Below are 144,179 nucleotides of genomic sequence, written 5' to 3' on the forward strand. Positions count from 1 at the left end.
ATTCCAACTATGACTCCTTGGTACTTGAACTCTTTCTTTTTGGCTGACAGTAGGATTTTCTCTTTGACCTTGGAACTCTGGATTTTGACTATGATTTTCATAGGAATTTTTCATTTGGGGGGCTTTTTTTAAAAGAAGTAATCAAATGGTGTTAGGAATGAGCCTGAATACAGTACCCTCTTAGTTAAGGTTCAATCATGGATGAAATGAGGCACTGGAAAGTCATTGAACACTCAACAAACAGTGGTGTGTTAAACCTAACATAGCAAGTATATGTAATAAGGATGCGCCAAGTTCCACACCCACCCACCCACCCCACCCCGCCATCCATACAAAAATTTGTTTGGTTGGCATGGCAAAGTATATGGTCTTCAGACATTTCCCAAGGTGGGGGGCAGTGACTCCTTATAAGTGACACTTTTTACATCCTTAGGCGACCAGGACGCTACATCAAGGAAAGCAGGGGTCAATCAGGTGCTAGAGATAGCTTTGTCTTTTTAGTATTTTTTTTTAGCCTTTTAGTTCATAGTCAGTAAATATTTACTAAGTGTTTACTATGTGCCAGGTGCTGTGCTAAGTCCTGGGGATACGAATACAAATAAAAAGACAGTCCCTGACCTCAGTGAGCTTACAATCTAATAGGGGAAGACAACTCACAAAAAGAAGTTCAAAAGGGGGTGTGTGAGGAGGAGAAGGAGATCCCTGGGGCAGGGTATGATGAAGCCCAGAAACAGTGTAACTGTTGGGAAATGGGGAGAAGATTGTGCTGTCTCTTCTACTTAAACAGAGCCCCTAGAGCTCATAGCCCTGCCCTCTAGTCAGAGGGTCCAATCAGAAGGGCAGAGGATTCTGATGAGTTGTAAGTACCAAGACTGATTCAATATTACAGGATAATGAGATTTCCCAATGACGATTTTAGGAAAACTAATGCCTATTGGGAGGAAATGAGGGATACTCTGGTCCTGTTACAGTTGGATTCTTTCCATTTTCACTTTGCTCTTTGGTTCTACCAGTTCTGGGCAGTTTTTATTTATTTTTGGAGGTGGGGGGATGGGGGAAGACAGGAAATAGGGGTTAAGTGACTTTCCCAAGGTCACACAGGCAGTGCGTCAAGTGTCTGAGGCTGGACCTGACTCCGGGGAGGGTGTTCTACTCACTGCGCCACCTCGCTGCCCCTTTGGTTTCTTAAAATATGTTTCCATGCTTTTGATTATTGTTGGTGTTACGATTTTCAGATAGTCCAATAATTCTTAAATTGTCTCTCCTTGGCCAGTCTTTCAGGCCAGTTGTTTTCAATATTATATTTTTTTACCTTTTTTGTTTTTCAATCTTTATATTTTGTTTTAGTATTTCTTGTTGTCTCATTGAGTTGTTTTTTGTTTGACTCAAACAAATTTTTAGGGCATTCAATTCTTGGGTAAGATTTCCAAGTATCTATTTGAAGGTCTCACTTCTTGCCATTCTGTCCTCTCCAGCTATTCCATTTTGTAGGTCGTTTCATTTTGCTAGATACTCCCATCATCCTTGTGCCTAAGACATTTCCCCCCAGCCCCTCCCCCCCACCTCCTTACCCCTCTCTATTTGGAGGTGTTTGGCTACTCTCTTCCTCCAGGTGTACTCTTTGGGTGTTTCTCACTCCAGGATATTTTTTCATAGTTTTCAGTGTTTCTTTGGTCTGCTCATAAAGCAACCTCAATGTCTGGGTCCGAGGGAGACGGGCTACACCTGGTCTAGCACTCCTGGATGGGGTGGGTGAACTGTGCCTGCTTCTGAGTGTGAAGGACAATACCTTTTTAAAAGCAAAAATTGATGACTTTGGTGAAGACATCAGTGGGATACTTATCAAATTTCTGAGTCACGTGAAGCCAGAAGAGATAGCCAGTATGTTATATAATCAGAGTCAGGCGCCAAAGATCTTGAAAAGGTAGAATGGAGCTCAATCTTAATTGGAGTAAAATAATAGGGATAATATAAAGGCTTACATTTAGGTTCAAAGGACCAACCAAAGAAATACATGATGGGGGAAAATGGATAAATAATGCATGTGAAAAAAAGGCCCCCGTTTTATTAGACTGCAAGTTCCATTGGAGTCATTCCTGTAACACAGTGGCTAAAAAGCCCTAATACACTCTTAGGCAGCATTATAAAAATCATATAAATCTCAGAGTAGGAAGAGAGCACAGAAGTTGTTCAGTTCAGCCCATAAAATGAGATCAAGTGACTTGCTCATGGACGTTCAGCCTAAAAGTATTGGAGCTGGGATGCAAATACAGGTCTGTCTAGAGGCCAGCGATCTGCCGCTGTGCACCTCTGTCTCTCATAATTCTCATGGTGAAATTTAGTGCCTAGATCAAAGGAAGTAATAGTCTCACTGTTTTTCGACCTGTAAAAGCAGTGTATTGGATTGTGCTTAGTTTTTAGCTTAATATTCTAGGGAGATCGTTGTGAACCTGGAATTTGTCCCCTCCGAGAAAAAAAGAAAAGAACTCAAAACTTTGTCATATGAAAATTGATGGAAATAACTGGGGATTTTCGCCCTCGGAGAAGGGAAGACTCAGGGAAATGTGACAACTTTCTTTGAGTGTCTGAAAGACTGCCATTTGAAAAGACGGATTATTAGAATTTCTGTATTTGACCCCAGAGGGAAGTAGTAATTGATGCAAGATTCAGAGTAGAGTCTCTTAAAATAAAGGAAAAAAATTCTTAATAATGAGAACTTTTAAAAATGGAATGAGTTGATTCAGATGGTAGTGGGGTTCCTCTCACTTGAAGTCACATGCCTCCTATGGAATGTTATGAACATACATATGGTAAGGTACGAGTTGGACTCGCTAAATCCTTGACCAAATTCCATTCAACCGTTGAGACTAGGTGATTTCAATGTCAATCCAACTCCTAGTCAACACCCCACCCTGGGCACACTTCCCTTCCACCCATGTCACATCCAAAGCTGGATGTACCCATTTATCGGGATTTACTGTCCTAAACCCAGATATATAGGGTGTTCCAAAGCCTTAGTGCAATTTTAAGTTATTAAAGCTTAACTATACAGAACACCCTGTACATAAAATAGCCCTAAGGAAAGACCAATTCAACATATTCTGAGTTTAGATCCTGGGTGAATATTTCTGAGAGGGCTATGTGTAACTGGGTGCCAAGAACTGCTTTATTCCAGGTGGCCCTAGTGGTGGGGCGGCCACAAGTTCACAGGTCCAGCTGGCGGGAGCCGCCGGGAGCTGCTTTGGTTCCTTCCTCTGGGGAATATAGGATGGAGAAGCAGCTGCTCTTGGGACCGTTCAACCGGTGTGGGGCAGAGTGGGGAAGCCAGAGCAAAGGAGGGGACAGCAGTGGGCTGGGAGGCCTAGGGCTCAGCACCCTCTCGTCGGATCCCAGGTTCCCGGGCGTCCTAAGCAGCCAGGGGAGAAAATCTGTTGCAGCCCTGCAGGCTTTGCTTCCGGCAGACACAAGTCTGGAAGAGGCTGCGGCCAGAGGCGGAGGTCCTCACCTGCCTCTATTTCCCTGGGGTTTAGTAGTTTCCCGGGAGCTGAGGAGACAAAATAAGTATGAAGCATATAGGAAGCTGCGGGAAAACTGAAAGCAAGTGTGTTAGACTTGGAGAGCAGTGAAAGATGATATTAAAAAAAAAAAAACAATCCTGCTGAAAAACTCCCTGGTGGTCTAGTGGCTAGGATTCGGCGTTTTCACCGCCGCGGCCCGGGTTCGATTCCCGGTCAGGGAAGGGCTTTTTTCTTTCTATAGTCTCCACTCTGAAAACAAAAACAAAAAAGACAAAATCGTCCAGGTTTAGCGCATTCGCTGCTACTTTCCTGGGCCACTCAAGCAAGTAGCCAATTCGCGGTTCTAGCAGCCATAGAAACACTCTAGCTCGGCACGTTTAAACGAGCTGGCTGAGTTTCCTAGGAAATTGACCAAGGCAGAAGAATCCCACGTCTGAGGCTTCTCCCTGTCTTACACTGTTGGTGCAGCTGGGACTCGGTCCCAACCTTACTGGGAAACCCTTTGGAGTTAGGAGAGAAAACTCCCTAAGCTGAGGTGATGCCTCTGATGGGCATATACCCCAAAGAGATGAAGGCCACCAAGAAAGGTACTGTACGCAGAGACCACGATATTCTCTCCTGTTCTGGGATGGGGTGAAGGGAGGTAAGGACAATAACAAGGGCGGGGGGCGATTCCTTGACCATCGTTTGGGAAATGGCCGGACTAATGATGGTGTATGTGAATTAAACAATGCCATGATGGCCGCTTAAGAAAGAATTCCTGAGAAACAAAGGAAGAGTTGTATGAACAGATTCAAAGGGCAGGACCAGGAGAATCATCAATATAGGGACTACAAAAATGACAACAAGAAGAACACAAAAAGGAAGTGAATGTTAAGTCCCTTCGATGACCCTTCTTTGGTCCGAAAAGAGCTCAGGAAATGCATCTCTCTCTGTCTCTCTGTATTAACCTTCAGGGCTAAGTAATATGTACTCTGTCGCTTGGTTTAACTTAGAAGGCTCTCTTAAAGGGCTGGGGAAGTTGATACAAAGATAAATACAATAGCTAAAGGGAAAAAAGAGCATAAACAAAAACAAATAGATTAAACGAGAACTTGCAATCGTTTCCCTGGTGGTCTAGTGGCTAGGATTCGGCGCTTTCACCGCCGCGGCCCGGGTTCGATTCCCGGTCAGGGAAGTAACCTCCGCTTTTATGTGTGCTGCTTTTTAATTGCTTCGATGAGGCAGTCTCATACCAAAAACCCCAGCCCAGCTTCAGGCATTTGCACAACTACTGAAACCCCAGTCCGGCTTCATGCCTTTGGGCAAATACTAAAGCGAAAGTAGTTAAAGGAAAGAAGGGGAAAAGAAGACTGATAAGGAAAGGAAAGGCGTGGGAGCCGAGCACCAAGAAGTCACTACCCTGGACTATCCGGCCGGGGGGATTGGGAAGGAGAACCGAGGTGGCGAGAGGAATTTGAACTTGCTCAAGGCCCGACCCAGGAACTGTTTGTCTCCCCGGCATTGCCTTGTTCCCCAAAGCGCCTCTGGCAATGGTTTCCCCATAAGCCAGCACCCGAGGACGAAGGTTCCTGGACTACATGGAGGGGCCAGAAAGGACTCTGCCAGCCAATGCGAGGCTGAGAAGGAGTGATGGGAAAAGCCAAATCCAGCATGGGACATGTTCATTTCAGGCCACAATGGCTAGTGGAGGCAGCTGTAGGAAATGGCATGGGGCGTCTGTAAAATAGGATGCGGTATGGCAAGGAAGAGATACAAAATGAGATGTTGGAAGACAGGATCTATATAGCTTGATTTTTATCCCCAGCACAGTTCCTGACAGGCGCTTGGTAAATATTTTTCATTTATTCATTTGGGGTTTCACTATATGTGTGCCTCATTTTTCCAACTCGGGGGGAGAGAAGTGTTTCAGAGTTACGGCTCTCATTTTGCCTTTGCTTTGAACTGTGTTTCATTAAACTTTAAACTGTTAAAGAGACACTCATCCGTCTGGATTAACGAGGCAAAGTTTTAGGAGTGGGGACCCACAAAGTGCTACCCTGGGTCATACTCACCTAATCTGCAAACCTGTGAATATTATAATAAAAGTGTTCTAATTATTTTTGTAAATGAGTTCTTTTCACCTTTTGATATCTTTCGGATTATAGCCCTTTTACCTATATCGCTATAGGTCAAAGGATATGCAGTTTAGTAACTTTGGGATCATGGCTCCAAAACAGTTCTCCTGTGGCGTCATGGATGAAGCCCTTGATTTGGGGGCCATGGAAAGGACCTTGGGCATCCAGCCTCTTTGCCTCAAATACAGGATAGTGATCTTGCTCTCCCGCCTTTGCATTGTCAATGTCCCTCCAAACTTCTCACCACGACCCTCAGGATGCCTGTACTTTTTCTGACGTGATCATCTTTTAAAATTTTTAAAAAATTTATCTTATTAAATATTTCCCAATTATATGTAAGATAATTTTAACATTTTGAGTTTTAAAATCTCTCCCTCCCCTTCCTTGAGAAAGTAAGCAATTTGGTATCGATTATACATGTGAAGTCATGCAAAACATATTTCCATATTAGACGTGTTGCAAAAGATAACAGATCAGAAAAAGAAAAAAAAAACAACTCAAGAAAAATAAAGTAAAAATAGTATGCTTCAATCTGCATTCAAAGTCCAGTTCTTTCACTGGAGGTAGATACCATTTTTCATTTGATGTAATCATCTTGAGTGAAATGTTTTCCTCTTCCTTAAGGAAGGAATAGGCTTAGCCTCCAATCATGGTCTATTGGCTCTCCAGGACTCAAGAAGATAAGCTCTGGTGAGCCCCTGGTTACGTGGCTTGGGGGGGGGGGGTGGAGGAGAGGAGCTAGGGGGAGAAGGGCAAGTACTTGTGAAAATGTTGCTCCTACTACACTCCACCTCCAAAATCATAACTGTCTCAAATCAATTCTCTCTGACAGAAGACCTGTTCCATTTGGTCTTTGCATCCCCAGCTACCTGCCTCCTTCCCCCCCACCCCCACCCCCCAACCAGGGATTCACCAATGTTTACTGTTTTCTACTTCTCCTATGAAATTGCTGCAGCTTCTGTTAATTGTTCTTTTAACTCTGGACTACAAGACTGCTATTTTCTAGGGAAAAAATTGTATTGATATCTGTCAAAAATCATCTATATTTTCCATATTTTCTCTCCCCCCACCCATAACAAAGATTAAAATAGGGCAAAAAACAGTTCAGGAAAACTAACCACCATTTTTTAAAAGTATGACATCATAAACATTGGTCCACACCTAGATGTTCTGTTAATGCTACTTTAAAATGAGTTTTAACAGAGAACATCCTCCAAGCCATTGGACTGGGAGGTATTCATTACTTTGTATAATCTCTGTTCTTTCACCTTCCTCACAGCTGGCATATGAGCCGGTGGTTGAGCATAATTTTTCACTTGACTTTATTTTGGGTGATAATGATAGCATCTGTGGATTTTGTTTTCTTTTGGTGTCTCTCTCTCTCTTTTTGCTAGTTTGAAAGTTCATGCCTTTGTAACCTTTGAAGCTATGTTGCTGCTAGCATGGATTCCTTCTACGTATATTGGGTAAGGTTCAGTCATTGTTTCTAGTCTTAAGTGCTGCTTCCACATTGTCATATAGTGCATTGTATATTGAATTGTTATTGTCCAAATGTGTTGGTTCCATTCTCGTTGATGCTGATTCTAGATTGCTAAAGAAATGCTGGAAAATCTGCCCCACTTTGCATCTATTTCTCATCCTCTTTTTACTTTAAGTTGGAAATTCTCCTGGGATCTTATGTTGGGTTTCATACCACGCTTTCTGCAGTCTTTTTTTCCTCCAATATTTTTAACTGTTTGGGGAGGTCATGCTACTTGTAATTTTTTGCCATGCTCTGTTGTGACCAGAATGGCCTTTGTTTTCTTTGGGTGGCACAGTTTATCTCATTGGGCCTTACTGGGTGCTGGGCCTGCTGCACCTCTTCCGGGGCAGGAAGCCCAGAGACCATGCCTGGGAGCAGAGAACTTCCTGTGTGATGAGTCATGGGGCTGGCTGAGGGGAGGTGTTAACTCCAGAGCCATGCCCTATTGGGTGTTAACCTAGGTGAACCTCCCAGGGTCCTAGGGGAAGGGGCCAACTCAAGAACCAATCAGCTCTGGTCATTCAGGCGGCGCTTGATGATGTCAAAAACTCTATAAGAGGGGAGAAGACAGCTTGAAGATCCTCTTTCCTTTTCTGGTTGGCGTGGAAGCAGTGGCGAGCGTGACTCTGGGCCAGCCCTTGCTCTCGGGCTGAGCCCAGATGTTGGTAACTATGAATTGTATTGGGTCTGTCTGTTAATATTTGTAATTTGTTTGTATTTTGTTCTGAAGTTTGGGATTCCGGTTTTGTTTTCCCCTGAACTAAATGAATATTCTGAACTTCAGGATGCTGGCTGTTTGTTCCCCTGAATTAGCTGACTGTAATCTGTATTTGGTCTGTCTGCTGATGCTTGTCTGTATGCTCCCCTGAACAAACTGAATGCTGGATTAAAGAAAGCTGGTCAAACCCTTCACCATGCTTTCCTTGTTTAAGCAGATAAAAAGAACCTGTGCTTTCCCGGCGTGCCCAGCAGCCTCCTGGGTGCCGGCTGTGGGGGGATCTTACGCCCCCACAGAAGCTGCTAGCCGGATTGTTAAAACATCTGTCAATAATGTTTTTGCAAGTGAGCATGTACAGTAAAACTGTGCTACTGTCAGTCGCCATATCTCTGTCACACTGCTCTCATTAGAATGTATGGTGCAGAGAAGTCCTTAGGAAGAACAACAAAGGCAGAGATAGTTTTTAAACAAACTTTATTGCTACTCACAAGAGGAGGACAACAGCTGCTATGCATCAAGGGGAAGATAAGAATTTATATGTGCCAGGTACTATGCTAAGCACTTTACAAATATCTCATTCAATCCTTACAATAACCCTGCAAGATAGAGTCAGTCTCTGTGCTTGGCCTCCATTCCAGCAGTTGGCAGTTCTTGGGGCAGTGGGGAAGGAGTCTAGGGGGTATCCACACTTCTGTAGAAGGCCCAGAGCCTTTCAGGGCTCAGACTTTATTATATAGAGTTTTAAAGCTCAAGAGCCAGCATGATATCAAAAGACTTCCCTGTAATATCCATAGGACTAATACCGTAAGGACATTGTCTAAATTGCCTAATTAGGAGTAAATAATGGGGGGTAGGGATGTTGGGAACTTAACTCTAATTATGCCAATCCAGCAAGAGGTAAATGGGGTTAACTCTGGACTTTTTAGCTTTCCCATATTTGCATTGGGGGGGAGGAGCCATTGGTGTATCAGTCAAATTGGTTTTTACCACATTTTTTACTTATCTTTGTATACCAGCGCCTGGCACATATTTAACGTTTAATATGTCCTTGTTGACTAATGGACCATTTGGGCTTGGGCTGAAGCAAATTGCTGAATGCTTTTGAGATCTCCTGTGGTGACTATTTTATCTGAGTTAGTCTCTTTTAAGGAATTGTGATAATCAGAGTTCATAGATTTACTTTTATCCATTTTTCAGAGTCAAAAGCTTGTTTAAATATCAAAGGTGATCTTATATGTTCTCCTCCTCTTCCTCCTCCTTTTTCCTCTTCCTCCTCCTCCTTTTCCTTTTCCTTCTCATTCAACACATGCCCTATCTGCCCAAGGAGCCTCAACCCCCCATAGTTCTGCTCTCTTTCTTTGTAATGGTGGTCTTGGCTCCTGCTCTTGGAGCCGTCCTTTCTCTAGTCGCATGTGGCTTCTCTATTTCTTCTAAAGATCTTGGGTCCTCTGTAGAAAGCTCTTTCTTGAATTCACCAAACCAAATGATTGAGGGCCACCTCCAGTCTTCCTGATCTATATCTTGCCACTGGACCCAGATGGCAACAGAGAAGAAAGTGAGGCTGGTGATTTTACACAGCCCTCCCTCACTTCAATTCACTTGAAAGTCATGGCATCCATTACCTTCCTAATGTCATGGTCCTCTTCAAGAATGAAGAACAAATAACAACAAACCAAATGATTAAAAGCTCACTCAGAGGCAAGGTCTATCATTCTTCATCCTTGGGGTGTGGGATTCACTCAAGAAACACATTTGTACCTCATGAAGAGATCACCTGGCATTACCACAATTTTATGATTAGATTAATAGTGCTTTATAAAGTTCCTCTTCTGTGATTAGGTCAACAAAAAGCCCTTATAATCTGAGCCCCTCCCAATTAAACATTTTATATTTTCCACCAAATCAATGGGGATGTCTCCAAGCATGTTTTTCTATAGTCCCAAAGTCTGGAAAGCTTTCTAGAGACCACAAATCTAAATCACACTTAGGACATATTACATGAGGATGTCATAGCAGCAAAGGCTGGTCCATAAAGTAAACATGTGTAAAATCAATGCAACAATAAATATTGATTGATTTCCATGATAATACAAACATCAACGTATGTATATACAGGACAGGGTATGTGATTCTCATCTCTCTCAACTTAATTGACTTAGGCACAGAATTTAATCATAGATGATGACAACTTTAGTGTGAATGAAATGAAGAAGTACTTATTCAAAGCAGCAAGATAGTCCTTGTTCTCTGGGAACCCACATTCTTATAGCACATTATAGGAAATTTCAACTCTAAATCAGATGTAAAGTCCCTGTGATCCTTAGGTGTAGCAGCAAAGTATATGATAGTGTATCTACTTTAATGTTATTTGCACAGACAAAGCCACATCCATGCCTGATGTTGAACCATTAGACAATGTCAAGAACTTTAATGGAAAGAATATTCCATTTCTTCCCAGGCTGCATCTCTACAGGGATGATCTCCTTAATATTTAGGATGGACTGAGGTGGGGCTGGGCTGGAAACAGGGACAGGAGTTTGGGGGGAGGATTGCTATTGGCAGATCACTTAGGATAAGGGTTCGAAGCACAGTCCATTGAGTCTGAGGGGATGTGGTACAAGGTGTTAAACAGTAAAACTGAGGCCCCACTAGAGAATCCCATTACAACCTTTCAATGGATTCCTAATTGAGTCAGAACAGAACAAAGTGATTGTCTCAGCAAACAAATTACCCTTGTCCTCAGGGGTTTTAAAAAGCTAAGCCCTCAGGAGTTAGGGGTGCCTAAGTAGGGAAATGATTTCTCTCCCCTTAGAGATTCCCCTTAGACCTTAGGTGGTGAGAGCTTCTGCTGCCTGGATGAGAGGTGGAGCTATTCCCTTTGTTGTGGCCACCAGAAGTACTCTTTAGTGCACCTCCTCTTGGTACTTTAACTATCTAATCTTTTGAACTATAAAAGGATTAGTTTGGGTCTGAGAAAGTTGAAAAGAAGGAAGTCTTCCTAAACCCCAACTGCCTGCCAGTCAAATCTTTCAGTTCTTAACTTAGGGACTGTGGAATGGGAGATGTATTTTTATCCTTTTAAAAAAATTCTTACATTATATACTTTTCAACTTTAATTATTAAAATAGTTTTAATTGGATTTTTATGGTTCATGAGGGCCTGTTGCATTTTATTTTAATTTTTTAAACCTCAACTTAAACACCAAAAACAGTATTACCATGTACACAGAAAAACACAAAAAGAAGATTGTATATGAAATCATAAATCTCCGTTTCATACTACTTCTTTTTTTATAAAGTATATAATAAAGCCAATACGTTGCTTTCAAAACTGTACTGCTTGTGTTTCTTTCTGAACTTCCTTCTGTTTTTTTTCTATACATTAAAAAAATACTTTCAATGATACCCCTTTTTCAATGGCATTACTATTAATAATCCCCTTTTTTGTTCAGTCGTGTCTGACTCTTCATGATTCCATTTGGGGTTTTCTTGATAAAGATAATGGAGTGGTTTGCCATTTCCTTCTTCAGCTCATTTTACAGATGAGGAAACTGAGGCAAACAGGGTGAAGTGACTTGCCCAGAGTCACATAACTAGAAAGTGTCTGAAGCATTTCAACACCTAGGTGCCCTAGATAATCCCCTTTCCCCTCCTTAAACCCTCCACCAATTAAAATTAGAAAAAGAAAAAGAAAAGAAAACCCATGTAACAACTTGGTATAGTTAAATAAAACAAGTCTACATGGTGTCTATATCCAAAGATGTGTGTTTCTTTCTACACCTTGAGTCCATCACCTCTCTGTCAGGGAATAACATTCTTCATTATAAGACTTCTGGAGATTCAGGAAGTAAAACACAGTTTTAAGAGAAGCTTAAGCTCCTATAATTCTATGAGATAGAGTAGAACTGTGACATTTTCTCCTACAAGATTCCTAAAAATGTTACCTTAAATTGTCTTGGGACAGAAATGTCCAAGGTCATAAGGGGAACTGTTGTTTTATTTTGTGGGGAGGGAGAGGGGGAGGCAGGGCAATTGGGGTTAAGTGACTTGCCCAAGGTCACATAGCTATTGTGTCCAGTGTCTAAGGCCAGATTTGAACTCAAGTCCTTCTGACTCCAGGGCCAGTGCTCTACTCACTGCACCACCTAGCTGCCACCCCCCCCCCCAAAAAAAAAGCCATTTCTGGAAGACTTGTGTTTAAGATGCAGAGTACAATATTACTATTTTTTCTTTGACACTGGTCATACTGGAATGCTGCCCCCTTTTTGGCCTGCATTAGCATAATGCCATTTCTTTTGTCTTTGTGCTTCTAGCTGATTTTTTGTGCAGTTCTGAGACAGAAGAAGAGTCATTTACTGAAGTTTTTCATTGGGATTTAGTCTGGTGCAATCTTCAGTTTTGGGGGGGCATATTTGTGGGAACTGGGTTACCTGCTTCCAATCAGGCAGCCATTGTCTGGAAATTCCCTGCCTGTTACATTTTTTAAAAGTTTGAGGAGAAAGACCTTGGATAGAAAAGACCGTCATTCACACCGACTAAGCCAGATTTAGGCTTGGTCCACAATATTTAGTGCTGTGAACAAAGGTTTGTTCTTCTTACTGTTTGTTTTTGGCACTGGGGGTTGGAGGGATCAGGCCTAGAGCTAAACTCTATTACAAGCCCAGACACGTATGTATGCCCTGTTTCTCTGCTCCTCCACTCTCATGCAGATCTCTGCTGTGATGCTGACTATGGAGGCCCTAGCAAATTTCTCATTTAGAAATTGAATCTCTAAGCCCTGGAAAGAGGGAGGAGAGTCAGGGTGGGGGTTGCATTCTGTTTCGAGCTTGTGGGTACAGTCAACTAGTGCAGTCTTACTACCAAAAGTTTGGTGGGAGGTGGGGGCTCATTGAGTGCAAGTTAAGCAAGTTAGGTCATGCAATCTTTGCCTTCTTTGGTTCTTGATTCCCTAAATCATGGAAACAGTTGAAATTGCCTTATTTCAGGCACATAATTTCTATTTTGCAGAGGTTTGAGAGGTCAAGAAGATGAGAGATAATGTGTAGTCCTCTATCTTGTTGGTCATGTGATCCAGAAGTTAAATTGCATTCTATACACAATGAGACAGGGTATCTGAGGCCACTCTCCCGTATCCAAAAAGACTTTCCCTTCAATGGAATTATGAGCCTCACGCTAGGAGTATCATATAATCAAATTTACAAGTTCTGTCTCCAAACAGATAAAAGAGCTTGAGTTCCTCTAACATTATTGCTTCTCTTCTTGGCTTGCACCGCTTCTTATAGTCCTGCATTAACCAACTGATTTTCTTATCTAGCCTTAATCACTGAATGGGTGCTGCCTCAGACAAACTGAGACCTGGGAAAGACCAAGATCTCCCCACTACAACTGGGGCCATGTCCAATCGTTGTGATCTATATCTTGCCACTGGACCCAGATGGCTCCAAGGAGAAAGTAAGGCTGGTGACTTTGCACAGCGTTCCCTCACTTAAATCTAATTCACTTGCAAGTCAAGACATCACCTTCCTGATATCATTCGTCCTCTTCAAATGAAGGACAAACGACAACAATAAATAACCATCTGCTCTTCTTTTCAGCCATCTACATCCAGCTGAGGTAGAGAAGGTTGATTCATTGAAACGAAGTTCACAAAGTTCACCACCATTGTTCTAACTAGTGGAAATCTCAAACTCCCAACTGTATTGCCATTGGCTTGTAGCCCAGCCCTCTGGGGGTCACAAAAAGTCTTCACTCCTTCCTTTGGTATCAGACAGAGTGTCTGCATCACTAGACAAAGTCTTAGACATAGCAGACTCTTCTCTACCACATGTAAATGTTATTATCGTTTTTATTACCACTGCAGTCCCAGGAGAGTATAGGATCAGACTTAAAGCATTGTTTACAAAAGTATCCTGACCATCGTTCACTTCTGGGTCTCGCATAGCCAATGGACCATTCATTCTCTCCCCTGTTTGCACACATGGCGTCTTGGCTGCTGGGCTGGTTCACAGCAGGTCCCTCCTCAGGGCTGGCTATCCACGGGTTTGGTTGAGGTAACCACTGGCAGCCTGTGTTACATTCTTCAGTTTCTGGGCCTGTGGTGGCCCTTCCTCTATTTCAAAGCTCATGAGTTTGTAATCCAACCTGTTTCATCTCTAATACCTATTCAACAAAATTAATAAAGTATAAAGGCAACAGAGACAGGAAGACATAGCAGGGCCATGTGTTCATAGTCACATGGTGGCTAGGTGGGGAGATAACACTGCTGGTGCCATGCTGCTGACACCACCTCGTGGTAGAAGAAGTAGTCTTCTCTCTCACCTGGAAGCTTAATGAATAATAATAATAATAATAGTTAATGTTTATATAGTGCTCCTATGCTAAGCACTGTATAATTGTTATCTCATTTGATCCTCATAATAGCATTGGGAGGTAGGGATTTTATTATTATTTCCATTTGATAGACAGGGAAACTGAGGCAAACAGAGGTTAGGTGATTTCCCTGGGGGTCATGCAGCCAGTAAGTGCTCAAGGCCACATTTGAACTCAGGTCTTCTTGATTCCAGGCCCAGCACTCTACCTACTGCACAGTCTAACTGCCCCAACACAAAGTTCTCCATTTGACACCAAGAGAGAGAGGGGGGCGGGGGAAGAGCTTGTCTGTTCCATTCTTCTGTACTCATACTCTTCTGGTTCAGCAGCAAATGAAAAGGCTTTTCATCACTATACAATAAACAGGAAATAGGAATGGGATACTTGTGCACTCTCTCGGTGGAGGGGTGTGAGACAGGGCTCTGAAGAAGCCTCGTTGACTTCAAATGGTTCAGATATCTGGCAGAGCAAATTGTGCATGCTCTGATGTCCGGGTCTCTGTTGGAGAGTCTTCTATTACTCTTATGCCCCTTTTAAAAATTATCATCCTTGGCAAATTTGCTGGAATGCTTTTCAGATACATTGCCCACATCACCAAACCAGAGAGGTCCCTGAGATCCTAAAGAGGCTTATGTCCATTGATTGCCCTCTGACTTTCTTCCCCAGTGCCATGCAGGAGAGTCTCAAAACAGTCACTAACTAGCACAATCCTATGTATATTAGTGAAAACCACAATCAGTCCCCCACATCACTTCACTTCTCCTGATGTCCTCTCACCATTCCCTACTTCAAATGTACCTCAGCTACCTCACTTGACCTCAAGCGCTGGTAGGTTTGGGTTTTTATATACCAGCTGGGGCATAGTCAACCTTTATCCAGCCAATAGTCAACTGCCTTTCTAGTTCTATCAGGGAAAACAGGGACCATCTCCAGTCATCCTGATCTATATCTTACCACTGGACCCAGATGGCACCAGAGGGGAAAGCAAGACTGGTGATTTTGCACAGCCGTCTCTCACTTAAGTCCGACCCACTTGCAAATCATGCCATCACCTTCCTGATGTCGTGGTGCTCTTCGAGAACAGAGGACAAACAACAACCTGTGAGCAGTCCAAGCTGCCCCACTAGGGACCCAACTGGCCACTTCCAGATGGGCAACACAGCACCGTCCTTCCTTCCTTCTTTCCTTCCTTCCTTCCTTCCTTCCTTCCTTCCTTCCTTGTTTCCTTCCTTCCTTCCTTCCTCCCGTCCTTCCTCCCTTCCTTCCTTCTTTTCTTCCTTCTTCCCTTCTCTTCCATTCCCTTCCCTTCCCCTACATTCCTTTCCTTCTCTTCCCTTCCATCCTTCCTCGCCCTCCGTCCACATAAAGTATCATACCCTTACCTGCAGGTGCTCTGCCCAAAGGAATGTAAATTTTGATGGCTGAAACCTAGCAAGAGATCTTGGGGTTTAGGACTAGATTTCTTTCTTAAAGACCATACCTTAAACCAAATTCACTCAGGCTGTCATTGACTGGCCAACAACAGTTCCAGCCTAAGCCCACTTAGTGGTCATTATTTGGGCCTTGATGGCTCAGAGTAAATGTAAATTGTGATTTTCTGTTTTGGCCAGAAACCCTGAGAGTATTCCCCTCCTAAACTGATTTTTTTTTTAATTAGGTAAAAGAGGCCATTCATTGGCTCATTTCTTACCTAGCCTTAATCAATGAATAGGCTTTGGCTCAGTCAAAGTGAGAAATCAGAAAGACCTTAGCTTAAAAAGGCCAAAGTCTCCCACTACATCTGAGATATCTCCAGCCATCCTGATCTGTATATTGCCGTTGGACCCAGATGGCTCCAGAGGAGAAAGTGAGATTGGTGACTTTGCACAACCCTCCCTCACTTAAATCCAATTCACTTCAAGCCATGGCATCACCTTCCTGATGTCATGGTCTTCCTCCAGAACAAAGGACAAACAACAACAACAACCTCAGAGAAAACTCATTCACACTTAGTAAAAGAGAGAACACGCACTGCTGACTCTCCTTCTTCAGAGAGATTCCAGAAGGGAAATTCAGAAGCCTCTCTGATTGCTGGGGAGAGAGCAGAAGATGCTAGGGACTCAGGCGAAGTTCTCTTGAAAATTCCACTCCCTCCTCCCTGAAAAAGAAAGACTGCATTTTTGCCTATAGGCTGTGACCTCATATGTTAAAGAAGAAGCCCATCCTGGATAACAGTGTTGACTTCCTTAAGCTGGGGTTGTCAGATCTGAGCACTCATGGCAGCTGAGATGGGATGGAGACTCAACAAATAAGGAGGTTTCCAACTATCATCCACCTAAGCCTTCTTCTCCCCAGCTTAGCTAAAGGTTGTCCCTAAACCTGCCCCAATCCCCTTGTTGAGGTGGAGAGGGTATATGTTCCCCAGACACTTCCCCTCATCTCCAGGTAGACATTACTTGTGTTTTGTGGATGTGGGGGTAGGGTGGATGTTTCTCAGGGATCACTTCTGCTAAGAGGCTCACTGCTCTCACAGGGTCAGAGAACTGATACAGTAGCACTTGCCTGCCTTTTGGTAGCTTATGATACCTTATGTGCATTTTTAACATATTTTGCCTACACTTAGTTTCATACATGTTGTCTCTCCCTATAGGATATAAGAGAGAAGGAGCCCTTTTATTTTTGTCTTTGTGCCCGCAACACCCAGCACGGTGGACCTCTGGCACATAGTACACATATAATAATGCTTGGTTGATCCATCAATTGATTAACAACCCTGCCTGCACTAGTATCATAGATCCAGGACACCTGAACAAACAAAGGTCACAGGTAGCAGACAGCTTTTTATCATTTCTCAACTGGAACATGCCCAATCACTAAACGTGCTTTTCTGTGCAGCAGATGTGGATGCTTTCCTGGTTCTCTTCATGGTTTTGCTCATTCCTTTCTGCCTGGCTTAGCCCAGCATCATCTTCCTCAATCACAAGGCTCCTCAGGTAGCCAGAGGATTGGCTCTGTACCTTGTTTCTTTCCTGCATAAACAGTTGAGTTGTTTGCCCAAGGGGCTGTTTTTGGGTAGCTAGTGGATAGAGTGCTGGAAGCTAGGAAGACCTAAATTCAAATCTGACCTCACTTTGTTAGCTGTGTGACCCTGGGCAAGTGACTCAATCCCTATTTGCCTCAGTTTCCAAATCTGTAAAATGGAGCAAATCATAGCACATATCTCCCAGATAGAAAAAAAAAATCTACTTTCTAGATGAGTTCCCACTTTTAGAAATGGTAGTGTGGTGTTATACAACCACACTTATCTGCCCCCCCCTTTTATACTCTTATTGGTTCATTGACTATATGGATTTCTTGATGGAAATGTTCTTCTATTTTGGGAAGCTGAATTGAAGGATCTGTAAATCTCTCTCCTTTTTTAGTTTCAAGCCGTCAGCCAGGGACAGTACACTCACAAAGTACATCAGTGTGAGATGTATCTCTCTCTTTTCTCCGGCCATGTTCCCCCTCAATTATCATTTTACTACCATTAAGTACAACCAAAATAGCCAAGCCTGTAGTTAACACTGTTTACAAAGACAAAATAAATGTTTAAATATAAGAGAATTGGTCTTTCACAGATCCTTTGCAAAGCACTTTGCAAATGCAATGGGGTGGAATGGCCAATGGAGGGGGAGAGGGGGAGGACAGTTCTTCAAGTGTGTACAGATATCCTCCACCTAGTTTCAGCCTAAGTAACTATGATGCCCCAGGGGCTATACTGTGACATGACCAAAAAAAAATCTTCAAATTGGTGGCAGAGCAGGAAGAACTGATGACCCAGGAGTTGCTAAGCTAGAACTGAATGTAGATACAAATGGGATATTCTTGATTATTTCTCACTATTTTCTTTGGTGGCTTTGAGTGAATGGGGTGACTTTGAGCTACCAGGTAGGGTAGGTACAGCAGGTTGCATTATCCCCTATTGCCCCCATGGATCCATGAGCACATAATACCTCTGTTTCTTTTGCATTCTTTCACGATCTTAAATGAACAAGTGTTCTAAGACGAGTGCCTAGGTGACTTCATGAGAAACTGCAGTGAGTTCTTCCATCCCAGAACTGCAAGAAAGTCAGCCACCAGCCCACAGGGGGATATAAAGAGGACCACCAGCACAGCCATCACCAGCATAAGCAAAAAATAAATAAATAAATAAAAGGCATAGCCTCCCAGAATCAAGCAAACAGTCCCAAGGCACATGTAGCCTGCACAGCTCTGCCTGGAGGCAGCAGGTCTGGAGTCTTTCTCGCTAGATGAAAGCTCCAGGGAGTTTGAAACCCCATGGCATGACCCCTTGTGCATCGCAGCAGCAACCAATTCAGCTGTGCTCAACAGGAAGTGCCCAGGAGCTTGGGGCACCTAGCTTCCTGGTGTTCTGTTCTGAGAGCCCGGGCCATCTGAACTTTAAGTGGGCTTCCAGGAGGGCTGAGCCCCAGGAGATAGAAGTCAGCCCAAGAATCCAGGACATCTAGGGTAAGACCAAGCAAGGTACCGCCCCCCCCCAAAAAAAAGCACAGAGGGGCAAAGTGGGCAAAATGTGGACCTAGAACAAAGCTGGAAAGATGATTTAATCATAGAAAATACTCATAAGTATAAAAATTATTATAAGTCTAACTCCATCACAATTGCAAGCAGTGAGGAGAAAAACTAATGGAGGGAGGGGCTGCCTTGAACTGCTGGTGGAACAGCTCCCTAGGCTTTTCTTTCGCATTCACAGAAGTCCCTGGTGGGGAGGCTTTGCCTCTGCCACTAACCCATCCTGAGCACTTCTGTCCTGTCCTGGTCTGCTCCATTTCCACTGCTATTAATCACAGGAGCTCCATATTCTAGTCCAGGATTGAGGGGCTTGATACTTCTGATCCAGGTGGTTCAGGCTCAGGATTAGAATAAAATGAGACACCTGTAGACCACCTATCATATAATGAAAGTAAGTTTACTAACAGAAGCAAAGATATAACATAGATTCCATTGAACACAGCTCTTCTGCCTCTACCTTCTCAAGGTGGCCCAGACTAGTCAGTAGCATGTATCAAGTCTAAAGAACTATCAACCTTTGTGTCCTGGGTTCCTATATTTAGGAGATTAGGAAACTATGTCAATGGTGCATATCTTTTAGTCCCCTGAACCAATTAAGTTGTAGAAAGACTAGACAATTTACACATTTACAGAATAGCCCTAATAATTGGCAGGGCTCATATGAAAACAATCCCCCCTGGCCACTTGTTGTATATAGGAGAATGACTTGGACTCCTTGATAATCAGGACACTGATGGACACTTAACTTGGCAGATCTCAATCAAAAATTTTTAAAGGTTATTTGAACTAGATAATGCCTCAGAAGCAGATATTTCAAGTGAAGAAGACTCAGTGTATGGCCAAGAGCCAGGCCAAATAGGGGGAGAGATTGGGATAAACCCAGAGGCAAGTAGCATTCCTGCTTAGAACTTCAACTTCCTAGAGGGAAACCCCACAGAGCATAACAACAATGCTGGGTGGCCTGGACCCTTCTTGAGTTCAGGTTTAGGGATGAAGGACTACATAGTTCTGATGATTATGATCAGCCCACACTATCAACTAGTTCAGGCCCAGGGGTAAATAAAGATCAGCAGGTAAAAGGAGGCCTGGGTCTATTTGACCAAAAATGTAACCAGACTACCATGATATTACAGGGAAAACTAAAAAAGTGTTAACATGTATAGCCAGATGATAATATACATATAAGAGATGTCTTGTATATAATGGCATACATTCATAGATGTACATGGCAATTACTGAATATTTGTGTACTGTAGGTACATTTTAATTGTTGCTATGCATAATTTTGCTGTTTGTTTGAATGTGTAGGACACCTTTCTAGGGGTACTCCTCAATTTGCATCAATACTGACAAGATGGTTCTCTAGAGGTAGATACCTCACAGTTGTAGGTGTAACTCTCTGGGGTTGTATTTCAATGCTGATAGCTCACCTATAAGTCAGTTGTGCTTCTTATCATCAATCTGCCATTAGACTCTTAGCAAAGGCATTTACTGAGATGGCACAGAAAAAATTTTTGTTGTTTTTGAGTCCTCTCAGTTATGTCCGCCTCTTTGTGGGTTTTCTTGGCAAAGATACCGGGATGGTTTGCTATTACCTTTTCCAGCTCATTTTACAAATGAAGAATTGAGGCAAACAGGGTGAAATGACTTGCCCAGGGTCACACAGCTATGAAGTACCTGAGGCCAGATTTGAACTCAAGAAGATGAGTTTTTCTGACTCCAGGCCCGACACTCTATCTACTGGGCCACCCAACTGCCCTATAGAAAAAAGTAGTAGTCATAAAACATCCCTTGGATAAACCTGTGGTACATTCTCCCACAAATATACACACCATCCAGGGGAAGAGAGGGCTCCAACATAGAATACAGTGATAATGAGGTAAGCATGTAGGACACACGTATGGCAAAGACAATACCACATACATTTTTAGGCAGAGTTAATGTGGGAATTTAATGCTACAAAGATTTTGTTTTAATTTTTTTCTCACTGTGGGGTAGAAGTGAGGGGAAAGTGGGGAGACAGAGATAGGACTGCTAAAAAGAGAAAGAAAACAAAAGAGGGAAAAAAGAGCAACTGAAACATATTTATAACATGGACAAGGGGAAAAAACAAAGGAAAGAAAGAGCTACAGATAAGAAGGACAGTTTTGAAAGTTACAAAATTCTTGATGACTAACAAAAAACGGCAACTCAACTCCTGGTAATACAAAGCCCAGACATCCTTATTCCCTTTGTAGGATTCTCATGACTTTCTACTTGTGTGTGACGTTTCTGTCAGAAGGGCTGATCAACTGTGTTTCCAGGGTCTTCTTTCCCCAATTTGAATCAACAAGCTTTCTATTAAGTCCATAGTCAGCTCTCTTCTCTGCTGCCAGGAGTCATATTCCTTGAAGCTGCTTTCCACTGCCACTTGCTTCAGTGGCCGTGGCCAGGCCACCAGAGAGTGAAAAGGATGCCACAGAAAGTGAAACGATTACACAGGCCAGGCAAGAGAGTATAGGACAGCTCCATTTATTAAACTGAAGAAAGGGGCTTATATACCTTTTTAGTAAAGCAGATCAACAAGTTCACGTGGGAGATATTTGTTATAATGCATGACTTCCTCATGCTTTGTTCCCTTTTTTGCCATAACAATATTGCATTAACAGCTCACAGGTGGTGTTTAGCACGTGTGTGCCATGGGGGTTTTGGAAAGCCTTCATCCTGAGTAGCACATGTGTGCCAAAGTTGCTTTGGAGAGAGCATGTGTGTGCCGAGGTGGGGTTTGGAGAGCCCATGTGCTGAGTTATCAGCCCGAGGGCAAGAACAGGCTTCAGTGAAAACCTGGCCTGTATCTTATCCCGGAATGGACTTTCTCAGAGCTGGCCCTCTACAGCTTTCCCCCTTGAGTCATTGTCTCTTTGTGTCAATGGTTATCTGGAGTTTGTGGCTTTGTTTTCTAAATTAGTCCTTAAACTCCCAAGTAGCTCCATTTCAAATCAATATCATATTGTGAACTAAGCTTGATTTGGCTTGATCCAGAAAGATAGAGGTTTTTTTCATTTAAAAAAATGTTGTAGGGCTCTTTTAAACCACAAAACCCATCTAAAACTAATTTAATAATTAAAGTTTAAAAGCATATGATTAAAGAATAATAAAGAATATAAAATACAAGTAATTTTCCACAGTGACTAAATCAGAAATTTGCTGAATTTATTATGTCAATTAATTTTTGTTGATTCATTAGAGTTTTCTAAGCAAATCATCATATCATCTCCAAAAATCAATAGTTTTATTTCCACTTTGCTTATGCTTACATCTTTGTTTCTTTCTTGTCTTATTAATATAGATAGCATTTCAAGTATCATGTTAAATAGTAATAGTTATAATGGACATCTTTACTTTACGATTCATCTTTTTGGAAAGACCTTTACCCTTTCTCCATTACAAACAGTTCTTGCTCTTGTATTTAGATAGGTATAACTTACAGGGGCAGCCAGGTGGCACAATAGACCTGAGTTCAAATATAACCTCAAACACTCACTAGCTGTGTGACCCTAGGCAAATCATTTAACCTCTGTTTGCCTCAGTTTCCTCAACTGTATGATGGTGATAGTAATAGCACCCACCTCCCAGGGCTGTTGTGAAGATCAAATGAGATAATCATTGTAAAGTGTTTCATGCAGTTCCTTGTACATAGTGAATGCTATATAAATGTTAGCTATTACTATTATTATTATATTAAGGAAAAGTCTATTCATTTCTATGTCTTATAGATTTTCTAAAACAGAAACAAGTGTTAGACTTAGTCAAATCCCTGTTTTCAAGGAGTTTATAGTCTATAGGGTGTGGGGGAGAGATACACCACTTACACAGATAAGTATAACACAAAGTAGAATATAAGAGAGAAGATGTAAGGATCCAGAGAAAATACTCCAGGCAGAGAACACATTGAGCTGGGAGGATTAAAAAATAAGTAGCACCTGAGCTGGGCTGAACATTTAGTGAAGAGATTTTAAAATGCAGAGATGAAAAAATAGTCCATTCTAGCTAACATAGATATTCTAGGCATGGGAAACAACCTGTAGGAAGTGTAGGAATGAGATGAAATGCAGAAGTATAGAAACAGTAATCCAGGGATTGGACCATAGAGGACATTAAGGCAAATAGTATGAAATAAAGCTTTTACCTATTCTCAAGAGACTCAACGATCATCTCTCTGCAAAGGATTCCCTACTGGGTCCTTTGCTGGTACTAAAACATATTTCATATGTGGCATTCAAACCCCAGCTCTTTCTCTCTCTCTTTCTCTCTCTCTCTCTCTCTCTCTCTCTCTCTCTCTCTCTCTCTCTCTTCTCTCAGAGAAGTCTCTTTGTCTCTTTTTTCTCTTCTCTGTCTATCTCTGTCTCTGTCTGTCTCTGTCTCTTTCTCCCTCTCTCTCTCTTTCATCTTACTTACCCTCTACCTGCCCTCACTATGGTAGGTTTGGGATGCAACAGGATTCCAAGAGGGGAGGCTGGCCACAGACATGACCATGTGGCTACAACTGAAACTTTCTCAGGGTCTTAAGAGGTAAAACTAGCGTGTGCAGGATGAAAGGAGGGGTGGAAGAGGGAGAGATGTATTCCTACTATTTGCCACTATAGGTCCTGAGCCACCATCTGTGTGCTTTCCGTATATACAAAATCCGTCACTAACTCCTAAACAGGAAGCATCTACTAAATGAGAAAGCAAAAGCAAGATTAATAACATTTATTCAACAGAAGGCAAAACCAGTAATAAAAAGCATATATCATTCTCCCCATAAACTTGGGTCATTCTCAAATCCATATGGTGTTCATAAGGGAGATTAGGCACACACAGAAACCTATCAGGGAGACACATGACTATGGAAATCCATAGCCCTAGGGCAACTCACAGCTCTGGACATTAGGCCTTGATGGTCTCATTAGAGAACAGTCTGCTGTACAAATCATGTGCTGAGCAAAAACACTTCTCTGATATGTGTTTCTATTCTGATCCTCAACTCTCCTGCCAGGTAAAACCATTTTGCTACTCTCAAGACACTGCAGCAGTGTTAAGAATTCAAGCACTCCTTATGCATACTCCCCCTTCTCCCCTTATCGAGATGCTGAGAAAGTGATATGCTCTTTTAGCAAAATATATCAGCATAGCTCAAAATGGCTATAAAGTCTGTCTTTTCCCTTCTTTTCCCCTATCTTTAGCTACAAAGGATTATAAAGATCAACAAGGCACCCTTGAAAGGTTTCCCCTCTCTCAAGCTCTAGATAGCTCTTGAAGTCAGTAAGTCCAGATGATGCAGCATCAAGATTCAGCCATCTTCCAATAATCTTCCAACAGGCCTAGAGCCTAGAGTCAGCTGGCTTTGCTTTCTCCAGCCAATCGTCTATCAACAAAGTAATGCCTCTTGCAATCAGCAAAACAGCTGTAGGGATCTGCTTGTCAGATATTTCCTATCAGCTCCTGTATTCTGTCTTCCATAAAAAGATTCTCCCACAAGTCCCCACATCCTCCTGTGCTTATCTTCCTCTTTGGCATCTGTCTTTATTCGGTACTTTCCTACCCACTATGGTTTCCAATGCCTTGAATCAAGCTTCCTCATCAGTAGCAACCCATGAAATTCAAAAATCCCACATTCCTCATATAATTATTAATTAGTACATGAACAGTTATTTGATTTACGGTTTCTCATTTATAACCTTCAGAACTCTGGAAAACAGTCTTATGGAAATGAGCCAGTGGACCACAATGTTCTGCAGCTATTAATACCTCTGTTACTGCTCTGCCTTCACAAAGGTCTTCTCAGTACATTTATTAGAAGAGACAGTTTTCTTTCAAATCTTCAGTACAGTTTGTTGCTCTTTTCAAGAATTTTTATCTGGGGAGCTGTTTCTCTCAGGCTGATTTCATCAGTATTCCACACACAAATGTTCTTGTGCAACCAGACTGTCCATATAACAAAGGGATAGTACCTTACGAACAGAATTAGACAATAGGTCAAAGTCAGAGACAACAGACCCTTTTATTTGGCATGTTCAAAGGATGAGGGAGGGCATTCAAATGAGACACATCCCACAAACTGGGGTAGCAGCTGTAACTTACAAAATTAGTGTAGCCTTCTGAACTTTCCTTCCAGTCTAGCCCAGGAAGGGATGAAACCTAGGCCCAGAGAAAATTCCAGTATATAGTATATACTTCATCAAACCCTTCACACAGAGATGACCAAAAGATCAACACGATTTAATATGTATTGACCCATGCATTGCATCTTACTCATGGGAAGAGGGACCCACTAGTCCATTTGCCAGATATTCACAAGTGCTAGACTGCTGAGTCTATGGGTTGGGTATAGTAGTCAGGCAGTCTGTGGTAGCAGTGAGAGGGAGGCCATGATTTGGGTTCACAGGAATCCAACATTTCATATTCCAAACTTTTCATTTCATGAACCCATAAAAGAACTTGAAGACTTCCAGATATAGCCATCATAAGTCTAGTGAGAGCATCCACCTGATTGTCTCACTTATTCTAATGATGATGATGATTGGTGAGCACTTACATAAATGTGGGTCACAAAGAAATGAGTATTGGGTCTATATGCATATGTACTTCAATAACATCTCTCCCCCCACACACCTCATTGACCCCAGTTTTCCAATTGAAGTCCCATCAAACTACAGACCCAACTACCAAACCATATGCAATCGCTCAAGAGTCAGTAAGTAGGCATATTACAGCTGGAGGGCTGTTGTGTTCACAATGGGCGATAGTAAGGACTAGACACAATTAAATCCATTGGAATGACTAACTCAAGTGGTGCCTGACAAGGGAGTTGGAAAGTCAACCATGACACCCAATCTCCCTGATATTCCATTGTCTGGGTCCCAGAATTTATACTTTGTCCACAAACACCTGGCAAGATCTCTCAACCAACTGAAAGTTGGTTGCAATTCATCAGCATGTATGGGTAATTCTTGTACTTGTTCCTTAGTGATATCACCTTTGCTTCTCTAATCTTGGAGAGATTCCTGAGAATGGAAACAGAAAAGTTTTCAATAGACCTTTTAGGTCCTTGATGTGGGCCTAGGGACCCTCAGACATTCTAAGTCTTTCAACAACCAACCTGATCCATGATTCTTACAACTTGCAGCAAAGTTTCCAGCAGTTAAGGTGACCAGGCCATTGTTGAGGTGGCCGTTTTGGAGAGTCCTAAGGGAATCTACTCTGAGTCTCAAGAAATCACAAGAGAAACTTTTATAAGGTACTGGGCAGTTGAAAAGGGTGGGTGACCTCAAGGGTACCAACTAAGCGTGAGAGTCCCAGGCCCATTTTTGTTCTTTTGCCTGTGGTGCTTTGTTGTTGTTGTTGTTGTTTATTAGTTGTGGTAATTCTTAATAGATACAAAAAGAATGGTAATGATACTTTTCACACTTGGACAAACGTTAGTACCTTGTTCAAGTAATCCAATTACAACATAAGTCTTTAGAGAAATGAATTTGGCAATCACGGCACTGCCCTCTTATGGTACCAAAAAAATTAAGTTTTACATTCAACATATACATTTTAGCTTAATGTAAATCACCAGTTTTAATGTACCTTCTTTACAAAAACAAACAACAGCTAGAAAATAAATTGTCAGATTAACCTTTCATTTACTTACCAAAAGGGCATCAAATGAATTAGAAAGTATTAGAAAATTTTGTTTCATATGAGCCTCCAAATTATCTGCCAGGTATGCATTTCTGCTACTTAAGGTCATTCAATCCAAAGATTTAAACATTGTCAACATAAATATGAGATAAAATACATTTTAACATAGATGTAAATGTCTAATTTATTCTATGTGGGAGAGATCATAATTTTTAAATGTAATCATTACTTCCTGAAGCAGAAATACAATAGTACATGGCCCAATTGCAAATATAGCCCCTGCCTACATAATACTACACAGGGACAAATAGAGATCTTAGTGAAAAGTTTTGAATAACTTGGTTTTAATATCCTGAATTTTATAAACTTAAATACTCAAAAATACACAGTTTCCTTAGTATTTATCCCAATGAAACAGAAGAGAATTGAATTTTTATATGCAAAAGCCACATTATCAAACACCACCTGATTGCACAGTAGTCTAATCATCCATTAAACAAATTTTTAGGAAATCATCCATCAAAGCCTTCCTTGTGATAGAGCATTGGAAACAGCCAAATATTTTCCCACTTTTCTTTTTTCCTTTCTCCTCCCTCTTCTTTTCTACAGAATGTGGATCCCAGATGCCTCAAATTGAAGATTACCTCTGTCTTCTTTCTGTAGCTTCTGCAAATTTTAATCTCTCTTCAAGGTCAGGTGAGTCTGGGGGCCCATCTCCGAAGCAGGGCAGGCACAACTCCATGTTCATTCTGTGCTACACGAGCTCCACCGTGAGGCGGGAGAAGGGGGGGTTCCTTAGAAGGTGAGCCACTAGTAACCCTTAAAGTTGAAACTTTCACCAGCAGAAGGCAAAGTGATAATTATCAGCACATAGCATGTCTCCCCATAAACCTGAGTCTCTTTAGGAAACAATCTATATTTCATTATCTGTTGGGAGGGATTATTCCTATTCTGTGCCTTTCTTCTCTCCTGCTTGACAAAGCCCTGATATTCTTGAACCACTGTAGACTAAAAATTTTTTAAAATATTGCTTGTTGTTACATACTATAGTATGCATACTTCTATTTATCAGTTCTTTCTCTAGAGTTCTTCCTCTGGGATAATATCTTCCTTCCTGGGTCCTTTATACCTGACTTGAGTATTTATCGTACTCAGAATACCATAGGCATTCACAGTTATTCTTTGAACAATATTGCTGTTACTGTATACAACAGTTCTCTTGGTTCTGCTCATTTCACTCTTCATTATTTCATGCAAGTCTTCCCATATTTTTCTAAAATCAACTTGATCATCCTTTTTACAGCACGGTCGTATTACATCACAATCATATACCACAACTTGCTTAGCCATTCCCCAACTGATGGGTATCCCCTCAATTTCTAGTTCTTTGCCACTACAGAGAGAGCTGCTATAAATATTTTAGAGCACATAGGTTCTTTTCCTTTTTCCTTGATCACCTTCGGAAACAGACCTAATAGTGGTATTGTTTGGTCAAAGGGTATACACAGTTTTGTAACTCTTTGGGCACAATTCCAGATTGCTCTCCAAAATGGTTGGATCAGTTTACAATTCCACCAACATAAAGCACTCTTAAGCTCTTAACAAATAGTAACCTTAGGCCTGGGATCTGAAGAACTTCCTAGGTCTGTTCCCTTGGCTGGGCACTGAAGCAGTTTTACAGCCTTTTGGTGAAAAGTCAACAGGTCTACAACAAGCATTTATTAAGCAATTTATTTATTAAGCAATTACTATGTGTCATTATACTAGGCGCTGGGAATGCAAGTGAAAAGAAAGACAGCTCCTGCCCTCGTGGAGTTTACATTCCAATGAAGGAAAGAGTCACACTAACTCACAGCTCCAGAAATTCTTTTTGTTAGAAGCCCTTTTCTCTTTGGGGGACCCTCATGAACTTTCCCCTGAAGTAGGTGTGGCTAAGTAGTATTAAATAAAAATAGGAGTCATTGAACCATACATAAGGATCCCTATGGGCTACATACTGACTTAGAAAAACACATGTTACTTATGTTAAATGTTTTCCAGTTACATTTTAATCTGCTACAGATTAAAAATTACCATCAGCTATCCCCTCTAGGCCAAGGCATTCTCCACCTTTTGGTAAGTCATAGTCTTGGTTCTAAGGGTGATTCCCTCTTCTTCAGACAGGAACCCAATCTATAAAACCTCAGTCTCTTCCATATTTGTTTTAGACCACAGGAGTAAACCTCATGGTTAGACCCTTTTGGATAGAGGTCTGCAATGCCTTCATCTCCATATGCTTGGACCCAGAGGGCAGAACTAGAAGAAATGGATGAAAGCTGCAGAGAGAGAGATTTAGATTTGATGGAAGGGAAACCCTCCCGATACTAAGAGTTTATCTTAAGGTGAAATAAGGCATCTTGGGAGGTAGTAAATTCCCCTTCACTGGAGGGAGGCTCATGTCAAAATTTGATGACTGCTTGTCAGAGGTATCATAGAGAGGACTCCTGCTCAGGTATAGGCTGGGATAGATGATCTCTAAGATAACATCCAACTCTGAAATTCTGGGATTTAGGTTTTCCTTATTCTCCTGGGATATTTGTATAATGGGAGGGGGTACCAGATTCATCCTGATACAAAATAATGCTCAGTAGCCCCTTTAAGTCCCATTCTAATTGATTGAATATAAAAAAAATATTTATTATCTGTGTATATGCTAGCTTGAATATCAGCAGCATCCCTGTTCTTAAACTGCAGCATGTATAGTCATGGCATCATGAACTGGTACTCCATTTATAATCATAGTGTGATAGCAGCAAACAGGTGAGCTCTACCTTTCTTTCCACCTGTATGATCATAAGTTGTTCCTGGTGGGCCACCTATGTTCTGGCTTGGCTCTTTGTAAGAATGCAGCAAACCCTGGGTGGGTGCTTTGTTTTCCATCCCTACTCCTTCTACCTGTCTGACAGTGGAGAAGGGGTGCTGCTGCATCACTTTTTAAGACAGACAGTTTTCTCTCTGCTTCTTCTGTTTCTGTCTCTGTCTCCCACTTCTCTTCCCTCATCTCTCTGGTTGGCTGGGTGGTTGACTGCCTAGTTGTCTGTCTGTCTTTCTCTTTCTCTGTCTCTCTCTCTCTTCCCCATCCATTCTGTCTCTGTCTCTTTTGGATTTCCCAAGTACTCATTTGGTGCTTGGCTTCCTCTTCTCCTTTGTGTTTCTCTGCCTGAGCATTTGTGACCAAATAGTTATCATGAGATGGATATTTCTAGCCTTCGGGGCAACTTTGTGAGTTTGAGAGGCCTGAAACTCCTGGGTCTGTCAGTCACTTCTAAGTGGTTTTTTTTTTTCCACTCTTTAAAAAGGATGACCAAAACAATGAATAGGAGGAAGAACCCAACCCCTGGCCTGGCTTGCCAAAAGACATAGAACTTGAGGGAGTTTTTCAGATAATGCAGAGCCAAGATGAAGGTGAAAAACCTATTCGACACGTTAAAATATTTAAAACCTCCTTTTAAATTTCTTTAGAAATAATAAGAGATAACATTTTTCTTTAGAGCCCTTTTAAGACTCCTGGGAAACCCTCATGGAAAGGTGAAATAGGTCAGGCCAAAAGGAAAAAGGGCTTTTTATTAGGTGAATTAGGTGAATAGATAACCAGAAACTTAACAAAGATTCTGTCTTGTTTAGATAAGAATGAAAAATCAGAATATTGATCCTTCTAAGGGCAATCACTTCCTTCTACCTCCTGAATGAATTTTATTAGTGTCTAGTCTAGCCCCTGGGGTAACACCCAGGTTTCAAGCCTGGGTGATGAAGAAAATAGTGGTCTCATCCTACAGTACTCTACTCTCTACAGTAATAGGGAAGTTAAGAAGAGGAGAGGATTTGTAGGGAAAGAAAATGAGTTCAGATTTAGACATACTGATGACTACAGGACATCCAATTTGAGATCTCTAAAAGATAGCTGTAAATGTGAGACTGGCATTTAGGAGAGAAGTTAGGGCTAGAAAAGTAGATCTGAAAGTCATTTGCACAGAAATAATAATTGAAACAATGGAAGCTAATGAGATCACCACATAAAATAGTTTAGAAAGAGAAGAGGGCCCAGAGTAAAGCTTTGGGGGACAGCAAAGATCCAATGAAGAAGACAGAGAAGGACTGGTCAGACAGGAGAACCAAGAAACAGCAGAGTCACAAAAGTCTAGAGAGAAGAGAACATTAAGGAGAAGAGGGTGTTCAACAGTGTTAAAGACTGCAGAGATGTCAAGAATGATGAAGATTGAGAAAAGGCCATTGGATTTGGCAATTAAGAGATCATTAGTAACTTTGGAAGGAGCAGTTTTAGTCAGAAGCCAGACTGTAGATAATTAAGAAGAGAATGAGAAGAAAGGAAGTGGAGGCATGGATTATAGATGGCCTTCTCAAGGAATTCAGTCATAAAAGGGAGGAGACATATAGGAAGCTAGCAGAGATAGAACAAGTGAGGGGCTTTTATGCGGACAGGGAACACATGGACATATCTGTAGGCAGTAGGGAAGCAGTCAGTAAACAGAGATTGAAGAAAAGTGAGAGACTGGAAATAATAAAGTGGCCAATCTTCTGGAGAAGATAAGATGGAATGTATCACTTGTGCACATAGAGAGATTTGCTTTGGCAAAGAGAAAGCCTACTTCTTCATTTAAAACAGGATGAAGGAGGAGAAAATGGCAGAAGGCCTGTGAGTGATGTAAAATGAGGAACAGGGGAGAAGAGGGAGCTCTCCATGGTCAACAGCCTCAATTTTTTTCTTTTCTTTTATTTCTTAGGTTTTTTATTTTAGTTTTTACATTTTTTTCTCTTTTGGGGGATTAATATTTTAAGTTCTGAACTGGCTCCCTCCCTCCCCACGCTGCACTGAGAAGGCCACCATTTGACACAGAAAGATATATATGTATATATATATATGTATATATATATACATATATATAATATATATATTACACAATATTATATAATATATACACAATGTATAATATATCATGTAAATATATATTCATTAATATATAATTAGTTTGGTATATATAAACCATGCTATGCATACTTTTGTTTATCAGTTCTTTCTCTGGAGGTAGATAACATCTTCCTTCATGGGTCCTTTGTAGTTGATTTGAGTATTTATAATACTTAGAATAACTTAGTCATTCACAGTTGTTTTTCAAACAATATTGCTGTTACTGTATACAACAGCTCTCTTGGTTCTGCTCATTTCACTTTTCATCACTTTATGCAAATCTTTCCTTGTTTTTCTAAAATCAACCAGCTCATCATTTCTTACAGCACAGTAGTATTCCATTACAATCATGTACCACAACTTCTTTAGTCACTTTCCAGTTGATGGGCATTCCCTCAATGTCCAGTTCTTTGCCACCCAAAGACAGCTGCTATAAATATTTTAGAACAAATAGGTTCTTTTCCTTTTTGCCTGATCACCTTGCCAAACAGACCCAATAGTGGTATTGCTGGGTCAAAAGGTATACATACAGTTTTGTAACTCTTTGGGCATAATTCCAGATTGTTCAGTTCATAGTTCCACTGACAATGTATTAATGTCCCAATTTTTCCACGTCCCCTCCAATATTTGTTATTTTCCCCTTATATCATTTTAGCCAGTCTGATAGATATGAGATGATATCTCGAAGTTGTTTTAATTTGCATTTCTCTAATCAATAATGATTTAGGGCATTTTTTTTGTATAATTATAAATAGTTTTGACTTCTTCACTGAGAAACTGCCCATTCATATCCTTTGACCATTTATCAATTGGGGAATGATCCTTGTTCTTATAAATTTGACAAAGTTCTCTATATATTTGAGATATGAGACATTTATCTGAGAAACTGCCTACAAAATTTCCCCTCAATCTTCTGTTTTCCTTCTAATCTTGGCTACACTGGTTTTATTTGTACAAACCCTTTTTAATTTAATATAATCAAAATTACCCATTTTACATCTCACAATGCCCTCTAAATCATGTTTATTCACAAATTCTTCTCCTATCCCTAAGTCTGATAGGTAATATGTTACTATGTTCTTCTAATAGCCTAAAAATTTTCAACGAAATAGAAAGCAAGATTTTCAGTTGAGAGGGTTGGGGGAAGGAAATCTATGGGAGGTTAGAAGTGGGATAAAAAGTTTTGGAAAAGCTACTGTGGTGAGTGGGATACTGAATTAGTTAGGGAAGTATAAAAAAATGCCTTGATGCAGTGAAGGCCCAGCTGAGATTATATAACATAAATGTGTAGTGAACCTAGCCAACATGATTCTCTCCAACTTTGTTTGGCAGCACGTGAAGTGAAGTGAAGATTATGGATGATGGGAGCAATCTAAAGCTGAGGCTGGGCAGGGCAAGATCAGCAGTACAATACGGAGGCAAGAGAAGAGGACAGTGAAGAGCTGAACTGGATCACTTGGGGGTCAAGATAGGGAAGGGAAATTAATATAGTCTGTGGATGGAGTGACAGTATAACAACTGAAGAGTGATGGGAGAGGTATAATCACAAAGGATTATGATCAGTTAAAGGAATTTTAGAGTTCATGAATGTAGACATGGATCGGTTATGGGTGATGGCAAGATCAAGGGTATTACCATCTCTATGTGTACCTATGGTGGGGCTGAATGAATAGGTCATGAGAAATGAATAAGTTGAGGAATTGGGAGGTTAGGATATTGTAGGGTATATCAATATGTATTTTGGGGTACCCTAGTAAAAGGACAGAAGTTAGAGAAGAAAGATTGTAAGCCAGGCCCTGAACTCAGGAAGGAAGAAGAGTGTCCTGGAAATCTGCAGACTACAGCTATCAGAATGTTGATTGAATAATAAATATGGATTAAATAAACCTCAAAAGAGAAGAAAGATTCATTACTGAACGATAATGGTAGAGGGAGAGTTTGAAAGTGACAATAGGGACCAAGAGACATCTTAGCTCCCTACCACAATCATTTGAGAGAAATGATTATTAATAACCAATGATTTGGGGAGATCAAGTTTCCTCCTTTTTCTAAAGTCCTGATTTGAAAAGTTCAGTCTCTTGAAGGACGTTGCTGATGATGAGACTGTACTAACTTTCTTGTTCAAACTTCACCCTGGTGGAGTAGCCATTGGGTTCTGCTCAGGCTTCAGTGGGGCATAAATTCCTTGAATAGATTGCCCAAGTCTGGGGGGAACTTAGAAATGGATGACATAATCAAAGTTCAGGTGTAACCCCTCATTGTAATATTCATTCTCTCATTAATTGTTAACCAATCAGCATTGATTCCCACCCTGGGGAACACCTGCTCTTTGAAGGGCATATAAATTGTGAGCCCACCGACATGATTGTCTTTTAGTCTAAGTGAGACAACCAAATGACCATCCTTTTATTAATAAATGTGTTGGCCTTATTAATAAAATGATTAAATTACCTAGACATTATGTCTCTCAAACAGTCACACACTGAATTAGGGTGGGTGGGTGGTAAGTAATGAGTGAAAGTACAATCAGTTCTGCAAAGGATAGCCAGGAAAGCTTTGTTGTCAGAAAAAAGTCAGGTCCCAGTGGGTACAAGAAGATGGAGGGAGCAAGAGTGGAAAGTTTTAAGAAGAAATCTATTTGTTACCTATGAGGTAGGCATTCTAGAACAAAAAAGGTGGAAAGGTTGGGTTATCTTTAGAGTGGGAGCTTGTATCCTGTGAAGAATGGAGAAAGAAGTTGGAACAATGGCAAGCAGGGGTTCAGAATCACAGAGGGGGTGGGTGTGTTGCCTTGAAAATGAGTTAATCATCAAAGTATCATCTCAGAAAGCAACACAAGTCTTGGCTCTTAAGGACCTTACATTCTAGGAAAAGGCAACAAAATACAAAGCAATGGTGATCAGGGAAGGGTATTTTGCTTTGGAAAGTTACAGGAATATTGAGTGGAGCCATAGGGGAATCAGTTGACATACTCTTTCCAGAAGTAATAACAGTATTGATTGATTACTGTTCGCTGAGCCAGTGTTAGCTAGCTGCATATATATCTAGGACATACCATTGAAGAGAGAGAGGAAGCATTCCCTGTGGGAATGCTTTGTTGAATACATTCTGGCACATATTCATATCTAAAGCACAGACTGACCTTGCATAATTTTACTGGGCCCAATCAATCTTTTTATGAATTTTTTATTTGCATTTTTTGTTTTTACATCACCTTCATTTTCAAATACATTTCTTGGCACTCCCCTGCCCAGAAGCTATCCCTTCTAAAAGGAATAAAAAAGCAGTCTCTTAAATAATTTACATTCTAGTTTGAGTTGTTTCAATATTTCCAGCCTTTATGTCCAGTCTAATGCCCTACAAATCAGACTTGGCAGAGATGAGGGAGCTGCAAAGGGTGAGAACTCCTTTCTCCCTCAAATTGGAGGATGGTCTCTAATGGATTCCTCTAGGATATTGCCCTTGGTGCTTTTTAAAAAAATCAATGACTTGGAGGAAGGCATTAATGGCATACTTATCAAATTTCTAAATAACCTGAAACTAGAAGGGATATCCAACCAGATCAGGAGCCAAAAAGATCTAAACAAGCTAGAATGAAGCTCAATCTAAGATGAAACTTAATAGGGACAAATATAAAGGCCTATATTTTGGTTCAAACAATCAACCAAAGGAGTCTATGACTGGGAAAATGTGTCTCAATAAATAGCTCATGTGGAAAAGGCCTGGGGGATTTTTTAGACTTCAAGCTCAACATGAGCCACTAATATGACATGGAAACCAAAAAAGCTAACACAATATTAGGGTATGATTATAAAATCATAGAATTTCAGAGTGGGAAGGGAGCACAGAAGTTATCTAATTCAACCCATAAATGAAGAGATTTGTTCACAGATATTCAGCTCAAAAGTCCTGGTGCTGGGATGAAAACCCAGGTCTACCAATGAGTCCAGTGATCTTACCACTATACTACAATGTCTCTCATGCCAAATGGTGAAGTATAGTATCAGTCAAGGGAGATGATGGTCCCGCTGTACTCTGCCCTATAAAGCTACATCTATTGGAATATGCTCAATTCTGGGCTTAACATTTTAGGGAGAATGTTGATAAACTGGAATTCTTATCCCTCCCAGAAAGAAGAGATCAAATGGTCTCGAAACTGTCACATGAAAAGTAATTGGGGATGTTTACCTTGGAGAAGGAAAGACTTAGGGCCAATGTGCAAGCTTTCTTCAAATATCTAAAGGCCTGACATTTTGGAAGAGTGATCATAATTGTTTCATTTGGCCCTTGAAAGAAGAACTAAAAGCAATAGGTAGGAAAAATCAGAGAAACAGGTTTTCTCCACATAAGGAAATTCTATCAGAACCTTCCAAAAGTCCAATGAGCTGCCTCAGGTGGTAGTGAAGTCCCTTTTATTTCAATTCATCCACCTTCAATGGGATGATATGGAGAGATCCTTAGGTACAGGTTGGACTGGCTAAGACCTGATGTTCCATTCACTTCTTTCGATCCTGTGATTCAATGTCAATCCAGTCTTTAGCCAATTTCCCTAATAGGCTGTATGTATATATGCAGGTATGTATGTGTGTATATCTATATTATGTATATATACATATATAAATGTATAAATATTATATTATATTATATTATTAATTACCCATCTCATATAATTGAGATGGCTATTCTATCTCTATATTATATCACCCATCTCATACACACATTGAAAAAACCCCAAAGCATGATGCTATTAATCAGAATTTATTACCCCAAATCCAGATATACATTAAAACAGCCTCAGGGAAAGAATCATTTTATTACGAGTTTATCTCCTGGGTAAATTCTATCTGTGAGGGAACTATACTTACCTCTTCTGCTGGACCACCCAGCCATTGAAGGCAGTCAGCTGTAAAGCCCTATCTAGTAGGGAGAATGTGTATACTCTCTGGAATCAGAGAGGAGGGATGGGGACATGAGAGCACAGGAATGGGTCAGTGAAATAACCACAAGATGCTGGTCCATGAATATTTTTCCCGGGGGCAGGCTTTTGACAAAATCTGTGAAACTGTTCAGGTTTGTCTTCAGCTCAGAGTAAATTCTCTGATTTTGATGGACTAGAGGTCCCGGAAATCTTTCTCATGGCCTGGCACATAGTGGGTGCTTAATAAATGGTTATTGATTTATCAGTTGATGATGCCCCTCTAGCCCTTCGGGGTTGGGGAACCTGTGGCCCTCTAGGTCCTCAAGTGCTTCACAGAACAAATAATAAATAAAAATCCTTAATAAAAAAAAGATTTGTTATATGAGGTTTGGATTCAGTCAAAGGGCCACACTTGAGGACCTAAAGGGCCACACGTGGCCTTGAGGCCACAGGTTCCCCACCCCTACAGGTTTAGCCCACATTTTAAGTCATCCATAATCCCCTTTATCTGAGATTATGCTTCTTGGGGGGAGGGGCAGCAGTGTAACAAAAATAGCTAAGTGTAGGCATGAGGATTTCTGAGGATAAAGATGCATAGATGACACCTGAAGTTATGTAATTACAGCAACAATGAGAGGAGTCAGCGTCCAGCTTTTTTTTTTTTTTAAACGGGTACTGCCCCCAGCTGCTGGCAATTAATCCATTGTCTGAGTGAATGACTCAGCACCTTGCTTTGTTTAAAAGGACCAGACCAATCTCCACCACAAGCCATGACACTATACAATTAAGTCACTGGATGAAATCATTGTAAGTGATCCAAATCCATTTTAGGCAGCAAGTATTACTTAGATCCTCTTCTTGTTAGAAAATGCCTCTGGAGGAGCTTGGGAAGGGTTAGCTGCTTGTTAACAAGTTTAAGGTGTGCAGTCTTTGCTCTGGCCCCATACAAGATACAAACATTTCCTGTCTGTGTGCTTGCCTACGACCCCCCTGGATGGGATGGGATGCCTACGTTACTTCAGTATTCCTTGACCTGTTAATAAGGTTCAGCTTGGTGTAGCTGCCAGGTTGTTAGAGTAGAAAGTAAGGCCTAGATTCAAATCTCACCTCTGGTACTTTTTAAGCTATGGGACCACAAGCAAGTCACTTAACCTCTCTGGGTCTCAGTTTCCTTTTCTAGAAAATGAGGGCATTTGGCTAGGATGGCCTGTTAAGGTCCCTTTCAGCTCTAAATTTCTGATGCCATGATTCACAGCTAGCTACAGAGAACCTGGGGTCCACCCTTGGCTAGACCTTTAAAAAAGGAAGTGCTGGAGAGAGATACTGAAGGGCTACCTACAAATGGAGGACTTGGGTCTAGATGTACACCTATCTGCACAGTGTCCCTTAACCCACAGGGACCCTCTCTACCCCAGAGGTGATAGTTCTGGCAGAGCAGCATGGGATTTCCTGGAGGAGGAAAACTGTCAGAAGTCCTAGATCAAATGTCTGAGACACCAAGAAGGATTTTCTGGACCTGCCAGGAACTGTTGCCAAGGAGCATACAGGAACCTAGTCTCCATTAGAATTGTAAGATATGTGGACTATGAGGTTTGGAATTAAAAATGGAATTGCTTCCCTACCAATGATAACCTCATACTCCTATTGGGAAAACCTTAACCAGGGTGGTCCCATAAATACTACATTGGTCCATGGGAAGACAAGGCTGCACCTAAAGGCAAGGGGTCGGCTCTAACTACCGGAGATGTTTTCTTCTTTCAAGGAAATCTTCCATCCTAGGGTGGTATATCTAGAGGACTGCCTGGGGAAGGCGAGGACCCATGAGAAAAGGAAGGGAAATTGTTTTGAAAGAAGTTAGTTTATATTGTAATGGGAGAGTCATTTGGGGAACTTGTGTGGGTTTATGAGGTAGTCTAATGCAGGACAAGGATGTATGCACCAGAGGGGTCACTTGGACACAACCACAATTTCCTGCTCACAGGCTTGTTTCCTGGTGAACTTTCTTGAGGTTTATAAACAGTCTCTGTGTTTATAAACAGTTTACAAAATGTCTTTCTTTTTTTCCCGCAAGTATTTTTTATTAATTTTTTTATCCTTAGTTTACAACACTCAGTTCCACAAGTTTTTGAGTTCCAAATTTTCTTCCCTTCCCTCCCCTCCCACCTCCCCCCCAAGATGGCATGGAATCCAATATAGGTTCTATATACACCTTCACATTAAATTTATTTACACAATAGTCAACTTGTAAAGAAGAATTATGACCAATGGAATGAATCATGAGAAAGAAAAAACAAAACCAAAAAAGAGGAGGAAAAAAAAGGGAGCAAATAGTGTGCCTCAATCTGCATTCAGACTCTGTAGCTCTTTCTCTGGATGTAGACAGTTCTTTCCATCATGAGTCTCTTGGAACTGTCTTTGAACCTTGTATTGCTGAGAAGAGCCAAGTCTATCAAAGTTAGTCATCACAGAAGCAATATGACTGTGGTTGTGTACAATGTTCTCCTGGTTCTGTTCCCCTCACTCAGCGTTATATCATGTAGGTCTTTCCAGGTTATTATGAAGTCTGTGTGTTCCCCATTTCTTATAGCACAATAGCATTCCATTATATTCATATACCACAACTTGTTTAGCCATTCCCCAACTGATGGGCATCCCCTTGATTTCCAATTCTTTGCTACCACAAAAAGAGCTGCTATAAATATTTTTGTACACACAGGTCCCTTTCCCACTTTTGTGATCTTTTTTGGGATACAGCCCTAGAAGTGGCATTTCTGGGTCAAAGGGTATGCCCATATAAAATGTCTTTCTAATTGGCTCTACCTCACCCCATCCTGAACTGGGGAAAATCACTTTTCCCTTGGGATAAGCTTCATCTCTCTCAATCCCAAATGATGTACTTTTATTTGGACACAAATCATATTTAATGGTGATATGCTTTAAAAGCATTATCAAATAGCATAAAACCCAAGCATTAAAACAAGTATACAGAAGGCTGTACAATATGAATTGTGAGGCGGTGGGGCAAGGGAGAGGGGGGAATAACTAGGTCCATTCTCCCTTTCAGATCCACAGGGTAAAGCAAAAAGAAAAATTATCAGACAGTAACTTCCCCAGCCATATTTCAAGGAAACAAGGTCAGACAGCAATAAGCTATGGGTCTGGACTTTGCTTTCCCAGTCCACTTCCACTCTGAGTTTTGCTTGCTTTCTTTCCTACTTTCAGCTCAGGAGGCCAATGCACCCATCCTAAGCTCCCTGCTGGACCTGCCAGAGACATGAAGGACTTGGAGTGGCTACCTTCAAGAAAGGACTTGTGTGTAGCTATACTTCCTCATTTTCTGAGCCTCCACATGGCTTCTCCATGGAAAGAAGTTCCTTCAAGGTCAAAATGCACTTGAAACTTAGGGAACACTGTATAATGCCCATGCGACTGCATATCTACATTTCCCACCCACCCACCCAATTTCCATAGCAACATCTCTGTGGGAGGTGCCATCTCCTGGGGTTACAATGCAGTATCTTGGCAGAATAACTCTATTCACTTCACCATTTCTACACTGAGAAGGTTTTGGTCAGAAAGCAGACCCTTTCCTTGTTCACTAAAGTACAAAAACAGGTTCCTCAGCATAACAAAGTAGCAGAAGGTGGAGGGGTGGGGGGGAGACTCTTGAGTAAGGCACTGGATAATTCTGTAAGAATAAATAAAGATACTGTTAACTTCTACGGAAAGCTGTTAAAACACGCATTTGTGTGTAAACATACAGCTCATCCCTAATACAAACGTTTCTGGTCTTTCCAAAAGCAAGTGAAGAGAATCATGTAAATTCTGCTCCTTCCTAGACTAGGCATATGTCTTCAAATGAAAGTTTCTCAGAAGGAAAGGGGAAGGCAGAGAGAGATGGGCACTTGGGCAAAGAAAAGGGCTTTGATTACGCTTATTACAAGGGAGGTTCTTTGGGAAAGCAGAGTGTAAAGACGGGGGTCCTGTTTCAACAATCTGGCTAGCAGCTTCTGTGGGGGTGTAAGATCCACCTACAACCAGCACCCAGAAAGCTGCCAACATGCTGCAAAAGCACAGATTCTTTTGATCTGCTTAACTAAGGAAAGCAAGGGTAAGGGGTTGACGAGCTTACTTTAATTCAGCATACAAATACAATTCATTTAGTTCAGGGGAAAAAACCAGCATCCTGAACTTCAGAACAAATACAAACAAATTACAGACATCGACAGACAGACCTTGTCTGATTCAAATCCCAATACATAGGTACCAGAGTTTAACAAAGTCTCAGCGTCTGGGTAACAAGCTGGAGGGCTCCTAGCTACAGCTGCCCCGAGTCTCTGCCTCAGCACCACCATGAGTGAGAGCCCTGCGCAAATGGCTCTGTCTTCTCTTCTTATAGGGTCATCGAACGTCATCTGAATGACCAGAACTTAGGCTGCTAAATTGGCTCTTGAGTTAGCCTCTCCCCTTAGGACCCTGGGAGGTTCACATCCACATAGGTTAGGTTAACACCTAATAGGGGTTAGAGCCTGGGGCTTAGCACTTAGTAAGACTCAATGACTTGTTGAACTAAGTGCTAAGAGCCCATTTTGCTTACCAACACAAGTTCCCACACCAATCAACACAGAAGTCAATCAGAGGTATAAACTAGGTATGAACAAGGCCTAGACTTCTCCATTGAATCAACAACTTCATAAATCAATTTGGAAAGAGTGCTGCTAGCTATTGGATGAAATGACCACACAAGAAGTGTGTTAGGATTGGTTGAGTCCACCATGTTCTGTAGGGCTTAGATTAAAAATAGCAAGCTGTTTCAGAATCTAATATTCTAGCAGCAGGCCATCTTAGTCATGAAGCTTCAGCCAACCTTCTGAGAGGGCACTGGTAGGGGAGGAAGAGAAAACTCCTTCTCTCTTTCACCCGTCTCTCCCACAATGACCAGGAGAAGACCTTGCAAACTTTGCAAGGCCAGAAGACTTGGGACATCCCATTGGCAATGGGAACAGAACAGCAATGCTTATTGGTAGAATCTGTGTCAGGAACCAAAAACGAATGAATGAATGAAGCATTTATCAAGTGCTTACTATGTGCAAAGCATTGTGCTAAGTGGGGGAGATACAAATAGAAAAGCAAGACAGTCCCTGCTCCCAAGGAGTTCCCATTGTGATGAGGGAGAAAACATATAGGGAAGGTTTCAGCTGAGAGTAGGATGGAAAAGTCCCATGGTCCTTAGGATGCAGTGGCAAAGTAGATGTGAATGCTTCTTAAATGTCATTTCCACTGATAAAATCATATCCATTTCTGATGTTGAACCACTTGACAGGGCCAAAGCCTTTGAATTTTCCTTTCTGGGTATTCGGTTACTCAAGCAATTGGCAGCCCACTTACCCAATGGTGTTGCTTCTATGATGATTTCTGAGCACTGGGCTACTCCCAAGGTTCTTAGGCTCAGGGTCTTGGGCTATGCCCATTAGGGGGATAGTGGCCAAGGTGGTAGTAGTGATTTGACTTGCCTGGCCCATGCCAGAAGGCATTCTATCTCTCCCTCGGGGTTCTTTATTGCTTAGCTAGGCTGTTTTGCCTGCCCTTTGTGTAGCAATTGGTTGTCAGTTGGTGAGGATGGCTGGCCCCGTCTCCTCAGGAGCTGCTTCCCCAGATGAAGGCTAGGCTGGAAGCAAGACTGGTGACCTGTGAGGTGCTGGTGTTCTCAGAATTCCTGTGTCTATCTGCCTGTTGGTGGCATTTAGTTAGCAATTGTTGCTGGTGGTGATGAGGTAGGTGTGGCCTCTCTTCACAGCAATTTCTCTCCTCTATAATGGCTGTGGGGGAATGGGCTTCAAGCAGGTCTGGTGGCTTGGGAGATGACTGCTATTCTCAAGGCTCTTGGGCTCAGGGTCCTGGGCTGGCTCTCTCTGAGTCTGAGGGGACATAGTGGTCAAGATGGTGGTAGTGGTTTTGTTTACCTGGCACATGCTCCTCCTGTCTCTCCTTCATGGTGCCTTGATGTTTTGAAGGCAGACCTGGAGGAAAGAGAGCTTCAGGAATCTACAAAGAGCCTGGTAATTTCAGAGGGAAAGCACTTGGGGGTATGAGAGAGGCCTGAAGGTAAGATTTGAACTAGGTCTTCTGCCTAACTCTGAAATAAAGTTTTCTTTCTAGAACAGAACAATATTAATAGAAGCCTTAATTGCATACAAACTTGGCATATTAAGAACTGTTTTTCCTGGTAAAATGACACATCGATGTACCTTTCCACTCTCAGCAGCCATCTTTCCTTGCTCCTGGGGCCTCAAGAATATATTAGAACTCCTGAAATACTCTATACTGTCATTGAAGTCTCAAACACCCCCTCACTCAGATCTCAAGTACCAATTCCTCTCTTCTTCCCAGAGTCCTCCTCACATCCTCTCCTCCCGATGCAATCAACCAGTACCAGAGGCAACATGGTCTCCTGGGAAACAGAATTCTGGACTTCTCCCAATGAGCCATCACCCTTTGGTACCACAAATTCAAGGAATTATATCCATTCCATTCCCCACTGCCCTTAGTCTAGGACTGCTACAGTGGAGAGAGGTTTACAGTTAAGATTCTAGTAGCAACTCCCCTGACAACAGGGGGCAAATCTTTGTGAAGAAGTAGTCTTGCTGTTGTATATTACTGTATATGGTTTTATAAACCTGTAAGGGACCAAAATCTTCCTTAGGGAAAGTAAACTGATTTATCAACCTCTGGAAGTGGGTTGAACCAGTAATAGAACTAGAACAGAAATATAATAAGATATAGAGACTGGTTGTCTACATCTTACAAATAAAATTGTACAAATTACAAACAAATAGCCAGAGGAGTGGGCTAGCTTTGAAATAAAAATTAATCAAAGATGTGGGGGATGGAACTAGAGAACGGCATCTTCATAAGGAAGACAGGATATTAGCCCAGAAAGCTGTCAGCCATTTATGGCTCGATTAGTGACAACATAGGATATTCGCATGTTCTATAACAAGGTTTTCTTAACCTGAGGTCCATGAACTTGTTTTGACTTATCTTTGTAATGGTGTTTCAATAAACTGGGCTTCCTTAGTAATCCTATATATTTTATGCCTTTAAAAAATTACTCTGAGATAGGAACAGCAAACGTAACTGCAAAGGGGACCATGATGCAGAAATGTAGAAACCCCTAATGCGGAGATTTTTTACTCTGTAAATCTGTTACAAAGGCAGCAGCATGGTGTGGTAGATACAGAGCTAACCTCAGAGTCAGGAACAGAGTCAGGATCATGCACACTGACTGTGTGACATTGGGCAAGTCATTTAACCTTTTAGTACCTCTAGGCGATTCTGTTAAGGCTGTAAGTTGCAGAACAGAAGCTGATGGGCACTGGTGGAGGTGTGTGAATTCTTAGAGAGCTCCCTATACCAATCATAATGCCTTCTCTGGGTCTACTGCACCAACTGGCAGGTTGGGTTCCCAGAGGATAATGATTACTACTCCCCTCAGGATTCTAGTGGTAACTCTGAAGGGTTAGGGTTTCTAGTACTATAGTTACTGAGCTCCCAACAGGATCTCATTATCAATCAATCAATTAAAACTCCACTAACTTATTAGAAAAGGGATTAACTAAGAAGATGATTGTTGTCCTTCATGCTCAAAGAGGACCAAAATGATATCACTATGTCAGGGTCAAGGTACAGTGTGTCCAGCTATGGCTGATCAGTCACAATCAGCCAATAGAAGCTTGGAAGGCTCTACCACAGGTCAGGCACAAATGGTCCATGTGAACATATAGAGTGCAGATGCCTCTAAATTTGTACACCTCATGTTTCTTTTGAGCTACTGCAATTCTGCTTTGCTTATAGAGTATAGCACCTTCTTTGATGTGGTAACACCATGCTGAGCACACCTGCGCCAGCATCTCTCATGTCTCATAATTGATTTCAAAATTCTTTAGAGAGGCCTTGTGAGTGTCCTTGTATTGCTTGCCTTGTGTGATTTCTCCATAAAATAAGTCTTTTAGGCAATCATACATTTGGCATTCAAACAACATGGCCAGCCCATCAGAGTTGTGCTCTCTACAGTAGAGTTTGAGAGCAGTTCAACTCAAGAAAGGATCTCAGTGTCTTGTACCTTATCTTGCTAGGTGATCTTCAGAATCTTCCTAAGCAATTGAAAAGGAAGCAATTCAGTTTCCTGGCATGGTGCTGATAGACTGCCCAGGTTTCACAACAATGAGGTCAGCCCAACGACTCTGTAGACCTCCAGTTTGGTAGGCAGTCTAATACCTCTTCTGTTCCACACTTTCCTTCAGAGTCTCCCAAACACTAAGCTAGCTCTGGCAAGATGTGTGTCAACCTCATCATCTATACGCACATCCCTGGAAAGTATCTGCCAAGGTCAGTGAACTTACCCACAGCATTCAAAACTTCTCCATTCGCTGTAACCAATCGTTCCACATATGGATAGTGTGGTGCTAGCTGATGGAGAACCTCTGTTTTCTTGGTGTCAGTTGTCAGGCCAAAATTAGCATAGGCAGCAGAGAATCAATCTGTACTAAGATGATATAGCAAGACCAACTGGTATATTCATTTTCCCTAAACCCAGGTCACATTCTTCCCTTGCATACATCAGGATCCTGAAGGGAGTCGGTTCAAACTTAAAGTGTCATCTCAGTGAGGTACACATGTAGAGAGTATGTATGGCTAAGTATCTCCCAGCCCCTGGCCCTGGAAGTCCTCTTCTCTCTTCATGAAATCCTCAGGAATTAACCTTAGGGATAACTTTCTCCTGAGCTCAAAGAGAAGCTGGCATTTCTCTCCATCATGATAGGGAATGATCCCTGAAGCTGCCACCATCCATAAGGATTTTCTAACAAGGCAAGCCGTCCAGGTCTGCTTAGGAAAATTTTTAAAGAACAATTATGAATTTAGGCAATAAACATGAGGAGTACCTTGGCTTTACCAGACTGCCAAAGGTATCCATGATACAAAAAAAGGTAAAGAACTTCTGACCTAAGGACTCAAACCAGGTGGGGAATATCTGCTTCGAGACCTGGCTCTTCATTGATCAGACCATCCCTGTTACACGACGAAATAATAAATCTGGTCTTTTTTGTTTAAAAGGTTGCATATATTACCTTCTTTCAAAGGAGAGTAGTGTGAGAAAAGCTCAGGAAAGAAGGCTAGGGCTGTATTATAAAGTGCTTTAAATAACAGACTGAGGGTTGTATGTTTTATCCTAGAAGTTATAAAATAGGATAAAACACAAAATCACTATAAGATAAGAAGGTTGCTAGGTGGCCCAGTGGATAGAGCACCAGGCCTGAAGTCAGGAGTCAGACTCAAATCTGGCCTCAGTTTCCTCCTCTATAAAATGAGCTGGAGAAGGAAATGGCGAACCACTCCAGGATCTTTTCCCCAAATGGGGTCACAAAGAGTTGGAGACAACTCAACATCACAGAAGTATTAAAGTTTGCTTTTGGACCATGGCAAAATCACAGGCTCTCTAGTCACAGGACCTGGATTCAAATCTTGCCACTGATAACTTACTACAGCTTGTCCCTTTCTTGGCATAATTTCCTTATTATCCTCAACCACTTTGAAGCTGAAATTCCTGTCCCAAAAAGAGTTGAAGAAAAAATTTCTTGTCCCTAGAAACTCTCTTCACCTCCTCCCCCTAACTTAACTGTGTTCTTGACTTTCTGCTATTTAAATGCTCATTATCTTCCACCACCTCCTCCCCAACACTTCTCTGAACCATGTTACTGCATTTAATTGAAGTAAAAAATTTCAATATCAAGCCTGAGAGATTTCTTTATTTGGAGACCAGAAAAAGATGTTTTCCCTCCTGTTATTCACTAGGGGGAGCCCTGGCTTAGAAGGAAAAAAAATGGAGAACAAAATAAGAATACAACGGAATTTTTACTAACTAGCTTTCAGGCAACTGAGTTTGCAGGTAAGCAAGACAATGGTTTGCTGAATGCCAATGGTATACAGAGGACACTAGAGAGAGAGAAAGAATAGAGATAGAATTACGCCCCTCTCCCCACCCCCACCCCCACCCCGACTTGTTGGTAGGGTGTGCCCACATCAGGCTCCTGGAAGAAAAGCAAAGACTAAGCACAGTATACTGGAAAGAACACTGGATATAGTGATACCTGAATACAAATAGTATAGCTGAATATAAATTCTAGTTCTGTCCGCTAAGACCTGTCTGACCCTGAGCAAATTCCACTTCTATGGACCTTGTTTTCCTTATCAATAAATAGGTTGAATTAGATGAGATCCTGGAATGAGAGTGAAAGTTGTTTCTTCTTTTAAGCTTACTGAGTAGATGGTCCTCAGTGACACAGCCTTGCTATCTCCCCAACCTTTCAGAAAGGGGCCAGAGGATATGTACCCTGAGGGCATGCTTAGCCCTGTTACACTCACACTTCCACTTTCCAGGGATCCTGAAAGGAAATGTTTCTAGACTTTCCGTTTCCCAAGAGAAATACCTCTCTTTTTGTCACTGTGAACCAATTGCTGGTGATACTTTAGGGTCAAGGGAAAATGTTTATTGTAGAGAAGGTCAGGAAAAAAGTAACATGAGACAAAAATCAAAACAAAGAAAAATCAGTGTGAAGCAGAACAGTAATATTTCACACTCTATAAAACTCTGGAGCAGCGATTTGTGAGAATAAGAAGCAGGAGGGTGGAAAGAGCTGAAGATGCAGAAAATGAGGAAGCTGACACAATGGCCTGAGAGTCCAATCAGTCAAGAATTTATTACATGCTTACACGCTTACTATGTGTCAATCACTGTACTAAATTTAGCATTTACAAAGAAACACAAAAAAAAAACCCAAACCCAAACAAACCCACAGGAAGTCCTAAGCCATAGCATTATAGACCATACAAGCCAGCCTAGTTGAAACACCAAAGCACCATCTTCAAGAGACAGGAAAAAGCATGCATTAAGCACGTCAAACCACCATCACCTGCTTGGCCACTCTCTCACTTCTCCCCTCCCCACCAGGACTCTAAACCTAAAAACCCTGAGAGTGCAAGTGCTCCCAGATCAAGTCTACAGCTACCATCTTGGGAAGTAACATCACTAGAGATGTGGCTGTTCCTGCAGGTGTTACAGCCACATCTATTGAAGATCCAGAAAAGAAAGTTCTTGTCACCTAAGTCCTTGGTACCATCAAATGGTTCAACATCAGAAACAGATGTAATTTTATCAGTGGAAATGACATTAAAGATGAATAAAACTGACCACAATAAGAGTTTCCAACAGGGAAGAAAAAGAAAATCAGAACCAACATTTCTAAGACACTTTTTTTCTTAAAAGTACTTCAAAAAGGACAATCTGTTTGGATTTTTTATTTACTTATGTTTCTCTACATATTACTTGGGGGGAAGGAAGGGAGGGGAATTCAAATCAGCCATGGTTCCATGATCTCAAATGGGTATGTCCTACTTTGGATATTACTGTCATGTGACCATGTTTCTTATGATAGCAAAGTGGGAGGGGGGAGGAAAACCAAACCTTTTTTAAAAAATTTAAAATTAAAATTATTTTAAATATTTATTTAAATTTATTAATTTATCTAAATGATTAAGCTGTTTTAAAAAATCAACAAAAATGCAATCTTATTCTGAACATTTCAGTAATTTTTTTGTGTCTCTACTTAGTTCTAAAATATTTGTTTGTAAAATATTGTTAAAAGACCAAAGATAAAAGGGTTTTCTTCTCCCTCCCCCCATTTCTTTCCTTTTTTTCTATGTCCAGGAAGTTGATGGTTTGAGGGTTTTGTTTTTGTTTAAAAGAAAAAAAATTGGGAGAAGGGGCTATTTGTGTGTGTGTGAAACTTGTTGTCCCACAATAAACTGCAATTTCATTTTGCTGAATTATTCTTTTAAAAAAGAATTGACAAATTGTATGTGCCAATGTTTGAACAAATTGTGTTTGAATATATTAAATTAGGTGATTAGAAAAAACCCTGGAGGGAGGAGAGCTGGTCTATTGTGTTTCCAGTTCTTCTGGCTTTGGGGCTCGTATTTGAAGAAGAGAGAAAAGGTATAGCTTTATTTTAACAACTTCCCAGAACAGAGAAAACACATTCACTAGAGTTTTTCTGAGCATTAAAATGAAGCAATAACAGTCGTAGATATACTAGTTTGGATTGTCAGGCAATGGCTATTGTCCCTTTCTTACAAGGCAGAGTTAGAAAGGAAACTCCCCCGCAGAAGAGCACGGCCAAGAGTGAATCTTGGTGTGGTCTCACCTACACAAATATGGGCTAGGGAACAAAATGACTAACTCCCCTGCTTGCCTATTCACCAGTTCACCGTTGTTGTTGCTGAGCCATTTTCAGTTGTGTCTGACTCTTTGTAACTCCACATGGAGTTTTCTTGGTAAAGATACTGGAGTGGTTTGCCATTTCCTCCTCCAGATTATTTTACAGAACAGGGGTAAGTTACTTGCCCAGTCACCCAGATAGTAAGTGTCTGAGACCAGATTTAAACTCCTGAAGATGAATCTTCTTGACTCCAAGCCCAGTGGTCACTGTGTCATCTAGCCCCAGTTGACGAGGCACTATTAATTACATAGAGGATATTCACCATGAGTTTCCTAGACCACAGTCTCCCCTAGACCACAGCTCTAAACCCCTTGACATTCTCTCTTCTATTCCAGTCTCTGATGAAGGGATAGTCTTTCACTGTCTAATCTTTTGGTCTACTTATTTGCTGGTTTCCTCCTAGTTGCCTACAAACACACCTAGGTCTCTCCCAATCTTAAAAACAAACAAAACACTTCTGACTTGATTCTACCATCTCCTTAAGCTATCTTCCATTTTAAATCTCTCTTCCCACTGCCTTCACTTCCTCTCCTATCATTTGTCTCTTACCTCCTTACAACCTGGCTTTCAGCTTCATCATTCAATTGAATCTGTTCCCTTTAAAATGATCAGTAATCTCTCAAAATGGTAGATTCAATGGCCCTGTCTCTGTAGCATTTCACACCTCTTCCACTCTTTCCTCTTGGATACTCTCTTCCCTTTGGATTTTCATGACACTGCTCTCTCCTGGGTCTCTCCCTGTCTCTTTTCAGTTTCTTTTGCTGAATCTTCATAGGTCTTTTGCCCCCTAACTGGGGGATACCATCCAGGCTTGTCCTGGATGCTCTTATCTTCTTTCTACATTCTCTCTGCGAATTCTTTCAGTTCCCATGGATTCAAAGATCATCTTTTGAAGATGATTCCCAGAGCCCTATATCTGGGTTTAGCAACTCTAACAAGTTCCAATCCCATATCCCCAACAGCATATTTTGAACTAGATATCCTCTTGTCCATTCAAATTCCACATACCTAATCAGAATCCACCATCTTTCTCTGCAAACCCACCCACCCCTCTGAAGAAATTCTCCTTCTGGCCAGCATACCACCATTCTTTCAATCATCCATTCTAATTCAGGCCCTTATCACCTCTTACCTGGACTAAACTCCTAATTGGTTTCCCATCCTCCACAGAGATGCTAAGGTGATATTCCTAAAGCCAATTCTCCCCTATCAACAATCCCTCATTACCTGCAGGATAAAACGAAACTCCTTTGGCATTTCATGCCAGTCACTCCCTAGCTCCAGCCTTATCATAGGCTACTCCCCAAACTAGCCAAACCAGACTCCTCGCTGCTCCTTACACACAGCTTCATGGTGCATGCCCTCCTGGCCTGTGCCTCGTAGACTCTCTAGTTCATCTCATACCTGAGGTCTTTCCTGATGCCCCCAGCTGCGAGGGTCTCCCTCCTTCTCCAATGCTCTCTGGCATTTATTCTGTATATAACTTATATATACACTTATATAATAACAATAGTTAGCATTCACGTCATGCTTTAAGGCTGGCAAAGCCCTTTACAAACATTCTCACTTGATCCTCATAACAACCCTGGGAGGTAGGTGATATTATCCCCATTTTACAGATGAGGAAACTGAAGCAAATAGAGGTTAAGTGATTTGCCCAGAGTTACACAGCTAGTGTCTTGAGGTAACATTTGAACTCGGGTCCTCCTGACTCCAAGTCTAGAACTCTATCCATTGTGCCACCTAGGGTGTGTTATGTTGTTGCTGGGGGTTTTGTTTTGTTTTGAATTTATGGAATAAAACAAGCATTTCCACAACACAGTATAACAAAAAAGATGATTGCGCATGAAACTGCAAATCTACTATGTACAATTTGCTATTCCTTTAAAATATACGTTTTTTAAATTGAATTTTATGTTCTGTTCTAAAACATATATAATTAATCAAAACAAATACTTTCCCACCCTCACCCCCAAACACCTCCCAAAATGCCTCTCTATCTGGAGGTGGATAGCATGCTTCATCATGAGGTTATATATGTTGTCAAATGCAGTAAAATTGAAGTTCTGTGAAGGCGAGAAGTGTTTCTTTTTTTATTGTACCAAGCACAGGGCCCAGGGTGTTTTGTTTTGCATTTTAACTGGACCCATGATTTGTACAGGGAGCTCCCCGTGAGGAACATATACATATCTATGAATATCTGCACAGCATTGGTGACTTAAAGTCTAAGACAGTTGCTTGGAGGCTCTAAGACATTTAAGTGACTTTTCCAGGGTCATTCAGTTAGCATGTGGCAGGTCTTCCTGACTTTTAAGCCATCTCCGTAAGTATTATCTAGTCCACAGTATAAGCTTAATAATTAATTGATCCAGTTGGTGAGAATCCCAGGTAACAGCTGAGGTGCCTAACCCTAGCTTGTGGCCTGCCTTTTATAAGTCTGCAAAAAGGATGAAAAATCCTATGTTAGCCTGCGAGAAGTGCAATTTATAACTCCTCCCAGTAGGTGGTGTCCTATTCCAGTTTCCAGTACACAGCAGTCCTATCAACTGACACCTTTTGACACAAAAGATTCCACGTACATTGAGCTTCAAAGAGTTAAGCAAATAAGAATCTCCTCGTCACTGGATTCTGAATGAATCCAGGGCATTGTATGGCTCAGTATATCAAAACACAGAAATATCTATGGGTCACTCCCAACCTGGTTTGTCTGGAAAATTTTCTGGCTTACTATCAATCTTCTACTTTTTGGTGACCACGTGGCTTATTGGCCATTAGTAAAATGGATGGGAGGTTTTTAAGTGCTTGCTTGTCCATTCACCTCCGAAAACCCCCTTCTACAACCTCCCCAGGTTGTGCAAGCTCTAATCTGTGACAACCCTGGAGAAGGTCAAAGACTTTACCAAATAGAAAGGAATGGAAAGGCAGGAGAAGGCTGTGCTTTCTTCACCCTATCATCAAATGAGATTTAAAAAAAAAAAACAAAAAAAACTTCTAGCTCAGAGTTCTCAGGACTTGTCTCCTTAACACTGACCCAACAGCCTACTTTGTCTGGATCTCTAGGGCACTGGGGATTTGGAGAGCTGCCCTCGGCTACTGTCATCCATTGGAAGCGCAAGTCCCAGACCCAGTCTATGGCTGCTTCCAAGCTGCCACAGTTCAGAGCTCTAAGGTCTTCCATCTTGGCACAATAGCTGATGGCTTCCTATGATTTGTATGGTCCACAGAGAAAAGAATAAAGTTTCTCCATGACCAGCAGGAAAAAGAGCAGTTTTTTAACGGGCAAAAAAAAAAAAATTAAAACAAAATAAAAAACTGTGGCAGTGGTCAAAATTTTACTCTGTCCTATCTTGTTGAGCAGCTTCTGGTCCAAAACTCTCTGTCTGTCTGTCTGTCTGTCTGTGTTTCTCTGTCTCCATCTGTCTCTATCTCAGTCTCCCTGTCTCTCCTCCTCTATCTGTATCTCTGCGTGTGTCTCTTCTGTCTCTCTCTCTCTCTCTTTCTCTCCCTCCCTCTCTGTCTTTCTCCCTAGGAATGGCAATTACCAGAAACTAGGCTATCAGTGAGAACAGGAAGGACCGCTGCTACTCCTTTCTTCTTCCATAGTAATGGTGGGGAAAATGAATTGGGACAGAGAACCATTATTTTTAGATGGCCTATAAACACTGTGACTGTTGAAATTCTTCAATGACTAATGAATGAACATATTACTAAATTATATCAATATTGACATTCTTCCTCTGAATGAAACCAGAAGACAAAAGAATAGCTAAATGGAAAGATGGCTCATAGGTTATCCTTCAAACATCAAATAAAGTAGTTAGCAGAGTGTTTTTATTATGTTTCCAAAGACAACAAAAAGACATCATTTTGTAGGATGTCATCTCTTATTGCAGTGCTTTTATGAGAAGCATTTGCAAAAGACTGTCATGAAGATATTTGTAGAATATGCTTCATCTCTTGCAGAGGACAAGATAGGAAACACTACAAAGAATTCAGTAGAATCCTCCAAATTAATTCAGCATACACTTTAATTCTTGGTGACTTCATGACAGAGGTAGGCATAAGGTATGACAGTGACAAATATATTGGAACATATACTCAGGATTAAGAAATAAGAGAAGCTAATAGGCTAAAAGGAAAATACCCCTATTCATCTCTTCAAGAAGAGAATTTGGAGACCATGAATAAGATGAGCATTGAATAACATCACACAAAAAATGAAACTGACTGTTATCTTAACAGATAGGAAATTACTATTTACCAACATGGGGATCATTTCCAAATTAGCTATCTATGTGCAGACTATCAACTCTTGTTGGAATAAATGTAAAAATGAATACCAAATTAGAAGGAAAAATACAAATGATATACATGACATTAAATTAAAGCAACTCCAAAAGGACCTTAACAAAATCTTGATGCTAAAAGCTTGGAAATGGATGAAAACACAAACATTTACACAAATTATTTGAGAAAGAGGGAATCCTCAGCTGAGTGATAGCAAAAGGATGCATGAATCAACTTTAGTGTAAGTAAATCAATCATCACAACAAGGAAGTCAAAAGAGTCTAACAACCATCTCAGCCAGCAAGAACTCAATCTCTTGCCAAGGAGAGATGACCACCAAGGCGAACACTAGTTTAAAAGTGTAATTCCATTGATACAAATCTTGTTTAAGAGGACAAAATAAGATTATGAGCATTAAAGAGCAAGAAGCAGTGGAAAGAAAACCAATGCAGTCTGGCATTTCAACTTATAGTCTTAGAGTTGCCTGAGAGGTCAAGTGACTAAGTGCCCAGGGTCACATAACCAGTGTGTCACAATCAGGATTTCCTGGCTTTAAAGTGAGCTCTCCATTCATCAAACCACGCTACCTCTCTTACAGAATATTGCTCAAGACCCTTTGGGCCATACTGTCTATGGGGTTTTCTTGGTGAAGATACTGGAGTTGTTTCCTTCTCCAGTTTTATGCAGGCAGGGGTTAAGTGACTTGGCCAGGATCACACAGCTAGTAAGCATCTGAGGTCACATTTGAACTCAGGTCTTCCTGACTCCAGGCCCAGCTTCCTATTGAATGTGCCACCTAGCTGCCCCCTCATACAGAATAGTAGCCAACTAATATGGGCAGGAATCTTCCTGGGCAGTTCTACCTCTAAATGTTTGGCTAGACCTTAGATTGTTTTTTCAAGTGAGAATCCAAATGCGTGAAGCTTTTTTTCTTGAGTTTACACATGAATGCTAACTCAGACTCTTTCAGAGGTTCCCAAAGGGGGCGATACCAATCCAGGGAGGTGGTAGTAGGCTCCAGTGCAATTGGTGAGGGTTGTTGAATAAAAACAAGGGGGTAGTGGAAGCATAAGGAAAGAAGAAAAGAAAATTTTGAAATTGTTCGTACATGTTTCTTTCATCTGTTGTGTAACAGAGTTAAAGTTGTAGTGATTACATTATTTTCCAAATAAACACAAAAAATTCAAGTTATAACCAATCAGTGGTCAGGTCTGTTGGCAGGTCTTAACAAGCAAGTATAGGCAGGTGAATGCATTGAAGATTGTCAGGAAGTCCAGCGTGCATTGGCAGGAATATGTGTGTATACTTGTTTACCACATGATACTATACATGACACAATATTGTGTCATCAAAATTTCAGTGCAGGAAAACCCCCACAAATTTACAATAAATTATTAAGATGTGTCATTTAAAATATTTTATATATTTTTTTGAAATGACACAATTTTTAAAAAAATCATCAAAGGGTTAAAGAAAGTAGATTTCCAGGGGGGCGCTGAGAAATTTTTTTTTACAGGGGGAGATAGGCCAAATAAGTTTGGGAACCTCTGCTCTAAGAGAAAGGAAAACAAGTTTACAATATACAAAAATCCTAACAAAGGTTTTTAAAAAAAGATCTCAATCATGAACACAGCTCTATATAAATGTACATATATTTTCTAGCAAGCAACATCAACTACTACACATTCTCCCGAGGAAAGATGACATTTGCAGTTACAAAATTTTAAGAAGCAAACATTAAGAAGCACACATAAGAAAGGGTCACAGAAGCCAAAACTATGAAATAATTTGTAGCAGTCAGTTTTAGGGGCCCTAAGACACACAACTAGATTCTTAATAGTACTCCAGAGATGGAGGAAATAGTCAACAGGCAGTAAGAAAGTGTTCCATGTGATCCCAGCCTCTCTGGGCCTCAGTCTCCTCATCAGTAAAAAGAATAGGTTGGACTAGACTATAGGTTCTATCGAGTCTTCTGTCCTACATTGGGCATCCTGCTTTTATTGGCACAGAGGGCAGGCTGTCACAGCCCGGGCAGTAACTCTGAGGACCTGGGCAGTGGGCAAGGCAGATACTGCCGGAATTCACCTTCTGATGCTCTGTCGGGATCCTGGGAAGGCTTCTCTGAAGACTTCCCAGCCACCTGATGGCCCACAATGGGGAGGACACCCTAAAGTGCCTACAAGTCATGGATCTTGATTACTAGGCTGGCATGAGGGTTACATTATCTAAGAAGACAGAAAAAGATTACGAACTGTTGCAGGATTACAGAAAGCTTGGTGAGAGACCCAATTAAGCCTCATTGTGTGAAGATCACGGCACCATAGAAAACACAGACAAGAGGAACAAGTGGTTTAGAAAGAGCAAGGCAGATTCACAGCATGAAAACCTTACACCCAAACACACATAAGAGTAAGTCCAATTGATAGACTTGGCTCTTCTCCTCAATGCACGGTTCAAAGGCAGCTCCAAGACTCATGATGGAAAAAGCTAGGCACATCCAGAGACAGAATTAAGGAGTCTGAATGCAGATTGAGGCAAACCATTTGCTCTTTTTTTCCCCTTCTTTTTTGGTTTCGTTTCTTCTATCTCATGATTCATTCCATTGGTTATAATTCTTCTTTACAACTGGACTATTATGTAAATAAGCTCAATGCAAAGGTATATGTAGAACTATATAGGATTACATGCCGTCTTGGAGGGGAGGGGGGAGCAGGGAGAGAAAATTTGGAACTCAAAAATTTGTGCAACTGAGTGTTGTAAACTAAAAATTAAAAATTTTTTAAAAAGATTAACTCCAAGAAGGGGTTTATGTTCACCTTATGCTCCTCCTTAATGTCTTAGCAATCACTCTGTGCCGCTTGTTCAATATCTGAGTTTCTCTAACTCCTGGGGGGGGCGGGGAGGGTAGTGAGTGGGGGGAACGGAAGGGGGGATGGGTAGGTAAGGGATTGAACAGTTGAGGTGGGAAGAAAGGACAGTCCCCACTGATTGGTGGTAATAGAAGGCAAGCCTTCTCTGTGGTTGCTAGGTAACAGATGTAAACAATTGCAACTGTGGGATCATGGCTTCTAACTACAGTGCTAATCAGGTAAGCGTTCTTCTTTTATTGCTTCCCTGTCTCTTCCTAACCCGATATGAATCTGATCCTTCTCTAAGACTTCATTATATTTCCAAAGATAGACGATCAGATGGACGTCTGAAGTCGGGCATCTGAAGGCAAGTCGGGGGAGCGTCTCAACTCTCCTGGGCTGAGACTTTAGGGCTGAGCATGTAGGATTAGGATTACATCATAGGCACAAGGGCTTCTCTCTGCAGTTTAAGAGGGGAGGGGGGAACTTTACTAGAAGTTTAGAAGCCTGGGTTCAAGTCCCAGCTCTGTTACTAACTGAGATCCTGGGGCACACCATTTGTTTTATGCCTCAGTTTGTTATTCAGGTGCAAAGGGAAGGAACTGGGTTATCTCACCTCTAAATTTTTAAGATTTGATGCCTGTTATATTTTGGGGTTCCAGTGAGGCTTTTTGCCTCGGAGTAGTCTCTGTGTTTTCTGGGTCTGGGGTTTCTGGGCATAGGGTACTGTCCAAGTCAACTAACAAACATCTACCAGGTGCCTGTCTGCCAGACATTATACTAAGTGCTAGGGATATAATTAAAAATCCAAAACTAAGACCGTTCATGTCCTCAAGGAACTTACATTTTTCCACAGTTCGAAAATACCTTTGCCCCGAACTTTCTTCGGAACTGGTGCGTAGCCAAAGACGACAAAAAGGTACCTCTTCTTCCTCCCCACTCCCTCCCCATTTCTTCCCTTAGTGCAGGAATTTATACCTATCCTTATCACCTCTTCATTCCCTTTCCCAAGGACTTCTCTACCCCTCCTCATGTCTCTTCAAGTTCCTCTTCCTCACCTTTAATTTTTGTGAACTCCTCTAACCAATTTTCATTTCTTCCACTTTCTACTTCTTTGACTATCACCACTCCCTGGCCTTTTTTCTCTAGCACCCTAAAACCCATGATGGCTACACTCAGATCATCGCTAATGACCGTGGTCATCTGCTACCTTCAGTTCCCAGGTCCAAGGTAAGAAACCTTATTCCTGCAGAGCGGCCTTCTACCCTCCTGGACTTGCTACCCCAAGGACCAGTCTTATTTAAATTACATAGTAAAATGAGTGCTCCCCAACTCCTCAATTAGTTATGCCAACAAAAGAATCTAAGTGTAATCATGGCTACCACCCAAGTGACCCTTGTAGAGCTTAAGGGCTAAAGAAAATGGAGAATCAATAAGGAACTTTAGCATGAGTATTTACGAAGACACTGATTTAGGGTGTGGTGGGAAGGTCTCTCTAATGTTGAATCACTTCGAATTTAAAGCCACTAGACACAAAAGGGAGCTAAGAATTAGTGATTGCCAGATCCCATTAGTGTGTATGTATTGTGTAAGGGGTAGGAGATTAGGTGTCCAACCTAGGGTGAAGCTAAGATTTTTTTTCTTTAAAATTTTAACTTAACTTTTTTTGATTAATAAGTATTTTTCTCCATCTTACCTCACTCTCCCCCCTCTCCCAATTGGGGGAAAGTAAAAAACAAAATCCTTGTAACAGATATGCACAAAAGCATATTCTTACAATGGCCATGTCAGAAAGTCTCATCCTGCATCAAGTTCATTCATTACCTGTCAGGAGGTAGGGAGTGTGTTTCATCACCAGTCTTCTGGAATTGTTAACCTAGGGTTTCTAGTGCTAAGAGAAGAAGGAGGTGAGGTGGAGGGGGTGGGGCGGTGTCAGAGGGAAGCCCCTGAGCGAAGGTCACAGTAAATGGCTAACCTTGTCCCCTTCCTTGCAGACCAGTCCATGGGGCACATTCATGGGGACCTGGCAAATGCCTCTGCAGATACCACCAGCTCGAGTAACCCTGACTTCCCGTTCCACTGCTGCCGCCAACCGACTAATAAACTGGGTGCACAAAAACCCTGATCTGCTCAATGCCTCCAATGGACTACGTCCAGAAATCCGGGGCCATGTACTTAGACTGATTTTTCTTGACCCATTCTTTTTTTACATCCTTGGGCCCAGCAGGGGGAGCCTTTAGACAACTCTGCTTCATCCTGTCCTGGTCCTGTCCATCTACTGCCCAGTTCTGAATTCAATTCAGCAAAGCCGACTACCACTGACTGTGCTTTAGGCACTTAGATTAGCAATATAGGGCTAGATTCCTGCCCTGCAGAAGCTTAGCTTAGTAGGGGAGATGAGATATGTGCATAACTGTAATATACAAAGTATAAGATAAACGTGTGTGATAAGAAGTGCTGTTAGTTCACAGTAGAGAGGAATCCTCTTGAGAAAAGAGCTTCACAAGTAGTGAGCTGGGCACTGAGGAACAGATATTTGAGCAGATATGGAAGGAGGGCTCCAGGCCAAGGATTATGTTTCAGGGAACTTAAGTAGTCCCATTTGACTTGTGTGTATGAAAGGGGATAATGTGAAAGAAAAGGCTAGAAAGGTAGATTTGGTTGTGGAGGTCAATGAATGCCAAAATAAGCGATTTGGCTTTATTCTGTAGGCAGAGAATCACCGAAGATTTTTGAGAAAGGCAATTATTATCAAAGCTTTGCGTTAGAAATATGAATCTGGCTGCCATGTGAAGGATTAAGGAAAAAACAAGAAATGGGAAAGGAGGCTATTACAAGACAATCTGAGGTCCCAAAATAGTGACTGTGAAAATGAGATACTGTGGAAGCAGAAAACCTAACCTTATAAGACCTGAGTCCAAGTCCTGATTCTGCCACTTACTAGCTCTGTAACCTTTAAATGAGGTCCCAGAATAGAGTGATCATGGAAATGAACTTTATGAGGGATTGAGAGCAGAGAATCAGACCTTTGAAGACCCCAGTCCAAGTCCTGACTCTGCCACTTACTAGCCTGCTAACCTTGGGCAAGTCACCTGGTTTCTCTGGACCTCAGTTTCCCCACCTGTAAAATGAAGGAGTGGTACTAGATGATATCTAAGATCCAATTCAAATCTTAATTCTTAGACAAGGGAGTAGATAAATGGTCATACTGCTCATTCAAATACAGGAGACAGTAATAAACTTGGGATTTTAGATGATTTGGAAATTGGATAGCTCAAGTTTGAGATATCAATACTTTCAGGTGGAAATGCCAAGTAGTTGTCAACATGGGTTTGGCGCTTTGACGAGCAGAGGGGAAGCTAAAACGCTGGTAGAAGCCATAATAGGGTCTGGTCTAACCTCAAAGGAGGGTGGGTCACAATAGACCATAATTGGCTACAGGATAAGTCTGATCTACCAAACTATTGTCATCCCACAGCCCCAAGATCTAGGACCACGTGGAAAAGACAGGAGCCCAAAGCCTCCAGAGAAGAAGACTGCTACTCCAAAGGCTGTACAAGAGATTCCGCATCCCTCATCAGCCGTAAATTCCCCACCCTCAAGAGGCCTCCCCAATACCTCCCCAGCCCCACTTACACCCCCAAATAGAATCCGCTTGTGCTCATGTTCCTGCTCTTGCACTTGCTCCAGAGCTTTAAAAAGTGCACCCAACAGTCCCATGACTCCAGAGGCTTGCCATGGTGGTAACAAGCTTGAGGGCCAGGAAATCCAAGAGAGGAATATAGAAAAGAGTAATGAGGAACCCCAGCAGGAGACAGAGGCACCAGCCCCATTAAGTCCCAAAGAGATAACGGAGTGAACCTAATTGTACTTCAGGAATGTCGAACAAATTCATATGGGGTATGGATAAAGGAAATTTTTAAAAATAAAATGTTAAGTTTTCTTCTGATCTGGGTCTTCCCATCCTTCTATATTTGCCATTTCTAATATACGTGGGAGGAAAGAAGGAATTTCAGGAGCACAGGGTTCTAGCTTTAACTGGGCCAAGCTAGGGAAGCACAAGATTCTGGAGGGAAAGACAAGTCCAGTTGCTCAAGAATTAAAAACTGAAACAAAAAACCAGCACAAACAACAAAGTTCTGGATCATATGATTTAACCATACTGACCTTGGACAGGGTTCTAAGGACCAAGAGGGCAAACTTCAGAGCCAGAAATGTGGCTTCAGGTCAAGAAGTAATTTAATACCATAAAATTAGTCAAGATATACCTTTGTAACTACATCATGGGGGAAGATTTACTTTGTCTTTGCAGAACTTAAAATCTAAGGGTGTAGATAGGACACACAGGAAAATAGCAGCAATACTTGTTAGCATAAAATAATACAAACACTAAGTGCTCAGGAAAATTGCAAGTAAAAGGGGAGATATCAAATAACAAAGGAACAATTACTCAACTCACACCTAGCAAAATAATGCAATGAATCTGTAATCTCAATGTTGGCATTCCCTCTGACAATAAATTACAATCCAGCAATGTGTTCTCATAAATTCACCACTAGAGATTCATCCAATGTGAAAAGGGTCTTTTTCTTGATATCAAGATACTATCAGTGGTGCATATGGGCTACCATATAAAGTTAAGTCCTTACATTCACCATGTGGCCCAGCCTATCTTCATAATTCCTTTGGAGACATCTCAATCAAATGGCAGTTAAAATCCACAAGAGTCAAGGGCACTAGTTGATAACTCAGACTAGAGGAAAAGTTAAAGTGTCTTCCCTATCTGCAACGATAGTTTGGCTCATAAGTAAAGACGTAGCGTCTCATAAGGTCCTGGCTAGAATGGTTCAGGGCAGATTTTAAGGAGTTGACATCACAAAAAGCTGAGACGTAAAAATGCCGAGGGAACACAACTCCACTGATATTACCTCAGACATATCACCTAAATGCCTTCTTTGAAGCCCTATCAAATCAATAAGCATTTACTATGCACTATGTGCCATACACTAGATTAAATGATATAATCTGTCTCATCCAATCTTCCTTGGTAAGGCATCAAAAATAGGACAGTCTAAAGCTCACCCATGGCCAGTTAGTGGTCATCAGAAAAAATTTTCTTAAAATATGAGATCAAGGTAAAGGGAAAAAGACCTATTAATACAAAAATAGCACCTTCTTCTGTGGGAGCAAAGAATTGGAAATTGATGGGATGCCCATCAGCTGGGGAATGGCTAAACAAGTTGTGGTATATGATTGCAATGGAATCCTATTGGGCTGTAAGAAATGATGAGTAGGATGGTTTCAGAAAAACCTGGGAAGACTTACATGAACTGCAAAGTGAAGTGAGCAGAGCCAGGAGAACATTCTACGCAGAAATGGCAATATTGGAAGAATTGTTAACTGTGAAAAACTTAGCTACTCTGATCAAGACTATTCCAAACAATCCATGATGAAAAATGCTATCTATCACCAGAAAAAGAACTGATGAACTTTGAATACAGATTCAAGCATACTTTTTTTATTTTTTGTCTCTTTTTTTTGCAACATGGATAACATGGAAATATATTTTGCTTGATTTCACATGTATATTTGCTATCCAATTGCCTTCTCAAGTAGAGGGTAAGACATGGGAGGGAGAGAATTTAGAACTCAAAATGAAAAAAAAAAGATGGCTAAAAAATTGTTTTACATGTAATTGGGATATACTTAATGGAACAAAAAATATATTCAAAATTCAGGGAACTAGGGCTACAGAAGCCTGACTTTCCAAACATATAAGGTGAAAATTTGCCCATTATAATTCCCTAGATCTTCAATTTCTCCTCTCTTCTCCCAAAAGTCTGTGTTCTGTGCTCTCAGCTCTCCATTTCCCTCAGGCCCCTGTCCACTTCTGTGAACCATTTCTTAATAATAATAATGAGGTATAACATAGTCAGTCTTCAATAGAGTTTGGAGGCCTGTAGCAAACTGGGATTCTTTTCCCTTCCCCTTCAATATTTGGAGCTGCATGCTGCAAGAGATTTAATATCATACTGTACCTTTTTCATTTAATGTGAAAGTCTTCACAGAACAAATGCTTTCCTGGCTGGAGGGTGGAGATTGTTGGCACCTCCCCAGCCCTTATTTCTTATATCTAGATTTCAAGGGGAAAAATAGATGGTATGGGTAATTTAAATTTAATTACAGAAAAAGATGTCACATGAATTTTTATTGGAAAATATGAAATTAAGAGGTTTATTTTTCTCAAAGTGCCAAGAAAAGAGAGAACTCCCAATGTGTTGACTGAGAATCTTCTGAATCCTTTCCTGGGCCAGGAGAGCTGTCTGCCCTCTCCCCACAGACCATCTGCAGCCTCTAGGGAGCCAACTCACCCTCCTTCCTTCTCTCCCTGCACCCACCCAGATAGGCTGGTTCCCTTTTCTCTCAGAGTGTGGGTGGTTTAGGACTCTGGGCCATTTCCAATGGGCAGCCTTGTCCTTTAAGCCAGCAGCCCACGGCCACTGGCACTTGAAGCCTTTCTCCCCAACCCTAAGGAAGAGGCCACAGAGCTGGCATTGTTTTTACTGCCTCAGGATTGGACAGCCAACAGTTGACCCTTAGCACAAGTCAAAGCCCAATGTGGAGAGAGGCTGAGGAGGCCTGAGGAAAGAGGACAAACCCACAGCAAGAAAGGTAGTTGGAGGGGGTGGGAGGGCAGGGAGAGGAGAAGAGGAAGAGTTTGGGAGCCTTATCATGTAGCTTTCTTTACGGAGGAGAGCACTGGAACTTGTCCCACAGCTCTAATACTCATGACTCAGACTCTAAGTAGTTCTTCAAACATACTGAGATCTAAGCAAAACAGAAGAGCTCTGCCCTGACGTGAGGGAAAGGGTGGCTAAAGGAAAGGGAGAAGGCAAACTCGATCCTTCATCAGAGGAGATGGAAGATATACTATCACTTCACATGGCTGCTAGTCCCACAGAGGACAACACAGTGAGAACCAAGACAACTATTCCAGACTGGTAGAGCTGAGGAATCTTCAGGCCCTTCCCTAGGTCCCACATCTAAAAAGAAAAAGATAAAAAAAAGAAACTAAGCAATCAGAAGGATTAGTAAATCATAATTTTAAAAATAACACAAGGGTTAGTAAAATCAAAATTCTGAAAACTGGCCACATCAAAACATCAGTTAGAAGCAACGACTTCTGTAATAAAATACTGGCCAAGCTGGGCAAAAAGAAGCCATATAGAAACCTTAGACCAGTGGGGTCCTGACCATACCATTATTGTTGCTTGTCTTTGCTTTCAAAGAGGATCACTGACATTACTGGGTGATATCGTGACTCCAGAATGAACTGCTTTTAAGTGAGGGAGAATTGCATAAAGTCATCGGCTTCATTCTCTTTTCCAGTCATCTAAGTCCAGTGGCAAGACAAAAGTCAGGACAACTGGCAATGGCCCAGTTCTTGACCAAGCTCTAAGTGCTCCACAGTGCCTGCTTTAGCTGCCTTCGTGGTCAATGGAATAAATTGTTCTCATCTGCCCATTTCACCAGAGGTCTTCACACGCTTGAGGTAGACACCCCTCTAATTCACCGGTGGGTTTGAGGCCTGTCAGTTACCTTCAAGCTGGTTTTGCCTATACGCTGAGGTGATTTTACCCAGGTGTGGCCACTGCACATGCTATAGCTTCTTGGACCCACAGATGAGAGTTGGGTGAAGCAGGTGAACATAACAAAGGCAGGTCTGAAAAGGGCTCAGTAAACCTTCACACCAGAGGTCCTAGCTCTCCCTTAACACCCCCTACATTCCCATATTGTGATACTTGAGTAGCCAGCTATTGCTAGAAAAACCCTGCCCCCAGCTCCTAACTACAAACCCCAGTTTTGCATACTAAAGAGTGGACTCAGACCTTTTGGAGTCTAGCAAACATCCCTGGGCTCCGTGACTCCTCCAAGGAATGTCAATAGATAAGGTTATCCCACTTAATGATAACCTGTCAGAATCTGTGATCTGTCAGGGCCTTTGTTCCTGTACCCCCACCACCCTGTGACCTGGCATGTAAACTCCCTATATAAACTACCCTGTCGCTTCAAACGTGGCCATTGATTTGTGGTGCAGTACCCCAATGGCCGCCGGCTAATAAATTCTCCACTTAAAACTTATACTCTGTGGTGTGTCTCGCTCGCTTCTGGTATAACAATATGACCATATCATAAACCCAGACAGATAGCAGAGTTCATTTCTCATCCCCTAGAATGACTGGAAACCTACCCATTCTCTAGCAAGCCACTCTAAAAACCCACAGGGGCCAATCTTAAGGATCTTTAGTTCCAAGCTGAACAACTTAGTGCGGGACCACAACAGAACCACTTATTTGCATGAAAACAAATACAGACTGGTGATAAGAAGCCTCAAAGTATACCATAGGGCAGGCCTGCACAACATAGCCCTCAGGACAAAGTATTTCAGGCAGCCATAAAGAGGTAAAGAGTGCTTTGTCCATGTCCAATTAATAGCCTTCCACTAGTCACTATAGTGGCCTTTGTCATGTAACTCTGCAGGTGGGTTGCCAAGTGGGTTGCACACTCTCTTCTGTCTGTCAGGTGACTACAGGCAACCAATCATCCCCAGTCTGTCTCTAATTACCTTTACTTGGAAAGTGAGCTGCTAAAAACCTATCTGCTAAAAACCTGAAGAAGTTTAGCCTATTTTAATTTTGGCCTACTACCAAGTTTGTGCAGGTCTGCCACAGGGTGTTCTCCGAGGTAGGGAGGCACTGTCCTCACTAAATACTGAAGGATCATTCAATAGAGAAAGCTGGAGAGAGCTCAGATAAAGGAATCAAGAAGAGGGCAGGAGGGCTGCATTCACATGTATGTACTAAGACAGCACAATGCCTGTGGGACTGTGAAGCAGCAAAGGAAAATCCTGCCCCAACCTCAGAGCTTAGGACCTGACAAAAGCAAGAATAAGAATAGCTTTTTAAAGACTTAAGCAAAACCCTTAGGCTCCTGACCGCTCTCTATTGAGATTTTCACAAGCCAGGAACAAGGACAAAAAGTGAGCTTTGGGCTTTCTTCAGCCCTCACATATTATGACCAAAGGAGGAAATCCGCAAGCCCTGGCCTCTAGGCTATGTGCAGAGAAGGCTGATCAGCTGAGTTTTGTTAGAAATCTGGCCCAGTGGGAAAACATGTCATTAGTAGAAATGGCCTCCCTAAGGGAAGTGGAAACCATTTCAAATTAAGCTGAGCAAAGCTCCAGGAGTGCCTGATGAACAAAGCCTAACAAGAGGTCTTTTAGTCTATTGCTTCTTGAATTCTACAAAACTCCCCTCTGAGCTGACTGAAATTTTACCATATAATACCGGTCTTTAGGGTTCCGTTATGGTAGTTTCCTGAAGACAAACCAAGACAAACTCAAGTCTTATAGAGAGTAACTAATCAGTAACATATAGTAAGAAACAATGGGGGTTACATTTGTCTTAAGCAAGGCAAAAAGAAGAAAGAACTAAAGATTTCAGCAAAGGGTAAAAATTAACAAGTGAACTACTTGAGAAGACAGCACAAGTGATCTACTTGGCAGCAACAGTGATAGAAGTTGGGTTTCAATCTCTCCATAAGCAAGACTAAAGACATTGGGTCTCAACTGTCCCTGGGGTAACTGGTACCTATTCCCAAAACATCAAAAGGTTATATAAGCAGGCCCACTGTTAAAATCTAAAGCATCTAGTGCAGCCCAGAACAACTCTGACACTAGCACTTCAGGCCAGGCCTTCCCTGTTAAGGAAAGGTAGCGTGACACAGCAGAAATAACGCTGGATTTGGAGTCAGAAGACCTGGCCCAAATCTCAGACTCTTCTACTTATTAGTTATGTGACCTCAAACAGGTCACTCAAACTCTCTGTGCCTCCATTTACTCATCTGAGGAAGATGGACAAGACTGATTCTAAGGCCACTCCTAAAATAGGCCGCATTTTGCTTCCCCACCTCCAGACCCTCAGACCAACCAAACTTACCAAGTGTCGGATTCCATTCCAGGTATGGTACGTAAGCGGGAAGACAAGAGCAAACTTGGCCGTGTAGATCAGAGTTGGTCCTAGGCCCAGGGACTTTACAAGCTCCAAGTGAGATTCAAAATTCCCAGGGAGCAACAAGGCTGCCAATCCAAAAAGGGATACTCCTGAGGAGAAAGTCAAGCAATCCGTCATTTCTTGCCAGTTACTTCCAATACAACTTCAATTTGATTTTTCAAACATTGATTATGAAACGTAACTGCTTCATCTCTAACCCTCAGAATCTGGATCTTCCTTCAAGGCTCAGTTCAGGTACCACCTTTTCTGGAAGGCCTCTCATCTCTCTCCCCCCACCCAAGCTGTTAGTACTCTCTCCCACCTTAAATTATCACTACTTATCTACAGACATATTGTATCTACACAGAAGAATTTAAATTACTCAAAGGGGTGGCCTATTTTTTTTCTTACTTTGTATTCCTAGTGCAAAGCACAATACTTAAGAAATGTTTGTTGAATACAAGGTCTATATCTTGAGAGGGTCTACATTTACTTTATAACTCACATAAGAAAAGAACTTAGGCTTATTACCCTGAATAAAGGTATAAAGTACAGCATCCAACTGTTCTTTATACCCACTGAAGACCAGAGAAAATGAGCAGAATCAAGGCAGGAAAGGGATGAGCTAGACATGAGACTTTGAGAGCTGTGACATACTCGAATGGGCATCGAATCTTTTCTCTGAAGATTTTTAAGATTACCCAGCTGTTCAAGTTCAACCTTCCTAGAAAGAAAGTGGAATAGGAGGACCTCTAAATGTTGTGTCTAGCCCTTATCTCTATCATAACTGAGGCATTTCAAGGGAGTCTGGGGAAGTGTGAGCAGAAACTGAACAGAAAGATCTAGGGAAAAGGATTCAATAAATAGGAGGGAAAAAAAGGATAAAGACAGAACATGTGATTTCAATGGCATAGGGAACTTCTGGACAAGGAAACTCTTCCTAATGCAGGTTGGCAGCTCTTGGGCAATTTCTAACCTTCTTAGAACACTGACAAGTTAGGTGACTCTTCAGGGTCACATAAGCAGTATATTTTAGGGATGGGACTTGAATTAAGGTCTCCCTGGTTCCAAGGCTAGCACTCTAGCCATTAAAAGACAATGCCTCTTAGAAATTTCAAGAAAAAAAATCAGTTATGCCTTTGGAAAAAAACATCTTATAAAGATAATTAGAAAGGGGAGATGGACCTCCTCTTCAAAGATTTTCTAACACCAGCCTAAGGACAATTTCTTTTTATATAACTTCATAACAATCAATGTCATATGTCATATACCTATTACGTACAATTTTATCCTATCAAAAATTTCACATACTCACACTTCAGGACACTAGACTGGAAAGTCATCATTCCTTCTGGTTTCCTCTAACACTCCACAAACTCCCATTAGCTGCCATCCTAAACAATCTAGGGACACTTCAAGACACCCTCATTTGGCACAATCTGGCAACAACTGAGAAAAAGATTTCATATTCCACTCTATAAAAATAAAAAGATTTTCTATTCCAATTCCACCATCCTTATCCAGTGCACACAACTCATTCTCTTCCCTTCTAGAAATCTCAGACACAAGCCCAGCACCACTGACCAAGGGAGTGATTTTCATGTTAATGAAAGCACTAGGATAGCTAAATCCCTAAGTACCAAGTAAATGGATTCACAGCCCTGATAGTTACCACTAACTCAACAGTTATTGTGCATAAATTATGTGTAAGGCACAGTCCTAGAAATTGGGGAAAATATAAAAATAAATAAAGATACTCAGAGTACCTCCAACCATTACCCAATCCAAGCTTGGAGAAAACTGCAGTATTGTATAAACTAGTTTTACAACTGCTTGCTGTGTGTGTGTGTGTGTGTTTGTGTGTTGCTGTTGCTGTACTTGTAACAAATATTAATTTAGTTAAAGCAGGGAATATGATCCAGGAATCCCACCCAGGCATCCCCTCCTACCATCAATTTCATAGACTTCTCACCAAGATTTCACTCAGTTGCTTGGCCAGCTTTGCCTTAATGGGGTTTACTTACAAGCATGGCAAAAATTATGTCACCAAAGAGGTAAAGCACATTTGAAAGACCAATTGAGTCTTTCAAGGGCCTTCATAAAATCTATAAGAACTTAGCCACAGCCCAATGAACCCATTCAGACCACATGGTCTATGAGGTACTTGGCCTTAAACTAATCAAACTGACTGTGCCTCTGCAGAGGCAAGTTGGAGTCTAAGGTGGCTGCACAAGTCTGTGCCAGAGACCACCAGGCTGGATACAAAAGCAATTATCTTACAAGAATTTCATATGAGCAATACTTAATTTCAGTATCAAATGAACTTTTCAATGACACATGAAAAAGGTCTATGGTTTTTCAACAAGAAATGAACAACAGATATCCTATAACCGGTCCTTGTTGCTCTGATGGTTTTTTAAAAGTCATATAAGCAGTATTAATGTTTGAGATACATACATATACACATAAAACATATATATAAGGGCATAATTATATCTTTTTGAGTTCCTTTTACATGTCCATGATTCAAAGGCAAGTCAACTCTTTACTTTTGACATAAGAAACTTGAGTTAATGAAACCAAATAACTACCCAAGCTCTGATGCAGAAAGACCAAGCTATTATCCTCTGCCAGTTCTATATATATATAAGTTCTAAGATGAGAAAAAACTATGGAAGATATTCCAAATCCTAATTCCCATCCCCCATCCCATTTCACATTCTTTACTCCTCACCCCCATATAGTTCTCCAATCCACAAGTCAATATTTTTCTCATGGAGGCTGCCAAAGACAAAGCAGATTATTGAGTAATAAGATTTCTTACTCAAGAAATCAGATAAAGGTATATTAAGTCCCTAACAGAGCCAATGCCATTTTACTTCTGGTTCCAACTCTACTAGAACCTTCTCTGTGCCTTAGTTGCCCTATCTGTGAGACCAAAAAAACAATCTCTGCTGGGGAGCTCTTCAACTTTCTGGAGCTAGCTATTTAAAAGCCAACTATAATTATTTTAAAAGAGTGCCTCAGCAGCTAGTTTAAAAAAGCTTTTTAGGTATTCTGTACCCAGATACAAAACCATTTTGATCTGGGCTCTCAAAGATGTGAAATGGATAGGTACAACCATTCCCACCTCATCAATGGAGAAAGAAACATCCAAATCTCTCTTTCGACCTTTATGATGCTGTTGCCAAGATGAAAAGTCTGAGATCTAAACAGTAGTGTCCTACCTATCCAGGGGACATTTTTCCTAGACATGACAGTAGCTCTAGCTGTTACCTCCATCCTTGGTGGAACTATACTACTTGTGTAGTTCCAGTAATAGACACTCTTAAGGAGCTCAGAGCCCAAGAAGCAGTTTGGCTATCTCACCTTAGTATCACCTGTAGTAACAACACTGCCAATCCCTGTGACCTAAGTCAAGATGCCTATGGACTGGAAAACTGCTTCATCAGACTCCAGAATACTGATATTGTAGCACCTTTCTAATCAAATTTTTAGAAGATGACAAGGCTCCAGAGTATCAAAATCAAGACGTTACAAGGATGAAATCTTTAGTCTTTAATGAAAAACACTTTCTATGATAGGGTTACTCCATTATTTGGAGGTTAAGAGAAAAGCTATATGAGGAAATCTGGGGTGTACTAGACAGATGTGACCCCAAAGGCTTGCCCACTTCTCCCTTAGATATAATTAACAAAAAAAAAATCACAATACCTGGCTGTCTCCCATTTGGTCCTATCCACAATGTTCTTTAAAACGGGGACCAGGAGAGAAGAGAAGAAATTATCTGTTGATTCAAACAAAGGTGACAAAGCAAGAGCTTTATCCCTTAAAAAGAAAAATATCTAAGAAAAATGAGATCTAAGTTTCCTTTAATACTCTTCTGATTATCCTAGCAGATCAACTCTAAAAGGATGGGAATACATAGTCCTCAAGAGAAAAAATACAATTCATCAATATGAAGAAATGATTAATGAAGAAATCACTAATATGAAAACTACACATTAAAATAACTCAAGTTTTTACCTCATACCCATTAGATTGGCACAGATGACAACAGAGAAAATGGTAAAGTGGGAGGGGCTGAGGAGAAAGAGGTACAGTAATATACTGTTGCTGGAGGGCTAAATTAATCCAACGATCCTAGAAAATTATTTGAAAGAAAAGTTACTAAACTGTATAGACCCTTTGACCCCAATATCACTATGGGGCATATAACCAAAGAAAGTAAAAAACAAAAGGGATGGTCTTATATATCCAAAAATAATGGTAGTAGCACTCTTTGTAGTAGCAAAAAAAACTGCAAAGTGGGTGCTTATCAACTAGGAAATGGATGAACAAAAATTCAGTGTATGAACATGACAGACTATCACTGCACCATAATAAACAAATATTAAGAATTCTAAGAACACTGAGAAGGTTTGTGTGAACTGATCAAGAATTAAAGGAGAAGAACTAAGGGAATAATTTTCATAATAAACAGAATAAAATAAATTAAACAACCCTAGAAGACATAGAACTTTGATCAATTCAGTGTCCAACCTTGACTTCAAAGGACTGACAGTAACACATAATTCCCTCCTCTTGAGAAGGGCAAAGAATGGATAAACGCAGGGGAAAAACACTTTTCAATCTTACTGTTGGGAACTAAGAGGCAGATCCCATTTGAGTACTGAATATTAAGTTGCCACGCTCTAGAGATTCCTTTAGTGTTTAAATGCCTAATATTGGGAAAATAAAGCTGTTGTAGCTGTCCCTGGCAATCACTACAGGAAAAAGACCATTCCAATGAACTGCCATGACCAGCTCCCTGTGGCTCCACTGCAGTTAACTGGTATTGACAGAACTTACAGAGCACGAAAAGAGATGTTGTCATTAAGTCCCTAAGCTATTTCCAGAGGCTTTCTGACTATTTTACCAAGACCACCTCCTCCAAGCCTTTGCAGGCACTACTGCCAATGGAACTGTAAGCATCAAAACAAGCAAAGCTGTCCAAAGGATAATTAAAGCTTTGAGCTGACAATACCTGACTGTTCTTTCTACTAAAGTGCTATCAGTATCAATCTCACTAGCTCACTTTCTGCCAATCACTCTTTAGAGTCCAGAACACCCGTGTTTCCCAAGTAAAGAGAAGCACTTCCAGGAGGTATTTTGCTTCTCTAATGTCCAATTAAGTTTTCAGCCTATCCCATTTTACTAGTACAAGAAAACCAAGACTTGGCAGTCATGAAGTGGGAAAAGACTTTTACAGACATGACCAATCACCTTCTGAAGTGTTCAAGTAGATTAATTACTGTCTAGAATAACTAAGATTTCTAACCAACCACAGAATTTGAGGTTCCAAAGAACTAAGGTCTCACACCATGAATTAAGTTCTATTACATTATCTTCCACCCCCAGCTGACAACCTGTACACAAACAAGGAAGATACAAAAAAGAATGGCATAGGGACAAGAGAGAGATCCAGCCAAAATTCTCAGTAGAAATGTGAGGAGGAACAGACTTTCAGCACAGTAGACAGAGTCAGGAAAGAAGCAAGAGGTGGTATTCTACTTAATGTTACCCACATGCTAGTGGGAAGCATCAAACTTTATGAAATCTGTGATTCTGGTTTAGTCATTGTAAAGGCAACTGTGAGTATCAGAATCTTCAAACATACTCTTAGTTCAATGTTAGTGAAGTGAGCTAGGGTAAGGGAAAAGGGTCTAAGTCCATAGACGAAGGGAAATGTCAGTATCAAGTCTTTGATTATATCAAAAGTCCAGGTATTCTCATTCATACAAAGAACTACAGGGCTTCTAGGACAATGAACCATCTTATCAAGAATGAGTGAACTAATACCTTCATTTAGGCTTCCCTCTACTGATTAAGGGACAGATAAGAATATGTCCCCAACCTGAACTTAACATAAAACACTGTGTCCACTTGGTATATGTGACCAACTAGTGGAGTGTCAGTCTCAGCAGGTAGTTTCAGTATTCACTTCTTTGAATGGCCTGGCAGCCACTCCCCTGGCACAAGCAGTAGCCAGCAGAGCAGTTAGCATTTCAATAAAGAATTCTAAACAGAGAGTCTGAAGCAAACCAGAAAAGCCCCTGAAGACTGCAAAGGAAAGCAGGAAGAGTGGCTACAAAAAGCAGTCCCCTTCATTTTCACCTATAACTGTTAGGAGAAAGCCCTGTCCTGCCCCTTGATAGCTTTGGTTGGCACCAAAACGCAGATTTTCCAATCAAGAGAACAGTAGAGAAAGTGCTGCATACTAGGCCCTGAAGGCTTCTACAGAGCCCATCTGTTCTACTCAATGCAAACTGGGTTGGAGCCTCTCCGGCCGATAATGATGCCTGATGCGATAGGTAAGGAATGGGCTCTTCTTCCAGGCTAAAGAACCCCAAGAGAAGAAGCCAGAAAGGCTCAGTCTTGTTTCCAAGGGAGGAGACAGGATTGCTCCTTCATCTGCAGCAATGCTACTGCTTACATACAGGCAAGAAGTTTTACTTCCTCTTTGGTGAGGTAGGAAAGTGACCCTCTCTTTGTAAGGTAGGAGGGTGATAGCCAGAAGTACTAAAAAACATCAAGGATGTAGCGACAGGAAAAGAAGGGAGATGTGCATACTGTTCAAAGTCACAAAGTCATTTATACTGTCAGTAAAGATCTTGGAACATTACCCTGAATAGCTGCCAGGCCCTCACTGCAGCAGTCTTCTGATTGAAAATCTTTCTGTAGACAGCCCATTTGGCTACACCTCTTCAAAGGCACCCCACCACTTCTCAGTTTACATCTGTCGCCAAAGCCCATTCCTCTTCCAGACACATAAGAAATGTCACCTTTGCTCTAAGATGGCCCTGGCTGAGTGCATAAAATCAATAAGTGCCTCAGGGGAGACATTATGGCTCCCCAAATCCCTCCACGATTGGAAACACTGTTGCCTGATACCATATCTCCTCTATTTGCTACCCATTCTATAGGGAATAGATTTTCTTGAGTTTTAGGTTTTATTGAGCTTATAGGTTTTCTTGAGTGAAGACACATGATGCCAGGAGAAAAGTGCTGGCTTTGGAGTCAGGGCTGAGGTTCAAGCCCCAGCTCTGCCGCTTACTGTAACCTGTGTGACTTTTGGGGCAACTCCCTTCACCAATCTTGGCCTCAGTTTCCTCACCTGCAAAATGTACAAGTTAGATTTGATGACTTCTAAGGTTTCTTGCTATTCTAAACTCTATGATCTTAAGTACATTACAAGACACAAAGGCATTAATGCTTAAGCATAAAAGCAGCTTGTTAAATGTTATAATAAGAAGCTGAGAGGATGACAAAGTACATTTAACAACAGGGCCAAAAATCTTCACCATTCTCTCTGAATAAGGATGTTGAAACACAAAGGAGATAGAGGCAGAAACTATCAGGACAGTCATGGATCTTCAGAGACTCAATACAAACCTGCACTCATGGCAACACCAGTACCTCGGTGGGTAATGGACATCATCATAGCCAGAGGCCAGCTGCAAAATAAAAACAAAATAAACAAAAAAAACATTGAGTACAGCCTCTAAAGGATGATCCATTACATTGAGAGGAGCTCAGCAGAAGGAAGCATAAAACCTTTTGCAGCCTTCTCCCTAAATGAAAAGCTCATAGAAGAAGCAAGAAAACAAAAAAAACCTTATAAAACAAGAAATGGACCAGTCAAAAATGAATAAATTAAGAATGAACTCAATGGATTCTAGTATCCTTCTAACTTTCTGAGTTCTTACACTAAAATAATAGAGAATATAAGAAATCTTTCCTAACCTGTGAGTTCATCTTTTATGGGTTTCTGAAGTTCTTCCTCTACAAGATAGAACAATCAACAACTCACTGTTATTTATTCAATCTATTTCTTCTCTAGAAAGGTATCTGTCTCTTGCTATTCAATAGATAACTCACCCTTCGCTCTCAAAACCCTCTATCATCCTGGTACTTGGCACTTCTGGTTAATTTAACTAAGTCTTTATCTTATCTAATTTTGAACAACTGGTTAGTACCTTTTTCTCAACTTGATACCTTAATCCTAACAAAAAATATATACAATATTGCTTTGTGTTTCAATCCTTAAAGCCTAAAGAACAGTGTCTTAATTATTCACTGCCCAAAGCTCCCTTTCCAAACTGTAATAACTAATAATGACAAATGGCAAATCTGATTTTCGATATCCCAGCAGTCTTTGCCTGGCAGGTGACAAGCACCCCACCTCCCCTGCTATTTCCTTCACTTTGAGAGATGCCTACAGTCCTGTAACCATGGAAGCAAACAGTAAATGGCAGATGCACCTCACAAGCCTCAAGCCATTCTATACACGGGAGATTGTTCTGGGGAAAAATTCAAGGGCTTTGCAAAGAGGCTGGAGAGTTTTCAAAGCTCACTCCCCTCATAGCCAACTTTTACTATTTTTGAGGTCTCTCAGACACAAGGATCGAGGCCACCTATGACCCTGATGTTGTTTGAGCAGAATGGCTTATTTCTCCAACCAGAATTATTCCCGGAATCTGGCCCAAGGAAAATCTGAAGGGCTGAGGTATTTGTGGAGGTGGTTCAAGAATGGCCAGCTCCACAGGCAAGAATGCCTAATTAAGGAGGCTGCAGTAGCCCTAGAGGTCTTGCTGGAACAGCAGACAGAAGCAGCTCTTCTAAAAATTGAGTTCTTTTGCCTCCATAGCCTTCAACCACAGTGTATCAGTCCTTGTCAGAGACTGTCACCCTCCACTCCTTGAAAAATAATTAATTTACTCCACTCACTGAGGGGACCTCAAAATGAAGAAGTAAAGTTCTGAACATATAGGCTCTCAGTAAGTCAGCAACACAACAATCAAAACTGAACGCTATGAAATCACAATGACCACAAAGAACCAAATGTGAGGAGACATCTCCCTTATTTGCAGAGTTGGAGGACCATGGATATGGATACCACAGATAATGACAGAATTTTTCAATGTGTTAGTTTTGCTAAACTTTAAAAAAAAGTCCTTGTTATAAGGGACAGTTTTCAGAGAAGGGAATAAGGGACAGATACACTGAGAAACAGAGAGGACATAAAAACAAAGTGTATCAATAGATATTTATTTTTAAAAAATGATTTGGGGGTCTAGTGATTCATGAACTCAGTGAAAAAAAGAGAAATCCCAGATTGTAGTCTGGTTCCAAAGCAGGGAGGGGGGGGGGAGGGCCGGGGAGTACAGATGGCAGGCAACTACTTTACTATCAAGCAGTTCAGCTACTTCCTTCTTTTATCACCCCCTCAGTCCTACTCCAAGGACTTCGTACCACAACTGTCCACAGTCAAAACGTCTTTACTTAGCAAGACCCTGAAAACCAAGGGAGAAAGACCAGTTGAAGAACAAGAGCTGAGACACAGAACTAAAAAAATTGGGGACAGTATATATTTCATTTCCTATAGAGAAAGGCCTGGGGATACTGCACACTTATGTCTGTGTTCAAGATAAAAATTGTGGCTTAGATGACTTCTGTAGTTTTGCCCTGGTACAGTATGTGATATGGAGGCAAGGCTTAACTCCACAGACCCTTGATCCATCACTTTTTAGAGTCTACCCCAGAATTCCCACCTACCGGTAAATGGTGAGGTGAGGTGACAAAGGACGCTTTGAATTGATGTTCTTGTTCCAGAACTGTTCCATCTCTTCCTTAGCTGTTGTTCCCAAGGGGACAGCACTAGAATAAAACCAGAAGCAGTTAAGCAGACAAAAGCATTAAGATATACCAAAAGCCCAACCAAGTGCACTAAGATAATAATAAAAATAGCTGACACATACAGTATTTTAAGTTTTACAGAGGGCTTTGCTTTTCAAAAAAATTTTTTATTGGTATTCTGTTTTTATGTAGCCTAAAATTTCCCCTGTATTTCTACCCCAAATGGCCAGAGAACCATCTCGTAACAATTTTTAAGGGGGGGGGGGAGTAAGAGGAAAAAACCAGGAAAACTCTTCAATCCATTAAAAAAAAATGAAAACATATTCCATGTTCTACACCTGGGGACCTCCTACCTCTACAAAGGAGCAGGGGTAGGTGTTTTCTCATCTCTCTTCTTTGGGGCCATGCTTGTTTTTTGTAATTTGGTGACATTCACTTTTAATTGCTTTGTGGGTGTTGACTATTAGCTTTATATTGTTATAGTCACTGTGCATCTTGTTTTCTTGGCTCTGCTTACTTCATTCTGCATCAGTTCCTAAAACTCCTTCCATTCTTCTCTGTATTCATTACATACATTATTTCTTATAGCATAGTACCACAGTTTGTTTGCCCATTCCCCAGTCAATGGGCATTTACTTGTTTCCAGTTCTTTGCTACCACAAAAAGTACTGCTAGAAATATTCTGGTATATGAGGACTTTCTTCTTTATCAGGGACCTCCTTGGGGTACTGCCTACAAGGGGAATCTCTAGTCAAAGAGTATGGACACATCAGTCACTTTTTTGGCATAATTCCAAATTGCTGTCCAAAATGGTTAGGCTGTACTGATTCACAGTTCCATCAACAATGTAACAATATGCCTAACTTCCCACAACCCCTCCAACATCAACTAGTCCCATATTTATCACCATTACCAATTCACTGGATGTGAGATGAAATTCCATTTCTGAGGTGAAGAGGTAAATTTGAGGGGGTAAGGTTATAAAAAGCTCTGAATGCCAAACAGAGAATCTTGGAGATGAAAGAAAAGCACTAGAGTTTAAATAGGGTGGGGTAGAAAAGAAACACGTTTTGACCTGCTTTAGGAAAATTACTTTGACAGCTAAGTAGGGAATAGAAAGACTTGTGTCAGGCAGACCAACCAGCAGTTTACTGCAAAAGCCAAGGTAGGAGGTGATTAGGGGCCTGTAGAAGTATGGTGGCAGTATCAGAAAAGAGAAGGGAGTGTTCATAAGCGATGTTCCTAAGATAAAATCATTAGTCCTTGGCAACAGATTGGACATGGAGGATGAGAGAGTGAGGAATAGAGAATGAAACCTAGGTTGATAGCCTGGGTAACTGGGAGTATGGTGATACCCTCTACAGCAATAGGGAAGTTAGGAAGAAGGGAGGGTTTGGGGAAAAGATGACCTCAGTTTTGGACATGTTGAGTTTAAGGCACTTGGAGATTTGAGTATGGAGATTAGGAGAGAGGTTAAGCCTGGATAAGTACATCTGAGAATCATTAGCATAGAAATGATAATTGAATCCATGGAAGTTGAAGACATTATCAAGTGAAACAGTATAGAGGGAGAAGAGGGCCCAAGACAGAGCCCAGAGGGACACCCACCTTTAGCAGACATGACCTAGAGGAAAATCCAGCAAAGGAGACAGAAGAGCAATTAGAAAAGGAGGAGGAGAACCAAGATAAAGGAGTGTCATGGAAACCTAGAGAGCACAAGGTATCAATGAGAAGATGACTGACAGTGTCAATGGTTGCAGAGAAGACAGGGATGAGAATCAAGAAAGTCCTTTAGATTTGGCAATTAAGAGATCATTGGTAACTTTGTAGGGAGCAGTTTCAGTTGAATGATGAGGTCAGAAGCCAGAATACAGGAATGAAAGAGAAGACAGTGGCAGAAGGCATGGGAGAGATATGAAATGAAGAGGATGGGAGAAGAGGGAGCTCTTGGAGAAAGACCTCAATTTTTTCACTGAAATATGAGACTAGGTTCTCAGTTGAGAAGGGGCACATGATGGGAGAATTAAGGAGGGATGAAATGGTATGGAAGAACTAATGTGATGAGTTATTTAGAGAGATGTAGGCAGTGAATGGTGGGAGCAATCCTAGGTTGGGGATTGGTAAGGAAAAATCAGTAATCCAATGAGGGACTAAAGAGAAGAGGATAATGTAGAACTGAATTGGTTGATCAAAGGGTCAAGATGGGGAAGGAAGAAGAGTATGGCTAATGCAGGGGTGATGGCCTGTAAAAGAACAGGGGAAGCGGGACTGCAGATCATGGTGTGACCAAACAAAAGGGCACTGGATTGCAAGGCAGGAGAGGTAGAATGACAATAGATTGTAATCAGATAAGGGAATTTGAGAGTTCATGTATGTGGAAGTGGTATTTTTGTATCACTTCCACAAGGCTATGACCATCTCTGTGTGTAAATGAAGTGGGGTTGAGGAGGTCATGGGAAGTAAGCTGAGGAATTGAGAGGTTAGGATATTTGAGGATATATCAACTGAAGTTTCCCAAGGATTAGTAAAGAAATTGGGAAAAAGAGAAAGACAGAAAGCCAGACACTGAACTCACTGAGGTAGGAAGTAAAGTGTCCTAGAGGTTGGTAGACAAGAGCTACCAGATTTCTGATTGACAAGCAGATGTGGATTAAGTGAACCTCAGAGGAAGAGAAGTTAGTGAATAATGGTGGTAGAGGGAGAAACAGGAAAAGGCAATGGGAGAGCAAGGAGCATTACAACTCCTTTGGTGAGTCAGGGGAATAAGTGAAAGTACAACCAGTGCTAGAAAGGGAGCCCAGGAAGCCTGGGTCATCAGGAGGGAGCTAGGTTTCAGTGAGGGCCAGAAGATGGAAAGAATAGAAAAGGGAAAGATGAAAGTAAGTTTGTTACTTTCGGAGCAGACATTCCAGCGAGCACAGGGTAGATGACAGATAGTTTCAAAATGAGTTACTGGGGGGAATGGGTTGAAGGGAATGAGCAATAAGAGATGGAATTAGAGAGTTTGAATGGTGATATAAAGAGGTCCAGAATCACAGGCACAGGGAGGGTATGACCAAGCAGGGGGGTTTGTTAATCACTAAGGAAATGGTTTTCTATACCGGGAGTTGGCAAACTACAGTCAATGGGCCAAATCTGGCTAATATATCTGTTTTCGTGTGGCCTGCAAGGTAAGAATGATTTGTATTTAAAAATGTAAAAACCATTCTTAGCTCATAAGACATACAAAAACAAGCACCAGATCAAATCTGGTCCTTAGCTGTAGTTCACCAATTCCTGTTCTATACACATACATCTCATATGATATACACATATATATAAAATATATTTTACATAATATTTTTTGTCTTTGTATCTTGGATACTAAACCCTTATCTGAGAAATTTGAAGATTTTTCTTCCATTCCACTGCTTCCCTTCTTATTCTAGATGCATTAATTTAATTTGTGCCAAAGCTTTTCAATTTCAGGTAATCAAAATTATTTGCTTTTGTAATTACCTCTATCTATTGATTAATACTATGTCTCCTATCCATAGCTATAAAAAGTATATGGTCTGATTTTTTAATCTTTTAATGGTATGATCTTTAATATTCAGGTCACATCTATATTAAATTTATTATGGAATGTAGTATAAGACATTGATCTAAGCCTAATTTCTAGCAGACTGTTTTCCAATACAAAATGTTTTATATACATTATCTTATTTGTGTATTATCTAATTACCAAGTAGGGCAAGCTAAGACCTTCAAAGAGACCTAACTGCCAGAGGAATTGCTATTGATTCCTCTATACCATGGCCAGGCTTCTTAAGCTGGAAGAACAAGAAGACTGTTTTAAAAACAGCTGCTTATCTTTTCTATGAATAAAAAAACTCTTGTTGCAAGCAAAATAATACAAAAACTTTTCTATTAAAGACTGAAAAAAAGACCTGGGACAGTGGTGCACTCCTGTACTTTCAGCCTGGGTGAGACGGGGAGATAGTCTCTTTATTTTTTCCCCAATGAAAAAAAATAATTTTTGCTATTGAAACTCACTTTTTCTTTTAAGGCTATGCCAAAACTGTTGTCAGAAGAAGTCCAGGTGATCCTGTAAGATCCGATATCTTCGTCATACCATAAAGGTCATCCAAAAAATTGTCTGGGAGATTTTTTAATGTAACTGAGGGAATGATAAATTCTGATAAATATACGAAGAAGTAAAATTGTTCCAAAATTACAGAAATTCTCAACGGAGATGTAGTATCACAATAAGGGCTTGTACCATGCAACATGTCATCAAAAGTTAACAGATAGAGGAGGGTTCAATGGCCTGGGAACCTAAAAGATATAATTAAAGCTAGACTTGGAAAAATAGACTGTCAAAAGTATACTCAGAGCCAATGTAACAAAAGTGTGGTTTCATGATGAAGTTTAAGAATATATCAAACTGCTGTAAACTCAATGTCAATCATGTAAAATAGATAATTGTAGTAGCAGATTATAGTAAAGGTTTTCTAAAGATGAAAAAATTGAAAATTTTGCTGTATAATTCAATAAATCTAATATTTTGTTTTGTCCCCGTTAATTAGCACATCCTAAAAGTTCTTAAACTTTCTTGTTTCAGAGCTCTTTGTAGTGAAATGTTTTTAAATGCATAAAATAAAATACACAGGATTACAAAGGAAAGCAATTATACTGAAATACAATTGTCAAAATACTAAAAAAAAAAAAAAACCCAACAAATTCATGGACCAGGTTAAGAGCCTTTGCTCTAAATATAAAGCTCTTTCTCACCTCCCCTTCAGTACCTGCCCTAAGGAGGAAGAAGATAGTATAATTCCTTCCTCATCTTCTCTGAACAATCAAGCCAACCAACTCTAAATTTCTCTATTTTCCTCCCCCACCTCTGATGGGTATTTGGGCGGGTACATTCTTTTAAAACCACACTGGTTTTCATTACTGTGTGCCAACACAACTGCAAGAATCCTCCATAGTTCACAATGTTCATGCCACTGATGTATTTTAAGGAAGCAAAAAAGCCATTAAGTACTATTTTCTATCTATTTCATTCCATCATGGGACTTATTTATTTATTTTTTTTTAAAACCTGAAAGATGGACAAACAAGTACTTATAAACCAAGGGAATCCCTAAGAATGAATAGATTCTGCAAAACTACAGTCCAATGAGTTTGACTTCAACCCCTGGAAAAATTCTGGAAGAAACTGTTAAATAGAAAGTGGATATCTAGAAAAAGAAGTGGTGATCACAAAGAACCAGCATGATATAATCAAAACTAGGTCATACCAGATCTTATTTCCTTCTTGATAGAGATATAGAAATGACAGAACAGGAAAACAATGTAGACATAGTTTAAATTTTAACAACGTTAGATAAGGTATTTCATGCTATTTTTTGTTGGGGAAAAAAATGGACAGATGAGGGCTAGATGAAATAATGAGACTGATTCAGAACTGGTTGAATAATATTTGGAAGAAACTCTCCAGTAGCATGCCTCAGAGGTCTGTGCTACTTAACATTTTTCATCAATATCTTGGTTAAATGTACAGATAACAAAAAGCTAGCTATGCATAATGGGTGATAGGCTCCAAAAAGATCTTAATTAGGGATATAGGGATAAATCTAAGATAAAACTCAACAAGCATAAATGTGAAGTCTTACCTCTGGACTCCAGAGACCAATTTCACAGTAGCAGAAATAGCAGTAGTGATAATTATTACAGCTCACATTGACATAGTGCTTGCTATGGGCCAGACACTAGGCTAAGCACTTTACAATGATTATCTCATTTGATCTCCACAACAACCATGAAGGCAGATGCTATTAGTATCCTCATTTTACAGATGAGGAAATTGAGCCAAACAGAGATTAAATGACTTGCCCAGGGTGACACAGCTAGTTAAGTGTTTGAGGCCAGATGAACTCACTGTATAACCTAGGCATCCTACATCAAGAAGAAGCAAGCATGGATAGGCAGTAATTTACCTCAAAAAGATATGGGAATTTTAATGGCCTATGGGGTTAAAAGGCATGAATGGTCTGTTACGGCAGACAAAACAGTTGATGTAATATTGTATGGTTATTATGAGGAATAAGGCAGTGAAAGTTCTGCTCTACTGCCTTGGTTATACTACAATTGGAGCATTATGTCCAGTTCTGGGTACATTTTAAGGAAAACAATCAGTAAATGTCATGTGAGTATAATCTGAAGGAATTGGAGAAGAGAATACTCAGGGAGTATATGACTGCTGTCTTCAAGTACAAAGAATATCATATGGAAGGACTTGCCCCCAGAAGGCAGAATTCAGAAAAATGGATTAACGTTACAAAAAAGGTAAATTTAGAACTTAAGGAAAAACTTCCTAACAATCAGGGCTACCCCAATTTAGAACAGAAAACAGAGGGGTTTCCCCTCCCTGAGAGTCTTCAAGCAAAGGCTGGATGACTATTTGTCAGATATGTTTACATGGGGTTTCTTTTTAGAGCATGGGTTGGGCTATGGATTGGCTGAGAAGGTCTCTTCCAACTTTGAAATTCTTTCGTTCTATAGTTCTGCAATAAGATCCATTGCTCAAGTGAAAGAAGTAATCATTATGTAGGCCTAAAGACACTTGAGTAGAAAATTGGGGAAATGTGAAAATCCTATCACTAGTACTAAAGTGTAGTTAAGAACAAAAAAGCTAAGCCCTGAATGAGAAATATGGCAGTAAAAACTATTAATGAAGCTAGTCCAAACAACAACTTTCCCTATGTATGCAATAACAAGATATCTTGTGAGAAGTTGCTAATCATAGCGATGAGAGAACTGGTTGCCATATCCTAGAAAAAGAGGCAGCTAAGAAAAAACCTTAAGTTTCCTGACAGATGGAGACCTAAAACACTTTAGATGTAAAGTCTGTGTGTGTACATCTGTTAACAGATAAGCATATATCAGTGTGTGGACAAACACAACATTCAAAGAAAGAGATGGGGAAAATGAGATTTCAAGAAATTAAAAATAAGTATTAACTAGAAAAAAGATTATTGAAATTAGAGAAAAATAAAAATAATTATTAACTAAAGACTACTTGAAGAAGAGGGCCCTTCAACAATCTCCTACCTCATTATTCAGGGGGGTTCTGTAAAGAGTTAACTTGAAGACCCTGCCATTTATCAGGGAAATGACTACTGGTTCTGAGGAGGGAAGAAAAAAAAATCAATATTCTCTAAAAATAACCAGAGTAATTAGGAATTGGTTCTGAATTATTCCAGATGTCCACAGAGGCAAGCACTCACTTACAGTCTATATTCAGAGATGGAACAATTTTTTCTAAAACAACTATACCACACATTTCTTCACCAGGGAGATCCCACCCAACATCTCCCAATCCAACTCAGTTAAATGTGGGGTGTTGAGTCTGACAGATCAAAATGCCCTCTTCCAGATGCTACAGAACTTAGTCATCAAGCTACAGTCCAATTTTACCCTTGCTTCTCTGTTCCCTTTATGTTTAACCACAACCATCTCAATGTCTCCATACTCATATATCTTCTATTTCCTATCCACCCACCCTTATGTTGCCTTCTACTTTTTGACAACAATAGGACTGACCAAAAAAGGGCAAGTAACAACAGTTGGACCTATTACTTACACATTACCAAATATTTTTACTTTTGTCTCAAAAATAAGGAACCAGATCCAACTTAATGATTTCTGATAGCTTCCCAATTTCTCTTTTTCACCGGGTTTAGGTTGAGATCTGTTCAACAAGTGGATTAATGTACTAATTGCTTTCATGCCTACACAATATTGGGTATTATGTAGAAGACATGGGCCCCTTCTCCCCTGGTCTTTAACAATTTCTACTATAGAAATCTAGATGGAGAGAGGAGACATCCATATATGAACGAAGTACAATTTCAAGGCAAAAGCAGGAATGTAACAGTACCACAGAAATCATGTGTATCTACATTGATGAGTTCGAACCTCAAACCTTCAGAGGAAGTATTTACGCCAGCATTGCTCACTCCAAACTCTCCAGACTCCTCCACTTTCCCACTCTCCACTTCTCAACTCTTTTTTATGTTATCTCTCCTTGCCCCACCCCCAATTAAAATGTAAGCACCCTAATGGCAGGATCTATCTATCTATCATGTATCTATAAATTCAAAATAACTCAACAATCATTGTGTGATAGTAACTGACATTTACATAGTCCTTTAAAGTTTACAAAGCACATTACATATATCATTCAATTTGGTCCTCATTACAACATTATAAAGTAGGTAGCATTATCATTATCCCCATTTTACAGATGAGCAAACAGACTAAGAAATATTAACTGACTTGTCCGTGGTGATATTGGCAGTGTCAGAAGTGACTGATACAAAAACCCTGGTCATCCTGACTCCAAATCCAGTATCCTATCCGCAATACCATGCTACCTCTCCAAGTGATGAGGTTAGTCAAAGAACTGCTGAACCTGATTCCTGAGTCTCAAAAATAAAATACAGAAATAATTAGTTTCTGAGGAGAAAGTACACTCTAAGTTAAGGAAACCATATGATTAAAGGCAAAGAGGAAAGAAGAAACAAGACCAATAAAATCTTCCTGGCTAGACAGACCAGAATGGAAAGTAGTAGAAAATAAGGTTATATAAGGTGGGTCTAATTGAATGTCATACAAAGGAATTTGGATTTGGCCCAAATACAGCATCACTATAGACTTCAGAACAGAGAAGTATTGTGATTAAAGCAACGTTTTAATAAGATCAATCTGGCAACAATGTGTATTATATATTATAACGGGGAGAAGATGGAGGTCAAAAAATGGTTGAAGAAGAAATGAAGGATGAAACTGGAGAGAAGAGGCAGGAAACAGCTGACTACTTACATAAGATAAATAGTAATAGAATATGTATAGTGCTTTATGATTTGCAAAGCACATTCAACCACCCCATTTAATCCTCAAAACAGTCCTCCGAGATACAAAGAGCAGGAGAATTATCATTCAGCCTTTGCAAAAGAGGAAACTGAGGCTCAGAGAAATTACGTTATTTGAAGATGACAAGTCAGAGATAACACCAATGTTACACATTACTAAGAAAATGATGGTGAAATTGATAGCAGTTGACTATAGCTGGGAAGAGGTATTAGTTTGGGGGAAATGTGAGATGATTTTAGTTTCTGACATGCTGAATTTAAGACATACAAATGACAACATCCTATAGATAGATAGCAGCAGAGTCATAACCAGAGCAGGATGACTAAGGATTTTGTCTTAAGGTATCAAACTTTAAAAGACACTGCTGGCACCTTATATTCAGGTTTAACATCTGGTGGTTGTTGTTCAGTCAAGCCTGACTCTTCATGACCCCATTTGGGGTTTTCTTGGCAAAGATACTGGAGTGATTTGCCATTTCCTTCTCTAGCTCATTTTACAGGTGAGGAAACTGAGGAAAACAAGATTAAATGACTTGCCCAGAGTCACAAGTGTCTGAGGCCAGATCTGAATACACAAAGATGATTCTTTCTAACTGCAGGCCTGGCACTCTATCCACCACACCACCTAGCTGCTCCCAGCACCTGGTTAGCAAGAATCAACTAAAATAGGAAGCTATGAGACAACAGTACAACACTATAAAATATCTGGGAGTCTACCTGCCAAGACAAACCCAAGGCCTATAGGAATATAATTATGAAACACTTTTCACACAAATAAAGTCAGATCTAAATAAATGGAAAAACATCAGTTGCTCATGGTTAGGCCAGGCTAATATAATAAAAATGGCAATTTTACCTAAATTATTTATTCAGTGCCATACCAATCAAACTACCAAAAAATTATTTTACAGAGCTGGATAAGATAATAACAAAATTAATCTGGAAGAACAAAAGGTCCAGAATATCTAGGGAATTAATGAAAAGAAATGCTAGGGAAGGTGGCCAAGCCATACCAGATATTAAACTGTACTATAAAGCAGCAGTCATCAAAACTACTTGGTACTGTAGGCTAAGAAACAGAGTGGTGGAACAGTGGAATAGGTTAGGTACACAAGACACAATAGTCAACTACTACAGCAATCTACTTTTTGATAAACCCAATGAATCCAGCTTCTGGGCTAAGAATTCACTATCTCACAAAAACTGCTGGGAAAATTGGAAAATGCTAGGGCAGAAACCGGGCATGGACCAATATCATACACCATATACCAAAATAAAGTCAAAATGGGGTATGATTTATGAATAAAGACTGATACTATAAGCAATTCGGGAGTGTAAGGAACAGTTTACCTGTCAGATTTATGAGAAAGGGAAGAATTCATGACTCAACAAGAGATAGAGAGCATTACAAGATGCAAAATGGATAATTCTGATTATGTTGAATTGTAAAGTTTTTGTATAAACAAAGCCAATGCAACCAAGATAAGGAGGGAAGCAGAAAATTGGTAGAAAATCTTTACAACTAGTGTCTCTGATGAAGGCCTCATCTCTAAAATATACAGGGAACTAAGCCAAATTTATAGGAATACAAGTCATTCCCCAAATGAGAAATGGTCAAAGGATATGAACAGGCAGTTTTCAGAGGAAGAAATTAAAGATATCTATAGGCATACGAAAAAATGCTCTAAATCACTACTGATGAGAGAAATGCAAATCAAAACAACTCTTAGGTACCATATCTCTCCTGTCAGATTGGCTAACATGACAAAACAGGAAAACGATAAATACTGGAGAGGATGTGGGAAAATTGGAACATTATTACATTGTTGGTGAAGCTGTGAACTGATCTAGTCATTCTGGAGAGCAATTTGGAATTATGCCCAAAGGGCTATAGAAAAGGGCTATATCCCAAAGATATCATACAAGTGTGAAAGGGACCTGCATGTACAGAAATATTTATAGAAGCTCTTTTTGTGGTGGCAAAAAATTGGAAATCAAGGGGATGCCCATGAATTGGGGAATGACTAAACAAATTGTGCTATGTGAATGTAATGGAATACTATTGTGCTATAAAAAATGAGGAGCAGATAGACTTCATTATAACCTGGAATGACTTATACTAACTGATGCTGAGTGAGGGGAGCAGAACCAGGAGATCATTATACACAATTACAGACATGCGGTCTTTGATAGACTGGACTCCTCTCATCAATGCAAGGTTCAAAGACAGCTCCAAAAGATTCATGATGGAAAAAGCTATGCACATCCAGAGAAAGAATTATGGAGTCTGAATGCAGAGTGAGGCAAACTTTTTGCTCTCTCTTTTTTTTTTTTTGGTTTCATTTCTCCTTTCTCATGACTCATTCCATTGGTTGTAATTCTTCATTACAACTGGACTACTATGTAAGTAAGTTCAAGATGAAGGTATATGTGGAACCTACATTGGATTAAATACTGTCTTGCAGGGTTGGGGGGAGGAGCGGGAGGGAGAGAAAATTTGGAACCCAAAAACTTGTGGAACTGAATGTTATAAACTAAAAATTAAAAATTAAAAAAAAAACAACAGTACTCCAGGCAAGCTCCTCTCCAGCCCAATTAGACCAGCTTCATTCCTCATGAAGCCCTTTCAGTGTCTTAGAGAATCTCTCCTTCCATGAGGTCTGTGTCTTAAAATGAAGATCTGTCCAACTGTAAATGAATTTGTCTTAGGACAAATTGAGGGGAAAAAAGAAAAAAAAAGGAAAAATGAGAAACTGAGGGCACCTTTTAGGCTACTTGACTTGGGCACCAGAATAACTAGTTAGTTATAGCTTTGAATGGCAGGAGCTATAAGAGCAAAGAAGGACAAGAGATCAGAGATAGAAATGAAAATTTGGGGGTTTCTTATATATAGGTCATAGCTGAAGCCAAGAAAATGAATGGGTTCTCTCCCTCCCTTCTTTGCAGAGGTGGGGAACTACAGATATGGAACACTGGATAACATCAGAGATAGGAGACTACGGATATGGAACACTATGGATAATATTTTTCAACATGTTGGCTCTTTTTACTAAGCTGGCTTTTTTTTTCCTTTTTTTTTGTTCTCTGTTGTAAGAGAAGGCTCTTTTGGAGGAGGGGGTAGTGAGGGATACACTGAAAAATGTGGATAATACATAAAAGATACAAATAAAATATATTGTTTTAGAAAAAGAAAGGGAATGTGTTCTGAGAGAATGAGTGTGGAAGGCCTAGCATTGAGCCCTGGGAATCGTCCAGGGCTAAGGGATAAGAAGACCAAAAATCATCAAAGTAGCCACTAAGAAGTAAAAAGTATAAAAGGACATACCAGAAGAGGAAGCAAGCATTATTAATAAGAAGAGCACTAGACTGGACTCAAGTAAATCTGGTTTTTATTCCCAGGTTCACCACTTATAGGTAAGATATTTAACCACTTAGAGCCTCCATTTCCTTACCAATAAGATGGGAGAAATAAAGAGAATTATAATAATTCTAACCCTGCCTATCTCATTGGTGGTAACTTGTAAAATTGCAAAAAGTATTACAGAAATATAAGCCATTATTTTATTATAGAATGCCAGAATTCAAGCGAGCAAAGTTTAAGAAAGGCTAATCAATGTCACATACAGTAGGAAAAATGAGGAGGAAAACTGATTAAAGACTAAAATAAAATCCTTAGAAAAACAAATTTATAACTTTGTTCATTAAGAAAAGAACAGAAATGATTAATAAAGTGAAATCCAAGATAAAGTGTGATACTAAGAGAGTAAAAGCTGGATAACCACTTGTTGGATGTGCTGTCAAATGGATTCTTGTTCAGTAAGAGTTTCACTAAATACCTTCTTCAGTCCCTTCCAACAGTTAATATTTATATAATATTTTAAGGTTTGCTTTATATATATTATGTCATGTGATTCAATTTCAAAATTTTGTGATTATTTGAAACTGTTCTTATAATTATTTAACTAACTTCAAGCCACTCTTTCTTCTCTGACAATTCCTAAAGACTCAAACACTTACTTTCTGACACAGAGTCTGGGGCTCAGGTGGGCACGGAGACAATGGCGACCAGCATATCTGCAAGATAAAAAATAACCCATCAGTCAGAAGGATGTGCTGAGCACCTCTGGAACATACAACACTATACTAGGTCATGTAGAGAAGTAAAAAACCAGAAGGCTCAACCCCTAACACAACATTAAATAATTTGAGAATAACTGTAAACAATAACTATATGTGCAAAGCCACAAGTGAATGCTTAAGAAAGAAAGTAAAGGAACAGGACTGGTTGCATGATTAAGTATAAAAAACTTCCCTGAAGAGGTAAATTTTGAGTATTAAATAAGGTGATACAGAAAAGAGGACACGTTGAGTGGGGAAAACAGTACATATAGGACATAGGTGCAAAATAGCAAGAAATGGCTCGGCTCCAGCAAGTTAAGTATTATGGGGCACAACTTCAACAAATTTCAGTTTCAACAAATATTTATGGAATGCTTCCTTTATGCAGTACCTAACGCAGCACTGTGGGAAATAAAAGGATATTTAACACTAGAAGGACCAAGAGTATGAACTGACACAAAATACTTTCATCCTAATATCTCTATTTTCTTTGCCTTATAGATTAAACAAAAAGTATTGTGTTAATTGATGCAGGTTGTTCCTTCGAGGTACTCCTAAATTTCAGTCCTTCTAATGTTAAAAACATAATCTCAATTCTCATGGCACTCAAAATGCAGTGTTTCTTAGGTGAAGGCTGGGAGAGTGGGAGTACTGCAGCATATATACAAATTAAAAACAAAAATCTATGTGATAAAAGTTTAGGAAGGGAGAGGGACAGGGTGGGATCGAGGGAAGGAAAGAGAAAGGGGGGAGAGAGGGAAGGAGGGGGAGAGAGGTAGAGGTGGGGGGAGGAAGAGCTTGGGTAGAAACAATGGAGGGCCTTGAATATTAACTAAGTAATTAAGGAAAGCACTTTTAAGTTCTTGAATAGGGGAAAGATGTGATTAAAAAAAAAGTTTATGAGGAAAACTAAAGCACTTAGAATGTCAAATGCCTCGGGATGTAATAAATGTTTGTTGACTGACTGACTGATATAGAAGGATATCTAGGTTAACACTGGGATGGGGGAGGAAAGAATATGTGTAAAAAATTTCATCTACCAATACAGAAAAATGTTTGAGTATGAATTTTCTATTTGAACACTCAATAATTTCTGAGATTTACAGTACTAGGGTTACTTCTCCTGGAAAGGCAGTAGAAAAAATTACCTATAGCAGTACTTTTCATGATAGCAAAGAAATAAAGTGGGTGCCCATCGAATGGGAGAGTGGCTAAACTAAACAAACAAGAATGTAATGGAATATTGTTGTAGTAAAAAGACTTAAACAAAGTGATACAGAAGAAAGTAAGTAGAACCAGAACAGTCTACATGATGACCAAAATGACATAAAGGAAAATAGCGCTGAAAGACTTCAGAACTCCAATCAATAAATGTAATAATCCATCATGAATTCAGAAAACTAATGGTGAAATATACCCCACCCTCTAGGCAGAATGTTGGTACACTAGAGGTACGGAATGAGTCATAATTTAACAGACATATGCAACATGTTGATTTGTTTTGCATAACTATAATTATTAGAGACAAAGGAGGATTTCTGGTGGTTAAGGAGTGACAGTAATATAAAAAAAGAACATCAATAAATTTTTTTTAAAGAAAAAAAGAATTATAATAGATTAAAAGTTAAAAGGGTTCATATAGGTCATCAAGTCCACCCTCCTCATTTTATAAAAAAGAAACTGAGGTGCAAATAGGTTAAATGACTTGCCCATGGTACCATGGTTAATAAATGTCAGAAGTGGGACCTGAAACCAAATCTCCCTGATACCAAGCCCAGCATCCTGTCCACTGTCCCATGCTGCCTCTATATACACAAGAACTGAGAGTTCCCAGCTCTACCATTTATGACATGAGTGACCATGGACAAGTCACCTCAATTCTCTGAGTCTGTTTCTTCACTTGCAAAATAAGAATAACAATTCTTATACCAAAGTGTTGTTATTATCATTATTATTATTATACCAAGGATAAAACCATCTCCAGAAAAACTACAAAATCGTCACATCCAGGTAAGAAATTAAAATTCATTTCACGTTTGTATATTAAATAAGGCATGTGATTCTTACCCTGACTCTGGCCATAAAAGTACAAGCCATCTTTCAAAAGTACTTCAAGGTAGAAATAATGCAGAGCCCAAACGCTAACCACGAATAATGGGAAAAAATTACAAGATTCCCACACTATCCAATAAAGTTGACACTGCCTTATTTCCCTCTCACCATAAGTATCTAATACACCAGTATTTTCCCTATCTCTCTTGGAACATTAGAATTTGAAAAATAAGATCCAATCAATACTTCTCTTTGCTCCAGCTTTAAGGGCAAGAGGTGAATGATGACATTATGCACCAAAGACTCTCAGGAAAAAAAGAAGTGGGAACAAATCTTTTTAAATCAATTGAAGTAATTGTAACTCTGAAGTTGCAGGGCACGCATTCCTCACACCAAGCTGGGCCTGGTCACTCAGTCACCCAGTGAGAGTTTGCAGATGTGGGTTGGAATCTACGGCTGTCTCTGTCTAGTGCTATTGTTTCCACCAAACAAATGGCAATGTTAACTTTCCACAAGGCCCCTACAGAAACAACTGGTCACACAAACCCCCCACAACCACTAATTTTCACATGAAATACAAGTACAAATCCCGCTCCATATTTCTCTCGTGGTATCTTCTGGCTGAAATTAGTAATTATGGGCTGCATGATAGTATGACTAGAAGGATTACTAGTAAGTAACTTTAACCCTCAACTAATGATTATTCAAGCAAACAATCAACAAGTATTTATCAAGTGTCTGGCACGTACCAGGCCCTATGCTAGGTGCTGGAGATACAAGAACAAAGAATGAAGCAATCCTAATATAAGAACAAAGAATGAAATGATCCTTACTTCCCATGAGCTTATAATCTAAAGGTATATGTAAAAACATATCACATAAATATGAAGTTAATAAATACATACATAAACTAATGCATTGTTGGTGGAGTTGTGAACTGATCCAACCATTCTGGAGAACAATTTGGAACTATGCCCAAAGGGCTACAAAACTGTGCATACCGTTTGATCCAGCAATACCACTACTAGGTCTGTATCCCAAAGAGATCATAAAAAGGGGAAAGGAGAAAGGATCCACATGGATAAAAATATTTATAGCAGCTCTTTCTGGGGTGGCAAAGAATTGGCCATTGAGGGGATGCCTATCAAATGGGGAACGGCTGAAGAAGTTGTGGTATATGACTGTAATGAGAGTCGGAAGAAAGACTGGGCCTAGATTTATAGGACTGGGAGTCACCCGCAAAAAGATTATAGCTAAATCTGTGGGAGCTAATGAGGTTACCAAGAGAGAGAATAGAAGAGGATCCAGCCCAGAAAAAACCTTGATGAAAACCCCACTGTTAGGGGGAATGATGTGAATGATAAGTACTGAAGGAAAGTGAGAACACAAGTTCACGCATGTAGGAGGCCAATTAAGGGAATGTCACAAAAACCCAGATAGGAGAGGGAGTATCCAGGAGGAGAGGTCAGTCAACAGAATCAAATGCAGCACACAAGCTGAGAAGGATTAGGACTGAGAAAGACCATCAGATTTGTCAATAAGAGATCATTGATAACCTCAGATTGCAAAGGTCTAAGGAATGATGAAAGAAAGTGGAAGCAGTGAGTACAGACAACTTTTTCAAGGAGCTTGGTTGGGAAAAAGAGAAGAGCTATAGGAAGGTAACTTGAAAAAATGGTAGTGTCTAATGAAGTTTTTGTAAAGATAGAGAAAACTTGTAAGGATGGAAAAACATGTCTGAGGGCTGTAGGGAAGGACCAGTTGATAGGAAGAGGCTGAAGATTCAATGGGGTGGGGGGGAAGATTGAACATGTGATCTACTGAAGGAGACAGGAGGATAAAGGATCAAGTGCAGATGGACAGCAACTGGCCTTGGCAAGTGTGTTTTTCAGAAACAGGTGGAAAGGAAGAAAGAGTGGGAGATGATGTCAAGGGGTTTTGAGATGAAGAGAATGGAAGAATAAAAAGCCCACATCAAATAGCCTCAATTTTTTCAGTTAAGAAGTAAAAATCCTCAGATTGGGGTGGGGAGCGGGGAGAGGACAAAAGGAAGAAGAATGGGGCTGGAGGGATGAGAACATTTGGAATAGCTTCTGTGGACAGTGAGAAAGGGCATCAAATAGGAAAGAATAAAAGGAATAACTGGCTCATTGCAGTGAAGGTCCAGTTAGGAACATGTCCATACACGGAACCATCAATTACAGCAAATAGAGAAGTTCTGAATGCTGTGGATAAGTTCACTTACCTTGGTAGTGTACTTTCCAGGGATGTACACATTGATAATGACGTTGACACACACATTGCCAGAGCTAGCTCAGTGTTTGGGAGGCTCCAAAGGAAAGTATGGGGGAGAAAAGGTATTAGACTGCCTACCAAACTGAAGGTCTACAGAGCCATTGTGCTGACCTCATTGTTGTATGCCTGTGAAACCTGGACAGTATACCAAAGCCATGCCAGGAAACTGAATCGCTTCCATTTGAATTGTCTTAGGAAGATTCTGAAGGTCACCTGGCAGGATAAGTTACCAGACACTGATGTCCTTACTCGAAATAAACTGCCAAGCATTCAAACTCTGCTTCAGAAAGTGCAACTCCAACGGGCTGGCCACATTGTTCAAATGCAAAATGCACACTTGCCAAAAAGACTATTTTATGGAGAACTCACACAGGGCAAGCATACTCACAGCGGCCAGAAGAAGCAATACAAGGACATTCTCAAAGTCTCTCTTGAGAACTTTGGAATTGATTGGGTGACATGGGAGACACTGGCACAGGACTGCTCAGCATGGCCTGCCCACATCAGAGAAGGTGCTGTGCTCTATGAGCAAAGCAGAATTGAAACAGCTCAAAGGAAACACAGGATGCACAATTTAGAGTATTCACTCCAAGTGTTCACATGGACTATTTGTGCCCAACTTGTGGTAGAGTATTCTGAGCTCATACTGGTCTGATCAGCCACAGTCGGACACACTGAAACTTGACTCTAGCATAGATAGTGATGTCATTTTGGTCCCCTTCAAGAACAAAGGACCACAACCAACCAACATAAAGTATCCAGCTAGCCTAGTTGTAAAACTTTGTCCAGCTTTCTTATGTAGCTCATGAATTGGAGGAGAGGAAGAAAATGGTGACAGTGATCTAGGCTGAAGTTTGGCAAGAGAAGAACTAAATAGATCTACGTCAACCTGGAGGGAGATGTCTAATGCCATGCTGCACACTTCTGTCTTTGGCCCTTTCCTACTTAACATGTTTATTAATGTTTTGGTTAAAGATATAAAAGTAATGCTTACCAAGGCTGTAAATGATACCAACCTGAGAGGAAGAGAGAATACACTGGAAGTATCCAAAGGTAGCCAAAAAGATCTGTAGAGGCTGGCATGGTAGAAGAAATCTAACAAGATGAAATTTATTAAGAAATTAAAGTAATGTCCCTTTACTTACGTTTTTTTAAAAAATCAACTGCACAAATAAAGCTTGGACTGTTCTAGAAAGTAATCTGGAACTCTAGTCCAAAAAGTAACAAAACAGTGCATACCCTTTGTCTCAGAGTATCATTAACTAGGCTTATGTCCCAAAAAGGACAAAGAAAGGGACTCGTGTACAAAAGTATTCGAAGTAGCTCTTTTTGTTACAGCAAAGAACTGGCAACTAAGAGAATACTCATCTTAGAATGGCTGAACAAATTATAGTATATGGATGTAATGTAATATTATTGTGCCATAAGAAATAATGAAAGGAATGGTTTAAGAGAAACCTGAGAAGACATGAACAGATGCACAGTGAAATGAGCAGAACCCAAAGAACCAATTTATAAGAACCAATATGTATAATAATATCGCTTTAAAAAAAAAAACTCTGAAAGAACAAAGGATTCTAATCAATGAAATGATAAGCCATGATTCTGGAGGACCAATGAGTAAGCATTCTCCTGACAGAGAAGCGATGGACTCCAAATGAAGAATGAGACATACATTTTTTGGACATAGTCAATGTGAGAATTCATTTTTCCTGACTATGCTTATTTGTTACTGGGATTTTGTTTTCCTTTTTTTCTAAATTTTACCTGTTGAGAGGGTGGGAGAGAGGTCTAGTTTTAGGATTGTCAAGGAGAAAAAAGAAAAGAAGGTCACTTAAACATTTTAAAATGCAAAGAAGAAAACAGAAGGAAGACTAGAAGAATCACAACAGGACATCTTTGGATATTAGATGTTGGATTTACTACATACTTTAAAAAAAGAAAGCTGCACGTAATAAAGGTTTGTAGTTTCATGTAAAGTCCTCTTTAAAAAATCTGCTCTGTATATGGAAATGCTTGTTTTGTCATTTAAGTTGAGAATTTAAAAATAAAAACAGTACTAAACCAATAATAGCTACTTTTAATGTACAATTTTTTAATCAGTTCCAAATCCATCTAACCATATTATCATCTAGCCCACATCCCTCCATCTTTTCCTCAAGAATAGCATGGCTTTGTCGAAAGCTTCACTAAAATCTAGGTAAACTAGATCTATGCCAATCCCCAGATCCGCTTACTAGTAACCCTGTTAAAAAAGGAAATTAGGTTAGTATTGCATGACCTGTTCTTTTTTCTAAACAAGTTTTTACTGGCATGACCTGTTTTTTTTTTTTAAATCCCCTATTGCCTTCAAACATTTCTGCATTTCCCTCTTCCTTAAAAAAAAAAAATAACTCTACTATCCCCTCGAGCTATCATCCTATATCTAGCTTTTCTCAGCCAAATTCCTCAAAAAAGCCACCCCACATTCAATGCTGCCACTCCCTCTCTTCTCACTCTCTTCTAAACCCTCTGCAATCTGGTTTCTCATCTTATTATTTAACCAAAACAACTCTCTCCAAAGTTACCAATTATCTTTTAACAGTTAAGAAACCCTCTTGATTCTCTGTTCTGACCCTTTCAAAAAACTTTCACTAACAATCTCTATAAAAATATATTCTACAATTTTGCTAGGAAATGAAATTATGCTCATTATCCTATACTTTGCACAGTCCATTCTCTGACCTGTTTTGAAAATCAGGACTTTTATCCTCCAATTCTACAGTATCCCTCCTTGGGCAAGTCACAATCTTTCAAAGATCACCTACAATGGCTCAACAATCATATCTCACCTAAATATAGTAACTTGAACTCATCAAAGGCAGCTAGATGTTCTCTATTTTCCTTCCTTATTTTGGGTTTCAATAGTCTACTGATCATTTCTGCTCTCCTCTCCAGTCAAATGATCATTTACCTTGGCATAGAAAACAGAAGAAAAATTAAGAGCTGAACTGCTCTGCCAGCTCTAGTCAACCATTATCATTGTCCTATGTACCAAAAACAGTTCTATCCTTTCCCTAAGCCTCTTTTCCCCAATAAAGCTAAAAGAAAAACATCCATCCGTTTTGTTGTTTTGTTGTTTTCCGTTTTATCTCACCAGCCTCTATTCACTCACAGCTTTAGCACCCTGGTCCTTATTCTTAGAGAACAATGCCTCACTTTTGTATTCACCTTCTATTATCTCCCACTACTACTATCTTTTAACTTTTAATCATCTAATTTCTTGAGTGTAGCCAAATGAATATCAGTGCATCCCATCTATATTTTTTTGACAACTCTCTTTTCTTCTTCACCTAAGCTGTTACTCTTTCTATCTTCATATTTCAATCTTTGAGTATTTCCATCCCTTTTGCACTGACTCACTCCTGCACTTGGTAATATGTAAAAAGTTTATAAAAGATTGACACAATATCTGCCATCATGAAGCTTATTGTCAAATGAAAGAAAACAAATAATTGGCACTGAATTGATTCTATTTGATGGCTGGACTACATAAGGCAGATGACATCTGCTGCTGGTGTGCTTCAGCTTCTAAATACTATGGCTGAAATGCCCAAACTGAACTGCCTAGAAGCAATGTGACCAGCTGGGGGGCCAAGATATAAAACTACTGACCAGTGTATTAAGGCCACATGTTAATTTTGTCAAAGTTCCCTGGTACTAGTAATATTAATAATGGGAATAAGTATTAATTCCATAGTAATAACGTAGCACACTAGATAACTGCTACACAGGTGAAATCAAGCATTGAAATCATCCATCACACACAAAGTAGGGAGCTTTGAGGCACCAGACTCTGCTACTTTCTAGAGAAAAAAAAAAGGAAGGAAAGATAATTTTTTTCTTTCTTTGGAAAAATCAAAGACCCTTATGATTGTTTTTACACTGAGTGAACTACTAGGTGGGAAGGAAATGTTTAAAGCATTTGAGGAGAGGCTGCTAGGTAGTGCAAAACAGATAAGAGTACCTGCCCTGGAATCAGGAGGACTTAAGTTCAAATGTGACCTCAGTCACTTACTAGCTGTGTGACCCTGAGCAAGTCACTTGACCCCAACTGCCTTCAAAAAAGAAAAAAAAAAGTATTTGGGGAAATCAAGAGATTGAACGATACTTCGACACTAAAGCCATACTTTCCCAAAACTTGGCGATGTCATCTACACTCATTTCTTCAGTTATCGCCTCTGTGCGGATGACTACACAACTCTCCCCCGCCAACTTTCCTGAAAGCACCAAGGCCGGCTGACTTATTTCCACCTAGATAGGCGGCTACTCCCAAAGTGAGCGCAGATCAAACTCATGATCATATAATACGTTTACTGAGTTAGATGAATGTTTTTATTCAGATGGTCGTCGTCGTCCCCTCCCCCCTCCCCAATGACTTCTTGTCCCACCTGCTTAAACCTCTCTCCCTTTCCAAATAGGGCATGACCTTCAACCCTGACCGCCACCACCTTCCGTCCTCAAATGTTTCACTCTGTCTAGACTGCTCCTCTACGTTTTTTACCGGTCGTTGTGTATTTAGTCCCCTCTCACCACGGAATTCAGTATTTATTAAATGCCTACGGCGGGAATACAGACATATAAGCAAAACAGCCCCCTGCCCTAAAGCCGCGGCCGTGGGGGACGGGGAGGACAAAACATACACACAGCTGTGCCTAATACAGGGTTAACTAGTAAAGGAGGCAAAGGGAGCGCTGAGGCCAGGAACCTGAGCTCGCAGGTGGGCTCTAGTAGGGAAAGCGCGGAAGACAGGCGTGACCTTTGAACCTCGCGGGACTGGGGGAGGGTCGGCGCGCAGTGCGGGCCCTTTTCGCCGCTTTCTAAGGACGCAGCTATGGAAAAGAACGCAGCCCCTACAGCCCCGCATCCCTCCCCGGCCCACCCACCCAGCGACGCGGCGCCGGGTGGGTCACGATGATCCTCTCCTAACCCCCCTCCCTCCGCGAAAATCGCCGCTCCCAGGCCCCGGGCTAAAGTCACCTCAACAAGACAGCGGCCATCTTGCAGAGCTCAACTGGGCGGAAGTGACACCAACGCGGCTGCGCGCTCTCGGGCTCGGGAGCCGGGGCGTTCCCTGGTCACGTGGGGCTCTGTTTGTCCTTAAAGGTTTCTTGCGACCTCCGCAGCGTTCTCCTTCAGCTGTCAGTCAGGGTCACTCGCTTGCGCTCCCTCCGCCCTTAGGTTAGGTTCAGAGGTCAAGCTGGCGCTGCCGCCTCATTAAAAAGCGGCTCTGGCCCTTTCCTTCCTCTCCGTCGCGAATTTCGCATCTAGTGTATCGCCATAAGACTCTTAGAGCTTAAAGGCCGTCTATTCCAACGCGCCCTTTTTACAAATGGGGAAACTGAGGCCCGCAGAGACGTTAGGTGTTCCCGTGGGGACCGAAGTCAGGAAGATCTGATTCTTACTCAGACACCAGCAAGTCAGAACCAGGCTGCCTCAGTTTCCCGATCTGTAAAATAGCATCACCTCAGCATTGTTGTGAGGATAAAGTGACGTTTGTGGAGTGCTATATACACGCTGGCTATTACCGTTAGGTGATACTGGTCGCAAACGACACAGCCCTAGTTGAAACCTAATTAGGAGCTTGGACTCGATGCCTTTTACACATACAGCCGGACACCTCACGTCTTCTTTTCCTCTCTCTTCTCTTCCACACTACTCCATTCATTTGTCCGGTTCTTTCCCTCTCATTCGTGTACCAAGTTAAACTCCTACTTTCCGAACAGCATCTCGCTAGTAGGAAAAAACACTTACAGGCAATTAAGACACATTTTCCACCCCCACCGCTACAAGCAAATTCACTTCACTCAGTCTCTTTTCTTCTCCCTGCGTTGGATCTTCCAGCCTCTCTCCTGGTGGGACCTCCCACCCAACTATTTCGTCAATGGTGGAGGTCCCTGATTAATAGATACCATCCCCAGCTCACCTTAGAATGAGATTCAGGGAGATTGGGGATAGCGGGAAGCAGACAGAATCATGTCTCAACTAGAGGGGCAGGAAGCACCGGCCAGCCTCCCAAACTACACCTTCCCAAAATAGTTCCTCTCTCCTCCCTTCATCTTTCTCTTTCCATCCACTGCAAAGCTGTTCCTTGAACAACATGCCCACCATTCTGCCTGTAAGGTCCAGAATTCCCCTGGCTGGAATTCCCCTGTACCTCCTCCATGACCTGGGGTGAGTTTGATGCCAAAGAAAGAGACCAAGAGGCTCCAGATTGATTATAAGAGTTTAATCAATCATTACAAATACTTACAAACAGGGGCACTCCGGGGTGGCTGCCAGATCCCATCAAAGACCCCCAAAATTCTCTGTTGTAAACTACTGAAATCAGACAAAAGGAAGAGGGGTCATAGGGTGATCCATTGCGGATTGGTGGATATTTGGGGGTTTTCTGCTTAGTTAATGTTTTGGCTAATGTTTCAGTTTATACTTATTCTTGAACCAGGTTCCCAGACATCCAGGACTGTTGAAATCAGAACCCAGCACTGTTGAACAGGTAAATGCTCAGGCACTCAAGGTTGGGTACTGGTCATGTACTAGTCATGTTCTGGTCACTAAATTATGACTCAGTATCTCAGTTATGATTCAGTATCTATGTTATGATTTTTTAACAGATCACCATGTCCAGACTTCCACCTTTCACAGACTTTAAGTTAATGGCTTTTCATCTCTTACTGTGTCGGGACCCCACACTGCCCCAAGCCCTTTTTATGTGCCTTGATGCCATACTGTGTGAGTGATGCCTAGAGGCACAGGAACCTTTTAGTGAGATAAAAACGGGTTTATATCGGGGGATGAGGGAGGTGTCTGTGGTGGTATATGGGTGGAAAGACCTAAGAGTGATAATCATTAACTAAAAGGTGATAATCATTAACTCAATCATTACCTCAGCTGGGGAGGAGAGGGAAGGGGAATTATGTAATGAATGTCCCCTCCCCCCAAAGTCCAACATTTTTGAGCTTCAGGTTGAGAGAAAAGAAGGAAGGAAGACAGAATGGAAAGAATATTCCCTGGACTGAGTCCCAGCTCTGCCAGCTAGCTAGCTCTGTCCCCCTGAGCAAAACACTTGAGCTTTCTGAACTTCAGTTTCAGTAAAATGAAAGGACTGGACTGATCTCTAGTCCTTTCCAGCTAAAATAATATGTGAGTTCCCTGACACACATGTTTAGACAGCTCTAACAATTAAAAAGGACTTCCTTATAATGAACTAAAGTCCACATCTCTGTAACTTCTACCCTTAAGTCCAAGTTCTGACCTTTGGAGGTACACGAAATAAATCTAATCATATTCTGCACTAAATCATAAACTTTTAGAGTTGGATGAAAGTTCTTCAAATGTATGAAGACAGTTATAATGTCTCCTTGTTTTCTATTCTCCAGGCAAAACATCCTCTGTTCTTGTGAGCATTCTTTAAATCACATGGTTTCAAGTCCCTCTCATCATCGAGGTTGCCCACTTCTGGATTTGCTTCAGTTTGTCAGTGTCCCCCTTAAAATGTGGCTCCCAAAACTGAACTCAGTTGTCCACAAATCTTCTGATCAGAAAAGAGTATTTCTATTAATACAGTGAAGACCACTGGATCCTCACAATAGCTTTCAGAGGTAGAGTTAAGACACTTATTTTAATGAGATGGGAAAACTTAAGACACTTAGGGTAAGTGATCCTGTTGGAGTCACAAAGAAAGTAAGTGGTGCAGTTGGGAGTCCAGGTTCTCCTGCCAACACTCTCTTCATTTCGCCAGTTAGTCAATAAGCATTTATTAAGCTCCTACTAAGTGCAGACACTGTGCTAAATGCTGGGGATACAAAGAAAGACAAAAGACAGTCCCTGCCCCCAGAAAAGTTCACAATCTAAGGGAGGAGACAACATGCAAACAACTGCGTATAAACAAGTTATTACAGGATAATAAGAAATAGGGGAGGAAAGGCACTAGAATTAAGAGGGATGGGGAAAGGTTTCCTGTAGAAGGTGGGATTTAACAGGGACTTGAAGGACATGAGGGAAACCCTGAGGCATAGGTGAGAAGGACAGGTATTCCAGGCATGCAGAGCAGCCAGTGAAAATGCCCGTCAAGAGATAGAGTGTCTTGTTTGAGAAACATCAGGAAGACCGATGTCTCTGGATTGAAGAATATGTGTAAGGTGTAGGAATACTAGAGAAGGGAGGGCAGAGAGGGGCTAGATTATGAAGGACTTTGAATGCTATAGAGAGAATTTTGTATTTGATCCTGGAGGTAATAGGAAGCCACTGGAGTTTACTGAGTAGGAGGATGATGTGGTTGGACCTATTCTTTAGGAAAGTCACTTTGGTTACTGAAGGGAGAATGGAGTGGAGTGGGAAGAGACTTGAGGCAGGCAGACCCACCAGAAGGCTATTGCAATAGTGTAGGTGTGAGGTGATGATGGCTTACACCAGGGTGATGACCATGTCAGAGTACTAAAGGGGGAGTATTGGACAGATGCCGCAAAGGTGAAATGGACAAGCCTTGGCATCCTATTGGATAAGGGGGTGTAAGAGATATTGAGGAGTCAAGGATGATACCTAAGATACAAGCCTAGGGAACAGGAAGGACAGTAGTGCCCTCAACAGTAATAGGGAAGTTTGGAAGGGAGGAGAGTTTGGAGAAAAACAATGAGTTCAGTTTTGGGCATGCTGAGTTTAAGATGTCTATAGGACATACAATTTGAGATGTCAGATGGACATGTTGGAGGTGTGAGACTAGGAGTCAGGAGAGATGTTAGAGCTGGATGAAAAGATTTGAGAATCATCAGCACAGAGATGATAATTAAATCTACAAGAGCTGATGAGGTCACTAGATAAAATAGTACAGATGGAAAAGAGAAGAGGGCCCCGAGAGAGAGCCCTGTAGGACATCCTTGCTTAGCAGGTGTGACCTGGATGAAGAGCCAACAAAGGAAACCAAGAAGAAGCAGTCAGATAGGTAAGATAAAAATGAGGAGAGAGTGATGTCCTGAAAACCTAGAGAAAAGAGAATCTCAAGGGGAAGAAGATGATCAATACCACATTGCATCTGTTTCCCAAAGTGTCAGAGAGATTTCCAGTTTCTGATGATCTCATAGTTTTGATGAATTTCAGTCTGACAACTTCACAAGATGCCACAATAGCTGACAGTTAAGAAAACAAACAAGGTAATTTCCATAAAATATGATGAACTCTGTTATATTAACGTGATAGTTCAAAATATCAATGAATCTCATCGATGTGGGTATTCCCTCAATCTCCCTCAGAGACTGCAATCCATCTATATTCTTTCACAAATCGTCAACAAAGGAGCTATCCAATGTACTGGAGGTCTTTTTGTAGGTTTTTTGGTTTTTTAGTATTTTTTTTTAACATTTCATGGTTTCTAGTCTCAGTACTCTGTTCATTAATAATCCTTTACTCTCATATGACTGGACCACATCCTTTTCCAAATATACATTTGGCTCATCACAAACCTTAAATCTCTGCTTGCACATAAGCAGAGGTATACTGGAGCCAGCTATACTAGATATCCAGAGTCAAACATTAAATTTTCAGTGTGAACATTTACACCTCAGAAAGGGAGACACTACAAATCAGATCTTCAGTGATTATATTGTTGATTGTTTAGACTTAAGAAAGTGATGGAGAAAATATTTGTAATGCAGATTAAATTTAAAAGTATATTGTATGTACATTTCTCCCCTGGAGAGCTGGTTATTAAATATTTACTAGCAAAAACCTGCACATAGGTCATAAAATATGCTACAGTTAACCATGTATCTCTCCTTTGCCCTTTGGCTTGACCACAAATTTGATTTTTTTTTAAAGTATATTTGGTGATCTAAATTACTCTTGACTAGAGAAATGCAAATTAAAACAACTCTGAGGTACCACATCACCCATCAGATTGGCTAAAATGACAAAAAAGAAAAATAATAAATGTTGGAGGAAATGTTGGAAAACTGGGGCACTAATGCACTGTTGGTGGAGTTGCAAATTGATCCAACAGTTCTTGAGAGCAATTTGGAACTATGCCCAAAGGGCTATAAAGCTGTGGCTACCGTTTCATCCAGCAACATCACTGCTAGGTCTGTGTCACAAAGAGGTTTACAAAAAAAAAAAAGGAAAAGAGTCTATTTGTACAAAAATATTTATAGCAGCTCTTTTTGTGGTGGCTAAGAACAGTGCATTAAGGGAATACCCATCATTTGGGGAGTGGCTGAACAAGTTGTGGTATATGATTGCAATGTAATGTCATTGTGCTATAAAAAATGACAAGTAGGATGATTTCAGAAAAAATCTGGAAAGACTTACATGAACTGATACAAAGTGAAGTAAACAGAACCAGGAGAGCATTGTATACGGTAACAGCAATATCGTACAGTGAAAAACTGTGAATGACTTAGCTATTCTCAGAAATAAAATGATCCAAGACAATCCCAAAGGACTCATGATGGAAAATGCTATCCATCTCCAGAGAAAAAACTGATATCATCTGAGTACAGACCAAAACATAGTATTTTTCACTTTCTTGCTTTTTCTTTTTTTTGTTTGAGTTTTTTTTGCACAAAACGACTAATATGGAAATGTTTTACATGATTGCACATGTATAAGCTCTATCAGATTGCTTCCCATCTCAGGGAGGGAGGACAGGATGGAGGGAAAGAATTGGGAACTCAAAACTTAAAAAAAAAACCAATGAACGTTAAAAATTGTTTTCACTTGTAATTGGGGAAAAATAAAAGATTATTTCAAAAATATATACATTTGGATTTTTATATACTATAACCTATTAACCTGAACAGTATATAAAAATGAAAAAATGTATAAATTATATTGGGGAGTGCTTTTTTGTAGACAGAATCGCTATAGAATTATTTAAATAATAAGCCTCCTATACAACAAAAATATTTTTCTAGAACCCAGCTATTGAATCAAAACAGGTAATACTGATATTCTTTAAGAATTGAACTATGCCTATATTTGGGGAAAGTATGGTATAATAAATAAGGTACTGGAGAGACCCGGGCTTGAGCTCATCTCTGACACTAATTTTATGATCCTGGTCATGCTACTTAACTATCTTCTCTGGTCTTCAGTTTCTTCATCTGTAGAATGGGGATAAAAATACCAATAATGCTAAATAAGATAATGTGAGTGAAGTGTTTTGCAAACCTTAAAACACTATGTAAATTTAACTGTTATATTGTTGTTGGGGAATTATCTGAAGTGGGAATGTTAGGATCAGCTGAAGAGTAACAAGCTTGGGTCTATATGTGGACATAGGGACTGAACCCCATGTTTACAACTTAACCTAAAGTCTAAAACCCAGCAATTGTAAAAAGAGTATTAAGCTTGGAATCAGGACGACCTCAAACTGCCACTACAATTAAATGCCATTTGACTCTGGGCAAGCCACTTAACCTTTCTTAGACTCAGTTTCCTCATCTGAAAATGAGGATTTGAGGCATTTTGGTGTGGTGAAAATAGAGTTAGCCTTGTACCCACCTGGAATTGAGTCCTACCTCTGACATATATTGGCTAGATGACCCTGGGCAAGTCATTTAACCTCTCAGTGCTCTAGGCTATCCTCTAAGATTATAAGTTTCAGAGAAGGTGCCAATTTGCATTGATAGAGGTTTTCTTACCAGAGAGTTCTCTATGCCAATGAAATCCCTAACCCCATTCTTAAAATAGGGATAATAATAATACCTATTTCACAGAGTTGTGAGGGCCAAATGAGATTATATGACACACACACATATGTGTGTCTATATAGATATAATCTTTATATGTGTATATATGTATATATACATATACATCATTTTGCAAACTTCAAAGTGCCATTTAAATGTTGATATTATATGTTTCACACACAAAGCTTTTGTTTTCATATATCTCCCATGCTTAGCACAGAGCTTTGCACATAGTGCTTAATAAATTTTCATCATCATCATCATCATTACATATCGCTTCTATAGTATGTCCTATGCAAGAACATCATGATGGAGCAAGTGTCCTACCTACCTCTAATTAGCTCCCATCTGCAATCATTTACATATGACACAAAGCTAAGAGGGATAGCTGACATGCTGGAAAATTATGAGGATTCAAAAAAGATTTCATCAAGCTAGATCATTGGGCCAACTATAGTAAGATGAATTCAATAGAGACAAATGTAAAGTTTTACATTTGGGTTCAAAAAATAAATTTCACAGTGGATCTCCAGAGAACATGCCCAGAAAGAGCCAAGACATCCATCTCTATACTCCCAGGGACCATATGTCCTGCCCTCATCTTCACTTTCAGCCATCTTGCCTACCTGTGCAAGTCAATACCTTTTTTTAGAGAGTTACTTGGAGCACTGAGAGGTTAGAGGACTTGCCCCAGTATTTCAGAGATGGGACTTGAACTCAGCTCTTCCTAGCTTTGAGGTCAGGACATCTCATTAGTATGTCTATCTACATACACACACACATATTTATATGCACACATATATATGCATATATGTATACATATGTTATTGGTAACCCTTGATATTTGTCTGGGGCATAGGTCCATCTCAGGGTTCTAATAAAGGCAGTTACTAAATCAAGTCTGACACAAAGTTCTAAGACAATAGTTGTTCATTTGCATATGACAAGCTGTAGTACATTGAAGCAAGTAGAGAACACAATCTCCTTTAATGATGTCATATGAAGAAATAGAGAAGTTTTAGGTTAAGAACTAGGGAAATATGGGCACCAGAACTGTTCTATGATTATGAGGCAAATGTAATTTGCTTGATTTTTGACAGAAGATGAGAATTTGGTTACGAAGTGGGATCTTTCCTAGAGAAGAACCAGCTGCTAAACAAAACAAAAAAAAACCAGGTTTAGGAAGAGAGAAGAGGTGAAAGGTGAAGGAACAGATTTCAGAACAGCATGAAAGAGATTTTTCTCACTCTCACTTGGTTGTCACGCAGATTGGTTGACCAATAAGAGGCTAGAGTACTCTGTACTACCACCAGCTGCTGAGAAGAATAATGAAGAATAGAGACAACAGCCTGTGAAGAAGAAGAAGAAGCAGAAGAAGAAGCAGAAGAAGCAGGAGAAGAAGCAGAAGAAGCAGGAGAAGAAGCAGAAGAAGCAGAAGAAGAAGAAGAAGCAGAAGAAGAAGCAGAAGCAGAAGCAGAAGAAGAAGAAGAAGCAGAAGAAGAAGAAGCAGAAGAAGAAGAAGAAGAAGCAGAAGAAGAAGAAGCAGAAGAAGAAGCAGAAGAAGAAGCAGAAGAAGAAGAAGCAGAAGAAGAAGCAGAAGAAGAAGCAGAAGAAGAAGAAGAAGAAGAAGAAGAAGAAGAAGAAGAAACTTCTTTTTTACCAACTTTAGGATAATGGTCTTTTCTTTTTCCTAAAAGAGCATAAAAGAACTTTGACCAAAGGTATCAGCTAAGTTCAAAGCTGAAAGTGACAGATCCTATAGTTATTATCCAAGAGTAAGCAACCTTAAGAGTAAGATAATATACCCTGTTCTCCAATATGATTTTCTGCTGTGAAGAAGCTAAACCGAGGGAAGCTTAGAAGCAGAGCATCAGAGAGGCAGCCCATTGAATTGATTAAGCTAAGATGTTGTGCCCAGTGAGGGATACGTAGTAGCAGAAGCATCTGTTCAACATAGAACCTATGGTCATCAAAGAACTTTGATTGACAGTTCCTGAGACAGGGGGAACAAGGGGAGGTAAAGGAATAAGTATTCCTTAAGTGCCTACTATGTGCCAGACACTGTGCTAAGTGCTTTACAAATATTATCTCATTGCTTTGATAGAAAGAGGATACTGAGTCCATAGTTCCAGAGTTGTGAGTTGTGTTGGCTATTTGTAGGTAATACTACCCAAAAACTTGGATGTATGTTAAATCTCCCCATGGATACTGGTATAGGTAGGATAGTGTGATTGACACTTGTGGGTGGAATGTTATATAAATACTATATGTCCGCTTTGCATTTTCAGTAAATATTTCAGTTAAGATTAGTGAGTAGCCAGGTATAGTAATACATACCTATAATCTCAGCTACTGTGGGAGGCTGAGGTTGGAGTTCTGAGTTCACTAGGGCTAAAGTCAATCAGATGTCCTCACTAAGTCTGGCACCAATATGGTAAGCCCCTGGAAATGTGGGGAAGGGGGCACCAGGCTGCCTACAGAAGAATGAAACAGCCCAGGCTGGAAACAGAGCAGGCCAAAACTTCTATGCTGATCAGCCATGGGATCAAACTCATCAGTGGCTACTGCACATCTTTCAGCCTGAATAAAGTAGGGAGACCTATCCTAAAAATAATTTTTTAAAGAATCAATTAAATCTTAGAGGCTAATTTGTTGAATGGGAAATACCCCAATGGAGGCTCATGAGCTGCAGTGTTAGTGGGAATAGCTCACAAAAGGGTTACCCATAGGAACCTGAAAGCTGGAGTAATAGCCTCAATGCAGATTCCCCAGGGTGGGTAGAAGTGGGGTGATCCAACCAGCCCTACTCAAGGGGGAGAGAGCAAGCCTGGAGATAGTTGGGATCCATGTCACATCTGGCAAATCACTCCAGTAGCTTTGCCAAGAAAACCCTAAAATGGGGTCATAGGGAATCGAACATGATTGAAATGACTGAACAAAAAAATGTCTCATACCTGGGCTACAGAGATATGTGAGTGTGGGGAAAGACATATATATATATATATATATATGTATGTATGTATATGTATATATGTGTATGTATGTGTGTATATGTATATGTATACACACATACATAGAGCTACATAAGCTAGATGTCCTCTAAGAGCTAGCTATATTATTTTTTTTATATTAAAAAGGATGGGACTTATAGTTGAAGAATCTTAAATAACAAATGTATCTTTACATACATCATGGACTAGGTCACAGCCACAAACCAGAGGTTGTAGGGAGAATTGAAGCAGTCACAAACTAGCTGACTGAAAAGACTACCCAAAGGAAGGAGAGGGGAATTCCATCTGCGGCAGCAAACTGAATTAGGATGGGTAAGCATAGTCACTAAGATTGGAGGCCAGGGGGTCCTAGGAGCCTTCATTCTGTGTCTTGTCTCCCCGAAACTCTTCCAAGCCTTCAAGTGTTTCTGGCCTCAACCCTTGCCCTAGCCGTGGCTCCTGGAATTTCCATAGGCAACCCCAACTCTGTCCTGACTGTGTTTCTCTTCTCTCTGGGTAAATAGAGTTGCTACCCTCTGTCTGGGAAGGCTGAGTTGTCTCCGAATCTTCCCACCTTATACCTTAGCATGCCCATCTGTCACTGCATCTACACCCTCCCCCAAGAAAGAGAACAAGGATGGCATAAGGCAGAGGAGAAGTGGGAAGGGTGGGAAGGAAATAGGATGGTACCTTGTCTGACACTATAGAGGCCCTGCCTAACTGGAGAAGGGGTAAGGATAAAGGGAGATTTAAAGAGTTAAAACCCCCAAGGTTGTGGCCGACAAGAATTCAAACAAAGAAAAGAGATGGAATGAAGAAAAGAGACGGTGATAATAGTATATAAAACTGATGTTTGCTATAAGGAAGAGCCACCTGACTGGGAAGGGGCACATGCCATGGGGACTAGAAAGAGGAAGAGCTTCTCCCCAGGAGATGTCCCCAGACAAGAGATCCCTCTGCTCAGAAGAGCTGTCTTGGAAGCAAAAAGGATGAGTAAAGTAATCCGTAAAGAACCTAGCCATCGCCAGAGGTCTGTATGGGTACAAAAGTCCCCAAGAAGTTGGGACAAGGGCAACTTCTCAAAAGATCTTTAGGTAAAAATGTCCTCACTCCTATACACATATGCACGTATCCCCCAGCTTATAGATGGAAGGTGAGGACAGTAGGGAGGAGCCCCTCAAAAGGGCTTCCCAGGGACCTAGGACTTGGGCTTTATTGTCCCTCCTCATCTGAGAGCTGTGTGTGTCTATCCCTGTCCCTGCTGCTACCTCTACTTCACCACCACCACCACCCCCTTAACATTCCAGATAGGGGAGAAGGGAGGCCATTTCACACAAAGCAGTCTGTGTAGGGAAGTATGCACCCTCCCTCCCAACCCAGGGCACACAATGCTCCTTCTCCACCCTAAGCTCTGCCCCCCTCCTCTTTTCCCTCCCTGCCACCCCCCAGTTGTACATGCCATACTGCAATTGGCCACTGACTCAGGCCAGCCCCCCCACCCAGGCTACATCCCCAGGGGATTTTAAGCGGGTTCCAGGAGACCCTGCTCAGTTTCTTCTTGTTCTTCCCAGGACTTTCCCAGGCCCTCAGGCGTCCTGGCCCCAACCCCAACCCCAGGCCCAGCCATGGCTCCTGGGGATTCCCCAGCCATCCCCATTCCCGTCCTGACTGTGCTGCTCTTCTCCTTTCTGGGTAAGTGGAGATGCCCCCCCCCATTCCTCTCTGTACATATGCACATTCAAAGGCACACTCAAACACACCCTTGTGCCTTATACCACTATCTCCTCGCCTTCCCACCTTATGTCCTCAAAACTTTATTTCCTCGTTGCTTCTCCAAGAGAAGAACAAGAACGTGGTGTAAGGCAGAGGGAGGAGGGGGCGGGGAGGGGAGTAGGTGTATATGAATGTTTGTAGGTGTATATGAATGTTTGTAGAGAGCTCACTGTGCTGTGCTGAAACCCAGATGGGGAAAAAGAGGCTGCTCTCAGAGCTATGGCTGAGTCTGCCAAGACAGATGTCAGGGAGAGTTCGGGAAGGAGCAAGATTAGGATACCTGCATCCCAGTCCCCACTCAGCACTGAATCCCACCCCACCCCCACCTCTCAGCAAGCTCTGACAAGTATCCTGATAGTTGACCACATGAGAAAGGTCAGGTGTGATCTGGCGGAGGGATCTCAGAACTAATTAATTGTCAAGGTTCTTCTGAGGAGTAACTCCTGTCTTTGCCTGCGTGTGTTGGGAGGGATACAGGTGCTAGACTGTTCTTATAGAGGGGTCTTCCTTTCTGTGCATTGTGACATCCTTCCCTTCTTCTCCCCAACTTGGCATGTCATGCAGCGGTTGGGTAAGGAAGGGAAGGACTATCTGCAGGATTCTTGGTGGCCCAGAGCCTGGAGAAGGGGGTGGAGAATGGGGAGAAATTGATAAGATGGAGGGAGGCAAGTCAAAACATCAGTCTCTTAGGAACCTAAAGCCTTGAACTCTAGCTGTCCTGGATAGGTTGCACTGAGCCTCACATCCTGGAACATGGTGGAACACCTTAAGGAAAAGCTGATGGTGGGGAGTAGCAGAGATAGGAATGGTGAGGAGATGATAATGACCATAATAACGTGTTTATTTGGAGCTCCAAGATATATCAAGTGCTTTGTTCACAACAACCTTCTTGTTGAGTGAGCAAAGGGGCAAGGGTCTACAACGATGAAAGTGAGGTAGAATTTGGACCTGAGAAAGAACTTCCCCACTGTGGGAGGTTCTGCCAGAGGCAGATTCAATGTTCTTATATGCTGCGGTGGAGGACTTAGGTATTGGGGACATGGAGGGAGGGTCCCACAAACCATGCCAGGCCCCTCATTGCGGCCAGACAATAGAGCATTGTCTGCTTGATTAATCCCTCACCCCACCTCCACCCCACGCCATCATTCAGCACAGGGAACAAAGGGGCCTTCAGCCACCATCACCCCCTGGGGTGCTGCCCACACACAGTGTTCCTGTCAGCACTTCCCTTGTGCCAGCCCTGGGTGGAGGCACAAGGCCAGAGTGGGCTTTAAGGGAGGAGGTGGCGTATCTAAAAGAGACTTCAAGTCAGAACACCTAGATTTGGTTTTTTGCTTCAATATCCACAAAGGTATATGGAAAAGAAGGTGCTGGCTATCTCAGGAGAGTTTTATGGGGCACAGTGGCTGTCTGCATCTTTGTCCTGATTAAGCATCCCTCGGGCTAGAAGTCCCTGCTCAGCTGGGTGGTGGGCTAAGTGAGAGACAGGATGCCAAGGCTCCGCCGAGGCAGGCAAAAGGGAGACCAAGTTGATTCCAACCCTGGACTCTAGCTAGCCAACATGTCAAAAGCCAATTCCCTGGACAGAAGGGGAGCTTGGCTCAGTGTTTCCTACCCTGGACACCTCCCTCCCCCTAGAAGATCCAAGGCCAGAAATATTGTCCTCCTGGAAAAGGCAGAGGAGTTGCTGTACTTTCTCTTCCCTCAGTTGGGTTCAAGTGCTAAGGTAGATGAGTAAAGTTTGCTTTCTACAAAATCCATGTCCAGGCAACATGGCTCTGACCTTCATTGAGCATAAGTACCATTCTGTGGTCATTTCTTTAGCTTTTCTCTCCCATTTAGTTAGACTCAATAAAAATGGAGTAAGGAAAAAGGCACAGATGACTCTAGACAGATGGGAAAGCGGCCATAATCCACCCTTCACCTGTTGAAAAGGATTAAGATGGTTCACTTGTGTTGATTTCTTTTGACCTGCAGTATATGAAGAAAAGCACAGACAGATACATAGCTTATGCAGATCTATCCAGTTGAGATCTCAGAGAGTTAGGACTTTAGGAACAGATAGTTTATATTTCTGCCATTCCTATTTCCTCAGGCCTGACTCTTTCCACCTTCATGTGTCCCCCTGGGTCACTGATTTCCCATGCCTCATGTTAATTGCTCCTTGTCTTGACCATGGACTTGGGGTAGATCTCTGCCAGCTCTGACCTGGGCGGGTCATGTGTTTTCAGTGTTGTCCCCGGCCCAGGCTATTGTGGTTTACACGGACAGGGAGGTCCATGGCGAAGTAGGCTCCAAGGTGACACTGCACTGTTCCTTCTGGTCCAGCGAGTGGATCTCAGATGACCTCTCCTTCACCTGGCGCTACCAGCCTGAGGGAGCCCGGGACGCCATCTCGGTGAGGGCAAATAAAAAATGGAAGAGTGGGAGGCTTATAAAGCTCCAAGGACAGGGATCTAAGGACAGGAAGAAACAGAATTTGGGTTGATGTGAAGTAATTAGGGGTTCTAACCCTAATTTTAGTGGGAGAGAGATGTTATAGGAACACTGGGTGGCATATGGTAGTCCATCCCGGATGTCATTGTGACTAAGTGCCCACACTCTTGGCATCATTCCCTATTCCCACTCTCCTTCCATCCCACTCTGCCCCAGCACCGTCCCTATGCCAGACTAGGTCATTGATGAGAAAAACAATCTTGGCAGTGCTCCTCCCATCCCCACTTGCCCTCCCAGGCACCAGAACCCTAGATTCACTTCTGTCTGTATTCCATACCATAGATTTTCCACTATGCCAAAGGCCAGCCCTACATCGATGAAGTAGGTGCCTTCAAGGAGAGAATCCAATGGGTTGGGGACCCTCGATGGAAGGATGGCTCTATTGTTATCCACAATCTAGACTACAGCGACAATGGCACCTTCACCTGTGATGTAAAAAACCCACCTGACATTGTTGGCAAGACTTCTCAGGTCATGCTTTACGTCTTTGACAAAGGTATGGGGGATGAGGATGAGGAGAGAAGGGAAGAAGAGAGAGAAGGATGGGGCTCAATCAATGAACTTTCATTAAACTATTACTATGTACAAGGCATTATGTTAGACAGTGGGAATATAAAGACAAAAAACAAAAACACAATCCTAACCTCAAGGAGCTTAGGCTCTGCTAGGGGCATACAACAAATATACAAATAAGTATAAGACAAGTAGATTAAGGGAGAGGGATACTAACGAAGAAGGAAGGAATCAAAGAAGGCCTTCGGAGAGGAGTTGGCCCTTGAATTGACCCCTGAAGGAAGCCAAGGAGGTAAGAGGAAGTGTGAGGAATCAGCAGGCTGGCAGCATCCACGAGGAAGTGTCTAGGCATGGCAGATGCTTTGTGCCAATTCATGAAGGCAGAAGATAAGAGCGTTACATCCAGGAACACCTAAAGGGACAGGTTGACTAGAACATAGTTTTCTGAGGGGATTGATATGAAAGAAAGCTGGAAAGGTGGGTAGGTTCAGATTTAACTGCCAGGCTGAGGTGTTTTTACTTTGTACTGGAGGCAATGGGGAGCCACCAAAAGTTTTTGAACAAGAAGGTAATAGGTGCATTAGAAAGGTTTATTTTTAGCAGCTCTGCAGAGGACGTATTAGAGAGAGAAAAGACTGGAAACTGGGCAATCAATTAGGATGATGGTGCAGAGGACAAGAGGGAACGGGGCTAGGAGATGAGTAGTACCTCACATAGACCTCAGAGAAGAAGAACCCCAGAGATTCTGAAAGGAAAAGGCCAAGGAGAGCCTAGCTGCAAAGGCTCAATGGAAACACTGTGTGCTCTGCTGGTCTGTATTACAAGCTACAAAGGGAAGGCTCCTGGTCTTTTTATACTGCAGAAATAAGGTTTAATATGACCCCCCCCCCCAATCGTGGAGGGAAGTGCAGCATCTTTCTTATTACCTATGGCAGGGACCTCTCAGTAAGTCAGGGGCAGCAGGCAGAAGATTTCTCCCCCTCCCAACCTTTCTTCCTCCTTCCCTTGGTGCTTAGTGCCCACCAGGTACGGGGTGGTGCTCGGTGCTGTGATCGGGGGTGTCCTGGGACTGGTGCTGCTGCTGGTGCTACTCTTCTATTTGATTCGATACTGTTGGCTGAGGAGGCAAGCTGCTCTGCAGAGAAGGCTTAGGTAAGGGGAAGTGAGAAGGCCTGAGGCCAGTCAGGGAGGGCCAGCACAGTGGGGTAGAGCTGTGTGTGGGGTGGGAGGTGGGGGGTGGGGAGGGGTTTGTTAAAGGAAGCTGAGAAAGGAAAACTCAGCAGCTCTGGGGCTCCAGTCTCAAGTGGGGGCCTCCCCTACAGCAGTCACAGTGCTAGCCCTCCCCTCTTCATTGCAGTGCCATGGAGAAAGGAAAGCTGCACAAAGCTGCCAAGGATGCGTCTAAACGAGCCCGGCAGGTCAGTGGAAGCTCCAAGGGTCCAGGGAAGAAGCGGGTATCAGGGAGCGGATGATGGGCAAGGGACCGTAGGGAGAGAAAGAAGATGGGAGAGGTGTAAGAAAGGAATGGGGCAGGTGTGAGGGTGGGGAGAACTGATTTCTGTTCAATATATACCCTATTGCAGACACCTGTTCTGTATGCCATGCTGGACCACAGCCGGAGCACCAAAGCAGCTAGTGAAAAGAAGTCTAAGGGGCTTGGGGAGTCTCGCAAAGATAAGAAATAGCGGTTAGCCGGCCGGGCAGGGGGCCGGGGGCCTGGGGCAGAGCCCTCCAAAGGCCCCCAAGTAGTGGTCATTGAGATGGAGCTCCGAGGGGATGAGCTGGGCGCTGAGCTCCGGCCTGCGGTCAAGTCCCCCAGTAGAACCAGCCTCAAGAATGCCCTCAAGACCATGATGGGCCTGGACTCGGACAAGTGACCACCCCCTCAGGCCCTGCCAGAATATGGGTGCCTAGGTTCCCCCCACCCCTGCCCAGTGCCCCCCATCTCTGCCTAGTCTCTCTCTCTCCTCTTCTCCCCCCACCCCACTCCAAGGTGTAAGTTTCATTCCAAGCTGTAGTCCCCAGGTACCTCACTCTCCCCCTCCAACTCTGGCTCTCAGGGAGTCCAGCAGTGCCTGCTCCTCCCCACTACCTACAACCCTAATAATGGCTGTGTGTTTGGTGCTGAGAAGAGAGGGGTCCCCATTCCCACTCAGCCAGCCCCTCTCCCTCTACCCTCTTTTCCGAGACACATCACCCAGCTCCGTTCTTTAGTCCCCCATCCCCTATCCCCAGCTAACACCCTAGATCAAGCTTTCCTAGGGGGTTGATTTAGGGTTTTTTAAAAAATAATCTATTTGCTATTTTTTATCTGTATCCAGCCTATCCCTTCTGCTCTCCCGTAGTGCCCTGTCTTCCCCCCTCCACCATGACTGAGAACAAATGACGTCATGAGGCTTCTGATGTTCAGTGTTATACCCTCCCCACTCTATCCTCAGTCCACACAGGGATAGCCAGGCCAATCAGTGGGCTGGCCCAAGCCAGGTCCTCTGTTCCCAGGGTAGGTACCCCTCCCTCTTCCCCTTGGAGCAAGGATCTGGGGCTGGACTTCTGTATGGAGAAGGCACGTGGGGAAGTGGGGAAGCAAGGTGGGGGCAGGGAGGGTGCGTGAGCCAAGCCAGGGCCTTGGGGAATGACTTTTAAAAAACTAAACCCAGAAGCCAAAATGGAAAGAGTAAAGAACAGAGAGATAGGATGCACTCCCGGCCACAGGGAAATGAATGCCTAGAGTTTTTCTACATTCTGTATATTTCCCCTAAGACTCCCCAAATGTGTTAAATGTTTAATAAACACTGACATTTCCAGAAGTTGTAGGGTCTGCCTCTTATTCCCCCAGCCTCCTGGCAACAACTCCCAGTCTCCACCCCATTCCTAGTCTCCTAATCTCCTACGCACAGATCCCCAAAAGAGAGATAAACCCAGAAACCCACTCCCCTGCCCCAGAAGCCTGACCACCCAACTGCTCACCACTCTGTTAAGGTTACTGGGTTTCAGGCTTGAAAGGAACGACATATCAATCAGACACATATCAATCTACTTCCCTTTATAATTCACATAGCCATCATGCCAATGCAACAACAACCTGTTATTAAAGACTCTATTATAAGGTCTGCTGTCTCTTTAAGGTCATTTTCATATGGAACAATTTAATGGTGAAAAGGACAAAAAAAGTAACATTATAGCCTACAAATTCAAAGCACTGAGCAGGGTGCAGAACCTAGCATCAGACAACAGGGGGCTTTCTTCACCTCATGAGCTATCAAACTAACCTCGAATTTCAGATAATTTATAATCCCATTTTATGACAATAGTACAGCACAAATCTCTCCCAAAATCTTAACGTCATCAGTGACCACCCCGACCTATAATTAATCTTAAAAACAAAACAAAATAAAAAACGCACCTCCTGTCCCCTACTAACATTGACAACATGTAGAGAAATGTCCAATCCAGCTACCTCCCTCTCATTTTAAAATCAATTAGAACAGTGATTTCCCATGCTGGCCTTGCAACATTTTAAAGTGTCTTCATTTATTATGAGGGTTCTCACAAAATTCTGGTAAAAGAAATTTCTTTGAATTACATTAAAATTAAAATCACTCTATATTCTATATTGTATTTTTGAGGATGGGAGAGACAGTGCAGCTGGACAGCTCCAGAGAAGTGAAGAATGTTTAGGCCACTAACTCTCTTTATTACCAAAAGCATGAAAATGGACCTCTTTCGCTACTGTCCAGCTGGATGGCCTTGAAGAATTCTGCATCTCAGAACAGTCTCCTCCCCATAGATAATAAAACCCCAAAGTTTCTCATTCCATTCATTCTCTTTCACCATACCTGAATTTGTGGCCATATGGTGGAAACCACACATCATTGAAGTTTATCTTCAAATTTATTCTAGAATTCCAAATAAATGGTGTCTAATAGGTCAGTTCCTATTACAAGGAGTTGTGTGAAGGCTGTGCGTGTATCCCAGTTTTTTAGTATTCTCTTGCTCTGTTTCAATAAATGTATCTCTTCCTAATTTTTAATTAATTAAGTGTTAAATGTTTAATAAGCATTTAACTGGTCCAGACCCTTGCTGGGCTTGAAATCAATAAGACCTAAGTTTAAATAAATGTCCCTGACATTTATTAGCCATGTGACCTTGAGCAAATCACTTTGATGCTCGCTTTTCTCACCCATGAAATGAGGCTAGTATCATTCATTAGTACCTGTCTCATTAGGGTTGTTGTGAGGATAAAGTGAGATAATAGAATAAAATGCTTTGTAAATCTTAAAATAGTGCTTGACCTAAAGCAGGTGTTTAATAAATGCTTGTTAATTGAATGAAGGGCAGCTGGGTGGTTCAGTGGATAGAGTGCCAGGCCTGGAGTCAGGAATACCCATCTTTATGAGTTCAAATGAAGCCTCAGACACTTACTAGCTATGTGACCTTGGGCTAGTCACTTAACCCTGTTTGCCTCAGTTTCCTCATCTGTAAAATGAGCTAGAGAAGGAAAGAGCAAACCACTCCAGTACTTTTGCTAAAAAAAAAAAAAAAAAACAACCCAAATGGGGTCACCAAGAGTCAGACTACTGAAAAGCAACTCGACAACAACAAATGAACAAAGGAAAGCTACATAAAAGAAAGCTATTTAAAAGAAGCAACAGAGAGATAATCACTTCATAAATAATGATCCCTGGTTTAGGTTTCCTGCAAAGATTGTTTCAGCTGATGAGTGTCAGAATGGTAGGTAAAGGGATGCCATTATAATCACAGGGCCTTCAGGGGCCTCAGGTATAGGCTCACAAAGCCTAAGTACAATATTCATAACATGCAAACAAAAGATTAAGAGGCTGCAAGAAGGATTTTTCTGTCTAACCAGACTATTAAAATAGCATCAGCAAAATGGGGAAAATACTTGTATTACCTTTCACAGGGGTGATATGAATGTGAGTTATTATCACTCAGTCTCCCCTAAAGTCCCATTTGGACATCTCCTGATGACAACCTTAATTTTTTTCTGGCAAAAACTTCACCCAAACTTCCTCTATTACATTTTTCTTCCAACTTCTAGGAATGGCTATCTATGCCATGTGCCTTCATTTCCTCACTTCCCACTCACTTCTCACTTCAACCACGTCCCTGTAGGATCTGGCTTCTGATTCCCACACTGTTCTCTCCAAGGTTATCAGTGATCTCCTAACTGCTAAGTCCAATGGCCTTTTCTCAGTTCTTATTCTACCTGGCCTCTCCTGCAGTTCTAGACACTGTCAACCACCTTCTCTATATACTTTCCTCCCTTACTTTTGGATTACCTCTTACCTGTCAGACCCTTCTGTCTGGTATTCTTTTTTCTAGGTTATCATCCTTCTGTTACCTACTAAGCATGGATACTTCCTCTATCCTTGGCTCTCTTCTTTCTCTATGACATCTCTCCATGATCCTGTTAGCTCCTTCCATTGTCACCTCTACGTAGATGACTCCCAAATTTATATAACCAACCTTAACTTCCCTAACAACCATAACCTTTCCTTACAGCCCTGTATATGTCCGTTGGAGAGCTTTATCTGGAGGTCTTGCAGGTATCTCAAACTCAACATGTTCAAAACTTATTTTTTCCCCAAAACCTATCTCTCCTCTTCCATACTTCTCATAGTCTGTCAAGGTCCCACTGTCCTTCTAACATACCTGATGTTTAACTGTGGGGTCATTTTCAACTCTTTTCTTAACCCTCCCCCAATCTAATCAATTTCCAAGTCTTATAAGTTGTACCTCCACATTTTTCCAATCCATCTTCCTTTCCACTCACAAAGCCACTGCTTTAGTATAATCCCTCAGCACCTCTCATCGGCATAATTGTAATTTCCTTTTATTTGGACTGCCTGTTTCCAGTCTATCCCTTCTTCACCCAATTGCCAAATCGATAGTCCTCAAACACAGACCTGATCACGAAAATCCCTTATCAGAAATCTCTTGTGGTTCCTTATTGCCTCTAGGGTAAGATACAAAATCCTCAACCTAATCTCTGTGACCTCCACAGTCTGGCTTCTATCGACCATGCTAGTCTGGTTTCACATGACTTCCATCTTCATACTTCACATTCCAGGCATCCTGGCCTACTGGCTGTTCCCCGTTCATAACATTCTATCTTTCATTTCCTACCTTCATGCCTTTGCATAGGTGGTCTTCAATACCTGGAATACACTCCCTCCTCACTTCTACCCCACCCTTTCCCCAAATTCCTAGCTTCTTTCATGGTTAAACCCAGGATACCAACTCCTACAGGAAATCTTTCCTGATCCCTGCAGTTTTTAGTACAGAGTCCCACTGATTAGACAAAGGTCAGGTTTACCTGTCTCAGCTAGGTGGTGCAGTGGATAGAGTACTAGAATAGATTACTGGCTTGGAATCAAGAAGAGTCCTATTCACAAGTTCAAATCCAGCCCCAGACACTTACTAGTAGTGTGACCCTGGGCAAGTCACTTAGGCCTCGTATCCTCATCTGTAAAATGAACTGGAGAAGGAAATGACCAACCACTCTAGTATTGTTGCCAAAAAAAAAAAAAAACCAAAAACCCAAAGCTGACACAACTGAAAAACCTCAAATCTCATTTTCCGTTACTGAACCCTCAGTTTCGTTTCCTTTAGAAACACTTCATTGTCTCTAACAACCTGGAGTGTGGAAAGCCACTTCTACACTTAAAACAGGCCATAGTCCCTTGCCTGGAGCAGAAATACGACCATGACACACTTGCTGCAAGTCATTGCACAATTTTCCCTACACTCTAGGCTAGTTAGGAATTCCAGCTTTCCTTTGTTAAACTGTTTGCATGTCAACCCGAAATATGCTTTAAATTTAATTTAAATCTAAATTCCTTACTGCCAATTATCACTCAATGGCCCCACCCCCACTTCCTTCCTTTAAGTCTCAACACTTCCCTAGTCACATTCCCTTCCCTTCCGCTCTACACCAATCTCAGATCTGTCCCACCAATTTGTCCAGCCCACTAATCGCTCTGCCAGTTTTGCTTAACCCTCCACTTGCTCTGCTTACCTTTCACTACTTTCCTTGCCTCTTCTTGCCAACTACCTTCTCCTTTTTCTCCTTTTGAGTCTCCCTTTTCAATTCATTACTACCTTATCGTCTTTGATCCCACTTAATCCTCAGTAATCCTTCTTGATCCTGTTAAAGGGAATTTTACTTTTTCTCCCCATAGATCTAGAAACTGGAAATCGTTCTCCTTCTAACATTCCTCAATTTCTTACAAATTTCTCCTCCCAAATTCAATCTCTGACCTTCTTTACTGGCTCAAACCTCTCCAAACACCTATGTCAATCAATCATCACACATTTATTAAAAACAGACTATGTGCCAGGCACTGTGCTAAGTGTTAGGGATACAAAGAAAGGCAAATACAGTTCCTGCCCTCAAGGAGCTCCCATACTAATGGAGGAGATCACACGTAAATAAATAGGTATATACAAAATAGAAACTACATGCATAGTTTCCTTCTTATTGTGCTCAAGACTTTCTCTCTTGTCCTTATCCTTCTCCCACAAATTTCTACCATAGAAATGTGGAATTGGTATTGTTTATAACAACAGCTAGGGCAGCTAGATGGCAAAGTGGGTAGAGAGGTGAGCGGGATAAGAAAGAAGACTCATCTTCATGAGTTCAAATCTACCCTCAGACACTTACTACCTGTGTGACCCTGGGCAAGTCACTTAACTCTGTTTGCCTCAGTTACCTCATCAGTAAAATGAGCTGAAGAAGAAAATGGCAAAGCACTTTGGTATCTGTACCAAGAAAACCCCAAATGGGGTCATGAAGAGTCAGAAACAACTTTAAAAATGACTGAACAACAAGCATGGTATAATCTCCAAATCCAATAGCCTTTTTTTCTTTTAGTCCTTATCCTTATCCTTCTTTCAGATACTCTCTCCTCCCTTGCTTGGTTTCCGAGATATCTCACTCTTGCTGTTTTCCCTAATTCTTCTCTAATGGCCCTTTCTTGGTCTCTGGTCTCCTTGATTGCTATTCAATGTCTTCCCAATCTGTTAATGTGGGTATTCCCCAAGAACCTCTCCACTGTCCTCCTCTTCCTCCACACTGTTTCCCCCTCTAATTTCACTCACTCCTATGACGTCTGCATAGATGAATCCCAAATCTGATGACCCTTACAAGTTCCAGGCTTGCATCTCCAGCTGCCTCCATCCCCATCGGGCTAACCCACTAATGCCTCAAATTCAACATATCCTAAAACTGATTTTATTACCTTTGAACCCAAACCTTCTCCTTTAAAGAGAGTGACACCACCATTCATTTTACCTCTTATTTTCAAAACCTTGGGGTGGGGTGGTGGAAAGAATAAATGTTTGGAGTCAGAGGACCCAAGTTTCTATCTTAACTCTCTTACCAGTATGACTTTGGGTGAGTTCCTCACCCACTCAAGGCCTTGGTCTCTTCATATGTAAAATAAGAGCATTGAACTAGGCCTCTAAGGTCTTTTTCAGCCCTAAGATTATGATAATTTGACTTTTCCCTTTTTTTCTTTTCACATCCAGTATGTTACTAAGCCCTACAGAATCTTGCTCAAATCCATCTCCGGCTTTCTATTTATTTCCACTATCACTAAAGGAGAGCAGGCCCTCACTACAGGCTCAATAATTATCTGGCCTATTATTGCAGTAGCCTCCTCTCACAGCCAAGGGGGTTCTCAAGGGAGTTTCCTTGATAAATTCAACCTCATGAGCTTATAAGGCAGGAAACGATTTCAAGATAGTTTGGAAAACTGGTATCTTGTTAATGTGAGGGGAGGATAAAAGACAACATCTTACTGCTTTCCAGTGATTGGGGCTGCCCCCAAGATGATTTATTTGACTGGTACCCTAGGAGGACAGATTTTTTCTGGAGGAGACTACTCTGTGCTGGCCTAGATAAGACAGCTGGCCAGACTCTCTGAACTCTTTCAAAATTTTTACCTTTTACATGTAATTAAGAAAAAAGATATATTATTTTAAAAAATTTTTTTTACCTTATCTCCAGATGTTAGTGCAGTGAATAAAGAACTTTCTTCTAGAAATGATGCTGAAACCAACATTATCATGAACTATTTTCTATGAACAACTAATAGGTATAAACAATCGCCACAATAAAAACTAAAAATTTCTAGAAACTTCCTCAGCCAGAAAACAATTGATTTCTGGGCTGAGCAGAGAGATGATTTTTAAGAATACAACTGACAAAAAAATTTTTTTTTAATTTTGAAAAAGAATACAACTGGCTTGGAAAAGACATTCATTTGAAAAATCTTATAGAAGAAGATAGTAAAAAAAATAGCAATAGTATTTTCTAGTTAAATATACAATAAACAATGAAGAATCAAAACAAAAGACATTTTTGCCTTGTGCCAGAAGTAGCTAGATAGCACTGGACCTTTAGCAAGCCTAGCCTCAGACATTTTCTAGCTGTGTGATCCTAGGCAAGCAACTTAACCTCTGCCTCAGTTTCCTCAATTGCAAAATCTGGATAATAATAGTACCTACCTCCCAGGGGTGTTGTAAGGATCAAATGAAATCATATTTATAAATAATTTCACTTGGGTAGCTAGGTGGTTCAGTGCACACAGCACTGGACCTGGAGTCATGAAGACTCATCTTTCTGAGTATACTTATTAATTTTATTACCCTGGGCCAATTTACTTAACCCTGTTTGCCTAAGTTTCCTCCTTTGTAAAAGGAGCTGGAGAAGGAAATGGCAAACATTCCAGTATCTCTGCCAAGAAAACCCCAATGTGACCCTATTAATCACATTTGTGGACACCTAGGTGATTTCCCAGAGTAAACTCTGGGTAGTGATATACAAGACAAAGGAGAATATGACCAATTTGGATCAATCTCTGAGACTGTACCTGGTCTATGTTAGACCTGAGCTTGGGGACCCAGCTCAGGACCACAGAAACAAGCTCCTATAATGTAAACTAATGGTGTCAAATCCAAGTAGAAATGGGGGCTAATAGCCTGTACATAAAGATTCCTGAGAGCTGCATATTGACTTAGTTTTAAAATGCAATGTTGTTTTATTGCCATTTTATTAAATATTATTTATTTGTTATTTATTTATTAAATATTTCCCAATTACATTTTAATCACTCGGAAGTGTTGAGGGCCAAATACCACCCACGAGCTTCATGTTTGATACCTCTGGTAGAGACACAGAAAATGCCTCTAAGTCTAAAACCTCTGTCTCTTTTATGCTTCATCTACCGCTCCAGTGTCATTGGGTCAACACTTACAGCCTGGTTCTAGTGGAGTCCTTCTTCTTCTCAATGCACCAATGCAATCAGCAAGGTTTTCTGAAGACCACTCTTGAGCAAAAACCTGGTCTCTAGCTCAGCTGTTGCTTTCTCCTCTGTGCAAAGGATGCTGGTTTTGGAGTCAGAGGACCCGATTTTGAATCCTGGCTTGGCCACTTTTTGAGATTCTCAGTTTCCTCATCTGTAAAATAAGGGGGTGTATCTGACGACCTTCAAGGTGACTTCTTGCTCTAAATCTATGATCTCTATGATCTTGTGAATGTTGTTTCCCCTCTTCTCTTCCCATCCCCCCAAGCCCCATGGTATTTTCATGGCTTTTAGCTGTGTTAGCTCTTTGTCAACTCCTGGTTAGCTCGTTCTTAACACCCAGCCACCATGTTTCTGGTTTTCTTTCAATCTACAGTGACATATTCTTGCCTGGGACAATTGGTGCAAATCAAGTATGTGGCAATCTAACAATGCCTCACAATTTCTGGATTAAATCCAATTAATCAAACATTTATTAATATTTACATCCATAAATAGGATACTTATATTAAATGGACTCTGCTTGGGGCGCATTAAGGACTTAGAACTGGAAAAAATAAAGTAAAATAAAGTAAAACTCACTTAAGGTTTGGTTTTAAAAAAATATTCAGCCAACTTCCTTGGCATAGTTTAGCAATAGGGTATGCCTCCTGAGATGGCTAATTAAACGTACAAAAATAATGGAATGAATTTACAACAGGAAGAGAAATAGCCTCCCGTCATATCCTATCCCTGTACACACATAAACCCTCGTTATTAGTATTATTAATATAAGTAAGATCCCATTACAACCACAAAAACTTTACTTCAATGAAATGCTCCCAAGCTTCAACGGATAGCCTATGTTAAAACGATGTGTATCTCATTATAAAGAAATTGCTTCTATAATTCAAACATATATGGTAGAGACCAGGCTCTTGAAAGCAGTATGGTGCATTAGAAGGAGTATTGGATTTGGAGATAGTCTCTGGTGAGACTACCCAGGGTTCCTTTGTTCACTTTTTGGGAGGTGGGGGTGGTGTGCTAACCCATATATAAGGATTCCTGTGGGCTGCAGATTGACTTAGTTTTAAAATGTAATATCATCTATGTTTTATCATATTTTTATTTGTTTTGTTAAATATTTCCCAATTACGTTTTAATCTAATTTAGATCACCAAAGTACTTGAGGCTTTATGTGGTCAAAACTTAAGAACATACCCTCCAAATAAAGGCAAGACTCTCAAAGTTTCAGTCAATCAAATCACTTTTATTTACTTTAATTAATATGTGTATTCTTGGTTACTTTATTCAATTTACTTAGCACAGAGTGGGAAAGTTCCACTCTCATTTCCATGTCACATAGCAAAAATTACTTAAATTCCCAGAGATGAGTAAATAGAGTGTTGCTAGGTTCAGATGATCTACTGGATTAAAGCACTTTGCGAACCTTAAAATGCTACATAAATATCAGTTATTATTATCAGTCTCCAGTCTGGTGATGACTTCATTCCCTGAACCTTCTACTGCCCTCCTGCTGAGCTCGAGCAAAGTTCATAGAGCCATACGGAGGCATGTTGGTAAAACCAAGGTTAAGGACAGGGGTGGGGGTGGGTGAGAAGAGTTTGGGGGAAATGTATGCACACACTTTTACATTTAATATGCATTATTAACACTTTCTTAAGCCTAGACAATCAACAAAACAATAAATCAAGCCTTGATTTGTATCCGATTGCTGATTTCTGAGGTATAAACGCTGCTGGCTCGAGCATACCCCTAACATCACACTCAAACTACCCAAAATGATCTTGTCCCCCACCCCCACCCCCATCCACAGGTGGTGGAGGCAATGGTCTTTAGTCCAAGGTCCTAGGATGAAAAGTGCAGGAAGCTGGATTTGGGTAGACAGACCCAGTGGCTATGGGCTGTGATAGCTGGGATAGATCCAGAAGAGTGAGGTCTCCGGTGAGACTGAGGTGAGTCCTTTCTGGACTCTGGAAAGCTGAAGGCTCACTTTGTGGTTTCATCTCAAATCTCTGGTCATTAGCAGCATTTGATTTCCTGCAACTGTTTTGCTTAGGCTTAGATCTGAATTCCAATCTGGCCTCAGATACTTTCTGGCAGTCTGACCCTGGGCAAGTCACTTAACATCTGTGAAGTGGGGGTAATAATAGAACCAGCTCTCAAGGTTATTATGAGGATCAGGTGAGGTAATATTTGTAAAGCACTTTTCAAACCTTAAAGTGTTATATAAACACTAGCTATAATTATTATTATAGTGTTTGGTCTGTATTGTAGCATAAGTCCATTCTGATTCTATTGAGAGTGGCAACTTGAGCTCTGTGACCTGCTTTTAATTTAGTCAACCAGTGAGCTTTTTGCTGATGTAACTGGTGGCCAAAGTTTTTAATACCAGTATACTAATATATTGATGTCACATCTCAAGGTGACAGTATTTGGTCACAATTATCTTGTTATCAAATCTATTCCATTTAGTTGTTTCCATACTTAGGAGCTTGAAGTACACGTGCTTATTATAAATTCAGAATGGAGTCACTCATCTCAAAAATGATATTGATCAAGGATCTGGGTTCAAATCACTGCTCTGCCACTGAAAACCTATATGACTTTAGGTGTCTCTTCACCTCTCTAGGTCTGTTTCCTCATTTGTAAAATGTGGGGGTTGGATTAAATGACTTTCCTCTAGCTCTGAATGACATGCAATGTCATCAGAGGTGGGCAATCCCCCAGTGTGGACTGAAATCCCTCTAAACCTTGAGTTTCTGCAGCCAAAAATATCCATTACCAAGCATCTGGCAATGAACCACTCTGAAATTAGCTAAGCTAGTCCTCAGATGACAGACATACAATTCAGTATCCAGTCTGCACTTAGGAGCTGTCTGGGTTTCATAGGATCTGTCAGACCTTGTGCTCTCCTGGTATAGACTTTCAGAACAAAGGTTCACCATCTACTTCAACAAACATTTATTACACTTCTGCTGTGTGTAAGGAAGGCACCTTGCTAGGTTCTAGTATGGAATGCTAGGTTCTAGTTTGGCCAGACATCAAAGACACCAAGGTCATACACTTCATTTTGGGCCATCGGCAGTCGTCCTGACTTTTGTCCTGCCTCTGGACTCTGACAACTCTAGAAAAGACAGCGAGGTTGATGACTTTGTACAACTTTATCTCACTTAATTTCAATTCACTCGAGAGTCAAGACATCACCCAATGATGTCATGGGTCCTTTCTGAAAGAAAGGACAAACACATACAAACACACATATACACATACACATATACACATATATATACATATATATACATATACACACCTATAAACATGCACATATACACCCATATACATACATACACACCTATATATACAAACATATATATTACATCTAAATAAACAACACACAAACACTCACAGATACACACACACATGGAGAGAACACAAAGTAATTTTGGGAGACATAGGGAAAAAAAGAAAAGGTACAGTTGTACTCTTATCACTCAGAAAGAGATTTGAGGTTCTTCCTGAAGAGAAGACAGTTGAAAGCAGCTGCTTGTGCTCCAAGAATGATGCCATAGACACTATCAGGTATGATGATAGTCATACAGGATTGGAATAGGATGACTTCATGGCAGGGAAAGATAAGTGATGAAGAGGAAAATAAACCCTGGCTTGCTTCCATGCTTCTGGAGGGAGAAAGAAGGGGAAAAAAAGGAAAGAACAAACTATGTCTATATGATACTCCTCTGTCATAGTTGAGCAAAACAAATTCTGATGTCGGTCACTTCCAAAAATTCATTTTTTATTCTATTCATTAATCAGTCTATCATCTTAAGTTTTTCAGAATTGTTCATTTTTATGCTATTGAGGTTTTAGTATAAATTGTACTTCTGGTCCTGTTTAATTTTACTTTGCATCAGTTGTGTGGTGATAGGGAGTCTTGTAGTGGTGGGGAGAACTAAGTGGCACAGCTTCCTTCTACTCCACCATCTTGCTAGACTATTATATTTAGCTGGTCCTAATTGTGCCATACTCTTCCCCTTGGCTCTTTTCTTGTCTTCTGCCAGAATCAAATCACCTTCCTCCTTATTCCTCTTCCTCCCTTCTCCCTCCATAACTCTGGAACCATAATCTAACAAATGTCGTTTCTACTGGAAAGCATATGCCAGTCTTTTTCACTGTGGCCCCATTTTATATCCCTGGGACTTTCCAAAACACCACTCCATGACCACTATTCCCTTTTATGTATGGTCTTCCCTTATTAGAACATAAGCTCCTCAAGGACCAGGATTGTCTAAATTTTGTATTTCTATTCCCAGGATTTAACATGTAGTAAGTACTTAACAAATGCTTTTTAAATTCATTCACAGATGGCATGCTCATCAAATTTGCAGGTGACACAATGTTGGGAGGGATAGTCAGCATACTTAATGGCAAATAAGAATCCAGAAGAAAAAAAAATCTTGACAGTCCAATTAAGACGAAATTCAATAGGGATGAAGTAAAGTCTTATAGTTGAATTCAAAAAAATCAATCTCCTAAGTATAAGATGTGAGAAACATGGCTAAACATGGTTCCTCTGAAAAAGGTCTAGTGTTTTTAGGGGATTGTAACCTCAATATGAATCAGCCATGGGATGTGGCAGCCAACGAAAGCTCATGTGATTTGGTCAGTGTAAAGAAAGGCTGTTGTTCTTTGTCCTTCAATTTCCAAGAGGACCCATAATATCATTGGGTGATGTCTTGACTCTCGAGTGAATTGGACTTACATGAGGCAGAGTTGCACAAAGTCATCAACCTCACTCTCTCTTCCAAAGTCATCAAAGTGCAGTGGCAAGACAAAAGTCAGAACAGCTGGCAATGGCCCAGGATGAAGTGGATGACCTTGGCATCTTCAGTGTCTGACCAAGCTCTAAGTGCTCTAGAACTTCCAGGACTGAGGAAATGATCATCTTTGCCATTTTCAGATCTTGTTTGGAGTATTGTGTTCAGTCTTGTATGCCACAGTGTAAGAGTTCACTCTCTTCTCCTTAATACTCTCTTCTTCCCAGATTTTTAGTGTACTTTGTTCTCCTGGTTTTCCTCCTATCTATCTGACTGCCGCTTCTCAGTTCTCCTTTGCTGAATCTTTATCCAGATCATGACCGATAAAGGTGGGTTCGCCAAAGAAGTCTGTCCTGGGCCCTCTTTTCTGCTGCTGCTATACTATTTCATTTGGTAATCTCATCAGTTCTCATCTGTGTGCTAATGATTCCTAAATCTACTTACCCGGCTCTAACTTCTCTGCTAACCTTCAGAGGAGCATCTCTAACTGCCTATTAGATATCTCTAACTGGATATCCAGTACACATCTTAAAGTTACTATTTCCAAAAATGAACTCATTATCTTTTCCCCAAAACTCTCCCTCCTTCCTAAATTCCCTTAAATCCATGTTATATGAGGATTAATAGAAGGAATTAGAGATGTTTAATCTGAAGAAGAGAAGATTGGGGGGAGGGGCTGTCAAGAGGGGAACATGATAACTGCCTTCAAGTATCTGAAGTGTTGTCATGTGGAAAAAGGATTAGCTCCAGCTCAAGGGCCTCCTTCTACATGAAACCTTCCCTAATCGTCCCCACCCCAGTTGCTAGCACCCTCCTTTCCAACATACCTTGCATTAATTTTTTATGTATATTCTCAATATATTTATGTATTATAATGATTAGCTCAACTTAAGCCTAGGATGAAATGTAATGTACTCTTGATAAATGTATTCTTGACACTTTCTCAAGTGTAGAGTCAAGCAGCAGCTTGATCTCCTGCCAGGCCCCATCTTTGCTGGTCCAATGAAGCTGCTACTTGATCTCAGCATTAATCTCCTTGGAATCCTTCACACTGAAACAACAGTCCACTTAGTTTCCTTCTCTCCAGTGTTAGGATGGTCGTTTTAGATGAAAAATTCTGAGTTCAGTAACAATCATTCTGAACTCCCAGTTAGGGAAAAAATTACTAACACTTAGGGAAAGGTTAGGTTCTCTGCTTAACTTTACATTTATATCTCCTAGTTAACTTCTAGCCTCTCCATGGTTTGGAAAAAATTCAGTTTACTAAAAACATTTGGTAACAAAATAATGGATTATGCTATAGCATGGGTGGTTGGATATGCATCAGGAGAGGAAGTCGGGGAAAGAACCAATCTTTTTTTGTTGTTTTTTGAGGTAATTGGGGTTAAGTGACTTGACCAGGGTCACACAGCTAGTAAGTGTAGGCCAGATTTAAACTCAGGTCCTCTTGATTCCAGGGCCACTGCTCTATCTACTACACCACCAAGCTGCCCCTGAGAACCACTCTTTTCATGTGACTTCCCTTATCCTAGATCCTCCTCTCCATAATGCCCATAGAGCCAAGGATTTACTTCATATCGCCCTTTTCTACCATAACACAATCCTCCCTTTGCTCCTTGTTAGCTCCCACCTCTTAAATACAGATGCTCAAAATCTCTTGTCTCCTGATTCAGAAATAACTTCTCTTTAGAGTATGACTCAGTCTTTCACCCAATGGCTTTGATTTGTTTGGGGATGTATAGAGGCCCTGTTCATACTCGGCTATGATTGTTTGATTCGGTTTTTTTCTTTTTGTAGGGGGGAAGGCAGGGCAGTTGGGGTTAAGTGACTTGCCCGAGGTCACACAGCTAGTAAGTGTGTCAAATGTCTGAGGCTGGATTTGAACCCAGGTCCTCCTGACTCCAGGGCTAGTCCTCTACTCACTGTGCCACCTAGCTGCTCCTTGATTCAGTTTTTTTTTTTAAGTATTTGGTTCCAAACCCAACCCATACATTTATATATGTACCTATTGTTGAGGGATTCAATGAGACACAGATGAAGAGGGAGTACATTCCAGATATGGAGAATGGCAGTTTAAAGACACAGAGACTGTAGTATATGAGAAACAACGAGAAGATTAGTTTAGTTGGGCTATGGAATGCACAATTACAAGTAATGCATAATGGAGCTGGAAAGATAGAGTGAGACCAAGTTGTGAAGAGCTTTAAAATCTAGAGTTTACATTTTATTCTAGGGGTAATAGAGAACCACTGGAGTTTATTGAGTAGAAGACAGACAAGTAACTCAAAATCTTGTGGAAATGAATGTTGAAAACTAAAAATACACAAATTAATCTTATTTTTTTAAAAAAAAAGAAAATAGATAACCAAAAAAGGAGCCTATTATAATATCCACAAATGTTTTGCACGTAAAAAAGATAATGAAATAGACCCTTAAGAACACAAAAGCTGGGTCTCCACAATTTGGACAAAATGTATTATTTACCAAAACGCCAGAGACACAGATGACTGAGTATGAGGAAATGCCTCACTATTACAATTTAAGATACTGTCTCTCTGTGCCAGGGCTATTAAAAAAAATTGTAAGCTTTGAGCCTGAAAACTAGAGATAATGATTCTTTGTCTCTCTCTATCTTCTTTTGTTTCTTTATTGTTAGGGATATTGGGAGGGTAAAAGTAGATAATATATGTGAAAGTACTTTGAGTTCTCAGGAATAAAGGTGCTACAGAAATTTTTTTTAAAAAGAAGAGAGACAAACTTTAGCAATTGTGTGAAGGACAGACAGATGTAGGGAGATCTATTAGGAAGCATCTACAACAGTCCAGGTGAGAGGCGACAAGAACCTGAACTAAAATGGTGGCAAAGTGAGTAAAGAGAAGCGGTTGGATGGAAGAGACGTTGGGGAGACAGAAATGACAACATTTGGGGTATGTTGTCAAGGGGTCTCTTCCAACCCTAAAAAATTCTGTGATTCTGTGATACAGTGAATCAATTAATTCAACAATCATGTGTTAAGGGCCTTCCGAGTACAAAGCAGGCCAGAGACTACAAAGGCAGAAATGAAATGTTCTTTGTCTTTAAGTTTACATTCTGTTACATTGTTACAACATAAAGACAGAGAAGTATCATATAAAAAAGGGAGTGTATAGGGAGGAAGAGGGGTCAGAGATGAGGGGCATTGTGGATTGAGCGTTGGTCCTGAAGTCAGAGAAACCTGAATTCAAATTTGGCCTCAGATACTTACTAGCTGTGTGACCCTTTGAAGATTACTTAATCTCTACTTTCCTCAGTTTCCCGTATCTGTAAAACAGGAATACTAGTAACACCTAATATTTGTAAAGCACTGTACTCTTGCTAGCTAAATACATTATTATGGCTCTTGTAGGAGAATGGAAAGGAGGCAATTGAGGAGAAATCATTGGTACGGGTACATTGTGCAGGATAGCCAACATTAATAGAATGCTTTGATTCTTGTAAAACAACATTCCACTTCTCATTTGAGCCTCACGACCACCAAGGGAAGTAAGTATTTTCGTTGTTCAGTCATTTCCAGTCGTGCCCCATTCCAGTTGTTGTTTTTTTTTTTATTGTGTCAGTTTAACAGACAAGGAAACTAAGGGTCAGAGAAGTCATGGCTTACCAATAGTCACCTAAAGAGTAAGGTTTGGAAGCGAGTCTCTTCTGCCCTGTGCTTTTGTTCATATTGCTCCCTATTCTTGGAATTCCCACTCCTTCAAGGAACTCTCTTGAATTCCTACCAATCCTTCAGAGACCAATTCAAATTCCATCTCTTCCAGAAAACCTTCCCTGAGTCTCTGAATCAATAAAGAATTTTTCCTTCCTTGGACCTCACAGAGTCAAACAAAAGACTTTATATTTAATCCTGGATGGTAGAAAGAAAAGTTGGCAATGGGAAGCCATAGGAGTAGGCTCCTTTGGCTCTGGAAATTGGGTTTTTTACATCACAACTGTCTGTGGCCCTCAACATTCCTGAGTACCAACCCAACCAGATTAAAATGTAATTGGGAAATATTTAGCAAAACAGATAAAAATACAATAGAACATAGATAATGTTAATATGTGGTTTTCTAAGTCACCATGGCCTGACAGGGTCCTTACCTTAACCTTTAGTGGCCCCTGTTTCTATTTTGGTTTCCTTTATATGATGCTGTCAACTGTCTCCAACATGGGGAGGGGTGGTGGTAAGGGGAGCCAGTTAAGCTCCTTCTGGTCTTTGCCAAACATTCTAGCTCCACCATGGCCTCCATCCTCATCTTGGTTAAGTTTCTTTCTTTAACTTAATCCCATCTGTTTCTCCCTCCATCACATAAAGAACTAGAAGTAGTTCAAAGTGGCTCACCTCTGAGTTGGGGGGAGGGACAAGCTATCTGGGGCACACATTTGAAGGTGAGAAGCTTAAGGCACAGCTGTAAGGCTTAGGGGCTGGGCGCTGGTGAAGAGAACAGTGCCAGGGGATAAAGATGGTGTTAGAAAGACAGTCATGGAGGCAAGTACTGAAGTGGGAACTGAATCTTCAGGGTTTTGTCCCTTTTGCCATTCCTCTCAGTCTCTGGTTTTTTTTTCCAGATTCAACCTCAATTTCTCTTCTCTTACTGAGCTATTCCTGCCCTCGATTGTAACCAGATCGTTTCTTCTTTCTGGAACTAGTGGGAGAAGTGGGTATATTGTCCAGAAATGCTTGGCAAACCCTTCTTTTTGGCAGACTTTCACCTTGGTGTAAGGACCAAGAACCCTAATGAGATCCTCCCTCCCACCTTTCTTGGAATTGAGCAGGCTTGGACTGGTCACACAAAGATATATACAGGCTTAACTCCTTCTCCCCTAGAGCCAATACCTTATCATGACAAGGTTCTGAGTCTAACTCTATCTCCTGAAAGATGCAGACTTGGGGAGGCAAGATTAGGGGTGAGAGGAAAATTCTATAGTAAGGAAAGCCATAGGAGTACAAATGAGGGCAGTGGGAATCTAGAAAAGGGGAGAGAGCTTGAGCTTCCCCAGAGTAAGTCTGCTCTGAAGCCACTCCCCTGCCCTCAGTTCCATTACCCTTTGTCCCAGTAGCTCAGCTGACATGCAACTATCCTTTGGCTTATGGCCCCATTTCTCACCCAGCCCCATAGTGACTCTTCCCCTCCCTCTCATCCATCCCATCACTGTCCCAGAACACACACACAGAAGGAGCTGGGCCCCGCTCCCACTCACTGAATCATGGAGACCAAGGACTGGGATTCTCATTCCTAGATGCATTTCAGTTAAATTTTATAATGATTAGGGGTGCAAAAACCCAAAAAGAGCAGACACTGTGGGGAGATAGGGGTTGACATGAGCCCCCCACATCAGGGCTTTGCCCTCTTACATGTCCTTTATTCCAGGGTTTTAGTTCATCTTCCTTAAGGCCTACCAATAGTCCTTCTCAGTCAGATTCCCATCTGGGCTTCGGACAGATCCACAACCTACCCCCTAGCCTGCTACAGGTGGCTACAGGCAGAACCTTTCTGGATCCCCCAGTTATCAGCACTTTCTCCCTCTTGAAATTATTTTGAATATGCATTGCATGCACTTGCTATGAATAAAATAATGAAAAATCACTTTCTTAAGTGCTATGTGCCAAGAACTGCTAAGTACCAGGGATACATCCCCAAAGCAAAAACAACCCCTGACCTCCAGAAGCTTACATTGTAATAAGACAATGGTGTCTGGTGAGGGACATTTTGGTCTGGAAGTGGGGTCATAAGGGACACACCTCTTCCAGGAACAATAGCAGAGTTTGATCATGGCTCTAGAATGAGAAAGCTGAAGGAAAAGCAGAGTTGTGTTTCCTCTACAGAGTGTAAACTCCCAAAGGACAGGACCTTTGTTTTTGTCTTTGTATCCTTAGAACTAATAGAATAGGGGCACCTAAGTGACCAGAGCACCTGCCTTGTAGTCAGGAAGACCTGAGTTCAAATCCATCCTCAGACATTTACTGTGTGATCCTGGGCAAGTCACTGAACCCCATTGCTGGAAAAAAAAGAAACCTAGTAGAATAACCTTACACATTCATAATAGGCACTTAATTCTTGTTCAGTGAATGAATGAGAGCCAAACTGGTTGCACTTCTACTGATTGTACCTGCTCCCTGAAGGCAACCAGAGGGTAATGAGTGAGTTAGACCTTGGGCTCAGCTAATTATTGTGGCTCTCAGCTCTGATGTGATCCAAGTAACAAAAGAGAGGTGGGCAGGTAGGGTACATCAGTGATGTCATGGTGCTAAAGGGCAAGAGACAAGCAAATGACTGGGAGCCCAGATGCACCATTGGTTGGCAGCTCACGGCCACCCAGGCTAAGGAAAAATTAGAGGCCCTTTGGGTCATTGGGAGTGGTAAGAATGCCTTAGGGCTGGGAGAGAGACCAAGAGAAGGATGGGAATCCCCAGGTCAGGGAGCCTAAGGATATGGTGAGAGAGGCTCTGTTTGGCTGTCTGTCTGGGGCACTGAGAATCTTCCTTTGCTTTTGTAGTGACCACTCTAGCAACAAAACAAACAAAAGGCATTATCCTGGCTCCATTCAGCAAAGCCTGCTCCCTTCTGCTTCAGAAAACTGGAGCCTGGACCCTACTATCCTCAGATCTTTCATATCTGGAGCAGGAGACAGCCTATGTGCTACAGGTTTGGTAATGAGGATGAGAAGAATATGAAGTCAACTAGTTAGAAAACGGGTCAGCGAAGGACCAGTTGGAGGAAGAAGGCGATAGTGGTGAGGAGGAAGCACAGAGCTCATAGATGGCATTCCATAGAGGGCAGTCCCAGAAGAGGCCTCAGAAAGAAAGCACCTTAGGGAAGGGCTGGAAGGACCAAGAAAAAAGACAAAGAGAGGAACAGAAGTGACCGGCCCCATAGAGGATGCCCACGAAAGTGTTGGGTGCCAGAGGCAGAAGTAGTAGAGACAGAGTCCTAGGAGGTAGAAGAAGAGGAAGAAAGTAGCTTTACAGCAAGGTGAGAGTCAAGAGAAAGACAAGCCTCTTCAGCAGACTCTAGAAAGAAGAGCAAATCAGTTCAAAAAGCAGAATCCCAGCAAGCCACCCTCTGTGTTCCTTTGTCCTTCCTGTAACCATGAATTCAGTAACTACAGCAATATGCAAAGACACACATGGCTTCGTGCTCAGGACACCTTTATGCTTCATATGCCTGTGGGTGTGGTTTCATTCTGACCCCCTCCGATGTGACCAAGCACTAGCATGTTCCCTCAGAAGAACATCCATACACCTGTCTCTGCTGCCCTCACCCTGTGCCTTTGGTTGTAAAACTACCTTTCACAACCACCAATTGTGAATGCTCTCAGATTTTTGCCAGTCCAAATAGACTTTGGGCACATATGCTTGGCTATCTGATAGCCTTGTGCTGCCTTGTACATGTCATGACTGCTGCCATCTGTCTCCCTTGAGAGCACCTGAAGAGGCAGCAGCAGTTTTTGTGTGAAGATGTGATGCTGTTTTCATCCAAGAATCCCAACTAATGCCAATTCTATTGCCACATATGGCAGACCTGCCTCTTCTTTCTGCCAAATCTCCTACCTGGGAGAGCACCGATGTGTTGAGTATCTTACAGCTCTTGATAAACCCACCACCTGGAGCCTGGGAACCTGGAACATGATTCCCCAAGGCCACAGGGCTCACAGAGAGGCTATGGGGCAGAGAAAGGAGTCATACCCTCATGTCTGACGGCAGGAGCTACCAATCATTGAAGGAAAGGTGGAAAGCCTCCTTGGCCAACAGCAGGAGCAACCACTGAAGATGCAAAAATAAAAATAAAATAAAACCCCTCAGCTGCCATCCTTACCCCTCTTGACAAAAAGGAACAACTTAAGGGTGGCACCTTGAGGGTTTCCAAGAGCAGCTGAAAATGGTCCCTGGGACAGATAACTTTGGCAGAGTGCCCCTAAGCAGCAAGGTAAAGAACAAACAAGCAAGCATCCTTCAGGCATAGCGCTTGTGAAAGGAGACCTCCTGAGAGCAAGGAGCATCATATTTACTTCAGTGCCTGAATAGGAGGCATAGGGATAACCAGCCTCCGGGCTCCATCTCCTGTCAGCTGGGCCAGAAACAGGGGGTACCACAATGACCAACCCCCCAAATAATTGAAGGGGGCACTGAGATGACAACAGGAATGGGGACAGGTATGACAAGGATAGGGCTTTTATCCTCCTGTCTAGAATGCTAGGAGCAAGCAACACTCACTTTACCACTGTGCCCTCCAAGTATCATATCTAGCTTGAGGGGCCACACTTGCACCCTCAGGGAAAATGTCAAGGCCAGCAACAAACACAGCACTTTCAGTGGCACACAGACATAGAGCAGAGCTCCCACCAGCCAAGTCCCCTATAGATCTGTTACCTCCTTTTCTTCCCTGGCAGCACCTGAAGGTATGGGTCATTTGTTGGTCCTGGACCGTGGTATTACCTGCAGTACTAGGATACAGAGGTAAACCTTTGGCCATGGATTGTAGGAACTCTGTTCCCATTTGCCACATATCCCTACAATTTCTACATGCTGGAATATGGGGCTTCCCTACCCCTTGAGGACCCAGTAAAGTATGCTAATTGGAGTCAATCCCAGGAGGACAAGGCCTAGTCTAGGGAAAGAAGCCAATCTCTTACAGGCTAGTCACAGTAGCCAGGACCATTCACTCCCATCACAGATCAGGAGAATGGAATGATCAGCTCGTTCTCTGAGCCAGGGTTCCCTAAGCAGGGCTTTGAGTTTCTCACATCGTGCATCATTAATCAGCAACCATAAGCTAAATGGAGAGCTATTATAATTGTCATATAGAGTCCTAATAAATTTGCAGTGTGACTTCTCTTTGCCTCTGACCCCCTGGTAATGTCATTTCCCCCTCAACTTAAAATAACAAGGGAGGAGGAGTAGAGGGACAATTGATTTGGGGTTTGTTCTCAGAGAGGAGTATGCACTAACTTCTGAGCTCAGAGGGAAGGAGGGGGATGGGAGGACAATGCAGGTGCCTGGCGGGGGAGGTGACTATAGCAGACAAAGAAACTTGAAAAGAGAGGTTAATCAAGGTGAGGGCAAAGTTGGTGGGTGGCATGGTAGAGGTGGGAGGAGATTTAAAGAAGAATTAGGGTCTCATGAAAACAAATGAAGCAATTTTGCCTGTCAGAATCCACATTTGGGAGTTGAGCAATAGAAAACCACTCACCTGGATTCCTTGTGGACAGCAACACTCTTCCCAAGGCCACCCTGTGGCCATTGTGGCCCAACTTCCATACTCTACCCCCAGATAAAGTAGAGACAAAAACAAACTCACTTGAGGTTTTTATTAAACATGCTAAAACCTTGGGAGAAGGACTGTTAATTTCTGCCCTGCCTCCACAGTGGGGCAGGTGGAGATTGGGGGAAAGGTGAAGACACTGCTCTCAGGAGGCCAAAGGGAGGGCACAGAGGCAGGGAGGCTAGCCAGAGCCCAAGGACACTCACCTGGGCGTTACCTCAAGGCTTCAGGAAACCCTCACTGCTTCTCATTCCTGCCTCTCAATATCCTTCTACCCTCAGTCTGTCCCAACCCCAGCTTTCCTGCCTGCCCCTCATCTTTGAGCTTCTTGAACTCCCCTCTCATTTTCCTGGCCTTAGAAGAATGGTAAGGTGGGAGAGGTAGTGGGAAATGGGAGAAAATTCTTTGCCTCTACTACTCCCAGTCTTCCTCCCCTGAAATTCTAATCTACCCAGCATGCACTATTGTGAGAAGCTCTTGAGTTTGAAGTGGGGATGTGGAAAGGGGAGGCTCCAGTACCTGCTGTGGCTCAGCTCATAAGAGGAAATTGGGAATAGGTACATAGAGAGCTATAAGACAATACATGATACCTACATTCTAAGCTTGCATGTGATAGAAAGGAAAAGTGTCCCCCTCTCCCCCAAACACCCTTCTCTGAAGCCCTGGCTCTGCTTCAGCTGCCCAAGGGTCTATCATCTCCTGCCCTGCTTCCATGCGAACCACTGCTAGTCTCCAGCATAAGACCTTGCCGTGGAGCACTATTCACACAGGAGAGATTGGCTTCCTCAGGTTCCTTAGAGCTTTGCTACTCTGATGATGGGGACAGGGGACATTATAAGGGTTTACAGTTATGCCTCACAGATAGATTAGCAGGGGAGAGAAACCAGGATACATGGGATCAGGGTCTGTGGAGGAGGTGGTGATAGGCAAAGGCAGGGCTGGCAGCTTAGGAGGAACTTTGTTTTTTTTTCTGGTAACTCCGAAACCTGTCCTGGATGGTAAGTGCAGCTTTCTCTGTCTCAGGTGCCGTCATATCAATGCCAATTTCTTCTGGGTTGATGGTGACATTCCCTGCGAACAGGGGGGGTCCATTACTCAGCCTTGAGGCTCTTGTTTCCCACCAGAGCCACCCCTATTCTTTAACATAAGGCCTAGACACCAAGCGGGGGGATCACTATCTCCAGGGAGAGATTGGCTCACTCTTAGGTCTAAGCGGCTGCTAAATGGATTCTTTTACTTCCCCCAGTCCCTTATAGCTATGCCACCCTGATGGCTGAGGCAGGGGCAATTCTGAAGGTTGATACTGCCTCAGGGACAGGGTGGAGAAAATAGGAGCAGAAGAACACAGAAGAATCAGGGCCTATGGAAAAGGGTGCGAGGGAAGAGGGAAACTAGGACAAAGGTTCAGGCTGGTGGCTCAGGAGCTGGGATCTTTTTTCCTTTTCTGGAACCGGCGGAACTTGCCCTGAATGGCAAGTGCGGCTTTCTCTGTCTCGGGTGCAGTCAGATCAATATCAATTTCTTCTTCCTCACCCTTCTTGGCATCCGTTTTCTCTGCGGACAGTAAGGAGGACCCCTGGGTAAGTTTACCAGTGCCATTTCCTTTTCCCTTCCAGAAACCAATAGACTATTAAAATCCCCTATTTGGCTGGGCTCCAGGGTTCCCTACCCCTCCCACACCTAGAGTTTCCTGAGTGATACTATGTTATGAATTTAAACAAGGTACTTGTTTGGGGACTGTCCACAGTGTGCCTGTGCCAGGAGGAGCCTCTCTACCTCAAGACCAAGATAAGGGACTTCGGGAGCATTACAGACTCTTAGTTTCTGCAAGGCCAAAAGTGCCATCCTTATCTTCTGACTCCTCCCTCTTAGAATGAATGCCCTTCAAGTTCCTGCACTGGTGGATGAGGCAGAAATACAACAATCTATTCCTCCTGACAGTTCTGGCTCCATCCCTGATTTAATCCCAAAACAAGTCTTCGAAGTTAAAAGGTAAAGAAGTTTCCTCCCTTGGGTTTTGGTTGGAAACACAGCTTGAGAAGGTAGAAAAGTTATGAGTGGTTAACTGCTCTGGCCTAGAAAGTCCTTTTGCTCATGCAAACCCTGCTCGTATTTGGTGCAGACCAGTGATGCCACTGGTGTAGCCAGATCCTGATCCTAACCCATCCTATGTCGCTGTGCCCTGCTGTTTTAAGGAGTTTCTACACTAACAATACAGATTCTTTTGATACCACTGCCCTACAAACTGCTTAGTTCAATCCTACTCACCCTTTTCTTCTGGACTGGATGCCTGGTTGGCTTTTGGAGACTCGTTGGTGCTGAGCTGAGGAGAAAAAACAAGAATGAAAGAGCTCCTTAGAAAAGAATGCACAAGTGGAGGTGAGAAGCAGCCTGCCCTTAGCCCACCATCCTTCCTAGCTCTCCTTCCTCCAGCTATGATTGCCTCAAGTATCCTGGCTTTGGAAGAGCTATAATACATAACTCTCCAGTATTGTCTTCTTTTAGATATTTTTGTGGTACTTAGGACAGCGTGTTAATGTTAACTTCGTTCAATACAGCCTTAATAAGTCACAAGAACTCAAAGGAAAATTTTAAGCAGGTATGGTAATAGTCAATTCTGACCTTACCAAGACTTAGAAACAAAGAGTTTCTGCTAAGAAGAATACTTTCAAGATGATCTGGTCACATCATGTGCATAGTTAAGTGTTTTTGTCTTTTTTTAAAGTTTCTTGTACAAGAAAGGAAATAAAATTTAGCGAAGTTACACTTTTTAACAGAAAAACTTTTAAAATGAACTAATGGCTGTTTGTTAAAAGAAAAAAAAAGAGCAAGCTATGTATCTGAATGCTGGCTTTGCTACTTGTTCAGTGACTAAGGACAAGTCACTTGCCTTCCCTGGGCTTCAGATTTCTCATGTATAAAGTGAGAACATTTGTCCATTCCTCTGTCAACAGTCACCCACTTTATTTCCAGCTAGCTGGCAAAAAGAGCTGCTAGAAATATTGGAGTATAGATGATTTTTGTCTTTGGCCTCCCTGAAGCATATGCCCAACAGTGGGATTTTTTGGATTAAAGGGTATGAACACATACATATAATGTATACTTTCAGATTGTTTTCCAGAATGGACCATTTCAACAGTGTATTTGTGTGTCTTCTCTCCAGTATTGACTATTTCCATCTCATTTCAACTTTGCCAATTTGGTGTTAGCAAAGTCAAACTTCAGAATTGTATTAATTTTACATCTCTCTAATCACTTGGAACAGTCTTTGATATGGTTGATAGTTTGTAATTCTTCGTTTGAGAACTATTTGTTTATTCATATCTTTTGACCACTAACTACAACAATGTAAGCAAAAACAATAATAAAACAAAAATAAATATTATGTAGTTAAAATAACCAATCTTGCCCTACCCCATCCCCCAGAAGAAATGAGGAAATATACCTCCATCCTTTTTTTAGGATAGGGGGTAGTCTATGGATGTGGAGTGCTGCATATAATGTCCCCAATTAAAGAAGTTAAGTGATTAGCCTAGGGTCATACAGTCAGTTGGTTTCAGAGTTGGAATTTGAACCCAAGTCTGCACAGAATCTGGAGTCAGAGGACCTGAACTTGAATCTGGATCTGCTACTCAACTGTGAAGCCTTAGGCAAATCATTTAACCTTTCTAGACTTAAGTGTCTGATATCTGTCAAATGAAGAGGCTTAGACTCAATGATTTCTAAGGTCCCTTATGTGATCCTCTTCTCCACCTCTCATACCAGAAAGTTAATTTACCCACTCATCCACCACAACCTAAAGCAGGAGCTAAAGCCTTTATTCCCTCCCTCCACTCTCAACACTCTCCACAAGAATGGTTCAGGGGCCCTCCCAACTCAAAAATCCTCCATAGTAGCCCTCAATTTCTACACTGTGATCTTTGGGACCACACAGGATTTCTTCCTCTCCTTCTCTAAAGGGGAAACCAAACAGGTAAATGTATATTCAGGACTATCCCCTAAGGAAGTAGAGCCAAAATTTCATGGGATTATCATAGATTTAGAGGGGGAAGGGGCCTTTGAAGTCTTTTTTTTAACCCTCTTATCTTTCAGACAGGAAAATAAGTCCCAGAGGGGTGAGTAGCTGAATTAGAATTTGAACACCGGTCCTCCACCTCTGTGTTTAGCACTTCTTCTCCATCCCCTTCCCACTCTGGGTCCCTATATTCATCCCTTGAAGCAAATTGCTTTTATATATCACCAATCCAGAAGGCTAACAATAGCCAAGCTCTGGCAATGCTCCCCACTCTGGCATGCGGCCAGTGCTAGGGGCTGCGCACGCAGCGAGAGCCTGACATGGAGAAGGTAAAGGGGCAACAGGAACAGAGCCACCAAGCACCCCTAGATGAGCAGAATGAGGGAACTAAGAAGAAAAAATTCCTATGCGCTGACTCTTCATATGCCATTTTCCCTGTTGCCAGTAAATCCCCCAGCCCTGATCCTTGCTTCAGCCATTATCCAATTATCTGCTGCTGAGCCTGCTCCCCATAATCCCTCCACCACCGCCACTCCCTTCTCTCACCCCAGCTCCGACTGGTGACAATAACCTGAACCCCAGCCCGGAGGCCCAGGAAGAACCTCATTGTGATGTGGCCCACTTTCATCTCTCTCTCTCTTTCTTACTTCATATCAGTTGTCCTTGAGGGCTCTCTAAACATGGATGTATGTCAGGACTGAGCTATATAGGACCCCTCCTTCCCTGCTCCTCCCCTCCCTGCCTGAATCTCTCCTGAGATTACTGCCTCTGGAATGAAGCCACAGCTCAACAGCCGTCTGGCCTCATGGGGACTCCCAGCTCCAATTTGGCTGATATTGTAAAGAACTACAGTCTAAAAAACAGATAGTCAGGGGCTCTACTGGGGGGAGCTGAGTGGGGAATAACATTTGATAGTCCTCCCCTTCCCCACAGAAGATCCCTGGAACTCCTCCTAGCCCCTGCAGCACCTCCTGCTGGATCCAAATGACTCTAGTCATGCTATGGTTCTTGCTTCCTCTCCCTCTCCCCACCCCCCAGCACTTAGCTCTCAGAATAGCCACTCTTTTTCTCAATTTAGTTCTTTGTGTTTTTATTTGTTTTTGTTAGGTTTTTTAGGGTCAGGAGCTGCCAGCTCCCACCCTCTTTCTGGTATTCACTACCAACCCAACAGCTACCCAGGCATCCCCCTGGCACCTAACCTCTATTTTCCAAAAGCCCAGAATATTCACCTAAGATAAACAAGGCTCTCTTCCCTTTCTCCTCCCCCAAAATCCAGTGGAGCTAAAATGAGGGGATGTTTAGCCAGGCCAAGGGAATAAGGCCTTAGGAACAACCCCAGTCCCACCCCTCCCCAACACACCCCTTATACTATTCTTCTACCTATCCTGGTCCTCTAGTCGTGCTATGATTATCAGGACCTGCACCGAGTATACGCTTTTTCTTCTTGTTGCTTTTTCCTACTCTATTTGGGGTTCCCATTAAAACTTTGGGACAGACTGCTTCATCCTCTGACACATATACTTCTCAGCTATAGCAGGTGATAGGGGGTATGCAGAGCATTTATTTGTCCATTTCTCTATTGCCAAACAAAATGAAGGAGGCACAGAAGGACCTCTACAGGAGCTTGAGAGGCCCGGCACCCCTGGGCTATACCACACACCAATGCAGAGCCACTAGGGCAACGGCCTACGTATTTATTTCCTACAATCTATGCCTAATTCCCTACCCTTCTGGCTGTAGAGAGGTTACATATTTTCTTCCCAAACCCCCCCAGATTTGCCCCGCCTCTTCTAACCCCTAATACCAAGTTGTCCCATAGCCAGAAATAATGATAATAATAATAGTAGTAGTAGTAATAATAATAATAATAATAATAATAATATCTAATGGTTAGGGCATTCTCTTCTCGGGCACAGAAAACTAGGAAGAAATACAGAGAAGCATCCCCCAACCCCTGAGTCTGAGTGTGTGTGTGTGTGTGTGTGTGTGTGTGTGTGTGTGTGTGTGTTGGGGGGGGAAGGTTGTCACACTCTACGGATTTCATCTCTACCACCCACCCCTCGCCAACAAATTGCTAAACAGTTATTACCAAGACCTATTCCATAGCTCAGTTTTTCCTCTATATCCAACTGGGACCACATTAGCAACGTATGCATTAGGGAGGTCTATCTGGTCAGGGCTAGAGCAAAAAGCTGAAGATTTGGGAATGGGGTCCCAACCAAAGCCTGCACCCTCAGGTCTACGATGCTCGAACCCTTACTTGAAGTCTGGTTTGGATCCTCCCTCAAGCTTCGGTTCTCATAGACCATCCAGCAAGCTGCTCATCTCTCAGGGCAGCCCAGGGCCCTAGCCTCTTGAGTTGTTCTCTCTTTCAGCTTAAATCTCTTGTTTATCTCCTAGCTCCTAGCCTTCAACCCCAAGGTTTCACAGCGGTGAAAGTGTTACCTGGTGGGCAGTGAGCCCAAAGCTTGTTTGAGAAGAGCCTCCCTGCCCACAGAGAACCAAATGCTATTCATTTGCCATCCTTCCTCTCTGCCCCCCCCCCCATACCTACTTATTAGCAACAGAACCTCCACCCTGGAGAGCCATCAGTCCCAGCCAGCCATCTCCCGATGGAGACCATGTCTCCTCTCCTAGGCTCCCTGCCTTCCTGTATTCCTCAACTTGGGGCCTAGCATGCTACCATGTTCCATTCCATCAGCCAAGCTCTAGCTGCCAATTCCCTATGGGCACACTTTATTTTTCTCTGCTTGCATGGACTCTCACATGAGAATGTGGCCAAACAAGGAGCAGAAGCAAAAGAAGGGAAAGGGCTGGCCTACTGTCTCAGGTGCTGTCTCTGCTAACCTATCCAAATATCCCAGCTCAGAATGTTTCACACAGGGACAAAATGGGAGCAACAGCCTCCCCCTCCCCACCTTCCCCCTCCCCACAACCCCACCTCCGTTCCAGTTCCTGCTTTCACCAAAATTGGATGCCCCTATTTCTTCCCTACCTCCCAACAATTGAAAATGGCCACACATTTCTTCCCTTTGTATCTTCTTAGCATAGTAAATATCAGTTAACTAGTTCATTAAAGTATTCTAGCTTCTCATGTGAAAGGAGGTGCCAGTTTACCCCTATCTCCTCAGTCAGCCCACCTGAGTTGAGTGTCTGACACGGAATCTGCTTTCTGAGGACTGGGAGACCTCATTCTGTTATCAGTTCTAAAGCTGTTAGGACAGGGAGAAGGAAAATCAAAAGAATGGTTCCCTTCACTTCTATGTATGACCTTGAAAAAGGAAGAAAACCAAAAGAAGGGTGAATATTGTTTTCTAGTGTCTTCCCTTA

The 144,179-nt window shown here is 41.4% G+C and overlaps 5 protein-coding genes and 2 non-coding genes across 7 annotated transcripts in view; 4 read left to right on the forward strand and 3 right to left on the reverse strand.

Moving 5' to 3' along the window:
* Positions 1-3,667: 3,667 nt before the first annotated feature.
* Positions 3,668-3,739, forward strand: TRNAE-UUC. The gene has a single exon. It is a non-coding gene; the product is annotated as a tRNA-Glu (tRNA).
* On the reverse strand, positions 3,686-27,186 carry LOC118857567 (small VCP/p97-interacting protein-like). The gene is given in 3 exon segments (XM_036768205.1): positions 3,686-3,767; positions 25,795-25,822; positions 27,015-27,186. Coding segments are annotated over 3 exon segments (282 nt in total).
* Positions 4,624-4,695, forward strand: TRNAE-UUC. The gene has a single exon. It is a non-coding gene; the product is annotated as a tRNA-Glu (tRNA).
* A 28,825-nt stretch (positions 27,187-56,011) lies between the features above and the next one.
* On the forward strand, positions 56,012-59,658 carry CFAP126 (cilia and flagella associated protein 126). Its single transcript, XM_036768207.1, has 5 exons — positions 56,012-56,038; positions 56,656-56,718; positions 56,949-57,029; positions 57,794-57,970; positions 59,278-59,658. Exons 1-5 carry the CDS (start codon positions 56,012-56,014, stop codon positions 59,656-59,658), a joined length of 729 nt encoding a protein of 242 aa, XP_036624102.1.
* Positions 59,659-61,987: 2,329 nt separating this feature from the next.
* Positions 61,988-98,007, reverse strand: SDHC (succinate dehydrogenase complex subunit C). The gene is made up of 6 exons (XM_036767772.1): positions 97,936-98,007; positions 88,468-88,524; positions 75,449-75,550; positions 73,286-73,347; positions 65,798-65,961; positions 61,988-62,842 (listed from the first exon to the last, which is right to left on the reverse strand). The coding sequence occupies exons 1-6, from the start codon at positions 97,953-97,955 to the stop codon at positions 62,738-62,740; spliced, it is 510 nt and encodes a 169-aa protein (XP_036623667.1). The 5' UTR covers positions 97,956-98,007; the 3' UTR covers positions 61,988-62,737.
* Positions 98,008-109,181: 11,174 nt separating this feature from the next.
* On the forward strand, positions 109,182-115,213 carry MPZ (myelin protein zero). The gene is made up of 6 exons (XM_036768747.1): positions 109,182-109,318; positions 111,631-111,797; positions 112,178-112,391; positions 113,425-113,560; positions 113,766-113,826; positions 113,992-115,213. Exons 1-6 carry the CDS (start codon positions 109,252-109,254, stop codon positions 114,091-114,093), a joined length of 747 nt encoding a protein of 248 aa, XP_036624642.1. The 5' UTR covers positions 109,182-109,251; the 3' UTR covers positions 114,094-115,213.
* A 21,652-nt stretch (positions 115,214-136,865) lies between these two features.
* The window catches only part of PCP4L1 (Purkinje cell protein 4 like 1), a 15,572-nt gene continuing 8,258 nt past the window's right edge, over positions 136,866-144,179 (reverse strand). The window contains exons 2-3 of the mRNA XM_036766437.1: positions 139,103-139,157; positions 136,866-138,388 (exon numbers count right to left, since the gene is read on the reverse strand). Coding sequence (XP_036622332.1) covers positions 138,252-138,388; positions 139,103-139,157 — 192 coding nt within the window. The 3' untranslated portion in view covers positions 136,866-138,251. The remainder of the gene's footprint in view (positions 138,389-139,102; positions 139,158-144,179) is intronic.

Source organism: Trichosurus vulpecula, chromosome 7, assembly GCF_011100635.1.
Source record: "Trichosurus vulpecula isolate mTriVul1 chromosome 7, mTriVul1.pri, whole genome shotgun sequence".
NCBI classification, from domain to species: domain Eukaryota; kingdom Metazoa; phylum Chordata; class Mammalia; order Diprotodontia; family Phalangeridae; genus Trichosurus; species Trichosurus vulpecula.

Excerpts from the sequence above, each read along its gene's own strand:
- CFAP126 (XM_036768207.1), top strand. The coding sequence starts at position 56,012 with ATGGCTTCTAACTACAGTGCTAATCAG. Across the intron at positions 56,039-56,655 it reads CTAACTACAGTGCTAATCAG|TTCGAAAATACCTTTGCCCC; the intron begins GTAAGCGTTCTT and ends ATTTTTCCACAG. Across the intron at positions 57,971-59,277 it reads GTCCAGAAATCCGGGGCCAT|CCCCAAGATCTAGGACCACG; the intron begins GTACTTAGACTG and ends GTCATCCCACAG.
- SDHC (XM_036767772.1), bottom strand. The coding sequence starts at position 97,955 with ATGGCCGCTGTCTTGTTGAG. Across the intron at positions 75,551-88,467 it reads CCCAGACTCTGTGTCAGAAA|TGCTGTCCCCTTGGGAACAA; the intron begins GTAAGTGTTTGA and ends GTTTTATTCTAG. Across the intron at positions 62,843-65,797 it reads GGAATGGAATCCGACACTTG|ATGTGGGACCTAGGGAAGGG; the intron begins GTAAGTTTGGTT and ends TTTTCTTTTTAG.
- MPZ (XM_036768747.1), top strand. The coding sequence starts at position 109,252 with ATGGCTCCTGGGGATTCCCCAGCCATCCCCATTCCCGTCCTGACTGTG. Across the intron at positions 111,798-112,177 it reads GAGCCCGGGACGCCATCTCG|ATTTTCCACTATGCCAAAGG; the intron begins GTGAGGGCAAAT and ends TCCATACCATAG. Across the intron at positions 112,392-113,424 it reads GCTTTACGTCTTTGACAAAG|TGCCCACCAGGTACGGGGTG; the intron begins GTATGGGGGATG and ends CTTGGTGCTTAG.